Raw genomic sequence first — 121,896 nt, forward strand, 5'->3', positions numbered from 1 at the left:
TAGCTTCGTTCAATGGTGGCTGGGTGGTCGGCTGTACACAAGTCCCATCTCACCCACGAGTCTTCTTCCGAAAGTTACATCTTTTTCCGAAGTTAAATACACTATAAGAACGTGGCAGACTGCATTGAAAAACTTCTGTAAATGACAGGACATTGATATTTATCAAAGAGACTTTTGAATTCGATTTCAATGTATACGTCGATGGCGACTCTGTGAAAAAATAGCCAAAGATTCATCTTTGATTATGATAGTGTGTCCTCGCACTTTGTAACAACCTCCGTGTGATATAAACTGATGGAACTTATTTTAGTAACGCCTCTTGTTCTTTGTAAATACTTTGAAATGAACGAAGATTAATAATACAGCATACTGAATTTTTACAACAAATAGTTATAACGAGCTTGATATCTCAGCAACATATAAAAGCTAACAAGATTTATTGTACATATATATATATTCAATTGAATTCAAAGGAGTCAATTACATATTTATTAGCATGTGTAGTAGTTTGTAGGATGCTATTTTTATTGGAAAACCATTGTATTTTCTTTTAGTTAATAAAACTTTATTTATAAATCAAGTTTAGAAACCTCATTACGTTCCGTGCCTCAAGTTATTTTCACACCTCTAACGATCAAGAAAAGGATTTACACTTTTTATTCTTCATTAAACTTACATTACAAGAGAGACAAAAGATACTACAATTAACTTAGAAAATTTTAGGTTATTTATCAGCTGAAATAGATTTTGTTTGTTGGAGAACTGCTTAGTTTAAAAATTTTGGAGAAGTGTTAGTTTTTGCATTACAGTATTTTACTGATCCTGTAACTTATCATAGTTTATCATATACAATAAAAAAAAATAATCTAGCTACTAAACATTTCCAATTAAATAATTTTAAATTAGCATCGCAAATATTTAATAATTCTTATAATCTTACAGAGTGGACTTGTGACAAGTATCTGTATAAGAGAATTGCGGGTCCAGGACCAATCTAAATGAAGAACTTTCGTGCATGTGGGCTAAATATAAACTAAATTTACCGTCATAGGCCCTTTATTCTCATAATAGTATGCAAGGTTGGAACGCGGAGATAAGTAAAGTCAGGGCCCGACTTAGCCTAATTGGGGCCGGGGAAAAAACTTCTCTGGAGGCCCCACTATATATACGAAATATAGATTTTCATAATAAATCTATAAAATATAGATTTTTTTTTGTGTGTGTGTGTTCATACGGTAGATCATAGGTTCCCAAAGTGATCCAGGTGGACCCCCAGGGGTCCATAGGAGACCACACGGGGGTCCACGTAGACATGAAAAGAAAACAGGGGTTCACAAGTTGTAAGTGGGGGTCCACGAAAAATTTTCTGGTTTTCATAATAAAGAACAAAAATTTTGGCTTGGATTTACCTATTAACGTAATTCAATGACGTTAACTTGCAGTTACAAGGGAACAGCCTTAATTTAATAAAAACAAAGGGTGTAATTTCGGCTTTTTTTGGTAAATTGAAATTAATGAAGCAAAATATTAGTCGGCGCGAATTCTCCCAGTTTTCGCACTTGTCACAGATAGAATGTCTTGATGAGGATATTCAGACATACGCTCAACATTTAAATACCCTGCATGATGACTTCGAAAATAGATTTGAAAATATTCTGACGATGGAAATACCACCATGGATCATAACCCCATTTGATGACACGGAAGAGGCGAATATGGTATTACAAGAGGAGCTACTTGAGCTCAGCACCAACGAGGTACTGAAGGTGAAATTTAAAAAAGGCTATCAAACATTTTGGCTGCAGGCAGAAATCCCCGAAAAATATCCTGGGCTGTGGAAAATTGCGAGAAACTTTTTGATAGCGTTTTCTCGTCATATCTTGTCGAAAGAAGTTTTAGTGCCGTTACCAACCTGTTAACAAAAAAAAGGAGCAGATTGAACATCACAGAACGGGGAGATGTGAGATTACTTCTTACAAAACTGAAGCCAAATATTGATAATTTGCTGTCAATTCATCAAGTACATCCGTCTCATTAAAAGTAAGGCTATTTTCTTATTGTTGATTTACATTTCAGAGTTCATTGTTGATTTTTTGTTAATTGTTTGTAATAATAAATGTTTATAATTTTGTATAACCACAAGTATTATTTTAATAAATAAGAAACAAGAAAATGTGCTACTTTTTTTTTTCTTTTTAACACCTCCAATTTAGGGTGATATTTTTTAGGAGTTTTGGGAATACAGTAGAAATGTAGCAGCAGGGGGTCTACCGAAAATAGTAAAACTTTGAAAGTGGTCCACGAGAAAAAAAAGTTTGGGAACCTCTGCGGTAGATTAATGAAGAAGCTAACACAAAACTGACGGATTTTACACTGTACTGATATTTTGTTTAAAAAAACTTCCTTACAGAAGGAAACGTAAAATTGCCCCCCCCCTGATGTGGGGGACCCGGGACTCCTGCCTTCTTCAGGCTCTGAGTATAGTCACCTATCCGGGATTCAAAAATTTGATGAGCGTCTTAAAATTATCTTATGTATTTTCAATATTCTGGTAGGTTTTATTCTCTTATTATTTCTTCCTAGGTATATGCAATTAGTACATTATTTTATTTCGTGTACACTTAATTAGTTTGAATTAATTATTCAAATGAAAAAAGTAGTTTTTATTAAATTCTTAGGATGTTTTTTTAGGCATCTTTCTAAAGTTAGCAACAAACAACTTTTTTTTTGTTTCAGCCAATTACTCAGCTAAATTATTATCTTCAAGGAGAAATGAAAATTTTCATGATGTTTTTTCAGACATCGTTCCAATTATTTTATAACAAATATTGAGCTTTATCATAATTCAAGTACAGATAATTAGATTGGATTGTATAACAATAATTTGGGGGCAAATAAAGGTTATTACACATTAACATTATTAAAACTTATCCATACATTATAAAAAATATTATTAAAACATTATTAACACAAAACATTATTAAAAAAATATCCATAGAAAACTTTGATATTTCAACATTTTTATTTACATATTTGTACATTCTACGACGATAAATACAATGTGCATATGCATAATCATTTACTCAATAATTGTAGAATATACTCATTTTGCTGTTTAATAAGTTCATTATTTTCAATTAATAAAGTGCGAAGAAGTAAATCTGATTCTTTTATACTTCTGTTAGTTTCCTGAAATTCCCTGATTAACTCTTCAAATAAATCTTCTTTAGTTTTATTGCTTTTGAGAAGTTGCGAAATGTTGTTAGAAACCTAATAAAAAAGAACCAACAGTATTATTATATAAATGTACATTTATCAATTCTTAATAATTTTTTTAAAAATCAGTGCTTGTTATTTGACTGAATTTGAATTTAAATAATAAATATGCCAAGCCACTAACATATATCATATCCTTTTATATTTTTCAAAGTATTTGAATACAAAAATATTACTTTGAACTACTTTAAAAGATTTTTTCATCAATATAAAAATAAAAGAAATAGTATGATAAAAAAACAGACCCAAAATCATTATTTAATTAAATTAATTAATCATTCAGTGAAATCATCAATATTATATCCAATATATAATTATACCATATTTTTTTAATTAAAAAAATCCAATTTTAAGTTCTTAAGTACTCAACAGAATGCTAATTTGCAAGACATTTAATTAACTTTCTCACAAATAGATGGCACGATTTAACTTGCAAACTGAAGGAACTTTAAATTGGATATAATGGATATGGTGTGCTTTTTGTAATGAAAAGTTCATATGTAATATGTGATGAAGGGAATAACAATCTAGATAATTAAGACACTTTTCACGAAGACTGTGTGGCTTTTGTTTAAATTCTTGATATATAGCTCTCGGTCATTTCTAATAATTTTTTAAATTATAATTCTTTCTCACCTATTCTAATTTTGATTACTACTGGTTAACAAATAGTAGCATTATTGCAGAAATGCATGCTATATTCAAATAAAATGTTTCAAAACAAAGCAATGAATACATAAAAATTTAACAGTTTTCTTTAAACAACTTTTTTGTTGTCACCAAGCAGTCTGAAATTACATATTTACTTAAACATATAACTAAAAAAATGGATTAATTATTTGGCATCATTGAAATGTTTGAAATATCTTAAATGGTGCAAAGGCACTTATATAAATTTATATTAATTACCAAACAGGATGTAATAAAAAATTATATTTATCAGGAAAGGAGCTTTAAAAAGTTTATTTAAATTCATGAGATAATTCACTTAAACTAAACATAAATTCATAACTTTCTGTACACATTTTAAGAAGTGATCGAACACATTTAGATAAGCACAGATTGCTATGAAACAGTTGATTGCAATTAAAATGTTAAAATTTTAAAGGGGTATTTATTTATTTTTTATCTGAGTGAAGATTAAGAAATATTGCTGTGGTCACTAATCACATTTAATTAAGAATCTTTTTGTAATATCACATAAAAGCATTATCTATAGTGACAATTCCATTAATTAAGAACCAAATCTTTAAGCTAAAATTCAGTGGTGAGTAGTGGTTTTAAAATTTACAGAAGTAGTCAAATTTTAAAGGCGTATATATTAAATATACAATTATCAATCTAAGCTTTCCAAATACAAATATACAATTATATATTTGCATTTGTAAATGTGCAATAAAAAAAAAATCATTTCATAATTTTTCTCCTTCTCTGTATGCACGTATGCATGCTCACAAAAATATGCGATTGATGTAAAAGAGAAGAATATTACATAATGAGAATAAATAGAATGAATAATGAAATGCCAAGGTGGCAGAATTATGTAAAGAGTCGCTTGCCTTAAACAAGAATTTTTTAACTTCTCGCTTTTTAAAATATTAAAATAGTGTGTGAAGCAAATAGAAATTTCAGAAATTCAAACAAACTGAATGCAAAAATATTTTTGGTATGAGCAAAGACTACAGTCTTGTTTGCATTCATTTACACTGCCAATTATTTTAGATTTTTTAAATTTAAATTAGTAATATTGCTGAGTAAGCATTCGTAAATTTATTTCTACATTTGAAAAATAATTAGAAAGCAATAGATAACATTTAAAAGTACTTTTCCATAGACTAAACTTCAGATAGAAATCAACAACTTCTGACATACTGCCAAATATTAATGATATTGATGATGGTTGGAGTAAAAATAAGGTAATAAGCAAAATTTCAGTTTAAATATGACTGAAATTCAATTAACAGAAACAAATATTTTTAACCCCTTTTCTATCTAAAATTGGTAAGCAATTATACAACTTGACCCTTTTTATCTGCATTTTCTAATTCACTTAGAACATTCAATTTGGTAAAATGCTGCACAAGGGTAAAATTGGGGGAAAAAAAGACTACTTACCTGAGTATCAGAGATGACAGAAGAGCTTTTATTTTCAGTCAACATATTTTCAGATCCAGATGGTAAGTCAGCTTTAGTATCCTATAAATAAAAATACACAATTTTAAAATAAATAGATACATATTACTAATAACATAAATTAGTCTATTAACAACAACAAAAAAAAAGTCTTAAAAATCATTTTGACTAAAATATATAAATTAAAGAAATATAATCTATTTTCAATCAAATGAATCAGAATCTATTTTTCATTACTTTTTCTTAATTGTTAATATATGCACATTTTTCATTCAATATTGACCTTCCTCTACAAGTTTTAAAATCATGAAGCTATTTAATATGATTGAAAGATTACATACAAAGAAATAAGTCAGAAAAATTTTATAAATGAACCTTATTATTATCATTATTTTTATAAAATTTGAATCATTGACTTGCAAAAATCAAAATCATTGCCCTAAAAATAATACATTGAAGATTTAAAATATATATATATATATATATATAGACACACACACACACACATATATATATATCAAATAATGGTTCAATTCAGAATAGTAGTCATTCCTTTATAGAGTAATGAAATAAACAGCCCATTTTCAATATTATATTAAAAAAGGAAAATTCTAAGCTAAATTTTTAAAACTTAAAGAAGCGTAAAATTATAGAGAGAACATCACAAATGTTTTGTGTCATAAAGCAAAATTTATAGATATTTCTTAGCCAAATGAAGTGATTTCACCACTAAAATAAAATTTTACAAAATATGTAGAACAGCAATTAAAGTAATATTGGAGATAATTCAAAAGATGTAGCTATCTTGTCAAAACAAATAATGCCCTCTGTTAATAGTAGTAACAATGATAAACAGAGCAATATTTAGAATGAATAAAGTTACTGCAGTGTAAATTATATACCTTTGTTTTCAGAAATTAAGAAAGCACACAAGATACTATAATAAAGTCAGAGAACAAATATAGGAGTAATGTTATTATTTTATAGGAATAATGTTATTATTTTATAGGAGTAACAAATATAGGAGTAATGTTATTATTTATTACATTACTCCTGTATTTAATAAATACAGGAGTAATGTTATTATTTTAAGGATGTCATTTAGAACTAAATTTAATATAGGGGGTTGAAATGAAATTTTACAATGATAACAATTATAAACAAAAATTTTCCTCTTAAATGATTTTCACCACTATAACCCATCTATTTAATGCATATCAATGTCATCTTTAAATGAGGACCATTTTAATAACAAAGCCTTTATGCATTTAAACAATAGCAGATTTGGGCACACTTTGGCTCTAGATAGGGGATATTACAAAGGCTCCTTTTATTAAATTGGTCAATTTAGTTTCACATTTCAACACTTCTCAAATCATTTGTTTTACATTAGATTTTTATTTCAGAAATCAGTGAAATATTTGTATTTATTCTTATGACCTGTGACTGCAGGACATTTATGTCTGCACACAATATTATTTATGCAGGTCAGTATTTATTAATCTGTAATAATTAAGTGAATGTAATGAAATGTATTGGAATCTAACCAATTTTAATTGACAGAATGTGTGCATGAGTTTTATTCTTAATGTTTTAAAATACACAGAATTAGCATTTTTGCAAATTTATTTATGTTGCAGCTCAAGTGATATATGTATTTAAAAATTTTTTTCTTACATACGCTCTTTCTCTGAGCTTAGCTATCTTATGCAACAGTTTAATTTGCCAAATGAGTTAAAAAAATATAATAGTACATTTTTAATTTTTTAAATATATATAAGTTTTGCACATCAAACATTGTTGAAACATGGCATTTTTTTTAAAAAATTACATCAGTTTTATTTTATAATTATTTGTATATACTATTTGCTCATTAATCAAATCAAAATTTGTACATTTTTTTTAATGAAATATAAACAGAGAAGAAGAATTCAAATGGCTTCAATTAGAGACTACAAATACAAATGAATAACCATTAACATGATATTTTACATCTGAAAAAAAGTTTTTTTTATTTTTTTTTATTTTCTTCTCAAATCATTTAGATATAAGTATATTAGAAATCAATTATAAAACTTTTATTACTTTAATAGCAAGATTTCCCTCTGCAGATAAGTTAAGTTGAAGACTTGATATTTTTGGAGATGCAGGAGCTGAACTTCCTTCGGAATGTTCTGAAGATTCTGAACCACCATTGCCTTAAACATAATTATAAAGCAACTTTAATTTACAGTAAATGTAACTGAATTCATAGATCTTTTTAATATAAAACAAGGTACTGCTTTTAAATATGGAAAATACCAATCAGATATTAGTAAGCTGAAAAATATCTTATTCAAATGCTTAAAAACCATATAATGCTGTTTAATATATTTAAATAAAAGATTCCCTGTTTCATTAAAAAACATTCCCTAAATAACACTAATTTAATTTATGTTATCTCATCATCTCCATCATATTAAGAGCACTTTATTAGCACAGAATGATCAACAATTTTGCTAAGATATCTTTACAATAATATCCAACATTCACAATATAAATTCACAATATAATTAGAGATATTTTGTGCAAATATGGATCTAAATTTGTATCTTATTCATTCACACATGATTTCAAAATATTCTTTAGGAAGAATTTAGGTACATACATATAAAATATGCAAATTCTATAAAATTAAATAGACAAGAAGTGATATTGCATAAGATTATATAAGGAAGAAGATCATAATAAAAGATCATAACTTCTATTTCAAAAGAAATTGGCTCTTCAGAGAAGTAGGTTGTTCTGAAAGATTTTCAATTTTTGTAACATAAAATACTTATTATTTCTGACTCAATGCATATTAAAACTTATCTAATGAGAAAAGAGCTTTACTCTATACTTAAAGAGCTAATTTTAAAAAAGAATATAAAATTTGTGTTTGATTGAATCCTTTAAAATGTTTGTCTGTGGCAACTTTTATTAATATTTTGTAATTGGGAAAATGAATCTCTAGTAGATCTATCATTAGTTATAGAGGAATGGACAATTTACCAAAGTCTGTCAGTTTAACAATTAATGATTATATATTTGCATTCTTCCTCAACTAAACGACTACCCAAGTTTTTTGTTTTTTCTCACTCTTATATTAATACATCCTTTCTATACAATATCCAAAGAAAAACACCTATGGGTATTCTTCAGAAATATAAAGGCTATGCTATCAGGAAAAATTGCTTTTTATTCAATGTTTATTATCCACAGCTAATTGTAACTTCCACTCCAGTAGAGGGCAAAGTTTACTTTTATCTTTACAATACGAAAAGGAGTAATTAATTTCAATTTGAGAAATGATGTTGCTTTTGAACATATAAATTTTTTGTTCCTTTTTCTTTCTATCCATTTCTCTTAATAATAAGCCTAAGGCCTAGAAGGCAATAGAAGTAGACTGATGTTGAATTGGCTACCTACTACTAAATATTCGTTACTTACAGATGAGCTTTTGAGAGGAACTGCTATACAAAGGTGGTTACTTAAGGAAGTTTTATATGGCCCATTTATATACAAAAAATTATTTAGTGGGGGTTCTCTCCTCTTTACAAAGAATATAGCTTACTTTTCAACATATCTATATCAAGTGAAAGATGAAAAAAATAACTGAATCATGATACTGCCTTTTTACAGAATTCCACCCCAAGATTCAATCACCAAGCAATCAAGATAGTGCTGAAATCTAATCAAAATGTTTGGATTTTTTAAAAAATATTGATTATTTTCCATAAATATATAGTAAAAATTTTTTAATTTACATATGGCATAAATATCATTCAGCATATCATTTTTAAAATGCACAGGCTTTTTTTGTTAAAATTCTTGAATATGTATTTTTTAATATCCTTAGACTAAAATATTGGCCAAAATAAGTCTTGGGGACCACTATAATTAGGAAATATCAAGATAAAAAATTTGAAAAGATAAATGCTAAATAATTACATTTTAAGTTATTCAATTTATGAGATTAAAGAAATAGAAAGAGATCTCAGGACATCGATTATTCTGCTAAGGAATTCACTCATTCTAGAAAATGATTTTTTCTAATTAATTCAATTTTAAACACAATTAATTACTTTGCTGCTTTTCAATTAGCCTTGTAGTACCAAAATAAATTTAATATATGCCATTTTTTATAAACTTGTCAGTAATTAAAGTATAATAAGGACAGCAATTTAATAGTATGGAATTCTGGAACACATTTTAGCTATATTTTGTGATATAAACAATTGTTAATTATAATTAAGCTGTTATATTTTTCATATTTTGGAAATTGTTATTCTAACAAACAAGTTACATTTTATGTTAACTATTATGCTTCCCAATAATTGAAGCCAAGCCAATAGAAAAAATATCTTGATTTTGTAATAATTTTATCAATTATTTCAAGACATTCTGAAATTGGCATATATTTCAGCAGGCTAAACTCTAGATGACAAGATACCACATATATAAATTTTTTGAACGGCTATAATTTGTAGTAGCCTACAGTTTACTTTATCTAACCAAAGTTACTGATTATGTTTAAAAATTCCACCATTTTTATAGTTATTATGCATATATCTATATTTCAAAGTTATGTTTCAAAGTTCCACATAAACTTGTAACAGCAAATAATAGTTATTAAATTTTACATCATATATTATAAGTTTTTAAAGCATTGTTGTAATTTTCCATTAACTCATTGCGATAATATTTTTGGCTGTTAACTGCAAATATAACCTGATTTGTTGTGAAAAACGTGCTGGTGAGGGGATTGATTCTGGCCTTGCTGTAGTAACCTGCAAGATATTGAAGTCAGCAATTTACCAAAAAACAACTTAGAATTTTACTCAGAAATATTGGGTGCAATATTAAATATATATATAAGAATAATTGCATGCATTATGTAAGTTAAATGTTGTTATTTTTGTTTATTTTCTCCTTAGGTTCCATACAAAAAGATGAATTTAATTAATTAATTGACAGAACATGCCTTTCTATGTATTTTCTGTGCATTGTAACTTTGTTACCGGAAAGGGAGTAATGAAATGGCAAATAATAATTATTAATTTTTACATCATATATTATAAGTTTTTAAAAAATTGTTGTAATTTTTAAATATTTTCCGTTAACTCATTGCAATAATATTTTTGGCTGTAAATATAACCTGATTTGTTGTGAAAAACGTGCTGGTGCGCAGATTGATTCTGGTGTTGCTGTGGTAACCTGCAAGACATCGGAGTCAGCAATTTACCTAATAAACAACTTGGAATTTAGCTAAGAAATAGTGTTGGAAATTATTTTTATTCTAATTTATATTGATTCTTTCAATTAAATTATTGAATCTCAATAGTAACTAATTCAACATGGCAGTAAAGTCTCTTAACAAGCTCATAAAGTTAAAAAAAAACTTTATATTACTGATTTATTTACTTATTAAAAAAAGGTACATAAAATTTAATACATTAATTTTTTAATTCAATTAAAAATAAGCTGATTCATCATCATAATTTAAATTTTTCATTAAAAACATCATTTAAAAATTTTTTATCATTCTGTAACCCATATAATAATGTAGCATAGTTTGAGTTTTTCAAATTATATGAAAAAAAGAAATTACTTACCAAAATCAACTTGTAGAGAGCATGTTTTATTCAAAGTACTTCTGGATAAACTCGCAGGATTAGACAGAGATGAATTCAAAATTTTACCAACAGCCCCATAGTACTTCCACTGAATGTGATAAGATGCTAATCTTGCTTTCAGAATTTTCTCCTTCCTATGATCAAATTGAAAGTTAACTAAAAAAATTCTAATTTTACAATAAAAAAAAATGAATACTTATCAATAGTAACTCAAAACAGAATTTGTTAAAATTTAGCATGATGGAAGAAGTTGAAATATAGAGCACTTGAATGCCTTTTACTAAAATTTAACAAGAAATAAAAAGTACACTGAAGCGTCTTTTGTTTGAATTATAAAAATTTTGCAATAAAAGCATTCTATAAAATTATTAGAAAAGAAGGATGTTATTTTTCTATATTTCAAATATTTATAAAAATGAAATCATAGTAAACAATAATTATAATGCATTCACAATACAAATTAAGAAAATCTACACAAACCTGAATTGAGCTGAAAAGTTTTTTATTTTTAATTGAATTTCACTTGACTCTCTGTTGTAACCATATACTGCTAATTCTGCCGCCATTTTATCGTAAACTCGTCTATTTCTTCTAAAACATATTAATTCGCCATAATGATCCCTCCAAGACCTGATTAATATTTTTATTTCATCATCCGTCCAATTTCGACGACGGATTGTATACTTTTCTGACATTCTAGATAATGCTTCAAAAAACTAAACTGAAAACTCGTTTGAAAATCTAAAGATAAGTAGAAATATTAATTAATGTTCGATAGAAGTCATTTTTTACAATATAAATGAGATTTATATCTGCTTCACCCGTATCAAATTAATTATTATCTTTTTGAAAATTCTTCTTTTCGAAAGAAGATTAAACCGAAAGTAACTTGCGAAGCAGAATTAAATGTCCTGGCCGCACTGATAGCCAATAAGATCTTTTGAAGTAGCCATTGGCAAGAGCAAGGTTTGTTATGTTACCTGAGAGCATGCGCGCAAAAGATTCAGTTTCCATGATTTTCACGACAAACGAATCGCAGTGAAAGATTTCCTTGACTAGTGCATGCGTAGTGTTTACATTCAGACAGTAATGTCAATCCAGTAAATTAACGCATGCGTAAAAACTGACAGTAGCAAGTTTTTATCCTGTCCGTTCTTACATCGCATGCGTAATCTTACTAGATGCACAACTGGCTTAATGTAAATAGTCCTTGACACAAAATGTTATTTCAATGTTGAAATAATGCAGAAGATTTTTTTTTTTTTTTTTAAAGTTTGAACGTTATATTTTGAATGTTCAGTTGAAAAAGAAATGCAGAAAGAATACAGTTCAATATATTTCTTATAAACATTCAAATGAAAATTATTACGTTTTAATTTCAAACAATATCTGCAAAAAAAGCGCCGATTTTAAAATACATGTTTTCTTTGAGGGTGCAAGCAAGACAATAATTTCAGCTGTTGTGAAAGATTCGGATATACCATTGATCAATAAAATCGAAGAAATGTGCATAGAAATGTATATTCATTTCGAAAACAGGAAGTTTCTGCAATTGCAATAATCTTTTCTTGACAATTAAGTTCATAATGTACATCAAATAAAAGATGAAGATAATTTGATTTATTTAAAAATAGAAATCATTCAATAACATAAAGGAATTTTTAAATAAAAAAATATCCAAGCATAATATGTAGACATCATATTGACATCATAACTAACATAGTAGAAAGGAGAATGGCAACAGCTGACTTTATTATTGTTTACATTTCGAGTTTCCCGCGTGGATGCTTGAAAATTTTTAACTGTTTTAGGTGAGTTATTATCAAACAAGAATTCAAACGTTTTCTTTTGTAAAATATCCTGAGAATCAATTGTTAGTTTCATTAATTTTTTAGAATTATGTAATTTTATTTTCTGGAAGAAAAATTTCATCAATTTTCTTTTGGATTTTTTAGAAAATTTTATTTGTTTATGCTATTTGTAAGTTTTTAATTTGCATTTTCAAATAGCTTTATTTATTTCTGAATTTTTAGCCAAATATGTGTCATATAGATATATCCACTTTAAAATTAATGAGATGCATTTTAATAATGGGGAATGAATAAATATATTTTGGAATTGAATCTTACACTTTTTTTTATATACTTTGTACTTCCCAGGATTATTCTGTTTTCTGTAGCATTTAGATATAATTAATTTTGTTGTATTTTGGCAGATTCTGTGATTAAAAAAAACATAATTATATCAGGAAGAGTATGATTAGTATATTTATAGACAGTTTTAAAACAAGGACCATAGAAAAAAAAGTAACTGCTATTTGTCTTCTGTAAATTCAAATCAACGTTTTCTGTTATTTTTTATTTGTATAGATTATAGTAATGAGAAAAAAAAGAGATGTTAAGAAATAATGTCTTTTTTGAAGGGGAAAAAAAATTGAGGTAATTTAATCTAAATTACCTCTAAAAATTTCATTTGCTAGATACAGTATCTATAAACTATGTGATGTGTAACTTATTCAAAATGCTCTACAGTGGATCAATGAATTTAGAGCTACAAAAATGACAATGTTTAGGTTAGTTTAGTTATATTAAACTCCCATTTTGAAGCAACATTTGGGCTTGTAATTTTGAACCACAAACAGATGTTGAGGATGCTTCAGACTGAGCCAAACACTTGTTCTACACAAAATAAAATGACAGTGAGTTACTTCTAGGGTAGTAAATTTTCAAAATGAATTGCTTTTCCAAAATTTTAAAAAGATTCTTAATCAATTAGAAATTAGCCAGAATGTTAGCATTTTTCTTTATAACTTTAAAACATATTATCACATTAAAACCATACTTATACTTTTTTGGAATTTAGTAAAAACACTTTTCAGCAATGTCAGTTTTATTTTTGTTTAGTTTATTCCCATTAATTCATGAAAATATTCTTGCGGAATAAGTAGCTGATTCTTATAGAAATATACTTTTCACCTGATTGTTGTAAGAACAATGTATTGAATATTAGTTGCCTTTGTCATTATTTTTTTTTTTTATAGAAGCAAACATATTTTGACTTTTTAAAGGCAAGAAAAATAGTAAATAGAATTAGCTGATATGTTGTTAAAATCAAGCTTCATTTTACCATGACAATGGTTAAAGCTCATAAAATTACACGCAAATTGCATGGTGTGACATGTAAAATTTGAAATCAGTATGTAAAATGCTGTAAACAACAAGTATATTGTGGGATTTAAGAGTCACAATATTTTGACAAATTGCTCATTTCTTTAGAAATTAATGCTAATTAAGAAAAGATTTTTCAAGGTATTTAATTAGATTAGTCTAAGATTCAATGTTTAATTAAAACTTATTTAAAATTGTTTTTTCTCTAATTTCCTTGGAGCATTTTAATGCTCAAAAGCCGCATACAATTTAAAAAAAAATGTTTTGCAGTGATTTGAATTTTAATTCTTTGCAGGTTTATTTATTTATTTATTTTAATGAACATTTCTAAATATTTTAAATATGTACCTTCAATATATTTTTCATTTATATTAATCTATGTTATGATAGAAATAAATGCTTTTTGTGTGTGCGTGTTGTCATTATTATAACGATAAAAAAAATTATAAAATTATAATAGGAAGGCAAGCAAAGCAAGCCTAAAATATTATCTCATTGCTATATTGCAGACGAGATATTTGGATCTTTTTTTTAAAATTTATTTTTGTATTTATTTAAGAAGAGGAGAAATTTTTTGAAAGAAAAAAATGTTTTAATTTAATGTGATTGTTCCGTTTTAATTTTCGTAGACCCACATTACCATCAGACTTGAAAAAAGGAAGTGAACAAACATCAAACAGAATATGACTTTAAAAAATTATTTAACAGTTTTTTTTTATTTTTTGAAAGATTTTAGTAAAAAATGATTTACTTTTTATTTATAATTTGTAGAATTAACTACAATAAAGAAATAAACACACTAGATTTTGCATATAATATTATTCCTGTCAGACAGAGTTTTTAAAAATTTTCCAAACCATAATTATAAAAGGAATACTCACAAAACTAGCAGTTTTAGGAAACATACTGATTGATTTTCCATAAAAACAAAATCTTATTAAATTCAAAATAACTCTCATATTGAACAAGATTAATTGAGTAATTCTCAAGAATATGAACTGAATAAAAAAAATTTAACAAATCAATTTATAATCATATTTTAATTCTCAGGATAAATTATTCAAGATGTAATACTTCTAGTATCCATCTTTTTTTTTTTTTTTCCCATCCCTCTTCTAGCAGTTTCTACTCTTCATTGTTATTGATTATTAAATGTGATTTTAAAGTCATAATATACATTAAAAAATTTCTGAAGGATTTTTAATGTAGATATAATTAAAAAAGAAAATAAAAATTTAATACTTGTAATTATGGTACTTTGTTAATTTTTCTACTGTTTTAAATTGAGAGTTTATTTTATCACTTATTGATTTGTAATCGAAATTTTACTATTGCACCATCAAATTTTTCCCAATTTCATATAGCTATGGAAAATAACAATTCAAGTCATCATTCAGAAGATAGTCCTGTTGCTAAAAGATTGAAAACTGATGTTGAAACTGTGCATATCAATGCATCTTATCTTGAAGCCGACTTCATAAAAAGCCTTTCAAATGCTTTTTGTAGCAAAGAAAAAATGATATTTGGTAATAATTTTATATAAAATTTCATTAAACGTTTACATAACAAAAATATTCTATATTATTTGCTTTCTTTCAAATTTTATACTAAGTTCGATCCATTTGCTTTAGAACCCTGTATATACATATATGCTAATTCAGTTATATTTAAATTTAATTTAAATCTTAAATAATTTCTTAATCTTTATCTTAAATTAGTTCATGTTAACTTCATTCCAAAATGTTCTATTATTCCATGGTATAATTCCTACTTTTTATTTAATTATTCCTAACACACACTCTATAAAACTGATGACTTTTGTATTTTCTCACTATTTAAGCAAAAGGATAAAAATCTCTAAGATCTGCATATACCTTTCACAGATATCTAAGATTTTCTTGCCGAAATTACATGTTGCAGATAAATCCTTATCAAAATCTCATAATAAAATCACTGAATGTAAACATTTCTGTCACTTAGCTCTTAGATTGAAATGTTAACAGATATCATTTCATCACTTCTTTCTTTTACATAATATGCCTCCCATATAAAATAAATTTTAGTTAAATTTCAAAAAAATTTTTTGTTTCAGTCATACATCTGCAAAATTATTTTTATGCACACATACATATGCATATATATGTGTAAACACATATTTTATAAGTAGTTTTGTGGCCAAAGAGAGAGAAGGCACTTTTGAATATTTTGAACTTTGCTTTATTCCATCCAAGGAGGTATAGTTCATGTACAAGAAGCAAGGACAATGAAACTGATGTTCGTTCATATTGCAATACGAATCAAAAGAGCAAAATATTTTCCCTGAGTGATTTTATACTATGAGATTTTGTTAGGGATTCTTTACTCATGTCGATTTAGGAAAAGAAAATATGGGTGTCTTTTAAAAAAAATTGTTTAGAATGACAGATTTTTATCCCTCCATATGGAGGGTGTAAAAGTGTTGGTTAGAGCAATTTGTGTAGCAAATAGGCATATATATGAATTAAATTCTTATATTATTTCACCTTAATAATAAAAGCAATATAATAAAATTTCTTAAATAATAAATGGCATTGCTGATATCAGCCATTCCTGCTCTCCAAGTAAAGGGATAAAAATTTGTCAATGTAAGCAAGTTCTTTTAAAAGATGCCTATAATTCTCTTACCTAAATCGGCACGTGTAAAAAAATCCCTGTCAGAATCTCATAGTATATAATCATTGGGAAAATATTTTTCTCACTCTTTTCCACTTTTCACTCTTGTGTTGCTCTGTGGATTGATATACCTCGTCATGTCTTGCTTGTACATAAATTATGCCTCCCAGGTTAGAATAAACCAAAGTTTAAAATTCAAAAGTGTCTTCTCACTCTTCAACCATTATTCTGCTTCAAAAAATATGTGTTTACATTATATATATAGAAGAATTTCTCTTTTAAAGTTACAAGATGTACTCATTTTCCTCTTTTCTTTTAGAAAATGGAGCTAAAATAATAAGCCAACCTTTTACGTGCTGTGCATTACCTGATTTTATTCAACCAAATGATTTTACTGAGCAACTGAAGAAAGATGTCGAAGAATTAGAGGTCGAACTTAAATTAAGTGATCTGTATCAATTCAAACAGGTATATAGATTTAATAATCACCATTCCATTTTCTTATTAAAAGTTTCTTTTTTTTCTTTTTTTCTTTCTGGTTTATTCACTTAATATATTGTCTTTTTTCAGTCCAAAGATTTAGCTACTTGTAAAATAACAAGTCTTTCACATCTCAAGTAAGTGATCTAATTCTTTTATTTTGATTAGAGGTGATTTATTTTATTGTTTCTAATACAATATTTATTTATAATATTTTATTATATAATAAATATTTTTGAATTGAATTGAGCCAATATCTTATATATATGTATCAGACATATTTTCTCACAATCATTTCGTTTGTCAGTCTCCCAGAATTAATTAAATAATTAAAAAAATAACTTTTTCTCCAGAAAGCATTAAAATTTTCACCCTCCTGCATAATGTTATGTAAAATTACATTACTGTTATTTCATGTATTTTTACTTGCAGTGTGATTAGAGGTTGATTAAAATTTATTACATTATACCATTGCATATGAAGGATAATTTTTTTTCATTAAAATTTATTTGGATGTAATTAACAATTAAAAATAACATAAAATTGGAGGCTTGTATAAAGATTAAAGTGAAAGACACCAATCTATTCTTCAGTGTTTTAAGCTGTGAAATAGTAAAAATTTTTTTTTTTCATTTGCAACATTTAATTAAAAGTTGATTCTAACTTTTAAAACTGAACATTGTTTTTATTAGTCATTAAGTATTACTTTATGTGCTTGTTTATTTTTTTTTTTTGATATTTTGGAAAGAGTTTTGTTCCCATAAAAGGATCATATTCAAAAAATATGAATAAAAAAACTATATTCTTATATAAACAAGATGGAAATTTTAATGTGTTCATTGTCATATGTGGCAAATCTTTTCTTTAAATTTACCTTTAGTGCAAATACATTCCAAGTGAGTGTTTATTTCATTATTTAATGTAGACTTTTAAAAAATCAGGTTAATCTATTTTTACAACTGAAAAATAATATTATATAAATCAACCTGTCTATATTTCATAATCACTCAATTAAAACACACATAACACAATTTTTCATTCCACATTTTAATTTGCACATTGAAGTTCATATCTGCAAGCTACACATTTACAAAACTATTTTACATATATACTTAAAAGTTAACTAAGAATGTGGCGTTGTCTGCATACTTCAATTTTATAGTTTTCACTGAGCATGCACTAATACTTAGTGTGAAGTTAGTGTCTTAATTCCCATGCTATTAGCAAGAAGATATCTTGTTATAAAAACAGGCAGCCGCTTACTTTATTATATCTGTAGATGAACACCATTTTGAATGTAAAAGGGAATATTTGTTTTTCTTTATTTCAGTTATTTTAAGTTTTGAAATCAGCAATGTTTTGTGTTAAACATTTTATGAAATGATTTGTTGTAAAACAAATATTACATCTAATAATTAGTTTTTTTTTTCTTTGAAATTATGTGATTTCAAAGTATGGGAGATGAGAAAAATTGTGCATATAAAAACAATAAAACATGGTAATTAAAAAAATTTTATTTTATGTTATGTTTTTAAAATTATTCTTGAGTAACATCAAATGGAGTGTTTTATCCTTTCAATTTCAAGAATACAACATCATTTATAACTGCATTTTCCATATTTTAAATTAAGATTAAATAGTAATTCCTAAATTTTTCTTTATTTGTATCTTCCAGTCATATAAAAAAAATATGCTTGGAGTTTTTTTTCTCATATATGTTTTTTTGTTTTGTTATTAAATAATATTTTTTATTATTAACAAACATTTTCTTCATTTTTTTTTTTGAATGCTGAATGAAAAGCTAGTCCTATTCCTCTTATAATATCTAAGAAGTTTCAGAAATTTCTTTTTCTTGATTTATTATGTAAATTCTTAATTCTAATGGGTAAATTGTCAAAATTCTTTCTCACATTCTGAAATATTTTTACAAAGTTATGGAAATAATACAATAATGAAATTGTGGTTATGCAGTGGAATAATAAATATGGATGTGTCAAAGGATTTTAAAGTATATGTATTTATTATTTTCTTTTTTGTTGTATTTAATGATTAACTGTTTTACATTTTATTGCAGAAATTTGATATATGGGAAATTTCTGGAATGGATGAAGCAGATTACAACTATATCTTTAAATGATAAAGTTGATATCTCATGTTCCTGCTATACTTACACAGGTTGTTTTTTTTAAGTTTGCCTTTTTAAATAAAAAATTTTCATGATATGATATACTTAAATTCAATCTATTGGATATAAAATTTGAATTTCTTTTTACTACTAGGTTTTATTAATATGAACGTACAGACTTTTATTTAAATAATAATTAGAGAAAATATCTACTTTTGAGTCTTGCTTCTTGAAATTTTTGATTACAAGCCAAAAATAATTTCTCGAAGTATTTAAAATCTGTGTCTTGTGGAAGAAGCAAGAAGTGCTTTTCATCCATTTCAGATCATTAGTATATTATATTTCTCTCTTTTGACCACTTTTAGTATAATCTATTATTGTATTCTCATGAGCAATTAAATTATTTCATGCTGATGTGGTGGCATAATGGGATGAGGATTAGAAATTAAAACTATTTAAGAACAGTTAATGACCCCATGCATTAGATGTAAAATAGGATTGAAACTAATAACTTTTTTATTACCTTACATACTGAAAGAGGGGTAATTTACTGGTACAGCATTTGTATTTTACAAAAGAATTAATCAATTAGAACCATCAAGGAAAACTAACCTTAGAATGTAACTATATTATTATATTTTTGGGTGTGGGTATAACATTTTTTCATATGTATTTCTGAAAATATGGAATAAAAACAAAATTTAAAACAGTGTTGTGTAACCAACAAGATTACCTTAATAATTTTTTTGATTTGGAATATAAAATGCATTTCTGATTAATTAAACATGCATTGAAATTATTTGAATTAGTCTAAACATTTGCCATACATTTGTATATTATTTTATTTTGAGTAATTGTACAGTTACATTTGATGGTTGGGTATGATCAATATTATGTATGGTCATTATAAAATAACAGCATTATTTAATAAAACTGCAGGTAATGTCTGGGAAAAATGAAGAAATATTCTTATAACTAGTTAATAAACTGCATAATTTTTTTTTTTTAATTTAGCAAAATTGTTTTTATGATACTAACCATTTATTTCCATTTAGGAGATAAACCACATTCTTATGTTGCTACCTAATACACTTTTTCTGTTTTGTTAAAAAAAATTATGCATGCATTATAATTCTAAGTAAGATTTTGTTTTTCATATTCAGAAACTAACATAGATTTTATTTTCTATTTCTTCTTTATTTGTCTATTTTTTTTATTCTTTGCATCATGTATATAAAAGGGCTTGTTCAGCCTCTTGCGTAAAAAGTCCTGAATTATATTTCGTAATATTTATAATTTTAATTTGCCTTGAATGATGTAATAATTATTTGTTTTAATTGATTGATTCTATGTTTTGTAAAATATAATATTGAAAAAAAGTAGATGCTATACTCTCCTGTACTATGTTTGTTAACTTGTGTATTTAAGAATTTCAATTTACAATTTAAATTTTACAGTTTTAACTAGTTTTTGGATTTTGCTGTGCAAACAGCATCACATAGAGAGGAAATGTATTTTCCGTTAAAAAGAAAATTTAGTATCATACTATTTGCTACTTTCTTTTTAAGACATTTTATTTTTAATTATTTATATTATGTTTATTTCTAACGAAGCAACAATTGTTAATTTATAAAAACATATTTTCTTTGCAGTATCTCTTTAAATCAATAATACAAATTTATTATATGAAAACTATCTATTATCTGAATGAGTATAATTTTCATCAGTTTATTTAATTAAATAAGGAAGCTGCAGAATAATATAATTTAATATAAAAATGTTCATATATAAGATGATTTTCTATTTTTTTGATATATATATTAAAAAGCTTTCTATTTAAAACCCTTCTGTTGAATTATGTTCAGAATCCTAAGTGTGATTTGTACAAATTTAAAAACTTATCAGTATTAGAAAAAGAAACATGTCTTTTGCAAACAAAAGTATAAAATAGATTTTTGATATGTTGATTAAATAAGTTTCTGTTTTGTGAATAATTTTGTTCAATGTTCTCACATTATTCCTGTCATTATACTGTAGTGATTTTTAGTAATATGTTTAATATTTCAGATCATTTATTATGCCATGATGATGAGTTAGAAGGTCGAAGAATTGCTTATATTTATTATCTGGTTCCTGAATGGGAAGAAAAATATGGTGGTTCTTTAGATTTATTTAATACTGGTAAGTTTCTTGGGTTGTTTTTATGACTTATTTTATATATTTTTTATGTATAAATGGAATATCAATGACCAAGGGAAACTTTCCAGCAAATTTTTTATCCTATTTTCTTTCTCTAGTCAATGATGAACCATCCGAAATTGTTACTTCTTTTGTGCCAAAATGGAATAATTTGATCTTCTTTGAAGTCAGTCCAGTGTCTTTTCATCAAGTAAGTGTAATAGTAATAAAGAAGAAATGTGATTAATAATATGACTTGAAAAATTATATATTTTATTACTGCTTATATCAAAAGTGTTCTTTATAAAAAATAAAATTTGTAATGTTTAATGTCATGATGCATGCAGAAAAATTAAATTATATGCTGTCATTTGAAGGAATTAAATATATTATTAATTCTATAAATAATGCAATTATTAATAGAATTAATACTCCTAGTCAACGATGTATAATTCTAATCAGTTATTTCAGTTGCATTTTTCTGCAAAAATTAAATGTAGTGAGAAATATATTTTAAGTTTGTTTTAATGCAATATTATTCTCTAATGGATCCATATTCATATATGTACAGGAGCTCTTTGATGAAATTTGAATTTGTATTTTTAATCATAATTAGTCTAGATTTTCCGTGTGCTTATTTTTGATATTTAAAGTTCTTATAATTAACTAATTCTTTTAAACCTTTAAGAATATTTACAATTTTTAAGCTTTTTTTACAATTTATTGTTGGAAAATTTTAACTATTTGAATGGATTTATTTAAATACAAAATAATAATTTTAAAAAAAGATTTAGCCTTGTAAATAAATTTATTCTAACTAGCTTTCTACTTCTAATTTTTAATTGCCTAAAAATACTGAATCTGCAAGTAGTTTAAGTAGTTGAACACTTCTTAAAATGCAGTTATAAGAACAACATTTTATTTTTCAGGTATCAGAAATTCTTGGTTTTAAAACAAGGACTTCAGTCAGTGGTTGGTTTTATGGTCCACCAATAAAACCAGCTATTCATCCAGTTGAAAAAATAATATTCCAGCCCCCAACAAATTTTCCTGTATGTAAGCATAACTTTTTTTTTTCTTGTTCGCTTATAATAAATGAATGTCAATGGGTTATTTTTGATTAAAGAATTTTATCTAATTTAAATTGTTTCTAAAATAAATTTATTAGTTTCTTTATTTAATTACAAAAAAGTAGTGAATGTACTTATTATGATGTTATAACATTTATGAATCTACTTTAATTTAAATTAAATTGTTACAATATAATTTCTAATATCCAGTATTAAGTGTTACTTTTTATAATTTTTATTGCAATCCTAAATTTCTTCTTGGTTTATAAAAGGAAGATATTTGCAACAGGTTTTTGAGAGTGGATTATAGAATTCTAAATTCAATCATTAATAAATATTTTTAACTTTAATTATTTACAATTCTTTATTCTAGTTATTATGCAATAATAACTAATTTATAGGTGTTAAAAAAAAACTGAAATTTTCTTCTAGAAAAAAAAAAGAATCAAAATTTTTCTTTTCTAGTATAATAAAACTTTGTTTTGTTTCTTCTGTGTAATTCAGGTAGATCTCAAGCAGTGGATAAATCCAACATATCTTCAACAAGAAACTCAACTACATATAAGAGAGAGCTTTGAAGAGAGCTCTGAAATAGAGCTAATGGATTTTCTACAGGTGAAATATTGTTGCACTTCTTTATTTTACTAATAAATGATTGAGATAGCTAAAAAATATATCAAAATTATTTTTAAAAAAGATTTGTTAATTATTTTGATACCTTTATATGCCGTTCAACACCTATATATTAGAGATTTTTGAGAATATAGAAATTTCAATATTGCAAACTTTTCATTATTTTCTTACAAATATTTTAAAATGTGTATAAACAACAATATATGCCATGCATATTATAATTTCATACATTTTTTATTTTATTTTATGCTGTATATGTATTTATTCCTTCTCTGTTTTTTGTGATTATTATTATTTTATAAGCTGAACTTCTCTGTTACACTTTAAGATTTTTGTTTAAAGTCCATACTCACTATGGAAAATATAAAGCTAAACTCAAAAGTAGTAGCATTTAAAGTAGAGATTGCTCCAGTTTAGGAACTTTTGTAAAAATAGTAATTTTTGAATGTTTCATTATTATTTATTCCTTTTTCTATGAATGACTTCCATTTTCCAAGAATTTTATGGCAGTAAAAATTGATGAAACCCCTTATTCAGTTTATATTTCATCTTATGAGCCAAATAAATAACTACTTTTTGACTCTAATAAGTTTATATATTTTTTTATATGTAGAAATTTAATTCAATTTACAGAAATTCTTTTTTTATTGAATTCTTAAATTTCAAAAAGAAGTATGAGATATATGGAAATCTCACAAGTAAATCATTAGTCATGAACCTGGAGGGGGGAAAAGAACATTCAATTTCTTCTATCAGAAATATCATTTTTAATCTAAAATTACTGCTATACTAAAATCATGCTTTCTTTTTATTTACTTTTTTACTCCCATCATTTTGATCCCCCCCCCACTAAGTTGTAATTTCTGATAATGATAATTTGAATATAATTTTTTTTTTCAGGTTGAAAAGTATGAAGAAATTTGCAGTGTTTTGAATAGTAATTCCATTGTATGGAAACAAAAAGGACCTCCTAATCGCAGGTAAAAATATTCTAGCTTTAATTTTCTGTATTTTATCTTAGCTAGTTTTTATTTACAGATTAAGAACTTAAAATTATTTTTTTTAAGATTTTTTATTGCATAAAATTAAAACTTGCTAAAGAAAAGAACTTTTTTTAAATTCATTAAGAGTTAATTAAAAGTATATAAAGTTTCATGTTGCAATTTTAAAATTAAAATAATTAAGAATATTCAGTAAAGAAATCCAAATATAACTATTTCATATCCATGTCTTGTAAAATAAAAATGAAATAAATAATTATTTTAAAATATGAAATTAGTTTTTCTCATAAAAATATTTTACCTCTTTCAAAATGCCATATTCAATCAAAAGTGAATTCATGTAAATTTTAGTGACAGATGAAATTTAAAGCTATAGCATAATAAAGTTTTGTTGGTACAGAGATTTTAAAAGAACATCATAATAACCACTAAAACACATAATAAATACATAAACACATAATTATTTTTCAACATGGCACTAAGTAAAGTTTATAAAATGGAAATATTTATGTTTACCCCTCACAATGGCCTTAAGTTTATGAGATCACATTTATTTAATTAATTTATTTTATTAAAATGGTGATTCCAGATATGCCATTTGGCAGAAATTTTATAATTTGAAGTCCAAGTTCTTCTATGATTACATAAAGATATCTTGAAATTTGAAGAAACAGAAATATTGTTTCTTCCTAAGGTAAAAAGAAGAAACCTGTTTCTGCAAAGAAAGACATGTTTCAGGTTAGCACTAATATCCTTTGTGTAGCAAAGCTGCTGGATTGATCGTGTTCTTCTGTCCCCAAGATCACTTGGAAAATCTACTGATGTTAATTGTGCAAACTTTTAACTTATGAAAAATCATTTTTTCATGTGATTTTGATGCATTTACAATTGCTTTTAATGTGACCATTGTATTCAGAAAGGCTTTGGTGAACAAAGTGCTTTTGTTTTTAGACAGTTCAAATAATACTCACAACTGCTGAATTTTGGATTTACAAAATTCATGCTGAATCCTAAATGTTTCATGCGGTTTTTAGAAGTGATGGTTTGGTGTGGATTTCCTACATCATAAATTCTGTGGCATAGCATAGATGTACATGGATGCGAGATAAAATTATTTTTTCTCTGCAAATATATCAGTGCCCTTCATGAATAATCTGTATGCAAATGAAGACTTTTCCATTCATTGCATGTTGTTATAATGATATTCTAAAAAGATATTTGGGTAAATATATAATTATCTGCACTTTTATCCTGTGTTTTCTCCATTTCTCAGAGTACAATGTATGAAATTGACTTTTTTTAGGAGGGGGTATTTGCAACACATGGTAAGCTATGACTATCTATAGTTTTACATGATTTAAAGACATCACACATTTCATCATTTCTCAATACATAATTTACTAAAGTGTGGAACTTGTCTTATTGCTTCAGATGGTAGCTGATAATCTGTGTTGTTTTTCTGTAATCAAAATTTCGCAAGTAAAAAGTGTAACTAAATATATAACCTATTTCTAAAAACATATTTGAAGTTAATTTTTTTTTGTTGCTATTGGATGTTTTTCTTGTCATTTTATTAATTCATTCATGAAGTTTTATACTTTTCTGGTGAACAGTTATTCTAATCAATTCTAAATAGAGGAAGTTTTAATTATAGACTTTCTCTGTATGATTATTTAATCATGTTTTTGCATAGGCATCTGAAAGAAGTATTCAAGATAAAAAAATATTTTTAGAGCATTTTATTACTACAATAAAATTGTTTTGTTCTAAAATTTCTGAGAATAATGACTATTGAAGTTTCTGGAATGGAATTGTTAAACTAACATTCATTTTTATTTATGTTATTAATAATTATTTTATTGGTTACCAGGAAGTATGAAGAAATTGACAGTTTAGATGATCTGCCTCCCATTGTAAAAGAATGTCAAGCGTTATTCTGTTCAGAGCCTTTTTTAGTGATTTTATCTAATTTGACTGGGCTGCGACTACATCCAGAATGTTCTGAAGAAGATGTTCAGATGGCTGACATTAATTCGTCCATAAGAAAATGGAGTCCAGGATCGTATGCGTTACTACATGATCAATCATTTTTAGATTTTGCAACACTAAATGCTGGTCTGTGCTTTAATTGTCCAGGTTAGAAAAGCAATATTTATAAATTAAACTTAAAAGCATCTTTTAAAAATCTTTCTTTTGAATATTAGTTTGTCGTAAAACCATATTTTGTCTTCATTTTTCAGAATGGGAAGTTGAATTTGGTGGTTACACAAGTTATGTTGCGAAAGATGAAAAGGAAGAGGTAATTTTTTTATTAGTATTATTTACTTATATTTCATATTTGAAACCAGTCATTTGAATAAAATTATAAGATCATATCTCATTGAAATACTATTTCATCTTCCAATTGTTGCTTATATATATATAAAATATCTGTTTTATGTCATTCTGTAGCTGCTGAGGACATGTATACAAATACCCTGTAGAGTTTGTATGCTATTTGCCAGAGATATATATGCATACATATATATGCTATTTGAGTGCTTGTATACAAACAAGCAAATAACTTCTGTAATTTATATACCCAAGCATATTATGTCCTGCTTTGGTATAGGGTGGTAGTGCTATTACAAAATCAATCATTCACATCAATTTATGCCAAATAAATGATCTGCATTCACGAGCTGCCCATTTGAAATGGCTTGAATGTTTTAGAAACTCAGTTTTCCAATCTTCACCATACCAAGATAATCCAGTTTCTGTTTTAATGTTTGATTTTGGCATGGATAGCTCATGATTGATTTTTTAAAGAGTATATTATGTAGGATCAGATGACTATGCGATGAAAATAATGTAAAATTTCGTAAGCAGTAAGGAGTTAATTAGATAAGTGTAATTCATTTGGTTTGTAATATGATTGATTGATTAATTTTCTGTATACATCTAATATGGTAAGATTTCATACATTCCTTCCAATTTGTGGAAGATAGGTAGAGTGCTTGAGCTCAAAGTTCTTAACCTCTGGGATGACAGTTTTGGATGGGCTTAAGAGTTATTAATAAACCATGATTAAGAGTTATATAATAAACCATAGATTATTTTAATTATTTTGTATTGGAAAAAAACTTTATTAAAACTAGAATTGTGCTTGATTCTGCACTAATTGTGCTCAATTTTAGCTTTTTTTTTTTTTTTTTTTTTCTATTTTTATCTGATTATTATAATGGAGAAGTCCTAAAGCCCCTTAAAATTTGCAATCCTGCAATCAGAATTTTTTTTTTTTTTTACTGTCTAATAGTAAAGGAACAATACTGCTTACTATTTTGTAGTGAGTGAGCAATACCTATTATTATTTAGTAGTGAGTGAGAAATACCAATTACTATTTAGTCGTGAGTGAGCAATACCAATTACTATTTAGTAATGAGTGAACAGTACTATTTTCTGTTAAGTAGTGTGTGAACAGTATTACTTGCTGTTAACTAGTGAGTGAACAGTACCACTTACTGTTTTATAATGAGTGAACAGTACTTATTATTTTGAGTGAGTAAATAGTATCCTTTATTCATTTTTATCTGACTATTATAATGAAGTCCTGAAGCCCCTTAAAATTTGCAATCCTGCAATCAGAATTTTTTTTTTTTTTTTTTTTTTACTGTCTAATAGTAAATGAACAATACTGCTTACTATTTTGTAGTGAGTGAGCAATACCAATTACTATTTAGTAATGAGTGAACAGTATTACTTGCTGTTAACTAGTGAGTGAACAGTACCACTTACTGTTTTATAATGAGTGAACAGTACTTATTATTTTGAGTGAGTGAACAGTACTTATTATTTTGAGTGAGTAAATAGTATCCCTTATTCTTAGCCTTCCTAGATTATCAATCAAATCAACCCTGATAATTAAGGTTTTGCTACATATAATTTTTTCCCCAATTTTTAATTATGTTTTGTTCCAGAAATGGAAAATATTATTATTATTTTTTTTCCTTTCTTCCAGTTGCTGCGAGTAGATCCCAAACCGAATTCATTAGCTTTAGTGTATATTACAGAAGAAACGGCGAACTTTATTAAATATATTAACTGTCGAACAAAGGAGCGTTCCTCGCCGTGTTTTCAAGACATATTTTCTGTGTATCGTGAAAAGGAATAAAGATCTTTTTAAAATAAATGCTTGCTATTTCTTTCAGTCACAATTTTCAACTTGGCTAAAGATATCTATTTGAATTGTCACTACTGTATTTTCTATTCTCAGATACAGAAATAATCACATTTTTCGACATGCACCAGGAAGTGCTAGTTTTATCAAAATAGAGATAGAATTAAAGATGGAGATTGTTGCACTTCTTTTTTTTTTTTTTTTTTTTTTTTTTTTTACTGATTCGATAAACATTGATTATTATTGGAATTAGATGACACAACCATTATGGATAATCTGCAAAATTGAACAAGCTATAGGAATAATAAATATACAAGTTTTGAATTAAAATGATAAGGTTCAAAATGGTACACGGGGGAAAAAAATTCCAAAAAAAGCATCTAATGAGACAAAAGTCTAAAAAAAAGTATCAAGGACTTCAGGAAATGCATTAATCTTATTCACTGTGTATTTCCCCTTTATGAAGTTAAATCGTCTAAAAGTGATAGTCTCGATATCCTGAATTAAATTGTATATATTTGCATTTAAACAATATGTTATTAGTTGTGAATGCTTACATTAAAAAAGATGATATCCATTGTTTTGCTTAACTTTCCATTGGGCGCAACTAATCTGTGAGATGAAGTCACATTAATTGAGTACTCATATATACTCAAATACTCATACTAAATATACTCAAATGTAAGTGAAAAGTTCTGTTTAATATGTTTTTTTTTAACATACATTCAAAAATTGCATTAATTGAGTACATTAATCTCTTAGATGAATTGCGCCCGATCGTGTTAGGATTTGCATTGCGCCCGACGGAAGGTTAAAAGAGAAAAGTTATAATTAAAATGTATATGCATTTTCAATGGAGAAATGGTTCAACCGAATAATTTTAAAAAGTGACTAGTAGGTTTTGAATAAAAGGAGGGAAAACTTATTTCAAAAATCAAAATATATATATATATATATATATATATATATATAAAAACTGATATTTTATTTGAAGAATCGGAGGATGTCAAGTATCTAAATGATGTGTGTTACTTTTGAAATCGCCTTTCCATATAAAAGGCTTTCCCCTCGCCTTTTTTTATTTAACTTCAAATAAACGAATTAAATTCGGGAATGGATAGTTTTACGCTACAACCGATCATCAAAGCTGAAACCAGCCAGAATTGACATGGCGTGGCATGAAAGACTGGATATCAAAACCATCCTAATTTCCATCGTATCATTTAGAATGAGCTTTCTGTGAATGTTGATATGGAAGAAGAGGTTTGGAATGCGAGGAGAGTAGGATTTACAAGATAATCGAACAAAAGGATTAACTGAAAGAGTTTGGATTGGAGCACTCGTCAATGACGGATTCAACCCCTTAAATAGTCATGCTTGTGTTTTATATGGGCATCGATTTATCGCTTTTGAAACTTAAAAGTTAAAATTAAACAATTTGAAGCTATAATTCATTACAAAAATTACACTTTATATACAAACTCCTAAAATATTCTACGGATTCTGAATTGCATTAATAAGAAAACACATTTCTGAAACGGAATGTGCCATTTAAATAGATAATAAAAAAGCAAATCAATTAAAGGGATTGATATTTTACCTGCCTACCCATAGAATGGCACCCAAATCGTTAATCCCCATCTCTTTGTTATGCCTCTGAAATTTTTAAAAAATATTCCGGTTTTTGCATTTTTAAAAATTTAGTAATATATGTTGACATAAACCTTGTTTCAGTCTTAGTGGCATTTCTTGGTTCAGTTATTTACTAGCTTATTAATACTTAAAACAGAACGCTTTTTTTGTCCCTTACATTATAATTTGATTGTCTGATCCTTATTTTACGGTTACTGTCCGAACTGTTACCTATTATAATTTGGTGATTTCAAAAGGAAACAGGTTTCTTGGGTTTATTTAAAGACAGAAAAATATTTTTTTCTTCTTTAACAGGGAGCATTATTGTCGGCTCAGGGATCCTAGACGCGTTTGAGAGTCGAAAAGGAACTTCTGTGTTTCAATTTCATCATATAACTAGCGGAAGTGCTCTTTTCTCGACTCTCTCGTATACTTAGATATGAAGGCATCTTTTTACCTTAATATACGAAGTACACTTAGAGAAAGTGTTGTAAGCGTCAAAAAATTTGAATCCGAGATTTTGATGAATCTACGTTTTTGACCATTCAGAGTTCTGAAAATACAATCTGTGGTGGAATCGGTACTGTTTACCATTATTTAAATGTATAAAAGTCTCAGAACTAAGAAAGAATCTAAAAGTTGAAAATAATGACAAGCTCAGTATTAATGGGGGGCAGAAAATCTTAAAATACTAAAAAACCTGATTTTGAAAATTGACATTTTTTTGCCACAAATTTAAAGTTTTAAAGTGTTTGCCTTTTTTCTGTTGTGAGACGCACATTTGGAGGAATGCAGAGAATTTTGAGAAGGTTTTCTCAAAGTGCTGATCTTCTGCTCGTAAAATAAGATAAAAAAATGTAGGGGAAGATGAGGAGGAAGGTGAGAGATTAACCACCTGTGGCTTAGGGCTAACCGCCTCGAAGAGCATACCAGTTCGGAGAATTTGTCAATAATATGGATGGATTATGTTAAAGACAGCAGTCGGCCTCAACAAATCCTACCGATACTGCCTCGTTCAGTGGTGGCGGATTGGTCAGCTGTACACAAAAAGAAGTCCAGAAAATACATTTCTCCAAATATGCTTGTTTGTCTATGAACACAATAATCAAAAACACTTTGAGTTACCGGCTGAAATTTAATACATGAATTTAAAACCAAATTTATACATTTCTTTCTTTGTGCATTTCTATCTAATTTTAAATGAAATTCAGTTAGAAGAATCCTGAAATAGTATCCATTCAGAAGAATCCTGATAATGAAATCCTGTTTATATGGCTGTCAGAGTACAAGTGATCACGATAATTACAATATGTAAAGAGCTAGATAGATAAAATTTGGCACACATGTTTAACATTTTAAAGCGCAGATCCTTATCAAATTTGGAACCAAATACAACAAGTGGTTGACATTTATTGATTCGTACTTTCACCTGCATATAAAAGTTATAAATGAAAAACGTAACGACTTAGAGAAATAAAATTTGGTACAGAATTTTAGCAATTAAAATAGTAGATCCTTGTTAAATTTTAAATCAAATCCGTCAAGGGGTTGATCATCTGTCGATCTGTCTACTCTTATGTATGTAAATGTCCTAAATCCGAAACGCAACGATATAAACAAATGAAAATTGTGTATCATTTTGTTCCTAAAATTGTACTTGTGTATCAAATTTTGGTTTCATTCGGTCGAAAAAAAATGTATCTAAAGTGCATATTTTATCTTCTTCACTATGAAGCAGAGCTTATATGTGTAGCTCTGAAAATGAAAATCTGAGTGCCGTGGCGTTTACGACTTTTCCGAGGTCCAAAATTTTATGTAAAAAAAATATGCTTTTATAAGAAAGTTTCAAGGAGAACGCGGTGAAGCAAGGATCGTTTATGAAATTCAAATGCATCTCCTGCTACTAATATCTGAGTGTATGAATTTAGCTAAGGGAAATTGAACCAATTAAAAGCAAATCATTTATAATCTTGAAAGTTATTCTGTAAAAACGATGCATTAAAATGCTTCCTGTAATATCTTGTGAGGACTCTTTATTTCAAAATGGGATTTGGTTCTCTGTTGTACTATTACTTTCAATTAATTATTTTTATTTTTACTGGCATTCTTATTCTTCCTTTCAGTATTGCAGCCATAAAATGAACTCATCCTTGTATTTCCGCTACTAGATACCTACGCTTTACAGTAGACAGTTTTTTGCTTCTGATTACTTGATTTCAAGACATTTTTACAAGATATATTTAAAGTGAGGTTCACTTTGAGTTTTTCAATGTTCACTAGAAGAGCTAAAACTTCACTGTTTTTATTAAATGCATTGGGTTATATCTGTATGAAAGACGATGTCAATGACACATTGATGTTGATTTAAGGTATATTTAAATTGATGCACTCTCAGATTTCGAAATTAATAAATAGTAAATTCACTTTGTCTCGTATCATACTCTTTGGAGTCATCTATTGGATTTAAGTGTCAATTCTGGGCCCATCATTATCAAAATATGATAAGTGACCATTTGAATTTTAAATTTATAGATAAAAATATAGATTCATCTTCAAATAAAATATTTGTTTGATAATTTGGTATGTAAGAAGATTGTTTGAAAAATTCTTTAAAATGCTTGAATATTCCCCGATATTTCTGCACTCCTAGTGTGCAATAAGAATTAATATTTATCTGAAATTTATAATACCTGAAGAAAAATGCAAAGAATATATTGCTTTTATTTAGTCTACACTCCGCGATAGTTAGAGAATGTCATGATCTGGTGATCAAATGCAGCTTCTATGAATTAATAATTTAAGGATCGATTGATCTAACTGCGAATTTCTGACAAAGTAAATTAGACAGCTGTCTAATCTGTCTGCCGTTAGTTTGATGGTGAGGAGTGCAGGCTGCTGGATTATTATTTGCCTGTCAACAAATAAATCGATCTGTAAAAAATGCAAATTCTACGAATTATAAGATATCAGGATATTATTATTATTTTATCAGCCGGCGTCCTGGCATAGGGGTAGCGCGTCTTCCCCGTGGTCTGGGCGTCCCGGGTTCGAGTCCCGGTTTGGGCATGGTTGTTCTTCTGTTGTTCTATGTGTGAATGTGCCCTCCTGTAAAAAGGGGTTGTGCAAGCGAATGAGTGATGCGTGAGTGGCAAAGTCGTACTCTTGGCCCTAGTTGGCGCTGCTATAAAAAATAAGAGACGTTCCCCCTCAGGCTTAAATCGCTGTCTTCGTAACAGCGGGCTTGTCAGTGGCAAGTGCCATAAGAAACAAACAAACAAACAATTATTTTATCAAGTATAATTAGTCACGTTTCTATGTATTTTATTGCATTCACTTTGCTGTGGCAGTATGTATAGATACAGAGCATCAGCTTAAAAATAATATACACTATTCGTTTCAGGATCTCAAGACTAGCACTTTTCGACTATTGCACTTCGCTAAGAGGTAGCAAGCAGAAAAATGAGCGGTTATTACACCTTCTAATTCCATAATAGTTCATCCTGTGGGTAAACGAAAATTTCTTCCTCCATCTTTCCCCTTACATTTTTGTTAAATAAACGTATTCTGACGCTCGCGTAAAAATGTGAAGAGTTTCCTAATCCGGAACAAACAGTATAAACATGGATGCCGCGAAATTCTGAGTTATAATAAATAAATAAATAATAACACATGCATTTTCAAAAGTCATTAAAATAAAAGAAGAAAATAGAATAAACCATTAACATATATATGTTAAAATGCGCTGTAAGGTGAAGCGAAATAGGCAAGTTTATTAAAAGAAGGACGACATGATGCGCATTCATCAATGCAGTGGCGGTCGCAAAATTCCGCCACTGCATTGTTTAATCTAAAAAGCATTGGCGTAGTGTTGAAGGGTGGAAGATATGAACATCCTGAACACCAAGGAGCTAAAATCATAGGATAAAATTAAAGGATCTAATAATGATCTTTTATGAGATTTAAAAAAACCATCCACTTGTACTTGCGAAGTCACTGATAACAATGGTGATTTAAAATATTTTATTATTCACAAATCATCATTGTGAAAAATCCCTTGTCTAAAAAAAATTGGGGCTTTAAATCTGAAAGCAAATGCCTTCGTATCGTTCGGCCTGCAGATTCAGAGGATGCAGTTTATGAGTTCACCTCGTATATCATTTACAACATTTGATCTTTGGACCTGATTTTGTTATCCTTCAGCAGCAAAGGAACTAAAGACTAAACCATAACTAAGTCCTGATCTCGAATAAAAAAAGAGAGAAAAATGTTTCTTAGTTCAATCAAGGCGCTTCATTCAAAATAAAAGCATTTCATTATTTAAGACCTGTTTTATCCAAAGAGCCTTTAATAAAAATTTTCATCTCAAATCTGCTGTATCAATAGGCATATATCGTGGCCAAATGTCTTTCCGCTGGTATGGCTTGCAGGTTTATATCGAAATCATCATACATACATGGTTGAAAATTACAAATTCCGTCTCAAAATTGCCTTCGTGTAACTTTAAAACTGGATTTTAATCTGATTAAATTATACTAGATTAAAGGATCTAATAAACTTTATATCTTTTTTGAAATCTTTCTCTTACTATTTCAGGTATGCAACTCGGTGGGCTCCTAAATTTGTCATTTTTTTTTCAATGCAGTATTACTCGTAACTTTGTTTCATAAGTTACAGTTTGCAGATACATGGGCATTATAATTTTATCGATTCAATGACTGATTAAAAGCTTTAACTAATATTTGTTCATTTAAAAACTTTTAGAATATACTCCTTAGCGTTACCAACTGTTTCACTACATTTCAAACATGAAACTGAGGAAAGATTTCTTAATACAGGTAAAAAAGAGTATTTTTTTATGTATAGAAGTAAAAAATTTTAAAATGCAAATAATGTTTATAATTTTAACAAGAAAGCGAATATTTTAGTTTAGTTTCTATAATTAATATCTTGCTTGTATTTTTTTTTTCAATTATGGCAAAGCACTGCTTGTGTGTTTCTCATTTATAAACCATTTTATTATAAAATGGTTTATTTTTAAAAATTGCTACTCTTGAAATTCGAAGTTTTGATTATACCCCGCATTTTCAATGTTGAAAATCAGTATCTCCGGAGAGCAGACTTTACTTTCGAAATTATGTGAATTATAATATCAGCATCCTTATTTCACTATTATTTACACCTGATGAATTGATAAAAGACGAAATATTGGAAATTATTTTAAACGATAATGAATATGAAGAAGTTTTTCTTTCTTTAAAGACAAATTGGACAAAATTTATTTAAAAATGTTGTATTTAAATAAAATTTGGCCTTCATTTTGTATATTGTATTTAAATAAAATTGTAAAATTTTAATAAAAATATTTTGTTTATCAAAACATAAACTAAAAAAGCAGACACCCACAAAAAAACCCATCGAAAATATAATTAGATCCATACTGGTATAATTAAAATTCATACAGTCAGCATTCATATTTTAATTAAGGCTTATTTAATTAAGCGCCTTTCAATATGAGCAAAAACATACAAAATAAGAAATATACAAATAGTGCTCAAAATAGCCACTAATTATGTCATTTTTTTTTTCACTTTTATGATAAATATTTGAGCTTTTGTCAATATTTTCAGTACCATGTAAGTTATGCTATTTTTATATTTAAAAAAAGCTTTAAAATTGTTACTTCTAAAGGAATTAGCATTAGTAACTTTAAATTTGTGTTAATCAAAATTTCTTAAAATTTCGGTTAAGCATCTTTTTATTTATACTTGTTTTTATGTTTTTGAAGATGTTCAAATTGTGCTTTATTGTGTATATTATTATTTATCCCTTTGTATAGTGTTTGTTGTAATTATAGATCCTAAAACATGCAAGTAATCAACTCAATTCACTACACTCATTTTAAGAGTGATATTTACTGCCATATTTTGAATGGTGTTAGTTTCTTCGACAGTAGCATAGATTTCTTAATTTAAAAAAAAGTTTGTTGTGTCATTACGCAAGATTACAATGATCTTGTAATCTAATAAATATGGATCACAAATATTTCCGCAAAATCATCACTAGTTACCAATTTTTTCCTACGAATTAACGCAATATTCAAAATATTATAATATGTCGAATGATTTTAGCAGGAAATCAAATTAGCATGGCTCTGCAGAAATGTGGATGCAGCTATGCAACCGGGACTTAAACCTGAATTTTATGGATTTTGGACTGGTAGTTGAAAATTTTTCTAAGTGAATGTAGTTTGCTTTACAAAATTAAATCAACTATAACACATTGTACAAAAAATTTGATAATGTAGTTATTTCATAAAAGTATTTTTTAAATGTATCTCAGAATTGAAATTTTGCTTCTTATTGTATAGCTGCGTTCAAATAATTCAGTCTCGTTCTTTGTGACCATTCTTGATTAATTTTATCATATTAAAATATGAAAATATGTTTTATTAATGTGAAATAGGAATATATCAGTCAGTAAATACTATAACGACTATATATAAATTTATTCACTATTTTAGTTACTGATTTCCGTAATTATGGTAGGTCAAATATTCACGAGATACTTTTTGGTGTAGCTTATCTTATCGAAAATCTTGCTCCAAGACATTTAGAAAAATAAAAAAAAATTATCACTTTTGATAGTTTTGATAAGTACAGATGATTTTAGGAAATTCAAAAACAAATTTTTTTCATCTGATAAGCATATGGTAATATATTAATGGTATACACCATATAGTTTTCATATAGTAATAATTATTTTAAATATTTTAGATAAATTTACGAAATAAAATTAATTTTCTGTCTCGTTGTTGTTGACAGATCAACAATTTATGTTGTTCTTTAACTGATTGGAGATGACACGAAATTTAGAACATAATTGACTTAGTCAATTCATTAATATAACATTCATAGGTTGCTACACTATTTATTAATTGTATCAGACGACATTCATAGTTTGAAAACTGTTCGAATGTTCCACAAGGCTGGTAGTGACCATAATGATTATTTCTTGAGTGATAATTCTCTTAAGATAAATTTTCTACATTTCAGATTTTCAAAAATAAAAAGTTAAGGAAGTTTTAAAAAAATCTTTAAATTTGATACATATTATCGTATAAAAAATTTCAATGCTATTGATTTTATTTCAATGCAATTTTTTCTTTAATTAGTTTTCTAAAATTTTTAAATACAACTTTGTAACAAAGCTTTTACTTTATGTAACCGCATACAACAAAATAGCAATGAACGCTCAATGTTCATATTTTAACAGATCTTATGAGACTAAACAATTATTGGATTTTTCTTTTATCATTAACTAATGCAATCAACCAATGCGAATCAAGCCAAAAACATTTGCTATGCTACGATGCAAGCTTTTTAGAGGTGAAACTGGAGAGCTTATTTGGTTGTTTTAAATATATGTATTAAAGAACATCACATGGTAATAAAAATGGTATCACTGAAATGTTTCTTGTATTAAAATGGGCTTTTGTGTGATAATATTGTCCAGGGTTATCAAGGAAAACTGTTAAAATTATGTTAATTGTTATTAAAAAATCTAAAATTTTGAAACGCCTTTTCTTTATGAGCATCTACTACCTATGAAACAGCTATTAACAATTTTGGTAAAAGTACTGTCTTTTCTGTAGAGCATTTTTTGCATCTGCATGTTCATATCATGCAATTTGCGAAATAGTATACATATTTTACAAGGCTAAAATTTTCTTATGAAACTCGGCAGCAACATTTTATTTTGGAAAAATTACTGACATTCGCATCGAATTCGAAGAATATTTAAATTGGATTTGAGGATTTCTATTTCAATTCGGGCTATCTTGGCATAAGATTTCCATACTGTACAAATTTGTAAGCATTTTGTTGGTTGACCAAGGCTGCCTGATGAATATGGCAAAATAAGATCAAACAAATAATTTCAAATTTAACAGTAAAAACTGAGCCGAAGACTTAATTTTCTCTAATTTTATTTGTAATATGCTTTTCTCATGAATTTTTTTTTAATAGACAAACGTACATTATTGAATTAATAAAACAAAACTGAAAATTTGAAACGCCTTTAAAAATTGCTTTCAATAAAAAAATTTGTTTTTGCTGGTCCATAATGCAATGTCCATACAAAATAAACTTTTCCATTCGTTATCAAAAGTGCATTTAATTTTTTATAGTTTTATTATAATGAATGAAAAAAATTTCTCACGTATAACAGCTAAAAAAATTCTACTTGTAAAATAAAATAATGAATTGATATGAAAAATATTTCCAATTATTTGAACTAAATTTAAATCCATTAAAACCGATTTCAGTTCTCATAATCAGAGATTATAAAACTTTTTAAAAAGAGAGAAAAAAAAAACAAATAACTACAAAAATGCAATGTTGTTAGTGCCGATTTTATTCAACTAATATCCTAATCTAATATATAGTGCATTTTAAATATTATTTTTAAAAGCTTGCTTCTATCTTTTCGATTTAACTTAAAACTTTTATTTATTGCTGAGGTAGATGCTTCTTCCGATACCAAAAATACGCGCTACTTCCATTTTTTTATAAAGAAATATTAAAATCATATGCCATCTTCCTTTCAATCTTTTTTTCAGAAGGAAAAAATCTTATTATTTAAGAACTAACGTTGAAAAATATGGTCACTAAAAAAAAGTGAATTATTAATGCTCTTCCGAAACTTAAATATAGTTTGCTCTAGAGAGATTTTCCCTATTACAGCTTGTGGGAAAAGGACAAAAATCTTGTTTTGCTTTAAAATTATTCTGTTTATTTTATTGGCCATATGAAGAGTTTAAAATCAAAATTTTATGATAAAAACAATAGAATTAATTAAAATAGATAATGCTGAATGCCATGCTGGAAAATGAGAATAAAAATGAATTTAAGGTCACGAGATTTGTAAAGGACAAATATACCAAAATTTGGCCTTAAAGGACCAATTGATTGTAACCGTTATGAGACTAATGGAAATTCAATGACGTTACCAAAATGACTTTAAAAATAGCTTTACCAAACTAATTATTTAAAGTCATTTAATAAAATTTAACTGAGTGAAAGTCAAATAGAAAATGGAACAAGCAGTCAATCATGCTTTTCATAAGTAATTTGCAATAAGCTAATGCCTAATCATTTCACTCTTTTGTATTAAGACGCAATTTTAAAACATATTCAATTTCATAAAGTTTCTCATTTTAGATTTATAAAATGTTATACCTCATCTGGTTAAGCTCTCATGTAATAGCTCTGGATGCACTTTTGGAACAGTCTTCTGTTCCAAAACATGCCAAGGAAACAATAGAACGTTTTAAAATCAAGTTGCATAGAACATTGGATGAGGTCAGCATGCGTCGCAGACGTTCACTCAGGAGCGATGAAAGTGAGTGATTTATACAAGTGTTATATAATTTTTTAAACTGAAGACACTTAACCTTGTTTCTTGAGATATACAAATGCGATATCAAAATAGCATGACTAAAGTAATTAAACTTGCCACTGAATCTAAGTATCTTTCGTATTTCCATGTGCTTTTGTTTCCTACATGGTGAACATACAGGACAAAGAAAAGAATCAGAAGCTAATTTGTCGGGGCGAGATGAGGACAAAATATTAATGCGTTTATTTTATTTTCTTAAGCGCTTTCATTTTAACTTCGGAAATTTACCTTATGAACAGTCGAATTATACTTTTTCCATTAAAAATATAGCAATTTTATTGGCTTAGGTTGTTAAACGGTTTGCGCCGAACTGGCCTCTCAGTTTGTACCCATAGTTGTTATTCGATAAGGGGTGGAAGGGGTCAGTGGCGTATTGGGTCTGAAGTATTGATTACTAAAACACAGTAAGGGGCGGGGCACTTACTCTTAGAACGTTAACATTAGATTTTCTTAAAGAATTGATCGAATTTTAGAATGTATGAATTAAAAATAAAAGATAGAAATGTAATTTCTGCAATATTGAATGTTATTTTGCAAATTAGTATCTTTGCATCTCAAAATTTATTTTTTTAAATACATTTATTTTGCGTGCAGACGGTCATGTGCTATTTCATATATTTTTACTTTCCATCATTGATGTTTAAACTACTTACCCAACAAGAGTTAATCTAATATGATAATTTTCGTTATGCTAAAATTCTTAATTTTGCTTGCTTATTAAGAATAATAAGAAAAACGTAAAATGAATGTTTTGCAACTGTATAGTTAATATTTTGTTAATATGAAGCACAAAAAATGTTTTCATACCAATTAATATCGGTTGCATCAGATATGCAATTAATATAACCAACGAGAGTGGATATTCCGAAATTTTCTCTCGTATCCACCCCACATAAAATGCAGACCTTAACCAAGACCTTCAACGGCACAAGTGAGCAGATTTTTATTTTTAGAGTTTTCCACATGTTATTTGTTCTTCCTAAGGAAGTAAAAAAAGCCTAATATGCAATTTGGACACCTTTTTTTTCGACAAATTACAATCAAAATTTGGCACAAAGCTTTAATTTTAGTAATTAGAATAAACAAAAATTTCATTTATTTTAAATTATTTCGTTTTTGAGTAATCCTGTTTACATGTATGCGGAATTACAGATCGACAGACGATCAACTCTGATAATATTGGTTCAAATTTGTTCAACTTGTCAAAGAGAGACAACGAATTGTTTTACAATTTTAAATTGTACCATTACAGTATTTTTTTTAAAGTGATGAAATAAATTTGAAAAAGAAAAAAAAAAGTTTAATATTAAAAAAGTTCTGCCAATTTTGAAAAAAAAAAAAAAATTTACAGATTATTATTTTCACACACCAAATGAGTAGTATCAGCTGCTTGGAACAAGAGCGAAATCCAAAATTTTCTGCATAATATACAAATATAATAAATTTTCTGTATAAACATTAATTTAATTGCAATCTTTCGTCATAATATTGAGTCTAATTTCTCTTTTTCTTAAACACCAAAACGGTTTTGAGAGAAGATCTTTGAGTTCTGAGACACTTTATTGCTTGAAAATACTTAGTAAAAATTATGAATATTGTCATGATAGATGTAAAGAACAACGCCATTAGTTTAAACAAACAGTTCGATTTATTAGAACGAAGCAACTCGTAACAGCACGGGCTGAGAACTTACCCATCACCGATGGGACCCAGCTTTTATATACATATAGAATGTTTGAGAAAAATCTTTGAATATTTAAGAAAGATCTAGAACCTTCCAGATCTTAGACAAACAATAGATAACAATTTAAATAAAAGAATTCCAGTCTTTGGATAAAACACAATGGCTGGTATTCAAAGCATGGATCAACCAATTTTAACCCTTTAAAGGGCCATTTTTTTCTAGCCTTATTATGTTAAAATATTTTTAGGCTTGAAATTAGAATAAGAAAAGGGATTCATTTAGCTTAGATAATTTAATTTGATTAATTAATTAATTTGGTTAATAATTTAGTAACAAATCAAGACACATCATTTTGATTGAGATAAAGAACTGAAGCATCTAAATTTCTGTCTTTCTAAAAAAAATTGTCAAAACTTATGCCAACCTACAAAATTTCATACAAAGATTGATAAATTTGGTGGGAAGCATACTTCCCACGGCCCTAGAAAGGGTTAATTCCAAACTAACTATACAATAAAATATTTTTAAAAGCATGACATGCTATTTTTGTTGATTCGTATTTGTTGTTGGAAAGGGTATTTTGTTGTTGGAAAGGGTTAAACGAGATGCTCTGCCAACTGAGCCACGGCTATTGCTAGTTGTTCTGGTTTATGCGGCAATATCGTCTCTTATTTTCATATTCTTTTATCGATGGGGGGTTTTATAAAAAAAATGATGCATTTTTTTGACCAACTAACATGATTTAAGTATATATAAACAGAGAAAAAAGATTTTTTTAATGCCTGTTTTCTGAAATAATCAGTTCGGTTTTAATGACTGTTCCCCTTGAATCTAAGGCTCTTATTTATCAGATGATTTATGTAATATTTTAAAAACGCATAGATATGTTTTATTTTTCATTATGTAATATTTTATTTATTTTAATGTAAATGTATTTGTGTTGATGCATTTTTAAGTATTTAGTGCATTGTTAAAGTATTTTTATTTGTGTTTGTGTAAATATTGTGTAATGCTTTATTTTTCAATAATTTTTTTCAAAAAATTATTGTTGTCAAATTTAAAAGAAATGAATTTTTCTTGTTGTATCTTTTTCTCTTGTAGGTGTACATTATGAAACACCAGCTATTACATCACAAAAAATACATTCTCCGTCATTGCCTGTGGTTGCCTGGTGCGTAGTGCACTTGGGTGAAGAAGAGATCCCGTTTGCAGCAACTGAGGAAGAAATTGGAATGTTTGATACAAAATTTTTTCCGCTAGTAAACATTCCTAATGAAGAGAGAATTTATTCGCTATTGGTAATTTTAAAGTTAATTTTTAGCAATATTTTCATGCTAGCCACATTTGGCGACCAAATCTATCGGTAATAATGACTACGTTTTAGTAGTATTTTAATCTCTTATGTATGATCTGAATTTTCATAGATCACTTAGAATTGTATATTTAAACTTCAAGTTGAGAAAGGCTTTAAAGACTTAATATTATAGTAACCTTGCTCTTATTCAATTCATTGTTCATGAACATGCCTAATGACATCAAGTTATTTGATATATCTGTCTGTAATATCGATCTGCGTGTTGTAAGTGTTAATTTCATTTTAATATTTCACAGAAATAATATTCTAAGTTCTAATTGTAAAGCCGACCATGATAGTCTAATGTTGAGATATTGCCTTCGGGGACGGGATCTTCATGTTCGAAACTCGACTGCACTAGAGATTCATCATGTATGCGAGTCTGATTCACATAATATCATTTGTTGTGAATCAAACATCCTTCTCTTTGGTGTGGTTCAGAAATCAGAAAAAGGCGGTTCTAACTCAAGCACCATCCTTGTTTTCTGGCCGAGGTTCAAAATTATGAAGTCCTTCCCAAAACAGCTCTAGTACTGCTTTCAAATGCGATGTCATTATAACGAAACTAAATAATAATAAAAAAAACTTTAAAATGTGATAACTTTAGCTCTAAAGCCGTGCTTTCCATTTTATGCATAACAGCACATAATGGATTAAAACATAAGAATTTTTAAAGCAGCAATCATATAATTCAATTTACCGAAAATGTTTCCTTGTATATTTGATATCTTTATTTGCACATTATGGCTTTATTTACACATTACACCAGAAATCTAATAATAATAATAATTTATATATATATATATATATATAACAGTTTATTACAATTTTTCTAAAATATTCAAACATAAGCAAAAGCTTCACTTCTTGGCTTTAAAAAATGGAAGATAAATATGTAATTAAATATTTGCATTTAATAATAAAAATAGTTTGAATTTTGTTGAAACAACAAATAGTATTGTAAAAAAAAATGGAAGATAAACATGTAATTAAATATTTGCAATTAATAATAAAAATAATTTGAATTTTGTTGAAACAAAAAAAAATGTATTGCTGCAATTTATGCATAAAAATATTTTTAAAAACTGTTGAATTCAAAGAAAAAAATTGAGTAAAAACTATATTGGTATAATTGGAAAAAATAATTTTTGGCATTTGAAAATGGTATAGAAAGGAAATTTGCTAACTTTTTCAAAAATTGTTATCAAAAACTATTTTACTTAATTTTAATTTAAATGTTAGATTTTCAATTAAAATTTTGGGGGGAAAACCATTCTACTATTAACATTTCTGTCTTCAAAGCATATTTACAAATTTAGTTACTCTAGATGAAAGTCATTCCTGCTGAAAGTTAGTAGATAATCACATTTTCACTTTTATTATTAGAATGGATTATTAATTAATAATAGTCAGTGGTAACTCAAGTTTTAGTACAGAATAGAGCTTTGAAGCACAGGTGAATTACATATTTTTGCACGCTTTAGGATTAATTAGTTTTGTGCAATTAAATAACTTTTATTTGAAATATAAAATTTTCAGAATACTCCGTATTCATAATTGACATTTAAAATTTAATCCTAATCTAGTATGGAAATTATTTTGATATATATCATATCATTCAATTTATCGAAGATTCAAATTACCGTACATATTTAAGATTCTTTTTAACTGAACAGAATGATACATTCTATAGCGTTTGCCATGCTGTCAATTTAAGATATTTCTCTTTATATTATACTCATTATTTAAGATTCTAAGATTTTTAGCAGTATTTTATTTATACGATAAATCATTTGCAGGGTTTTCAATATGAAGATGACTTATTTTTAGTAACTATTCAGTCAGCTGAAGATGAACATAGTTTTGGGATCCATAAATATTCTGATGATGAATCTTTAGTTCTTGAAAAAGTTTTTCCTTTAACTGGAGAATCATTTGCAATGGTTACTGAAGTGCAACAGATAATATATCTTCCTATACTATCAAACAATGATTCTGATTCTATTTTGAAGTAAGTTTGTATATTTAAATATAAAAAAGGAAGATATATATTTATATTATAAAATATTTAATAGTATTTTTATATTGGTACTTTTTTTGTCAATTTTTTGTTCAAATCTTATTTTTGAAAAAAATCTAGTATTTATAAATAAGCATCATTTACTCGGGAGAACAAAATAAAATTAAAAAAAATGGAATCTGCTATTGCAAATTTCAAATTATCATGTTAGAGCATTATTTTTTTAAGTCATGTGGTATCAAACTGCCAGAGAAACATGATGTTCTCGCATGTCTCAAATTTAGCAATCACCAACGTATAGAAAAGCGATTGTGTTTCGCCAGAATTTTTTTCATAAAAAATCAGTTTAAGCCGGTTTTAAACGATCACGGGATTATCAGATTACAAAGTTGTCGATATTTAGAAACGCTGATCCCCCCCCCATCTCAAAATTGTTCGAGTTACAAAACTTTTTTTGTCAGCTAGAAAAACTCTATAACTTTCGATACCTTCCCCAGCTGTTTCGCGTTCATTCCCATTTTTCTTCTCTGTGCTATTTCGGGTGATAACTTCTTACGACCCTGCCTTTTATTGCCTGCCCTGCATTCTGTGGCTTCAAAAATGTCTAACCAAAACATATGTTCTCACATGGTAATAATTAACTATGAAAGAATTATATATATATGAATTAATATTGAAAAAGGCTTTCAGTTTTATCATATTAACTTGAGATAGGTAAAGACCTATCTTTATTAGACAGACAGGAGAATCGGGTGGTAGACATTCGCACCAAATTATAACTTTTGTTGACGATAAGTCGCCAAATGTGACAACCTTTTTTAAAAAAATCATTTTCTAACCGTAAAAGCGAAAAATTAATGCCTCAAAAGCTTTAAATCGCCAATTTTCTGTCTGTGTATTTTGTGGCTCCAAAAACATCAAATCAAAACAATATCAAGTTCTCACATGATAACAATACGATAAACTGAAACTTTAAAAGGATGTATATCCTTTGGCATATCATTAATAAGGCAACATGACATTAGTTAGCTGTTTTCTCCAATAGTAAATATGGCCCTTGCGCCAAAAAACACCATCCAACCAGTAGTAAATATTGAAACTGTGACATTATTTCTCGAAAAATTTGCAATTTAAAAACTCTATTAAAGAAGGAGAAAAATCTAGATTTTGTATTTATTATTATTTTTAGATTATGCTCAAATAAATTCAAGTAAATAATATAAACAGGAAGCATAATGTATATAAAATCAGACATTCATATTGTTTTTACATTAAAATTTCGTCTTTTCATTTCAGTTTATTCGTATGGCAAGAATTTCAGTTTGAATTGATTGTTGAGCTGCCTTTGAAAGGCAATGGGAAGTCATTAGCTTCTTGGGAGATGTACAATATTTTGTTTGTTGCTGTAAGTTTCAATGACGTTTTAAAGATTTTCCATTTTTCTGAAAGTAAGTATACCTATATTTGACTTCTTTTCTAAATATACATAAAACTAGATATAGATATTTAAAAAATATACAGCAAATATTTTGTATTTTTACTATTTTCCATCTTTACTATTTTTACTTATTTCCATCTTACCATATTTTTTGTACAGAAACATATGTGAAAAAAAAAAAAAATACGCCTAGGCATAAAATGAGATATAAAAGGCATTTGCATCATTTTGCAACCCTAGTGTTTTGTTATATCATTGCTGCAAAATACTTTCTTACAGTGACTGATTATTTTTGCATGTCTCGTTATTTTTTAAAATTAGTATTTGTGTCTCAGTATGCCATTTCTGCACATATGATTTTTCACAAAAAGTATTATATTTAATCGTACCACTCCACAAAGCTTGTGCCATGATTTTTGATCCACCGTATATGCAGGTTGTTTTCTTTTAATATGCTTTATATTGTTATGGGAAAAACTCGTCTAAGTTGTATGGTGAAATGTTCAATAGGCTCAGTATCAAATAACTGTTTCATTATGCACGATAAAAATGCAACAAAACACAGATGAAGTGTACACAGAATAGCACTCACGGTAAATAATAGCATATAAATAGCAAATCGGTAATAAACAAAAGCTCAATGCGCTCAGAGAAAAACTCGTAAGAAGATAAATACTCTAAAGAGTTCGCTCAACTACTTGTTTGAGCTCAACTCAATTGATTACTATTCTCTCGTTTACTGATCTCTCACTTTTTTATAGCCTTCGTGACAGGGTATCAAATGTATGGATTTTAGAATTATAAAATAGTTTAAAATTTTATAACAAACGATGGAATACGAGTACTAATAATGAAATTATTGCCAAGATTCCCAAACATTCATGGTACTTTATATAAATCACCATTATTGACAAATTCTTCAAGTTTTTCAAAAATACTGGTGGTCATCGACTTAGTTTTACAGATATAATAATGGATGCTATCTTCCTTGCATGAAGACTAAATGCGCAGAGAAGTACTATTACAAATCCATGATAAAGTATTATCTGACTTTGATAAGTGCAGGAGTTTTATTTGCTTCATCAGATTTTTGATTAAAATATTTGCTTGTTTCTGAAATATTTACCTTTGAATTTGTAAAAATATATTTTCTAATTTACCTTGGAAATAATCAAAATAATTCGAATTATTGAGATTTTTACTGTTTGCCAAATAAAACCCTTCAGCGACTAATTTGAAAAAAAAAATTGGATCTAAATTTGGTTTCAAAATTTGTTACTTGATTTAAAGATTTTAAATCAGTAAGTTATTAAGATTCAAATCTACATTATTTTTTGATTTTTTTAGGACACGAGAGACTGATTCTTACTCAACGGATTGAACAAAATTGCGACATAGTGAAGCATTTTAAAGATGTAGAAATCCATAATTTAGTTTGCAGTGGAAATAAGAAAATTCTTTTGTATATATGGAATGGTAAATAGAAGCAACATTTTCTTGTATACTATATTCAAAATTAAACGTCTAATATAAGTGATAACACACTTTTATACTGTTTCTCATTATTTTGTAGGGGATCGTTTTTCTGAACAACAGGAGATTTGTGATTTTGAACCAGTTGTTGATATTACCTTGATGAGTTTATCTGAGGGTAATGTTATGATGCTCAGTGTGAAACCTGTAAGTAAAAGTTATTAATATGTCTTTGGGAAGGAAACTATTATAACTGAATTTATTCTACTTTAAGCACTTGACGTATCTCTATTTTGCTGTGGCTTTTTTTAGGGGCTGCGGTGGCCTGGTGGTAAGGTTTCAGCTTCGGAACCGCAGAGTTTCAAGTTCTATACCCGATTCCACTGAAGAACCGTCGTGGAAGCGGTTCTGGCTAACGTTAAATAAGCGGGAGGACGCTGTGTGCTGGACGGAGTTTGAAGGGGGGGGTGCTGAGATGGCGTTCTCGTCATTTAACTGTGGGTCAAAATTACGAGGTCCATCCAAAAACAGTTAGTGTTGCTTTAAAACGAGACGTTAATATAACTAAACTAAACTAAACTAAGCTAAACTCAACTCAGATTTTTTTTTAATACACAATTTCTGCAGCATCAATTTTTTTTATTACTTAGATCCAACGCATATGAATACATCCACATATTTTTATAACTGAGCAAATTGCTATTGATATACAATTCTATAATATGATTCAATGGTTTATAGTTTAATATCATTTTAAATAATTTTATTCTAATATAATCTATTAAATTCTGTGGAGTAATTAAAATGGGATTTTACCTTATCTTAAGGAATTGAAATTATTTATTAATTTGAGTATAATTTGTGCGTGTAAAAACTACATGAAATAAAAAAATGGAATTAATTCATTGTCTAGGAGCTCCATATTTTTTGGGACCCCCGAAACCTCGATATTTTTTTGCAGTATTTTTAGAGTAATTTAATTTTGCATTATTATTGAATTAGCGAAGACCTTGCAGTCGCTCACCTTTAAATTAAAATCGTTTAAATTTTGAAGCCTTATTCTAACGACATTCCAAATTATCGTTTGTAAATTTAATATTACGTTGTTTTGCAATTCTAAAAAGATCGTCCTATCTTCTAGTTAAATAGAATTTAAATTGTGTGTGAAAGTTGTTCTTTTTTTTTAATAAACTGTTTGTAATTTCTTTTTGATTTTGCTCTATTTAGATTTACTAAAACCAAATATCTTGGAACTGATCTGCAATTTAATGTTTTACTATTTCAATTTGTCAAAATTAAATCAAAATTAAAAATGTATATGACTGTGGAAACTGGCGAGGAGAGAGAAGTGGGGGCCGAGACTTCTTTGTCTAAAGGTTCTTAGTGGGACTAATTTGGCCCTGTTAATGTTTTATGATTAGTTTTGCAGGGAAAATTATAAAACGTTAACATTAAAATATAGAAAAATAATTAGTTTATATATTATGTAATTATAGAACTTCAATTTTTTTTCTTATTGTTTGACATCTTATTTTTGCATATAGATTTTTTTTTTCAAATATGCAGATGTTTTAATTCTAATATGTTTAAAATATATTTCTTATGAAGAATTATAGCAATGCGTTATTTTATATAGAATCTCTTGGAGTTTTATTTTCAAGATTCTGGATTATACATTAAATCAAAAGATGCTGAAATTTTAGAGGATGGAGTTCTGAAAAACGTAGATGTATGGGAGAAAGCGGGTGTATTTTATTTACTGCCAGTGTTTCATGATTACAATGGTATAACAGTGATGCCTCTTGATATCAATTTCCCAAAATCAAGTGAGTAATTATTTATCAAATATTAAATTTAAGAAATTTTGTTGAATTTATATATTTACTCCCTTTACTATCAAATTAAGGTGTCCCAAAATTAATGCAAGATTTGAATTCGCCACCGTTCGTGCAGTAAAGTGTTGGTAAACCTATTAAAAAAACCATTTGGCAGCCGATAGTTTAGGATTTGTAAAAATGGAGTGTCGCACGATAGAACAACGTGTTTTCATTGTTGAACAATATTTCGAAAATAATGAAAGTCTGGCGACCACAGTTTAAAAAAATTGAGAATTGACCACCTAGATCGTTTGATTTAACATCGCTAGATTTTTTTATGGGATTATTTGAAGTCAAATGTCCATAAGCACGCATGCATTGGAGGAGGAAATTCAACGCTATATCAACAAAGTGCAGCCACATTTATGCAAAATGGATGAGTAAAATTTCTACAAAAGAGTGCGTATGTGTTAGAAAAGCTATGGAGGCCATTTACCCTATGTGTTATTCCATACATAACCCTATCCTATATAATTTACGATTCCATAAAAATATAACAATTAAAAAAACTGTTTTTATTTATTTCGCATCTTGCGTTAACACGTTTTCTACAGTGTAACGTTCCATTTTTACTAACCCTAAACTATCAGCTGTCAAAGAATTTTTTTTAATAAGGTTTCCAACACTTTACTGCACGAATGGTAGCAAATTCGAATCTTGGCTAATTTTGGGACACCCTTTATTTATATAAAGTTTCATTAATGTATAATTTTTTTCATTTGGATTTATTGAATATTACAAATCTAACTCCTAAGTATATATTGTTCGAATTTTCTTTTTATTTTTAAATTCCATTTCTTTTTGAAAGTGATTTTTACTAATTGTTTTTATTTATAAAAAAGTGAAATATATTATAAATCATATAAAAAAGAACTGAAAATGTGTCAATTTTACATAAATATCTTCTTTCATGTATTGAACTTTAAGTGAAGGAAAAAAAGATTATTCTTTTGTATTATTTAATATTCAAAAACTTATTATTTAATTTATATAATAAGAAAATATTTAATTTAAAAAACTGTATATAATACATCTTATCTCCAGGTAAATAATTAAAAACTTTTTTTTTGTAATTATATGCATTTTAACTCGTATATTTTATACAGATGCAGTATTTAAAAATTACTTCGATGTTTAATAATGTGTATATTTGAAAATTTTATTTATTCTTTTAAGAATTTTTTTAAAGAAGAGCATTTAAAATGAGTTTTAATGCCATTTACTTTTTAATGAAAAGGATGAAGATAGGTAAGAATTTTGAATATATGAACTCTACGTTGGTATTCTTTTATTTTAAATATGCATGTAAAAATTTTAAAAATACATGTACTTCGACTGTTTTTATTTTTAGAAAATGTTGCTTATTAATTTTTAAAATTTTTTATTATATATAATTTCTGAAATTTATGAAAATGCAACATTTAATATGTATAAATTAATAAATTTAAAGATATTTAATATTTTCTATTTTTGAAATTTTTTAAGCACAAAATCCCGTGTTCTTCATATTATGTCGCCTCTCTACATTTTGAAAGTATTTATACAATGACATGTTTCAACATTGAAGATTTCATTCTTCTATATCTACTTGTCTATATCTATCTATATCTATACTTATAATAAAGCTCAATGTGTGTGTGTGTGTGTGTTGGCGCTCTACAGGCCAGACCGTTTGACATACAGCTACCAAATTTGGTACATGTATACCTTGGAGGTTGGGAATGTGCACCTGGGGTTTCTTTTTTCGAATTTTTAATTAGAATTTTAATTATTAATTAAAAACTAACTTTCCCGCCAAAAGAATCTTCCATTTTCCCCACCGCCAACTTTTCCGCCAAAAAAATCTTCCATTATCCCAAGCGCCAAACGAGAAAGGCTTCAGTTTTTTTTCTCCCAACAGTAATGAGGCTAGGGTTAAAATTTTTCGGCGGATTATTTCAATCGTTTCTGTTTATTTTCTTAATGTTTGATGCATTTAAAATTAAACATTGTTAAGGAATCAATCTTTCAGATTCATTCTGAAGTACTTTTGAATTAAAATAAAACAGAATAAAGGAAATTAAAAATTTCTAATCCGCATAGCGTTACCCCAACTGGCGTAGAAAAAAAATCACGTATTTGCGTTACGTAACCGGCGAAGAAAATTCACGCATGCGCATTCTGTTCTGATTGTTGCCATGACAACGTTGTCAATGGATGATTTAAATTATTTTTGGGTTAGTTGCATGCTTTTGTAAGTAAATTGTATTTATGTTAGTTATATATTTTTTTGAATATGCTTATAGTTTTAAGTACATCGTTTTTTAAGTAGTTTTTTTAAAACCTGTTTTCAACCGTTTATTTTAAACGATTCGTTTTATTTTCTTAGTGTTTGATGCATTTAAATTTAAACATTGTTAATGAATCGATCTGCTCATAATGAATCTAAGAAAATTTTGTTGACAAATTCTTGAGATATTACATAAATTAAGATATTCTTTAGTGCCCATAAAGTTTAAACGATGAGTGACTCTATTTTCAGTAATCAGATTATAAAAAAATGCTTTGTTTCAGTAAAAAATATTATTATATTAATTGAAGATTAATTCTTTCCACTTTAATTTAAAGCATAAATTTTACGGGTGCTAACAGAAAATTAGAGCGATACATATTACGTTATGACTGAAGGCCTTTATAATATTATGAGTGAATTATATGATTATCAAAATTTGAAGTTTTAAAATATTTTGATGAAGAAGCTATTAAAGTAGGAATTGCATAAAATATTTAAATATAAAAATTTTAACGAACATTAAAATTGGCAAACCGGCTGGTAGACAAATTCTTGAGATATTACATAAATTAAGAAAGATATTTTTTAGTTCTCATAAGGTTTAAATGCTCAGTGACTCTGTTTTCGTTAATCATGTTATTAAAAAAATTAACATTTATTGACGAACACGAACACACTGATATTCACCGTTACTCTGATTAGATGTTATAAAATCTGAATAGATAAACATAAACGTGTAAACAGCTGTGCGCCGGTTTCTATGGCAACACAGCTGGAAAGGGAAAAGAAGTTTCTAAGACAGCTTTACACAATTTTATAGAATAACTTTTCCCCTTTTTCGTTTCATTTTTTTTAAAAATTACTTATTTAATAAGAACACCTGCTTTACCTAATTTTTTAGAATAGCTTTTTTCCCCTCTTCGCTTGCTTTAAAAAAACATCTATACTTATATATAAAGTTCAATGTGTGTGTGTGTTGGCCCTCCACAGAAAAGACCATTTAACCTACAGCTACCAAATTTGGTACATGTATACCTTAGAGGTCGGGAATGTGAACCTGGGGTCCCTTTTTTTGAATTTTTAATTAGAATTTTAATTATTAATTAAAAGCTAACTTTCTCGACAAAAAATTATTCATTTTCCCTACCACCAAATGAGTAAGAGTTCAGTTTTTTCCCCCCAACAGTAATGAGGCTAGGCTTAAGATTTTTCGGCTGATTATTTCAAAGGATTCTGTTTATTTTCGTAATGTTTGATGCATTTAAAATTAAACATTGTTAATTAATCGATCTTTCAGATTAATTCTGAAATACTTTTCAATTAAAATAAAACAGAATAAAGGAAATAAAAATTTCTAATCTGCATAGCCTTACCCCAACTTGCTTAGAAAAACTCACGCATTTGCATTACCGTAACTAGCGTTGTAAATTCACGCATGCGCATTGTGTTCTGATTGTTGACATGACAACCAATATCAACGGACGATTTAAATTATTTTGAGATTAGTTGCATGCTTTTGTAATTAAAGTGTATTTATGTTAGTTATATATTTTTTGTGTATGCTTATAGTTTTAAGACCATCGTCTTTTAAGTAGTTTTTTTTAACCTGTTTTCAACCGATTATTTTAAACGATTCGTTTTATTATTTTTTTTTTAGTGTTTGATGCATTTAAAATGAAACATTGTTAATGAATCAATCTGGTCATGATGAATCTGAGAAAATTTTGTTGACAATTTCTTGAGATATTACATAAATTAAGAAAGATATTCTTTACTGCCCATAAAGTTTAAACGCTCAGTGACTCTATTATCAGTAATCATATTATTAAAAAAATGCTTTGTTTCAGTAAATAATATTATTATATTAATCGCAGATTAATCATTTACACTTTAATTTAAAGTATAAATTCTATGGGAGCCAACAGAAAATGAGAGAGATACATATTACGTTATGACTGAAGGCGTTTATAATATTATGAGTGAATTATATGCCTATCAAAATTTGAAGTTTTAAAATATTTTGATGAAGAAGCTATTAAAGTAGGAATTGCATAAAATATTTAATTATGAAAATTTTAACGAACATTAAGATTGGCGAACCGGCTGGTCGTCAAAGGCGGCTAGTATAAAATAAAGAGTAAAAAAAAACTACTAAGAATGCATTGCTGTTTTAATTTAATCCTATTTATACTATTGTAATCCTATTTATTATTAGTTAGACATGCTGTTAATAATTTCTTTGAAAAAAAGTAAAATTAAAACTATTCAGAATTTTTTGTCATTTTTATCAGTTATTTCAAAACTGTTACTAAATTTTAAAAATTCATTTTTATTATTATTATTACTGTGTTGTTACTTTACTTGAAAATAAATTCAAAAATGGAATATTAATTAATGGTATATAAGTGGAAATTTTTTATTGGGGCAATCAAGTGATAAAGACTTATTCAACAAATGCTTTAAAACGTTGAATATATTGAAATGCTTTTAGTTAAAATGATTTTCTTAAATTTCACTTAATATGGAAGTGTATATAAAAGGACAGTTTAATATAGCATATCTGCATTTCTATTATTGTTTTATGATCTCATCTAGAATGGTGATCATCATATTAAAAATCTGTTTTCTTTTTATGATCTCATCTAGAATGGTGATCACCGTTTTAAAAATCTGTTTTGTTTTATGATCTCATCTAGAATGGTGATCACCGTTTTAAAAACCTGTTTTGTTTTATGATCTCGTCTAGAATGGTGATCATCGTTTTAAAAACCTGTTTTGTTTTATCTCGTCTAGAATGGTGATCATCGTTTTGAAAACCTGTTTTGTTTTATCTCATCTAGAATGGTGATCATTGTTTTAAAAACCTGTTTTGTTTTATGATCTCGTCTAGAATGGTGATCATCGTTTTAAAAACCTGTTTTGTTTTATCTCGTCTAGAATGGTGATCATTGTTTTAAAAACCTGTTTTGTTTTATGATCTCGTCTAGAATGGTGATCATCGTTTTGAAAACCTGTTTTGTTTTATGATCTCGTCTAGAATGGTGATCATCGTTTTGAAAACCTGTTTTGTTTTATCTCGTCTAGAATGGTGATCATTGTTTTGAAAACCTGTTTTGTTTTATCTCATCTAGAATGGTGATCATTGTTTTGAAAACCTGTTTTGTTTTATCTCATCTAGAATGGTGATCATTGTTTTAAAAACCTGTTTTGTTTTATCTCATCTAGAATGGTGATCATTGTTTTGAAAACCTGTTTTGTTTTATCTCGTCTAGAATGGTGATCATCGTTTTGAAAACCTGTTTTGTTTTATCTCATCTAGAATGGTGATCATTGTTTTGAAAACCTGTTTTGTTTTATCTCGTCTAGAATGGTGATCATCGTTTTAAAAACCTGTTTTGTTTTATCTCATCTAGAATGGTGATCATTGTTTTAAAAACCTGTTTTGTTTTATCTCATCTAGAATGGTGATCATTGTTTTAAAAACCTGTTTTGTTTTATCTCGTCTAGAATGGTGATCATCGTTTTGAAAACCTGTTTTGTTTTATCTCATCTAGAATGGTGATCATTGTTTTAAAAACCTGTTTTGTTTTATGATCTCGTCTAGAATGGTGATCATCGTTTCAAAAACCTGTTTTGTTTTATCTCGTCTAGAATGGTGATCATTGTTTTAAAAACCTGTTTTGTTTTATGATCTCGTCTAGAATGGTGATCATCGTTTTGAAAACCTGTTTTGTTTTATCTCATCTAGAATGGTGATCATCGTTTTGAAAACCTGTTTTGTTTTATCTCATCTAGAATGGTGATCATTGTTTTAAAAACCTGTTTTGTTTTATTTCGTCTAGAATGGTGATCATCGTTTTAAAAACCTGTTTTGTTTTATCTCATCTAGAATGGTGATCATTGTTTTAAAAACCTGTTTTGTTTTATGATCTCGTCTAGAATGGTGATCATCGTTTTAAAACCTGTTTTGTTTTATCTCGTCTAGAATGGTGATCATCGTTTTGAAAACCTGTTTTGTTTTATCTCATCTAGAATGGTGATCATTGTTTTAAAAACCTGTTTTGTTTTATGATCTCGTCTAGAATGGTGATCATCGTTTTAAAAACCTGTTTTGTTTTATGATCTCATCTAGAGTGGTGATCATCGTTTTAAAAACCTGTTTTATGATCTCATCTAGAATGGTGATCATCGTTTTAAAAACCTGTTTTATGATCTCATCTAGAATGGTGATCATCGTTTTGAAAACCTGTTTTGTTTTATCTCATCTAGAATGGTGATCATCGTTTTGAAAACCTGTTTTGTTTTATCTCATCTAGAATGGTGATCATCGTTTTAAAAACCTGTTATTGCTTTATGATCTCATCTAGAATGGTGGTCATTTTAAAAATCCATCACTCAATAATAATTGTTTTAATCATTTATATCATAGGAATTAGTATACATTTTTTTCCTTTAGCTCAACTTCAAGATATAAATGCGTACCTCAGATGTGTCCGAGAATTGGAGAAAGTGATGAATGATACTGATGATATAATAAAGAACCGAGATTTAAAACACAGTAATATTTGGACAAAAGATAGATCTTTTCATATACCAGAAGTCCACGTGAAGGGTAAGGACATTCATTATTTGATCTAGTAATAATATGAATGCTAGTAAGAAAATTTGTCACATAAAAAAAATACCTACTTGCAAACATTGCTTAAAAATACCTTTTTTTACTTGAATCTTTTTTACTGATTTAGTAAATATTTGATATATTTATTTTCCTTCATTTTTCTTTAAATATCTTTAAAAATACTTATATTATATATTTCTTTGTAGGTGCCGTTGTTTCAAATCGAATATCGAAAATTTCACGAATATCATTTATTGATTCTGACTCATTGAATGCTCAATCCATTTCCGGTTTAATTAACGAGTTAAGCACAAAATTAAGAAATCTGCAATGGTTATTAAGGAATGCTGTTTTAAAATCTACAGATCAGAAAATATATGGTATGTGTTCATTCTTATTGCATAATATTTCTTAACTATGCACAGTTTCCATTAATTTTTTGGTAAAATAAATAGCATATTTTCTGTATAGATAACTTTTTAATGTTGAATGAATCAATTACTATTGAGTAAAATATTTTAATCATACGAAAATTTATGCAAATAACTTTAATAAAAACGTATACATTAAGTAAATATAGAATTAAAAAGGAAGAATATATTTGACTGTGAATTCGGGCTGGAAGCTCGTTAGAAATAATGTATATAAATCACTAAATACGAATCTAGATACCTTAGATTATGCATTATAAGCTAGATTATGAATTTCTGCTGGCGAGTGATTAGTTATGTTTATTTCTTTTTATTCACCAATTTAAAATTCAATTTGGAAATATTTCTGTATATATATATATAATATTCTGTAAATTTTTATGATTTTTATCAGTTACCAATTCCGTTGAGAATTAACATTTAGGAATTCATTTAATTTATATTTAAAAGATAATTGATAAAACTGTGATCAAAGAACAAAATTTTCGCAAAACCTCACCATTTGTTTTAACCCTTAAACAAATTAAATATTTTATAGATCTAACCAATTAGTTTAGAGATGTAAATAATTTAAGCGATTTTTTTTATTTATATGCGTTTTAAAATATGACTTTTGATTTTATGGAATCTTAGATTTATATTTATTGGATTAAAAATATTCCATTAAGTATATTCAATAAAATTTTTATCTTCTAGTTTCTCATCAAGCATAAATCTATTTCCAACTGTGTTAACAGAATATAAAAAAAAATTGATTCGTTGTTTTTAAAATTTTTACTAATTTTAAAACATTGAATCAATCATCTTCATTTCATTCATTCCATCAATTTTTTTTTAGTTTTTTAAAAATAAATATTAAAAAAATCATTTAAAATTGTTTACTTTTTCCTGATGAAGTTTTCACATTAAAATATTCAACATTTATTTCTTTTAAATGTAAAGCTTCAGTTTTGTATTTTTAAATGGAATTTAATTTAGAATTAATATGAGATTACTATGAAATTCATTTTAACTGATTAAATTTCCTGCTTATTCCCTCTTCTTTTTATATTTATAATAAAAACACTTTTAGATGTTGTTAAAACAAATTGTTTACCTAATTTTCAAAACACTTTTTTTGCAGGTAACATTAAATTTGGTGATCAACTGTTTATCTCAAATGTGAATATATCAAGGCTTACAGATCATTTGGATATAAATGGAGTTCATACATCTGCACTTACTTCTGTTTTGAAGAAATCAGGATCTCAGACAATTTTACCCAGATTAACTTTCAATGGAGGAAATGTTAAAAATGTCGAAACAAATTTTCTAAATTCTGTAGGAATAACAGGTAGCGATGTATTGAACTTATTTTCTTGTTAAATGTTAATTATCAATTATTTGCTCAGTCAATAAACATTTTTAAATAACAGCGAATTGGAAAAAATTTTGTCAAACGATTTCAAACATGAAAAAGAGTCCTATCACTATACAAAAATTGTTTATAACTTGTTATTTTAATATCCTAATCAATTTAATATCACAATCAATCAATTACTATCATAATAATCAATTTTATGCTAATATTTTTTTCTGCTTTCTTATTTGATTTAAAATTATATTTAAACTGTAAATTAAAATATTAAATAAAACTATTTAAATGAAAACACATTCTTTAAAATAAGTCATAAGTTTAGAAAAAATCAGGTAATCTTAGCATTCCTAATTTTGATGATTATTATAATTTAGGAATATTTTTTAATTAGCATAGATACAAAATGCACCCCTTTAAACAAGCAAATTAAGTTTAAAGATGATTATGAAAATTAGTTATTTATATTATTATGGAATTCCTCCTCTAAATCCGTTCCAATGAGTTCGCTTGTAGTGGGTATATGGTATAACAGGCCACAATAAACAATGCTCTTAATACACATAAGACACAACCGAGAAGTACACAAGCAATACACAGCAGCTATGTAGCTATTCATTAAGTTCTTTCCAAACGCCTGCTTTTCTCTACTGTCTCCTCGCTTTAGTTGTACCCAACTGCCGACTCACTACTATACAACTGGCTATTTACACACAACTCGATGTTGCTTCAATACTTTTCTCTAAGACTTGACATGTGGCTCAATTCTCAATTCACTAATTGCTCCACTCGACACGACACTCGACACTTGCGATTCGCTGGACTGATTCAACCAATTCGTCGTTGACTCACTATACGACTGACTTCGATTGTACTGCCGGCCTTTTATAGCTCCCGGAGCAGGCACAGAACGTTCTCGAACAGTTAAGCATAACTCGCTTCCTACTGTTCCCATCTCCAAAATTCTTGAAGATTCTAGCACTTATTTTGTCGCCGCATTCATTATTAAGTCACCAATCGGTCGCCAAGTTTGTCGCCAAACACGAGGGCCATTGATCCGGCAACCGATCAGCATCCAATAGAACTGACCGTAAAACTATATTTCCTACTATGAAACTGTACTGAGAAGCAACATTACAGATTCTAACAATATATTTAAATGGAAAAGGGTTTTCTGAACTGCATTGAAAATATTTTCTGCTTAAGATTCATTAATTGCATATTTTCTTCGAACATATGCATCAATTATAAACTTTATTTTATATATCATCATAAATTTGGTTATTAAAGATTTCCTTTCATTCCTAATTATTAAAGCAAATAAGGAAAATCTTTAACTTAAAGATGGCAGAACCAGTCATTGCCGCCCTTTATGGTTATTTAAAAGTAGATAATTTGTATTTATGTTAATTTTTTTTAGTTCCAAAGACAAAACATTCTTAAGATCTTTGAATAAATGCAAATTCTGATTTATTCAGTTTAAAATATCTGTTTTTTTAATATTTAAGATATTAGCTCAAAATAATTTGTGCTTAGAAAGTTAGAATAAGATGATTAACTAAAGTTTAATTCCATTATGCCTAAATTTTTTCTAAAGTAAATTTTTTTATACTCAGACATAAGAATGTATATTAATAATCCGTATGCTTAATAAACATTTGTCACGAATCGAATGTGATTTTTAGACTCAGATTATCAATGGTAAATGTGTGGACTTATTGCATGCGATATTGGGCTTCTATTTCTTGAAAAAAAATTTGGAATTCCAAATTGAAACCAAATGGAAACAATTTATTAAATTAACTATATGTAATTAAAATCAGTTATATAGTTGATGTATCTTTTATTGCCTTAGGTTTGTAGTTAAGGATTATAAACTATTCAATATCTTTTTTATAATTCTCATATTGAATTAATAATATTTTAAGTGGTAGCATATTTTGAAATGAGCATATATCATTTATCTTATTATTAAATGTTAACATAAAAATATAAGTAAAATTATTTTTGAATATACAGCGTTTTTTTGTATGATCTCTTTCAGATTATCTATTGTTGTCAAAGCAGTGGGAATATGTGAAAGGGCATCTGCAGTTCAAAGATCTGTCTGTAAATAACATGAAAGTAAAGAGTAACAGACTAAATGACATACCTCTGACAGATATAGTGACTTGTTCCTCCCCACAAAATATTACAAGTTTGAAAACATTTCAAAAGCTTTCATCTACATTTATTAATACAAATGGCAACATTAGTGGAGTAAGTATTCAATCATCTATTATGTCTGATTTATTATTATTTATATGTCTGATTTATTATTATTTATATGTCTGATTTATTATTATTTATATGTCTGATTTTTTATTATTTATATGTCTGATTTATTATTATTGATTATATAATGAAACTAAAAATCAGATTTTTTTTTTATTTCAGGTGAATATGAACAACTTTAAGAATATAATTTTAAAAGATACTTCAGAATTTGGAACAATGCTCCATTTTACCTCGGATGTCACTTTCAGAAATTTATATGTTCATTCCATCAATGGCAAAAATTTATCTCATCTTGCACTAAATTCTGTTAAACATTCAGAAGACCAAATTATAGAAGGTATTATTTTCTTGAAATTCATGTTTTTTTTTTGTTTTTTTTTGCTGCAAAAAATTGATTTATATGGGTACCATATAATGTCTTGTAGGTTAGGACTTTTTTTCCTCCCATTTAGTATCTAAAAAATAAGAATTTTTTTTTCTCCAAGAAATCTTTTTAAATCATAATTTATCACTAATTACCACATTTGTTTATAGGTAAACAGATACAGTTACACACATTTACATTAACATCTTTAATATCTTCTCATTGTTCGCAATATTTGAATTCCCATGTTCACAATATATACATTTCGCTACCCATAATTGTCAACTTCCCATTTTATGTCACTATTCCTCCAATCCTTAAAGCAATACTGAATGTTCTTTTCTATAAACGCGTTTTATAGATTTTGCTTGCCACTTATTATTAGATTTATATTAAATTGCACTAAAAAAGCTTGTAGACACAAATAGCTCAACTCTAAATTCGTGTCAATCAAAATATTACTTTAATAAACTTTTTGTGTTATCATATAGCGTTCTTGTAATACACGAATTTTGGAATGCATCATGGCCTTTCATAGAACAAATGGCTTGAAGGTAGTTTTAATTTTAAAGCTTGATTTATCACTGATTTGAAAGTGAATTATTATCAAAAGATGCCCTTTCAATTGAAAGCTTATTTAATAGCATAGGAGTTTTTTAGTGATCATCTGACCAGCTTAGATTTATTTTCACTAATCAACCAAACAAATCGATTAAAACGGTTCATAATACGATTAGATACAGGGTCAACTGATAGTGTCTAGCTTGGGAGACAAGTCATAACATTTTTTTCGGATTTTTTCCTTTTGGATGCCATCACTTCTCTGTATCATGTGCCATTTAAAACATTATAAAAGAAGTTTAGAATTCTGATTTACATTACCATGGTATAAATGTTTCGATAGATGAAATTAATTGCTTCAGGTGGCGAGAAGTTCATGTTCATGACCTTTATGAGTTAGTGGGTTTAGACATTTTGAGGTTCTAAATAGTGCACATTATGAGGTCTCATTTTTTATTAAATGGTCAACTTAGTTTTCATTTCAGCTTATTTTTAAGTTAATTATTTTAGTAATTGTGAATTTAGTACGTGTAATTTATTTTAGTAATTGTAGAAATAATAATTGAATAATTATAATGATTAAATTAATACAGTAATTAATTAAAATATTTATTTAAAAAGGATGAAATTCTTCAAAAATTAATCATTTATTAATTAATGATTTATTTACTACCAAATAAAAGCATTTAATTATTATGTAAACAAATAAATTTCAAACAAATATAACATTAAAAATTGTCTTGCAAGACAGGTCAAGTGACAAAATTTATTATATTCCAATATTTAAATACAATAAATACTTGATATACAAATATATTTTTGAAACGTAATTATTTGCACTTTATTTAATAATAATTTAAATAATTCAATGTAAACATATATTGAAGTTGTAATATTTTAGAATTCATAAAATTTGTATTTTTTTTACAAATGCACTCCTAGGCAGCTGCCTAGTTGGGAAGCTGGCACTTTCTTAATTTCTAAATATTTTCTATATAATAAAGAAAGCTGAACTAATTTATTTAAATAAATGTCTTGTTTCATTTTTCTGTCAAGCCATAAAAAAGGTTGAAAGTTTTTGATATTTCGCTGATTTAATTATTTAAAATTTTAGTTTTTTTCTTAATTTAAGAAAAGTAATTTTCATATCTTTTAAAATAAAAATTGTGTTTATTCACAACATTAATAGTCTAAAGTTTCAAAGAAAAATCAAAATCTTTATTCAGCCATTTACAAAATATCCTCTTCCAATCCTTTTTTTTTTTTTTCGGCCTTTTCTCAAAATCTAATGTAAACAGCAGTGATATATATAAAATAGTACAAAAGGCTGATAAAATTCATTGAATAATTTTAAGATGCCTGAAAATAGGCGCATTGACACCTAAAAGTGCCTATTATATTTACTTGTAATGCCTACTATATATATTTTAGGCAATTTGACACTTCATTTCTGATTAAATGCATTGGTTCTTATTTTGACATCTAAAAAATCGATAACATTTATTAAAATTTTGTATGCATATTTTATCTTCATTCTTCATTTTTTATTAATATCAAAACATTTACATGAGTAGCAATTTAAACTTTCAACATATTGTGATGTATCTTTCAAAAATAGAATATTTTTTATGGTTAGAATTCATTACCAACAATAATAATACATTTTGAAGCATTTTTTTTTGTCTTTTTAAAATATATATTTCATATATTATTAGTTTTTCAATCTCTTTTCAGGTATCAAAGCTTTCACAGGATCAGTGACTATAGACAATATTTTCACAAGCTACGTAAATAATATAAAATTAAGTGATCTTATGACATTACATTCTCCACAGACTCACTATAATGACTTTGAGATCGTAGATGTATCATTTAAAGAAATCAAAACGCATTCAGTTAATGGCATTGATCTTAGCAAGGAAGCAATAAAAAAAACTGGTGACTTCAAAATAAACGATGAAGTGAGTTTCACTCAACGTCTAGTAGTAACTGACGATATTATCCTGAAAGATGGCGTTTTACTTGACGGCATAGATTTATCAAAGGAAGTGCCTTCTCTTATTTCAACAAAGAAGGATATTTTTAACGATTCTTTAGATATCTGCAATATCATTGTGAAGAATAATGTCGAAATTACCGATGCTAGAATAAAATCTTTATTAAGGAGTCTGTTGAATGATGTCTGGTTAAAATCCAAAAGACAGGTTGGTATATTTTTGAAAATTCTTCGTGTTCTTTTTTTTTATTATTATTAAAAACCATCTGAAACCTTAATAAATATTATCTAGTGAAATATAATTTTATGTTTAAGTTAGGAATCATGGTACTTAGAAAGCAATTTATCTATGACTATACACTATCTACAAATATGTATTTGGATACCCATACAAATGAGAATGTATGGTCCTGTTCTACGCCACGCCTTCTGTATTTAAATATCATGTAGGAAACAGCATTAGCATTAGTTGCCACGAAATTCAAAGCTGTCTGACTTCGAGGAAGGCATAATTGTCAAATATCATAGAAATGGAGGATCCTTAAGGGACATATCTAGTGAGTTAAAAATTCCAAAATCAATAGTGGCCTTTGTGATTACGAAGCAGAAAGTGAGTGGTGATTATCGGAATGTGCTTCGACTCCACAGACCTTTGAAACTAGGAGATAAAGATAGACGAGTGCTGTTCAAAGAAATTCGGAAAAACCACACCGAACCGATGGCTCGCATACTGCAGGAGTTCCAACAAAACATCCGGGACTATTGTTTCGATAAATACTATTCGCAAGGAAGCGCATTTGCTTGACTTCATAGTTGTGCTGCTGCCATAAGCCTTTGATTACAAAATCCAACTGCTGTGGTGAATAGCATATAAGCCAGTAACAGCGCTTCTACCCGAACAGCTGCTTTGGTATAATCGGTTAGTTACTGGACTGCTAACCAAAAGGTCCCAGGTTCTATCCTAACGCGTCTCATACCTCTTCATTGGTGACCCGGACGCTGAACCTTCAACCTTCGTACAGCTGTTGTGGCGCCATCTACCCGCAACTAAAGTCGTCAGACTCACTTTAGCCAACTAAAGTCGTCAGACTCACGTGACGCAGCAACCCAAAGCCGTCAGACACACTTAGCGCATCAGCACCCACAAAACGCTCGCCATAATGCTTGGCGCTATTTTAACTGGGTATAGGCTCATTAAGACAGCAGTTACTAAATACTCAATACATCACCACTCAACGCCATATCGTTCGTCTCCCCTTCGACTCACTGGAGGGAGAGTACTGTGGTGAATAGCATATAAGCCAGTAACAGCGCTTCTACCCGAACAGCTGTTTTGGTATAATCGGTTAGTTACTGAACTGCTAATCAAAAGGTCCCAGGTTCTATCCTAACGCATCTCATACTTCTTCACTGCGCTACTCGGTTGTGGTGGTGCAAAATACGTCGACATTGGACCGTAGAGAAGTGGAAACAGGCTTTCTGGAATGATAAATCAAGGCTCAGTCTCTACTAGTCGAATGGTAGAATCTGGGTTTGACGTATGGTGTATGCATTGTGGGTTTCATGGTGAATGGTTTTTGCGAGAATGCATTGTGCCTACAATAAAGTTTGGTGGAGGTAGAACTATGGTCTGGGGATGTTTTTCATGGTGTGGATTGTGACCCTTGATCCCAATTCATGATAAGCTCGACGCCGCCTCCTACTCCACTATTCCAGACAACAATGTGCTTCCTACGCCGTGACAATTTTACAAATTGGATCATTATTATTTCCAGGATGACAATGCCACTTATCATATTGCTGGACTAGACGGGCCTGCCGAGGTCCAGGCTTGAATCCTCTAGGAAACCTCTGGGAGGAATTGGATCACGGAATTAAGGGGTACAGCAACTGTCAACAATCAGTAAAAAATTTACATGCCTTCTACAAGCGAATGGGTTAAGGATGTAATTGCTTCAGGTGAAGATTCTACCAACTATTGAATATGAATAAATTGTGATTATCTTTTTTTATCACAGGTGTCCAATTACTTATAGGTAGATAGTGTATTACTAAAGATCAAATACAATGAAAGTCATTAAATAAAAGGATTAGTTGTTTAAGATTATAAGATTAAGTAATAAGATAAGATTAAGTAATAGTTCTTTTTCGAAATGGTATTAAACTTCATTCGATTGAAGTTGAAAGATAACAAAAGTATTATGGTAAACCATTAAATTTGGAGCTTTTATGATACTTTGTTTTTTGTTTTAGTCATATTAACTTCATTCGTTTTCTTTTATAAAATAGTTTAAATATCGATCTATTTTCTCAAATTTCTAGTATGTGCCTTATGTTCATTTAAAAGTGATGAATGCAAAGGATTTGAATGTGAACAGCCTGAATGGTGTATCATTTAACGAAATAGTTTTATGCAATAAACAGAGTGTAATCAATTCCAAGAAAGAATTTGCTGATATCGAAGTTCAATCCCTTTCGTTACAAGATGGAAGAACTGTGAATGGTATTGATTTCACTTCAGATTCCTTAGTAAGAGATTTTTTTTTCTTGTTAATATTTTATATTTTTTGTTTTGAATGATATTTAAGTTGAAAGTTTCGACTTAATGATTTTAATTCCAGATTTCTTCGTTTCTTGAAAAGTTAAAAAGTTTCAGGGTTAAAGATATGATAATTAAGGGAAATTTGGATTTACCTACTTTTAATAATATCAACATTTTTGATTTGATGCAAGTTGAAAAATTCCAAGTATGTGTTGGTAAGTAATTTATTAAATATATTTAACCCATCACTATTTATTATTTGATTTTTATCGATAATTTTTCATTGTGAATTTTATGCACTTCTGTCTGATTGTTTGAAACTGTGCAAAATTTCTTATTTGAAGATTATACTTCTTTGACATTCTTTCAGAAACTGTTGGTAATATTCTGAAAAATTTAATATTACTAATTTCTTCCTTTTTTTAAAATTATTGAAGTAATCAACATTTACTGTTTTTATGATCAATTTAAACAGTAATATGTTTTTATTTTTCAAATTTTGAATTTTTTTTTTTTTTTGTGGAATATTATGGGTAATTTTATATTTACCAGATTCCTTACGAGTAATTAATATATTGATGTACTTCATCTTTAAAGCATTTTTTAATAAATATTAATTCATTAAAAATTACATAATTATTATTAATAAGACATGTAAAGCGGGAACAATAAAAATATACAATAATTTTTAAATAATCATTTTCCACTTTCATTAATTATCTTATTCTTTTTAGGATCTAAAACTTTTCATTCCATTTTTGTGAATGAATTAATTGCTTCTACTCTGGATTTCGAAAACATCTATAACAGAAGTTTCTCGGAATATATTGCTGATTCTGTTTCTCTCCGGCCATTGGAATATATTTTTAATAAAAAATTTAATTTTATATCAAGTAAGACTTTATATCTAATAGTTTATTTGTATATGTATAATTAAAAATCATTGCATTAAATTCAAAGTGTTCTGGCTAAGAATTAATAATTGATATTGAGAGAACATATTTTATTAGATAAAAAGTTGTACTTAAGGAAGGAAATTCATTGATCTAAAAAGATGCTCTAGAGATTTAATGTAAGCATCATTAGTGACCTTATAGTTGTCTAAACGATTATATTGACTAGTTTGACATTTAATTACTGCATAATTATATTTTTCTCAATAATTTAAAACGCAAATGTTTTTTTGGTGAATAGGATATTTATAATATTCAGATTTTAGCTTATAATAATTTTTATGAAACCAAAAATGAAAAGTTCAGTGTCATCGTGTCTTTTCTGGGAAGGCGTTACTGTGATCTCATCTGTTGATACCAGAATTACATCTACAAAAAATGAATTCTAAAACAAATACCCTTCCCACCAAAATTTATTAATCTTAAAATTCGATTATTCTCTTCACTGAAAATTAAGCTAGTGAGCACTAAAATTAAATTTCAACGAAACTTAAATAATCTCAACTACTAATAAAGTTGAATGCAAGTGCGTATATGTTGACATTTCATTTAGGCCAGACCATTTGATCGAAAGCTATCAAATTTGGCACAAATATTCTTTGGAGAGTGAGAACATACATCTCGATGAGCTTTTTTAAAATTTAAAATAGAATTTCAGTTAAATAAGATCTAAATGAAAGTTTAACATTTTTCGCGATAACCTCCAAATACTCTTTACATTATCTTAAAATTCAAAAAAAAATCTTTTCATTATTTTTTTTCAATTTTTAACTAATTTTTAAGAATTATTTTAAATTCATTTTACATTATATTTAACCTCTTGAAGTTACGATCAGTATTACAGTATATAGATACTCTTTTTACGATCATTCAACAACCGATCGTAATTTAGACCTGAACCAGAGAACGATCACTCCTGATCCAGTACCCCCAGTGGTATTACTCTCGACATGGAGGACTTTGTGATCTCGACAGATTTATACGTGCGTTCGAACTCGCAACCCAAGGGGTGCGAATCCAACGCCCTACTAATCAGGCTATCCATGTATATTGCTTAAATATGTACTTTATTATTAGTCAATTGATGTCCAGTGATTGTAATTAAAATTCATGCTTGAGACAAATGATAAATAATCACTTCAGATAAGTCTAAAAAAATAAATTGCTATTGATTTTTTTTTTTTAGGTGAGGGATTGGATATTGCTGGTTTCTTAAATGGAAAAAAATTTAAGGATTTACTCGAGTCCGTTGCTACATTGAACACTTATCAGGTTATTAGTTCTGATATTGAGTTCATCAGTGGGCTAGAAATGAAAAGTGCAACAATGCAAAATTTAAATGTTCCCAACATGGAAAACATTGTTTGTAAAGATAGAGTTGAAAAAAATATATCACACAAGCAATTTCAAATGTAAGTTTTTAATTTATATTGCACATTTAATTAATGGATAAATTTCATTAATTTTTCTTGAAATGTTATAGGGTTTAAAATCTTTTTTTCTAATTTTTGTATCTATTTGCCTGTTACATTAATTTAAGAATTATTTCCAAGCCTGTGTGTCCTACATATAGGTGTAGACTGCATCATTTCAATTAATAATCCCTCCGATGCTATCAGCAGAAAATGCTATAATTCTTTTTGCAATCCGCAATTTTGTCCCCTTATGTGTAAATTAATTCGTTCAATGGGGTTTCACATTTTCTTTCCATATTCAATATTAAATTACAATTTATTTCCACGGCATTCCTTTAATAATCGCATTACAACATGTTGCGTAGTCACGTCGCTGGTGTTTTATATTTTCTGCATCTTTTTCCTTTACTCAGGTTTATTTTTATTTTTCACTTTATTTATATTTATATTTTTTGTTATATTATTACTTATTAATTATCGTTTGCTTATATACTATTTTGTCTTTTTATATGAAAACGTTCTTTTAAACTAATGGTAATTCTGCTGATATGTATAATGGTAGCCCAAATGAAAAGTGGACACTTGCGATTTCGACAGAATGACTGCAGCTATAGCAGCGCTACCAAATAGGGATATAAAGGGCGGTAGGAGATGTGCCCTGCATACGTCGTTCAACAGTGAAAGCTGTTTTTATGAGAGGAACCTGGTCGAAAGTAAAATCTTGCTATACATGGAAGCGTCCAGATCAGAACAGTGCATGGTAAAACGGTTTTTGATTCATGAATTGCCGTGGACCGCTCTTAACCCTTTAAAGGGCCATTTTTTTTCTAGTCATATTAAAATATTTTTAGGCTTGAAATTAGAATAAGAAAAGGGATTCATTTAGCTTATTAGATAAATTTAATTTTATTAATTAATTAATTTGGTTCATTAATAATTAAGTATCAAATCAAGACGCATCATTTTGTGTCAAATAAAGAACCAAAGCATCTAAGTTTCTGTCTTTCAAAAAACATTTGTCAGAACTTATGCCAACCTACATAATTTCATACAAAAATTGATAAATTTGGTGGGAAGCATACTTCCCACGGCCCTAGAAAGGGGTAATTGATTTCCTGCCAAAAGGGAGTACTATCATTCAATATAATACTGCAATACTACGATGAAACTACGGAAAGCAATCAAAAGCAAACGGCCAAGCCTTCGCACACTACAAGTGATCCTTCTCCATGATAATGCCAGCTCACACGTCTCCTGTGAAACCCTGACGACCTTAAAAACTTACATTGGAAAGAGTTGGAATACCCGTCGTATACTGTCCGAATTTGTCACCCTGTGACTTCCACACCTTTGGACGCTTAAGAGAGCATTGCAGGAAACACGTTTCCATTCAGACGGCAAAGTGAAGGAAGCTGTGCAGGACTTCCTGAAGAATCAACCACCATCTTTCTGCAGTAAAGGCATAGACACTGCTATCTAAACGATGGAACCTGTGTTACAACACTCATGGCAATTTCTTTTGATTTCCTTGGGACTATCACTTGTCACTTTCCAGTGGGCAACCCTTGTAGAATTGTTGACAAAATGTTTAACTCCCAATGTGCTAATGACCAATCTTACTTTACCAAATTACTTATTTTGCAGGGGGTTTATAAAATTTGTCATTAGATTTCTTCTATAGTCTAATCTGATTGCAGAGATTACGTTTACATAATTGCAATTTCCTGGAAAGTATGAACTCTAGGGAGAAAATGAATGTTTAAAATGAAAGTTTTGAAATAAAAAAAATTGTACATAATTTAAACATTTGATTTGTTACTTTTGTTTGGTTCTGTTTAATGTAAGTAAATCACACTATCTTTTTAATGTATTCTTTATCTTTTGCAGAATTTATGCTAATGAAGCCGACATTGGATATGCTAATGGAGTTGATATTGCAGAATTGCAAAATGCTTTCTTGAAAGGGCAGAATAACTGGGTATCAAGCAAAATGAGATTCAAATCTGGTTTTAAGACATCAAAAAGTAATTTTCTTTATATTGTCTTTTTAAAATAATTTTAAAGTCAGAAATTTTGCATAAATTCTACATGAATTGTTTTGCGTCATCTTAATCATGAGGCATTTATTTTTTAAACTCAACTGGATTAATTAATGCTTGAATTTTAATAAAGATAATTTAGAACAAAATTTGGAATTCAATTTAAAACAACAAATTTGCTTTCTTTAACAATATAATTGAAACTTAAAGAAACACATTTCAAGTAAATATAAAGCAAATTTAGTTATATTCAGTTACCTTCATTTACCTACTTTACAGATAGCAATAAAATAATAGATTAACTGCTTCGGATTAGCTCAGAGTATTTATCAAATAAAACATTGCTCCAAATGTAGAAATAATTTTTTTCCATCTGGAGGAACATATAAAGGTCAGATTTTGTTTAGTGGACCTTAAATATGCTAGTATCGGAAGCCCACTTTTCTTCTAATTTTCTACGCCAGATATTTTTTAATGATTTTAATTCTCTGTTTATCAATTTTTTTACGTAAAACTGTTTGAATTAACAAATATTCGGTTACTGAAATACCTAAAACATTCGTTTCTGCGTCAGTATTTCATATTTAAAAATTTGAATGGCTCATAAAGAATTTAGTATTACTTATCTATTATATTTGATATTTTTATTACAATTTCTTTCATTGTTCAGCATGCTACTTATATGTATATATTTATATTTGTAATTGTACGTTACTTTTTTTCTTCCCACTTAATATTTAGTTTGTTTCATTTTGTATTCGGGATAGATTTTTATTTTAACTAATTTTTATAACATATGTAATATAATTTTTTTAAATAGGTTCAGTTTGGTTTTAGAGTCATTGTTTTCTTCTCCTATTATAGTATTTTAGAGCCTTTTGTTTATTCACTTTAACACTGTCAAAATTCTTGTAAAATTCATTTATATTTCGCAAAATTTCATTTTATTTGCAAATATTTGTTATATATTCTCATATTTATTGTATTTACTACATTCCAGTATATTTTAAAATTGATCTTATTGTGCTAAATTGTAAGCATTTCAAAATTTACTAATCTTAATTTATTTTTTATTTGACATATTTTGTTTCTTTTTTTTTATTACTATCTTTCTTTTTGGTGGAATTTTTTCCTTCAAGAAAGCCGACTAATGCTCTAAAACCAAAGTGTTCAGCTGGATCTACTTTATGCTGAATTAATTGTAGAGAAATTGGCAAAACATTTAATTACAGAGCTCATTCGAAAACAGTTTAGTTCAGTATTTTACATATAAAAAAATCGAGATTCAATTTTTTTTTTAAATTAAAAACCTTTGAATACAGCCTAAATACTATTCGATTATAGAATTAGCTATTTTTCTCAAATTACAAAGAACATACTTCCTTAGAATTTTTAAATAGCTTTATATAAATATTGTAAAAGATAATTAATTGGGAATATTAAAATTGCAATTTAACATTCAAACGATAATTGTATTTGCATCAATTCAAGTATAAGATCTTATAAATTAAATGGAATTATGAAATTAATTCTCTCGGAAGATAACACAAATAATGTATCGAAAGTTTGAGATCTCCCTGATGTTACGCACTTACCTGTATCGCCTATTAGATAATATGAAGGCATCATTCACAGTATTATTTAAAATCATTTTCGAGTTGGTTTAATTTTAAACATTATAAACATTGAAATCATAAACGTGCTTCAAACTTGTAATTATAAAAGCAAGAATTTCAAATTGCAAATTTTGGAAACAATTTATATTAAAGCTACATTTAAAATTAGTTTTCAAAACAATGACATTTTCACAAACAATATCAAGTTTTGGAATCATTTACGAAGGAACTATCACCAGCGCTTGTATGCATCATAAAAAAAAATTGCTGATGCTGCTATCAAACTGCAAAATTTGTTTGAACAGCGTATAAAACTTTCTACTGAATATAAGAATGGAAAAATAAATGTTGATTTTTTTTTATACTCAGTTATTATACCGAATAAAAGCTTTACAATATTTCAAGCAAAACTTTAAAACAATTTTCAATTATTTAAAAGTTAATAAACAAAGTTAAGTTTAGTAAACAAAGTTATTAATTTGTTTACTAATTGTTTATCAGTTTTATAAAATTGGTTACTGCGGTGACAAGCAAGGCTTGTAATCCTATATAAAATAAAATTCCATATTCATTTTGAAAGTATATAGCATAAAAGGAATTTCTTTTAATGTTTTTTAAAGAGTCATTTTAAAAAGAAAAATAAACCTGAAACTATTCAGCATGTGTACCTGAATGATAATAATTTATCTAATCATTAAATAATTATAATTACGAGTCTTAGCCTCTAGGTTCCATGATAAAAAAATTTAAACACGCTCTGAAAGCAATTTAAATTAAAAGCAGGAAAATACATTTCTCTTTTTAAGTCATTCAAAGATTTCTCTTCCTTTTCATCGCCCACCTATTCTTGTCTTCACTCGTTTTCAAGAAACCTATTTTTTCACATAATTAAGAAGGACAAGAGATGCAAAATATCAATAGGATAATTAGAAACGATTTCAATTTATTTTCTGGCAGAAGGTGGAACTAATGATTTATTGGTCACGGTTATTTCTGCTCATATGCAGAGAGGGAGAATGGGAAGAAATAAATTAATAATAAAGTATTTGCACTGCTTATAAGGAAAAGTAAAATACTATGGTGACAAAAACAAATATTATACTGTAACGTATCTTATAATGAAGTAATATATTGTTCATTATAACACTTATTAATAAAGTATTTGCCCTGCCTATAAGGAAAAGGTAAAATACATACAATAGTGATAAAAACAATTATTTATTCTTTTGTATATTTAGTATATTCTTCATTGTAAGAATTATTAATAATTCAGTATTAATGACAAAATATTTGCACTGCACATAAGGAAAAATTAAAATGCATATGAAACTAATGAAAATAATTATTTCGTCCTTTGTATACTTAGTACATTCTTTGTGCAATAATAATAGCTTCATTATAAATTGACTTTTGACTTGTAGTATATTATTTTAGTTGTTTTTCTCCTTTACATTTAAGAACTTCTTTTATTTAGCATTTTTTTTGTGGTCTTTTTTAAGTTACTGTATATTAAAATCTGAGGTTTAAGTTCTTAATCTATTTACATTTCTGTTCAATTCTAACAAAATAGATACTTGAAGGGATAATTTCTAATTACTTACACAGACAAATAAATGTATAGAGAAGAGATTTAAATTTTATTTACTTTGGAAAAATAGGAAATACAAAGTAAGACATCATTGAGGCAGTTAATTATTTAAGGGTGGTAAACATTCTTTTTAACATTAGTACACTTTGTATTAGTAAAAAGAATTTCTTCGACAACTATTTAGTACTTTTTTTAAATTGCGCAGTTGCTTTTAATTTATAATGTTTTAAAATTTGTCTTTTTATATTTAGTTCAAATCATCTCACCTGCTTCTATTGATGGTGTAAAACTTGACAATACATTCAAACTAAACAGTGCTAACAATTTAGCATCAATGAATTTATCAAACATCCACGCCAAGAATGTTGATGTATTTGGCAAAGTAAACGGATGCGATTTATCAGTAAGTATTTTGGTTATGTGGTATTACTTATTCCAAAAAGTATTCATCTAAGTATAATATATGTTCTTTCTTTTATTTTAGGGTGTTAGAGAATTTCTTATGAAGAACATCTTTGTCAAGACTAAAAAGTACTTTACTAATCTAGTTGTAGATGGTAACTTGCACGTGAAAAATGCCCTGAATGGCTTAGATGAGAGTTCCTTTGGTGACATAGCTTCTAGTTTACGATTTATGTCTAATATGAAGAGATCTTATAATCTTTTCAACGTGAAAGCAACTCAACTTAAAGTTCTTGGTGCCATGAATGGGATTAACATTGATTTTCTCTTAAAGGATGCTGTAAGGCCCCATTTGCCACAAGTTAGTACAATGAAAGTGATTTTTTTTAAAAAATATTAATTTAGTTATATAATTCTTTCTTGTTAATTCTTCTTATTTTTGCTTATGATTCTGGATTTCCTGATTTGAATGCATTTTGTGTAATAGTGAATTTAAATTTAGTTGCCGAAAATTTTTTCTCAAATTTTACTTATTGAATTTTATAATAGAATTTTATATTAGTTTTATGAAATTGATGGCTTCTGTGAATTATAACTATTATTTTATGAACGTTTTCAGATGAATTTATCTCATATTTTCACTCATATTATGAGGATAATAATAATTTTCAGCAGTTACTGAAATGATAATTTTCAATAACTAATATTCCTTTGAAAATATAAAATCATATAAATAAAAACCAACACGTAGCCGAGGTTTGCAAAAGTTCAGATGTGTGATGTCACTATGTTATGGGTCATTTATGTATATTATATATTGTTAAATATAAACCATTTTACCAATAATGTGATTAAACTTTTTCTTGTATTTTCGCCATTTTATCTTAATTTATGTTAAGATTAATTGATAAAACAGTTTTGTACAGTAATAGCATTTTAACATATGCTACATGTCATTAAATGTTTGTCCCCTGGTAATTTGTCATTAAAAATTGTATTTGTTAACTAACTATATTAAGAACTATTATTTGCAATATTAATCATTTTTAGGCTAAAATTATATTTTTTCAAATAAACCATAAAAATGGGGATTTTTAGATATGATGACTGAAGATTAAGATCTAAGTTAGCTGCTGCTTATTTTAAAATGCCGTTGTTTTGAGAAATTCAAAAATGTATGCAGATTTTTGTTTCTATATCTTTTAAGCAGTTAAATGTTTTTTGGCGAGTATACTCATTATAGAAAAAAGTACATTTTGCGTTATGCCAAGTTTATTCGTCAGGTGTAATAAGTAGTGACAATTTGCAGTTTGAATTGCAATTTTAGTAAAAACTCAAATATGTTCATAAATATTGTGAGCCTGTTGTGAATAGCACGAGCAATTGCTTTTGTAAATGGTTATGTTACTGGACTGAGAACCACAAGGTCCCAGGTTCTATTCTCGCTCATACCCATTCACTAAATTGGTGACCCGGACGTGATTTGAACACACAACCATCGAAATCAAAGGAAAAAATAAAAGATTATTATACTTTGTACTATGCTTTTGTGCGGGTTGAGGTTCGAACTCGCAACGTTAGGGTTCATAGCCGAGTAACATAACCACTAGACAAAAGAGTACTCTCCTCTCCGGAAGTTGTTATCTGGCCTATAATGTTACCACCACAATAGTCCCCCACCAGTGAGTCGGTAGAGTTTATCGCGCCAGTTATGGCGAGCGACGAACGTGATTATCGCGCCAAGTGTTATGGCGGGCGACGGCGAGTGTGTGTGAGTGGTTGCTGCCGGTAGATGGAGCCACGACAGCAGAACGAAGGATGCGGTAGTTCAGAACCAGGGTCACCAATGTGCGGGTTGAGGTTCGAACTCGCAACGTTAGGGTTCATAGCCGAGTAACATAACCACTAGACAAGAGTACTCTCCTCTCCGGAAGTTGTTATCTGGCCTATAATGTTACCACCACACTTTTCTCAATACCATTCTCTAACAGCAAATTAAAATAATAAATTAATTTTTTTGCTTCTTGTTCGTTCATATGCAAAAATTGCATGTCAGTTTAAGTAAATAAATAAATGTGATTATTGAAATAAAAATAAGTCATTTCATTACAACGCAATTTCATATTGCGCATACTGTGTTTGACGAGTATACTCGTCATCGTTACACTTTTGCGACACAATTTAGATAACATTTGCATTTTCCGAAGAGGTCCATACAGTTAACGGGTTAACACCATATAAGAAATTGTCAAATTTATTCAGTGACTCTAATATTAATTTTTATTATTTTGAATTAGTTATTCTGAATTATTGCGAGAATTTTTTCATTTCATTAGCAATAAGTAGATAAGTTTTCAATTTCCGCTTATATCATCAATTTCATTTTTGTTTCCAATTTTTTTTTTCCTTTTGAAATTTTAGACCATAATGGGCAGAAAAAGTTTTTCAAAGATTACTACAAGCAACATTACTATAAACAAGCTGAATGTGGCATTTTTAAACAAATTGAATATCCCTTTATTATACAGAAAGTATCTGAGTAAGACAGCAAACCAGATAATAGCTTTGAATTTACCAAATATTACTGCTGGGGAAGTTTTCATCGAGGGTAAGCTATTTTATTAATTAACTAAATAAAATTTTCTATTGCATATTATTTTTCACAACTCTGAAATATTTTATCCTGTGTATTAATTCTGTTAATATTTTTTTCAACAGCACAAAGTTTTTAAAAATAACTAAGGTATCTTTAGATAAAAGTTTTTTACCATATTCAATGACAACCTACTCACTTTACATTAAAATGCATTTTGTTTGTTTCAAAGTTTAAGGAAAAGAACGTTTAATCAACTTAATCCAACTCAGGTTTAGTTTGGATGCAAAGGAACATTTACTTGCTCAATATATTTCAGTAATAAGCAAATATTATAAAGATATATTATTTACGGATTACAACGCATGCCTTTTAAAATCGCATCAGGAGCTATGTTATTTTAGTTCAATGTTTGCTTTATTTCTATCTCACTTACTCAAAGTTTCTTAAATTTCCATATTTTTATATTTATTTGCCACAAGCTTAGATAATTAATATTGTTACAGAAAAATCAACTTCGAGTGTGGTTTGAACGGTGTAGAATTTAATAGGTTCAATAACAAACGAAGACACTTTATTCGACACAAAAATACGAATAACAAGTAGCAGAACACATCACATGTACGTAGCATACAAGCAGAAAATCGATAATTCTATTCAGTTATCGATTATTCATTACTCTTTTAGTTTGCATGGCTCTGATTTTACAGCTCCCATGACAGGACATCGAATGTTCTAGAACAAACGTGGGACCTCGAGTCTTAAGGGAGCTATCGCTAAGATTTTCGAATACTCATTCTGGGTCTCCATTTTTGTCACTAAATAGTCGCCAAATTTAATCGTCCATCCCTTAGAGTTGTATGTAAAACTTTCTTACCATGACGATAACGACGCAGGGAAGTAAAATTATAAATTTGGTGCAATTTTTTTTTTTTTTTAGTATTTTACACATTTTTACAAATACACATCACTAATCTGTAAAAGGATAATAAATTGATTCCATTACATTCGAACTTATTTTTATCACCAATAAAATGAATTTATTATTGATGATAATTTCCAAACAGCAATCAATAATGCATTTATTATTTCCAAATAACGATCAATAATGCATTTATTATTTCCAAATAACGATCAATAATGCATTTATTATTTCCAAACAACGATCAATAATGCATTTATTATTTCCAAATAACTATCAATAATGCATTTATTATTTCCAAAAAAAATAATCAATAATGCACTTATTGATAAAAATTTACATTATTTAGAAATGAAATTTATAGTATTCATTTTCGACTTGAGTTTACAAAATGAAATCAAACTGAAATTTAAATTTGAAATCTTCCAGGCAGCTTAAATGGAGTGAAATTACCTGAAGATGTTGTACTTGTCCACACAAATGAAAAAATATCGTCTGATGTAATCTGTAAAGAACCAATAACTTCATTCAACATGCATATAAGAGAAATAAATAACACTGATCTACAGCAATTTTTAAGAAGTATTGTATCTTTAACAAGTAATGAAAATATCTCTTCAACTTTAATTTTTGTTAGAGAACTTGTCTCGAAAGGTAAGTTTAAGATATATCTCACTTCATAAAACATGTTTTAAACATATTAAAATGAAGCTTATATTAATAGATTTTTGAATTACATTTCTATAAATTTTGATAAATGTTAAAGTGCATCTATTATTTAAAAAAGATAATGTCTAAGTTCTAGTGAATTATAAATTATATTTTGAAATGAATGTTTGAAAATAAACATAAGTAAATATCCTTTCCTTTTTCAAAATTTAGATCTAGTTTCTCTTATGGTTTGGCAGCTAATTCCTTAAAAGTATATATTTTCCATTCCATTTCCCTAATCTGTTTATATATAATACACGATAATTTGTAGCAATTGTTTCTATATATTCAGCTAGTATGTTTCGTATCGATATTAGTTTCAGAGACTAATTGCGTTGATTAGTTCCTTTTAGATTTTCTAATTACTAAAGGGTTTTAACTAATGAAACAGAAGATTATACTAATGACTGAATTCTTTGATTTTTCACTTATTGGCATAAATATCCTTTTAGATGATGCCGAAAATATGAAGTAGTTTCCTGAAAATTTGTTACTTGTATTTTAAGTGAAACTTTAAACCTTTGGCTGCGTAATTCTTTAAAATCCCTCTTTAGGTGCAATGTTTGCAAATAAGTTGAAATATTTTTCAAAGAAAGTGAACTGGTACTACATGTTATATGATAATAATATAATATAGCAAAAATCTACAATCTTAAAAATAGCCTCTCTAAACTGCGAAAAACGCGAGATGCAATAGAAAATGACTGAATGCCAACCCGCGGAAATCGCGGGATACGCAGCGGGAAGATTTAGAGCAATTTCATGACTTTGAATGAAAATTATTAAAATTACTGGACACAATTAAAAAAATTATCAGAAAGTTACCATTAGGAAATATTAATATTATTGTAGGGCACGATGAGTTATGTACATTTAAGGAAAACCCTGGTATTTATTATATAAATCAAGTACATTTTCATTTTGTTATAATTTTTTAGTTAATACATATTTTTCTCAGTCTCAAAATATCTAAAAGTTTTTTTTTTCAAATGCTTTGTATTAAAAAATTTGTTTATTTTGTCATTATTTAAGCCTTTATTAGACTTTGAAGATGAATGACAATAATAAAACAATAAATACCTTAAGTGGAATGTATAAAGTATTTAGTGCAAAAAATTGGTGTCCAAAGATTAAGTTCATTTTTTTAGAGTTTTATATCAACAACTGACCGTCTGAATCCACTTTTTCAGTTTGCTTTTATTTGTAGTACATTTAATTTTCAAACTACTTTTAACCGCTTTGTTGCCATTTTCCAATTTCTAGCTTCACTTTTGGAAATTAGTGTGTATATATTTTTTAAATATTTTTGTATTTAAAAGAATATTTTTAACTATTATTTCACTTTTTTACTTCTATTAACTTAATTTTTTTTTTATTTTCAGGTGATTTGCATATAGTAAACAGTTTACATGGAATTAACTTAAATGATGTTGTAAAAACATCGAATGGATTTGTACAGAATTCTATTACGGGGAATAAAATATTTCTAGAAGAACTAAATTTGATGTCTGATTTTAGAATATCTGGTGCAATCAATAACATTGACTTAGAAAACCTTTACGGAAATTTATGTCAAAGAAGTAAATTTGAATATTTTGAAAATATGGTAAGCTATGTAAAAAGTTTTTTTAAACTTATTTTAGAAAACACGTAAATTTATTTTTAAATTAATTTGTACAAATTATTTAAATTCTTTATTTATATTGTTAATGATGCTTCCCAGCATAGTTGGTTCCACCTTCGGAAAGAATGTTTTACAGTCATCGGTATTGGGCGGAGTCCGGTGTCCCGTCGGAGGGTCCCGGAGCTTGGCGACAAACTTGGCAACCATTTGACGACTTGGCGACGAATTTGGCGACTTTGGCGCCAAAATAGATTATACCCGAAACATCGAGAATTTTCCCGTGCCGTCCAGTAGGAACCGGACATACGCCTCGAACGTTCCTGATTGGTTGAGAGGCGTCTAGCCCCGCCTCCTGAGACCTATAAAGGGAAGCGGCCGCAGCTGCTAGGGCAGAGTAGTCGGAATCGACAGTAAAAAACTGGCCTTCCAGAGATAAGCGGAGCAGCGACGGAGTGAAGCTAGTGCTGAACTAAGCTGTGCGCTACTGTCTGTCTGTCTTGTTATATGCTGCTGTGTATGCTGTTGTTGCTGCACAATAATCGTCTTCTGTGCTGTATATAGTTGTCGTCTTTGTGCTGTCGTGTGTGTCTTTGTGTAAATAAACGTCGTTGTTTTATTTTCTACTGCCGCCTGGTGATTGAGCGTTCTCCACACCATATAACTCCCACTATCCAAACGAACCCGGAAATTTCGTAACAATATGTTGTTACGAATTTTTAGTCCGTCGTCTGTTTTTCTCTTATAGTTGGTGTAATACAATCAACAGACTTCAATAGCAAACTTGCATCTGAGAATAGTTAAGTTGTGTAAAATTAATTCTGTATTCTTTTAATAGGTCTATTTTGCTGGGCTGAAAACTTCAACATTATATGTAACTAATGTCAATAACATTTCTTCTGAAGCGTTGTGGGCGCATATTCATAACATAGAAGAAACTGTGCATGATCAGTTAGACGATGCTGCTGATACTATGAATGAAATTAAATACAAGCTTCTTAAAGTTAAAGACAGTCAAAATGGTAAATTGATTATTTGTCATTAATTTTACACATTCTCCGCTGAAAATTTATATGCCTTTATTATCGGGTAATTCATGTTTCATTAGATTGCGGAAAATGTTTTGAGAATTTGTTTGCAATTTGGTTTTTCAAAAATTTAACTATGTTTCTTAATTATTTTCGGTACATTTCTTAATTCTTTCGGTACATTTCTGGTTTCTTTAAATTTGTATTCTAATCAAATGTTTTTAAAAAATTTTTAAACGTTATAAAATTAGCTTATTTAATGTACACAAATGTTCGATATTGCTCGTTTGTAAAAATATTATTTATAAATTAAAATTTCTTGTTTTAAATTAAACTTTTTAATTTTTTTTTCTAAAAGAAAAAAAAGTTGAAGAATCATTTTTTTTTCTCTTTTTGGTTTTGCATATCAAAATTTTAATATTTTTTTTAACTTTAATATTTAAATAAACATAATTTAGATCTTCCTTTATACAATAAGAATTTGAAAATTACTAAGGTATGAAGATTATTCATTATATTGCGTTTATTTTCTTAATTTACTTCAGCAAAAAATGTCAGTGCTTCTATAATATATGCATTTTAACCAACGAATTTGCTTTTTTTAGTCTATTTTTTTAATCAATGTCATCTTATGAAGCTTTAAGTAATTTTTGCACTCTACTAATTCTTGTTCATAGCTGAAAAGTTTTGTTTTTGCTTCGAACATTTTCATTTAGATTACAAGCTTCTAGATTTTTGAAAATTGCGACCCACGTTTTAGAAATCGAATTTATAACGATCTACGTCATCCTTGGCATAATGCATGTTTTGGACGAACCGCACACATTCTTTCCGAAACATTCTTTTATTTGTTCAAAAGAAACTTTTGTTAAAATACATTTTTGTTAAATACAATAAATTTTTATATGAATAGTAACGAACTGCTTCGAAATTAATTGATGCATACATAATTTGAAAACAGAAGACCTCACTGAAAGAGTTTCTATATAGATGGGTGGAGTCTGATTTGAGTCGCTTGTTGGCGTATTGCGCTTTTTTTTCTCGCATTGCTACCACATGAATTGAATACCTTAAACCCGCTTCACATTTCTGTAAATTTTCGAAAGAATTATATTTATTTAAAACTTATTAAACCACCAAAAGTTGATTTCGGATTCACCATTATGTAGGAATTCACATTTGGGATGTTTCGATGAGTTGATTTAATTATTTACTAAGTAGTTGCAAATTGTTCTTAAAAAGCTAGAATTTTTCCTGTTTCTAAATTTTTAGAATCAGAGAGAGACATAGAAAGATTTGAATTTGTATAGTTTAGAAGATATGTCGTATTCTATATTGCAATATAAGGTTCGAGGTCAATTTTAATTCAAAACAAAAACAAAAATATAACAAACTTTCCTTACTTCAGACACTTTGAGGGATATTTTCTTTTGAATTTTTGTTAGTAAATATTATTTATACTATTTTGCTACAATTTTTGCATTCCATTAGATTTTTCTGTATTATCATCAATTATTATTTTCATTATACTCTTAATCATTTTTGCCCCTCGGTTTTTTTCTTCTTTTTTTTATAAAACATTGAAGCCATTGAGCCATAAAATTGTAAAATGGATTAAGAAAATCATATTTTAATTTAAATAATTTGGATTGGAAATTTTTATCTGAAATAAGGTAAAAGATATTGACCAACAATTGTAGTTTTCCAGATAAATGTTAGCAGCTATATATTATTACAAATATACTTCTAATATAGTTGTGAATATGTCGCATTTTAAAAGTAAATTTTGTGATTTCTATTTAGTAATTGTATAAGTGTAGCTTCAAACTATTTAAATATCAATTTGACTGTTACTTATTAACATTTATAAGTTACTTATTAATTAAATTAAAATTAAAACTATTGTTTCAAAAAATTTCTTGTATATATAATAAATATCTTTTCCTGTTACAGAATCTTCTTCAGTCTTGGCTTATTTTGAACTACATCAAGTATTAAACGTAGGCTTTTCCTTGAGATTTTTACCCATACTCGATGCTGGTATATTTGGGTATGAATTTAAATTCCAATTTATGTTACTAAAACTGAACTTTTCATGGTATACCTATGGATAGCCTATTACTTGAATCTTAGTTTAGTCATTGGAATCCACAGTCTTGAATACACTAATCATTTCACTATCCTGTGAGTTCAATGCACTTGTGCCTTAAAAATTGGCAGTGACATTTTTAACTTACAGTAAAATACTGGATTTAGTTCTTGCTAAAAAGCTATCATCTATATCAAATTTCTCAGTTGGCGATACAGGATCAATAATGGTTTATTATTTTTGGTAGTAAAATTTTTGTACAAATGATTTGGGATGCTGTGGCCTGATGGTAAGGTCTTGCCTTCGGTAGCGGAAGGCTTCAAATTCGAGACCCGATCCACCAAAAAGTTGCCGTGTAAGCAGATCTAGTGCATATTAAATCCGTCGGGACCACACATTCTCCCGCTGATGTGGTGTGGAAGGGAATGCTAGCCCATTCCCCTCTCCAAACTTCGTCATCTGACCGAGATTCAAAATTACGAGGTTCGTCCGAAAATAGTCCTAATGTTGCTTTGAAATGGAACGTTAATGTGACTTAACTAAACCAAGCTATACAAATGATTTAAATAGGTGTTTAAAATAAGCGCAAAATGCTACTTTTTTAGCATTTTTTAAAAATCATTATTTGTGAGATACATACAATCCTTCTTCTAAATTTCTGTAACTTCCAAACAGATTTTCGGAAATATAAGTAATTTATCTATTGTTATTATCAATAATTATTACAAATTTGCTTTGAACCATTTGAGATACATTCAATCCATAAAAAAATTGCAACTTTATATATATATATATATATATATATATTTAGGGTGTTCATTAATTAGTGTCGGGGTTTCCGTACCTCATAACTTTCGAATAAAAAATATTACGCAAAAACCGATTACGTATTCGTAAATTACAACTCAAAGAATTTTATTAATGATATTAAAGTGTAAAGCTTGCACAATTTGTACTTTGTAGGCATTCATCTGAAGGCGATTATGTATTCTCAAATTCGCTGAACAAATTTTGACTTTTGATAATCGTGCGGGTTCTCCGAGCCCCATATTTTACAGTTATGTTTATTCACTTTTTCTGACACATGAAAAGTGGATTCGTCACTGAAGAACCATTTCCGAAGGTAATTTTCATCATCCTCAATTCGAGTCAAAATTTGTTCAGCGAATTTACGAATACATAATCGCCTTCAGCTGAATGCCTGCAAAGTGCAAATTGTGCAAGCTTTACACTTTAATATCATTAATAAAATTCTTTGAGTTGTAGTTTACGAATACGTAATCGGTTTTTCCGTAATATTTTTTATTCGAAAGTTATGAGGTACGGAAACCCCGACAATAATTAATGAACACCCTATATATATATATAATATATATAATATAATATTTAGTAGCAAAGAAAATGTCACCGAGCTCAAAATGACATAAAAAATATTATCATTTCAATATAAAATGATTTAGCAATTAAAAATATTAACACATGACAAATTAACATGCAAATTAGTGTATGAAATAATCATTTAAAACAAAATGGTTAATATATTAACTTTTACTGAGTAGTTATGTATTTTTTTTTTTTTTAATTTCACATTTTCTTTTTTGTAGGGAAGCATATCAGTTATCATCAAAAGAAATGATTGTATGGGCCAATCAAAACGATCAAACTTGTACAAGTTTTAAATCTTTGAAATTTGAAGTTCAGCAAGATGGTACTCTAAAAGAAACTGGGAGACTTCGCGGAAGAATATTTCCTTGCAGTCTCCGAGTATTAGAAGATGACGTGCAAGGATTTAAACTTCATGTAGATCGAGCATCAAGGTAGCTTTATTTTCTCACTTCTATAAAATCTTTTAATTCGCTGTAGTGTTAAAGTAATCCACAGTGTTACAAACGAAGTAATTTAATTCACAATTAATCATTTGGATAGATAATTAAAAAAATTGACAGCATTATTTATATTGCAATGTTTAATGAATCCTTTTGGAAAAAAAATGACTTTCTGAGAAGTTTAAATGCATATGATGCACATTAGACAGTATAAATAAATAGGCATTATTAAATTCAGATAAAATGATAAAGTTTTTGAATACTTGTGGTCCATCCTCACATAGAATCAAAATATTTTTATACATTTATGTGATATAAAAATATTTTGATTTATGAGGGAAAGTCAAAAAGTAAAGGGATTTTTGCAATTTCTCTTTTCCAGGGCTTGGTAACATTGCTTGTATACTCGAATTAGTATACTCGGAAATACTTCTATGCAACGTGTCACTCTTATTCCCACGTTAATCGTTGGAGTGGAGCTGACAGTTAAAAATGGCAGTTCCGTTGTCGATCTTCCCTAAGGAGAAAATGAGGGCAATAATTCGCTTTTTATTTGCTGAAGGTGTTCAACTGCGGAAATTATTCGTCGACTGCAACATCCATCATCACTAGAAGTTAAGAAATTTAAACCTCAACCATCATTCGGTAAGATTATGCCAACACTATTCTGAGACAATGGAAGGTGTAGTAACCGTTCGTTTTATCCCAAAAGCTGGAACTGTGAAAAGTGAGAGCTATTGTAATGTGTTGCCACAAAATTGAAACCTGCTATCAGATCCAAGCGTTGAGGAAAAATTGCGAAAAGGGTCATGCAGCAAGATAACGAACGGGCACATTCTGCACCACCCAACGGCCAAAACAATGAAAGAGTTGGGATTCGAAATGCTGACACACCCGCCATGCATTCCAGACCTGGTTCCAAGCGATTTTCATATGTTAAGGCCATTGAAAAAAGCACTAAGGGAGAAGATTTGCAACCGATGAAGAAGTCATTGATGCGGTGCAAATGTAGTTACAGATACAACTTAAAACATTTTTACTGACAGAATAATAATAAAAAAAAACTAGTGAAACATTGGGAAAAGTGCGTTGAAATCCAAGGAGGTTATGTAGAAAAATAAATGCTTCAATTTTCTATTAAAATAAATACCCCTTTTTGCCTCTCCCTCATACATCACTTTTTATTGATAAAGAATTGTGCATAATTATATATTATACATTAGTTAGGCAATCTTATTATTGATTTGAAGGGATATTAACATTTCGTTAATCACTCTTTATATGACAGATAACGATTACTTCTTGTTTTAGTATCTAGATAATACTCTGTCTGAGAGAAAATTCATTTTTATCTTCTTATTCGGTTTGAATTTTTTTTTTTTTTTTTTTTTTTTTTTGTAGTTACTTTAAATTACGTTTATATATCCATATTATTCTATTACTAAGCTCTATTATTTACTATTGTTAACAATATATACTGGTGTATATAATGGATACAGCGCGATCACACGTGTTTGAAAAAACAACAACACGTGACTAACGAAGTGTTAAACACCTTCCATGTAGGAATACTGCTTTTTGCAATAGTTCTCGTGACACAATTTGTGGAAAATTTCTGCAAGATATTAAACAATTACAGTGGCTAGAAATCAAAACTCTTCTTATTTTAAAATTATATATAGTATGGGTTATATACAACATGTGTATAACGCATTGTCCATGTTATAGTGGAACACGATTATTAGATCAATTTTGATTAGATTTTAAACGACATGCGATACGTAATAAGTAAAGTGAATATCGTGGTTGTATTTGTAGATAGGTAAATAGGGAATAAATTTTCATTTTCCTGTAACTACCTTACTATTGTGGATGGGAAAATAATTCTAATTATTCGAATTGTTGCCTCACAATCATTAATAAATGATGTATTAATAAAGACTGCTTTCAATCTAAACAGGGAATATATTGTTGGGAATCTCTCATCATTTTTCTTCCTCTTTGTTTTATCATACTATTTTCACCTCTTATAAAATTATAATAGGCTTTAAATATTTACTCAAGTGGAAATTACCTTCGTATTCTAGCTTACTTAAGGAAACTTTTTGATATGAAAAGGTTACAAGAGAATTATAAAAAAAAAATGGCAAAAGCAGTATATTCTTTTTAGGTTTGTGAAATGAGTATTTTAAAAAGAGGCATTACATTTCAAAAATATTTATTTTTCCTAAAATTAGAAGAGTCCTAGAAAAGAATGTCAGATTTAAATAAAATAGCCAAACATTTCAAATACCATCTTTTCATCTAGTTACATAATTCAAGATGGAAATGTGATTTATGATTTATAAAAATACCCATTATAATAAGTTTTTTCCTTTAAAAGTAAAACTGTTTTTATATAATCAAAAAATAAAATCTATTATATATTAGTTTCCTTGGTCTGGAAATTGATTAATTTTTTTAAAGAAATAAATTCGTTTGTATTTTATTAGAAGAAAACTTAATAATTTTTTTTTTTTTTGCTCAGTGAATGTTCCAAATATTTTCCTTCAAACGATTCCATGATTCTTTAATTGTATCATGAAAGTGTTGATAATAATTTTATAGCAAGTTGTAGTATTTCACTATGTATGAAAGTAGAATTATACATTTTTGTAGCACTTTGAAATTGTTGAAAATATTATTTGAATTACCTTATCAATTTTTTGAATTAAAATGATTTACATAACCGATTGCAAAAAGGTAATTGTCTTTTTTTATTTCAAGATGCACAGAGGAACGCAAAATAACGGATATTATAAAAACTGTCTTTACCAGTGGAGACGATAGTGTGTATGTTATGCCATCTTCCAATTCAGTTGTACTTGATGCAAAGCTACTGGAAACAGAAGAGGGAATTTTCATAATAATTGCTTATGAAATGAGAGGTACGCTTAATCAATTAAATATCTCAATTTCAAAATTTAAATAAGAACTTGCTGGTTAGCGGACAATTTCCTAAAAAGCATTCCATTTTTTTAAATTTTGTTTTAGAATACTATGTTATCTAATGCAACGATTCTCATGACATGACTTTCAGAAAATTTCAGCAGATCTTCATTGATCAGAATCCTTCAATTTAAAAACCAACCAATATCTAAATGTTTAGATAAGTAGTTTTGATGGGATTTCAATTAGTGCGTGATCGTTCGTTCAATTAGTACATGATATATGTCAAAATCTCAACGATGTTCATAAATGGAGCTATCCAGTTAATTTAGACTGATTTTTTTTAGAAATTGATTTTGGTATAGTGCGGAATAGTTCTTTAAAAATTCTGCTAAATCTTTCTAAAAATGTCGTCAATTTTGTTTAACAATTAATCGTTCCCCTTTGGCATTAAAAAATTGAAAAGAGACATTCTATTTTTTTTCTTCCAAAAAAATATATTTTGAAGATTAATTTCGAAATTAGTTCTGACATTCATCGGAAATGTTACCCAATGGATCAGATAAAACACTTAAAATGTTTTTAAATTTTTGGTTTATATTTAGTTGTTACCCTCTGAAATAAAATAAAAAATGCATTTTTTTTAAAGAAACGTAGTTTGGAAAGTAATTTTGAAATTGGTACTGGCATAATATTGTTGCTGAACTTCGAGGTTATTTCGCCATTTGTTGGTTGACGAAGAAACAATCCTCACTAACAAACAGAGACTTTTATTAAACAGGAATACGCAGATAACAAATATACAACCGAGACGAACACAGGCAGCACACTACAACAAACAGTAGCCCACAGGTAGTAATCTGTAGTAATAACAACCACAGCACACAAAGCAGCCAGACAGAATTCAGCAGGAGGAGGGAATCTTAGTAGCTACTTTCTATGGTCTCTCCAAACGCCTGCAATTCTCCACTATTTCTTCGTCTTAGCTATATCCAACTGCCAACTCACTAATACACGACTGGCTACTTCTCACACGACTCGATGTTGTTTCTACATTAAACACCAGGATTCGGCACACATCTCAGTTCAGCAATCGCTTGAGCTCCACACAACGCTTGCTCTTCGCTGGACTGATTCAACTATTCGCCGTTGACTCTTTCCACGATTCAATAAACGACTGTCTTCGACTTGAGAGTGTCGGCCTTTTATAGTTCCCGGAGGAGGGCAGAGAAGGTTCTGGAATAAGCAGGCATATTTCGGTTCCTACTGGCTAAATCGCTGAAATTCTGGAAATTTCCAGTATTATCTATTTGTTACCAAAATCGCCTTGCTCTGGGATCACTGACTCGGCACCCGATCAGCGTCCAACAGAGTTGATTGAAAAACGGTCTTTCGAGTGATTGAACTAACCGTGCTGGGAAGCAACGTTACAGATTTGTAACATTCTATATATGGCATAATGGGAATAGATTGATACGCCATCGAGATCGATACGTCGAATTGAGAATTTCTATGCCTCATTTCAACATTGGTTACTGGTTTAACTGCTGCCTCAAATGGAGAAGTAACCAAAATTACTATAGTAATTCTGGTTAATTTCGACTTAGTTTCATCTGAGCAATACAATATATAGTTTTTTTAAAAAACAAAGTGGAAAGGGAAATTACTTAAACATAGGAAACACAGATTAAAAGGAGAAATTATTTAAAAATAGCTGAAGCGGCACTGTTTTTTGATAGGCAAAAATAAAAAAAAAATGAAAACGAAATATTTGGTCATTGAGAATTAACATCAGAAATACACGTAGCATTAATAAAGAAACTAGTTAGCCAGTCATATATTTTTAACATCTGGTGAAAGTGCGAAAAGGAATAGCCTAAGATATTATCAAATTTTAAAAGAAAACGTATAATATGAACCTATCGGTTACGACGGAACAAATGTGAATACGGGATGGAAAAGCGAAGAAATACGTTTGAAACATACATTGGAAGATTATTACAATGGAAAATATACACTTTACATACTAATGACTTGCCATTAAGGAACCTCATTTTAGAATCGGAGAGTTATACAAAGGAACTTGATTCATATTCTGATAAAGTTCCTTTACAAGATTATTCCTGAAAGATTGTGAGAAAAAAATCCACTGTTCAAATTTTATCGAATTTATTGTATTCTTCAACCTTTGGATCGGAAAGATATTAAAGGTTAAGTACTGATCAACAATATTTGCGTCATATTTCTTTTACCATAAAAGATTATAGTTGCTTTTCTAGGTTTGACTGACAATAACCCAGGTAAATTCAGTCCTGCATGATTACTGACCACCCCAAGTAGTTTGTTACGGTTATACAATGGCACTTAAAGTCTATCACAGAATCATATAATATTCGTGAAGTATGTAATGCTGGTTTATGCTTCAATGTGATTGGAAATAAAAATGAAATCGATCTGCTAACGTAGTGCCCAACAGATCTGGAAAATAATTTTCCTTACAAGGCAACTTCTATATTATTTACTAAATATTTTCAAATACTGTATAATTTGCCCATCCGCTGTTATTAGGAACTAGGCGTATTCTCGTTGTTAAAGATAATATGAAGAAGTACTACGGTGGTTTGCATTTTCAAGCTTTCTAAATTCAATTTTGAAGCAGTCGATTATACTGAATAAGCCAATTGTAACAGTACCGCCTCTTTCACTACATATTGTTACAAAATTTTTCTACCGCTAATCAATCGCAACACATTTAATCGCTAGCTTCCTTGCTGTCTAATCCTCTCAAAATCTCCAAGACTTGTTACTTGTTGGTGACTCCGGCTCTCACACACGACTTCCCAGCTTCAAAGTACTCGTCTTTTATAGTTCCGGTAGGCGGGGCTAGAATCTTCAGAGCAATCAGGGCGTACCTCGATGTATCACGGTTATTACTGGATGGATCGTGAAACTTCTCGAACTTTCCGGTATTATCGATTTAGTCGCCAAACTCGCCAAATTCATCGCCAAGTCGCCAAATGGTCGCCAAGCTCAGCACGCACAGTACAGATCTTACAAAGGTTTTAACGGTTTTTCCAGGATGACACTATTCGTGCCGGATAGCAAAATTACAGATTTGTAACAATATAAAGGACAGACTTGAAAAAATTGCGCAAAGAACAACAGTCTCCAGTACTAACTTTCGAAGAATTTCTATGTCAGGCGCAGTCTGTCGAAGGATGCATTAAATTAATATCTGAAGCAGCAATGAGAATTAGTGGTGAGATTGCAAGAGGTGGATATATCAGTTTCAAACTTCAAACAGGAAAAAAAAAACTTTTGACAATTGATAACATTATTCTAATGCCTAGTATTTGATATGCATTACTGTATATTGTGCACAATAATGTGTACAAATATACACACTATTGGGTACAATTTGGTTTTAATGGCTAATAAGAATCGCCAAGAAAAACTTTTGCCAAATTATAAAAATATATTCAAGTGTACAAGCTATATAGAATGCCATGCTATATAGTTTGACAATTGAAATCGCCAAATGGGAGAAATTTTTTCTTGGCGCTTTTTGATCGCCGTTACAACTGACGAGTACCCATTATTGTGCATATCAGTATATCTATTTTTGTATATAGACAATATTGTATATAATTCAGATTTATTCTAATCTGTCTTCTGTCTTGTAATTAAAAAATACGCTAGTGTTAATTTCATATATATAATAAAAAATTAAATCGCTTACTAATTATTTATAGTATAGTATATTAATATAATTAATATTAATCAATGTCAATACGAATTTTAATATTAATAATAATACAAATACGAATTTTATGATTAATCAATCAAAACGAATTTTGAAATATGATTTTCATAACACACACATTTTTTTAGAAAATTGATCATTTTTTATTCTCAATTTTGAAACCAGAAGTTTGCGATTAAATATTGAGAGCTATTGATAAAGTGTTTGTGGTTTCTAATTGACCCATTATGTAATATTTTCATTGTATGCCAGTAAACACTTTGAATTTTTTTTAAAGGTTTCTTTTTTTGTAAAAAAATGATTTTTTCTTTTGTTTTTCGATATCAAAGGGGGGGGGCAGCAAAATATGGAGCAATATGGAAGAAAATTTGTAAGTTCTATCTAGATCATTACACAACTTTTATTATGCTAAAACTGATACTTGAGTAAAAAAAAATAACAATTTCAATATATTTTGCTAGATAGATGGACCATTCAATGCGGCAGAAATTATGAAGAGAAGAAATATTTATTTTCCCATTACTTTCTTAATACGATTTTAAAAAATCACATTTCTTTTTAATCTGTGCATGTGACACATTACTGAAAAAAAACCTTTTTACAATTGCATATTCTTCTGCCTTTTATAATTCCAATCTTTATGAAATTGGCAAAGGAATTAAGGAATTTCTTTGAAATTATATATTTGTACAAGAAGAATCTTTTTTTTTATTATTATCATCCAGTTAGTCAACAGAATTTTCTTTAAAAAAATCAATTTTTAACGCTTATTCGAAAAGATTAGAAAGTATTTAAAAATTTTTGTTGTAGAATCTTTTTCCCATTTGCATATTGAGTGATTTTAATATATACTATAAATACTTAGTTTTTTTTTCTGCTAAAACTCTTTTACAGAAAATGGAGAAAGAATGCATGTATATGAATATGATGGCATCAATGATACGTGGAATATTTGCCAAAAATTTCACTCCTCAAATGTCTCTTCCTTTGACTTTATCTATACTGTTGATGATTCAGAAGATCCCATGGGTTATTTGGTGATCACAGGAAAAGATGCAACTTCTGGAATTTATCTTTATCTTTGGGATTTTCAAACAAAAGAGGTTGTCATTATTTTCATCAATCTTGTTTCTGTTTATTCCTGAAATATCCCTTCATCACAATAAATAGATTTGTTATGCAAATTTTTGTTCTATTTATAAAATGTAAAATTATATTTCTGATCCATAACTTTTATCAAATTTCTATGCATAAAATTTCTCAATTTTTTGTTAATGCAAAATAAGAAATTGACATGATATTTAAGATGTTTATTTTATAAATAACAGTTCTTTAATTTTATGATCGTCAAAATATTTGGCCTCCAGAATTACAATAGATTTACATGTTTTAGAGAAAAATTTTGTCCATAAATACAATTTTTCAAAAATGTAATAAACTAAATGGATGGAATTTGGTGCATGAGCTTAGTATCAAAATTGTATACTTCTATTTTTTTTAAAAAAATAAAATCTATTTATGGCAAGTTGTTTGCCATTTGTTGGCATGTGTATGCAATTATTCAAACAATGAATTATTTCACTGAAAACTGGCATTATAACTAGTAAAGATGAGCGTCAAATTTTGATTTAAACTCACAAAAGCATTGGCTAACTGTTAGTTTGTTCCATCGTGTTAAGTGAACAAGATAACTCAAAAATATAAGTAAACTGTGTAAAAGAAATTCAGTATATGGCACTGATACAAAAATTTGAGATTAATTTTGAAAGCAATCGCTCAATGAGAAAAGATTGCAAAGTAGTTCTCTAGTTTCTTATACTATGCAATATATATTATATTAGAAAAGTACTAATCACTTTGGCGACCTAGCTGATTTATCAAAAATATTAATTGTATTTAATTTCAATTAACTATCTTATGCATAACCTATTTTCCTGATTGATTCCCTCAAAAAATAATTTAAAATATTTTTCATGTATCGAGTTGTGATAGGCATAAAAGACATGTTATTTTAATAACCGTTTATTCTTCTGTTAATTTATTGGAGTCAATTCCAATGACATCATAGTGACCTTAAAATTGTTATTCCCTGCGTAATTCATCTTCTTATTGCTCGTTGTCTTTTGTACTAAAGGGTATTCACTTTCTTATTCTTCAACTAAAGCATAGATAATATAATTTTTTGGAAGAAAAATCGTGTCATTAAATATTTTATGAAACAATAGAAATGGTTTAAGTTTGCTAATAACAATGAAGTGTATTGATAAAAATTACAAAAAAGAATATTTTTTAAAAACTTGTCAAAATTCCGGATCAAAATTTCAAATTTATAAATCGAAAACATTCTTTTATTTTTAAAAATGGTTTTAAAAATTTATTTAAAAAAATATAACTGAAAAATATTTAAATCTCACTGAATTTTTTTAAGTAATAAAAAATTTATTACAAGATTCGCATTCTTAACCTGCAAAGTTTATTGGTGCAAAATTTAACAGCTTTAGGTCAAAAGATTTATCCTGCAGAACACCAAGAGGCATACACATCTTCTTCTTTATTATTATTAGTATAGATACGAGGGGGGCACATTCACACACCTCACAGATATAACACAGAAGAATAACCATTCCTGAACCGGGACTCGAACCCGAGACGCCCAGATCATCCTGAAGACGCGCTACCCCTCTGACAGGAAACCGGCATATATCTTTGTTAATTTTATTACTCAATTGTTATTTTTACTTAATGATTCTTATTTGTTTTTTACGCAGTTCATCTTCAAATCCAGTATCTCAAAAGTGGTATCGACTTCAGCTTTCTGGAGCAACACCGACAAAGATATCTATCTCTTTCTTGCAAAAGAAAAAACAAAAGTTTTCAAGAACAATGTTTGGTCATTTGTTTATTCTGAGCCAGTAGAAGTTTATGTCCTCGAAGATGATTTAAAATTCTGCTATGAAATAAATATTTATGGAATTTCGTCTTTCGATACTTTTAGATTAGATGGTAAGGATTTCTATTATTCTTATTTCATTTTAGCCACCTTTGGCGATACTTTGGCGATAGAAAAGTAATGATACTGGTTAATTTCAATTTTATCTTTGATATTCATTGTTCCTTTAATAAGGTGTAGTTAAATTACAAATTATATTTGAACTATGATTTATTAACAGTCATACTCCTCTGTTCACTGCTTTATAAGATTGTCATTAACGGAAACATAAAATAGTGCTAATCTTAAAAGGAATGAATGATTAGCAATATTTGAGATTTGCTGTAAATATTTCTTTATATACTTACTATTGTGGTGAATAGCATATAAGCCAGTTAACAACTACGCTACACGAGCATATGCTTTTGTATCCTGGTTATGTTACTGGACTGCGAACCACAAGGTCCCAGGTTCTATTCTCGCGCATCTCAAATCGCTAAACTATCTTGAGGACATATTTACGATTTTACACTAATATTGATCAAATATTGGTCCAAAAGTCTGGCCTGTAGAATACTAAACACTTATTATAAGTAGAAACGTTTTTAAATATTGTAAAAACTGTTGATTACAAACATATGGCTCACATAAAACATTTCCACGGGCATTCTAATTTGTATTTCTTAAAAATTCCTTTCTGCTTTGGTTTCATTAACAAATCCTCGAATGAAGTCTTGCTGATATAGATTTTTTGTTTGTTTTTCTTTTTGTGGAAGAGCTTTCTAGACAGGTGTAAAGACAACTAAAATCTGTAAAGTTATATTCTATATCGTTACAAAACAAATCTGTCTAGTAGATATATGGTGAACAGTCTAATAGGCTAGATAGCAGATAACGGAGCTTTATTAAATCCTAAAATGTTAAATCATTTAAAGGTTCGTCATGATTAAATTGAAATTAAAGATGAATAGTTGAAAGAATTTATGAATTGCACATAAAAAATGTATGAAGTTTCATATAACGATGTTCATTTTCATCATTAATTATTACATATGAGATATTTAAAGTAAACAAAAATTGCAATGATTTAACATCATCCATATTTATGTAATGCTCTTTAAGAATATTAATAAAAACAATTTATCATAATGTTTGGGCAGTGTTTAAAAAATAATATTCATTTGAATTTTTATTTGATTTAAAAAGTAAAGCTTTTGATGTTCTAAAAATTATAAATTTTTAAAATAATAAGGAATAGTGTACAACAAAAAGTTATAATTGTTATATTTTATTTAAATAAGTAGAGTAGAAGTAAATAGAATATCAAATTGAATTTTAGTCGAATGAAAAAAAACTATCGCAATTTGTATATTATATTCTTCATTCAGAAGTTTTAAATACGGCTTAGGTAATCTCTGAAAGCTAAGATGCTGCTGTATTTGATTAGTATATCCCTCCTTTCATGCACTATGGAGCGAAACTTTATTACTGCGCATATTAAGGGTAAAAATAGGTTCATTTTAGCCACTTTTCTTCAATATATATATATATATATATATATATATATATACGAAATGATATTTCGTAATTTAATTAATTTCCTAATTTTTATCTTAATTTAGCCCATTTTAACTTTATTCTAAAATGTCCTATTATTTCCTGATGCAATTCCCACTTTTTTTATTAAATTATAACACGCGCCTAATAAAACTCACAGGTTCCCATACCAGGAACAATGGGATAAAAGTACCTAATGCTTACAACATTCTTTTAAAGATACCCAAGATTCTCTTGCACAAATCGACACACGTCAAAGAAATTCCCATCAAAATCTCATTGTAAAATCACAGAAGGAAAAAATTTTGATCTCTTCTGCTCTTGCGTCGCGAAGTAGACTGACGCATTTTCTAACCACTTATTCTTTATATATAAATTGTTCTTCCGTGGTGAAATAAATCGATATTTTAAAATTTCAAAAGTTTCTCCCTTTCGGCCACGCATCTGCTAAAATATGTTTACATACATAATATTGCTTTCTTGTTCTACCCCTAAATACTGAAATCTCTAAAAAGAATCCGGCATGCAAAATTAATGATTATGTCCGGAATGAGACGCGTGAGGATAGAATCTGGGACCTTTAGGTTAGTAGTCCAGTAACTAACCGATTTTGCTAAAAGAGCTGTTCGGGCAGAAGCGCTGTTACTGGCTTATATGCGATTCACCACAATTATATTTACACACTGGAAGAAAAAAAAAACAAAAAAAAAACCTGCGAGTACAGTAATTCCTCATGGCCCATACAGCAGAGAGTACTCAAATATTTTTCATTTACATATTAAATAATTTATATATAAGTAGCATTGAGATGGGGTCATTTAAAGATATTCGGTTTTCAAATAAGATTTCAAAACCATCTGTGACCGCTGAGTTAGAAAATGTTAGTAATAATTAATTTGAAGAAAGAAAACTTTGATCCTTCCTCCCTAACTTTTCCTCTTTTTTAACGAATTTACTATATCTTTCCCATTTAATACAACTTTTAATCAAACTGTGAAACAGTACTGTATTAAAAAAAATACGTGCATGGTTCTTAAAAGACAAAATTTGTTTTCAGGTGAAACATATATTCTAGCTGTGAGTCCTCATTTACAGACAGTTTACCTGTTGCAATACCGAGGATATGCAGGCTTTCAAGTAATTCAAGAATTCAGTGCACCTGGAGTTGTCTCAGTATCAGTGTTTTCACCTGGACACGATATTTTTCTGGCTATAGCCTCCAAAACAGGACAAACAAGAATACTGAAATGTGTAATGAGGGGAAGAAACTTTGTTGAAAGCAGAGAAATTAAAGAACTTAATTTCTAATAGGATCTATTAATTTGTTTTTATTACCACTGTTTTTATTAATTACTATTAACATTTGTTTTATTGTTAATAACATTTGTTTTTATTATTTATTTTTGTTTTTATTAAAATTTTATAGCAATATTTGTAAAAACTGAAAATACGTAAGCATTGTTGTTCTACCATAGGGTAATATTACATAACAGAAATATAGTTTAGTAGTAAAATACAGTAATGTAATATTTATATCTGCAGAGATTATGGACAATATGCTATAATGCTCTGTTATATTACTTCCAGGTAACCATAAATGTTTGGATGTGCTAAAAAGGAAATCTGTTTGTTGTAAAATGTTGAAGAAGAAATAAATAGCAGTTTTATATTTTTAAGTATTTAAATGTTCTTATTCTTTGAATGCTAAAACAATGATAATTCTATTTTTCTGTGCAGGAACGATAAAATGAATTAGGTGAAATAAGAAACTGCATAATATTCTGCATGATTATGCAATGAAACAAGTGAATGCACATATTTATACACAGAATTTCTTTTTCATAAATATTTATTATTATTGCCCTTTAGTTACTCTGACGTTATCTCAGGCTTATATTTGCAGAATGGCTGCAGCAACCCTTATAATTTTTTTTAAACACTCGCATTTTCCTTTTTTATCGTATTTGTTTACTTCTTAGTACTGAAAGTTCAATGCCTAATGAAAACGGATAATAATAGGGGAGAAAAAAAAAACAGCACTGAGAAACTAACCCTGGAATGGTCGTGTTGACTAGATGAACTGAGTTTCAAGAAAAACCTTCGATTTTGACTGTTGTCTCCTACTACAGGTGTAAATAACTATTTATTTAACCAAGATTAGAACAAGTTGTTCTTTGTATATATAGAACTGTAAAATAAAGAATTGTCTGGAAATTCTGCTTCGTTATTTCATCAGTCTAGATCAGGACATTACAATACTTTAGCAAAGATTTGAGATGAAGTTTCTGTAACTCTGATTTGATGCTCAATTAAAAGATACCCCCCCCCCTTCCCAGCCCTCAAAGATTGAATTTGCCTCTTGATTTCCTTTGCTTTTTCTAATTCGGGTATCCTTTTCATGTTGCTTTGATGGATTTGCATCCTTTTTATTACATCTTCCATTGGAATTCCATAACTGAGATAATTTTCTAAAATATGATTGTGATAATTAAAGTGAAAGTTTGGGCTGCATCAGTAGTGGCGTCACAAGGAGGGGGAAGATGGGCAGTTGTCCTCCTGTCGTTGAGAAATGAAGTTTCTTTGGCAAAAATCTTCATCGTTTTCGTAATGAAAGGACTATCGAAGAATCTGATTATGTAACCCCTATCCTATTTATTAGGTAGCTAATTGTTTTGAATTCGACTACTCAGTTAAATTGGCAGGTAGAATATGTGGCGCCTGATTCGGTTGTTATCTATATTAACCGGCATGTTAGCTTTACATTTTGTAAAATAACTGATAAAGCATTGGGTGAAGTAAATGTGGCATATTGCCGACTATTTATAGTCAGTCGTTTGCGAGTTCAACAAAACGAGAGAAAAAAAATCTATGGGGATTGTTACCCAAGTCAACTGTTTTGATTATTTCTTGGTAGAATTTTTAAAGAAAGAATATTATTAATATACAAGACTAGAGTCATAAGGATGATAAAGTGAATGTTTCGTCTCCCTCCCCCCTCGATTCAAATTTAACTCTGTCGAGTGGTGGCGGGGTGGTCGGCTGTACACAAGAAGAGATTCAAATTTAACTGAATACTTGAGAAAAGAAGCTCTTTATTAGACTTTTCTGTTTTTCAGAAATGGGTTCACCAGATTTTCTAATTTATTTATCTGTTGTATATTATGGAGCATTAGGATGATACAGCGAATGCATTCGTCTTGTTTTTCATGGTTCAATTTTTAACGGACATTTCAGAAAAAATAAAGTTCAGGCACTTTATTTCCCCAACCGTTTCAATAAATTTACATGCTTTTCTGTTTCTTTATATTTTATTTCATTCTTGTTTCACTAATAGTTAAAAACAATTAAAAAAATATATATATAGGCAGCTGTTGTCGATGCTCGTTTGAAATAGAAACTTGCTAAGAAGAGCTTTAAACTTTGTGGCAACCAACTGATATGAATTCAACATAAACAAATGGTAAAAGTAAAATGTGTATATAAAAATTGGGTTTACTTAACTGTTAAATGTGCAGTTTTCTTTTTTGCGACCAAATTCATTAAATAACAATTATTTCACTAATAAAATATTATTGACAACAATTTGACGATAAAAAGTAATAAAGGATTTTGTAATAAAGTAGTAAAGGATTTTGCTCAAAATATTAAAGAAATCTACAAATTTGGTGTAACGACCATATACCAAATTTCATCTGTCTAGCTCAAAACATTTTTGAGTTACCGTTGTCAGAGACAGACATGTTCTAAAAATGTGTTTTCTGAATTCTTGGAATTCTAAACCGTGGAGATTAATCAAAATTTAGAGTTAGAATTTTTCGAAAATTACAATATTTTATACTTCGAATACGAGAAAGTGAACAATTTTATAAATGAATTCATGTATTTAAACAATGAAGACAGAGGTGAATTCAAATTCATGAGCGAATTTCATGCTTTTGAATAAAATGTAAATATATATATTTTTTATAAATAAAGTACATATGAAATGTAATATTTAAGTAGTTCCTTTTTTACAAATGCAATGTTTCATATCATTCTTTAATCAAAGCATTAAGCGATACATTTTTCTGTTAAAAGAAATCATATTGAAAATTCTTTTTGATCAACTTTTAAATACCATACCAAAATAAATCAACCCTAGGTCTATTAAAAAAAATGGTGCGACCGGTAGATAAGAAATCAATAATTCCCACTGCAATTTGGAGAGTTCGTATTTTCTTTAATTCTTAAGTATGGTCAGGCCATCTGGGGAAGGGGGGGGGGTGCTGTTGATGTTATGCATCGGGGTCCCACGATTGAGAGGTCCCCAACATAATCAAGAATTAAAATAATGTTCTGAATAATAACAGCGGAAAGAAGTGAGGAAGAAATTTAACTGGAACCATCGACGAGATTGGAAATATCCGAAATTTATAAATATATACAGTCTAGTGCAAGCATCCAATATATTATAAACATGTGATAGAGATTAACGATCATCCACTTACTAGGTTTGATTTTTTTTTTTTAATTGAACATTTATGAATCCCCCGTGCACCACAAAGTATCACACGGGGCTTACAGAAGTAAGTATGTAACACATTACAAAAAGAAAAATAAGAAAATTTTACAGTTATGAAGGATTACATATGTCAACAATAAATTTACAGAAATTTTCAAAAGCACTTCTAGTGGAAATAAGTTGGTGAAACTCTGTAGGCCAATTTAAATTCATGTGCTTAAGAGCCAGTCTTAGGATTTGTCTTTCTTTGACAAACTTGGAACATAGAAGGAGCACATGTTCAACATTTTCCTCCCCACCAATATCACAATCGCAGGAAGATGACGGAAACAAATACTAGGTTTGATTGTGTATTATATTTTGATAATTGATACCATAAAATGTGTAATATTATTAGATGTAATTATGTCCATGCCAAGGAAATATCCTTCTGGCTGTCAAAAAAAAAAAAAAAAAATTACCAGAAAAGAAAGAAGAAAAGCTAAATTTCAAGAAATCACAAGTAGATCTATTATCTCGTCTACGAAGTAATTCTGTAATGAAACTACTTCGATTTCAGAAGTTGCAATTCAATCTGCAACTGGAGAAGAAAGTTCAGTGCAAACTTCGTAATCTTGCAATGAAAATGTAAAAACTGTGAAATTCGTTGAAGCATATGCAAATATGATTAAATCAGAAAATAACGAGAAAAAAAATGACAATAACAAATATGATTAAGGGAATGTAAGTGGTCTAGGTTATTTATGGCTAAATATTATAACGGATAAATTTAGAATGTTTTATGTTTAAACCGGACCTGTACAACAGGAGGAAGTTTTTTCTAAGAATGCTGAAGGTATACCAATTTTCCACAACGTACAACATTAAAAAAAATGCTAAATTGAAATAAAAAAAACTTTTAAAAATGCCAATGAATTTTAATTAAAAACGCAGGACTCGGTATTTGGTTTTTGTTCTGTACTATTTTCCAAAAGGAAATGTATAATCTACACGATTTATAGTGGCTATAATAATTTGAATAAGCTGTCAGCTGTAATTCAGGTTGATCATAGGCGTTTTATTTGTCACATTCATTCGTTTATTTCTTGGAAAGAATTACTGAAACGACTAAATTTATGTTCTGGATATATATAAACCCACAAGAAATTCTGCAATGTATGCTAAATAATAATTATAATGAGTTTTTTATAAATGTATTAATTATATTGAAACTTTACGTTGCCAATTGCCATAGCAAATGCTGAGAGCTCTTTTCAAGAAATTAAAATTAATAAAGAACTTCTTTGAAGCATGTGTGCAGAGCACTTGCATGCAATAAGCATCGAAAAAGAAATTGCAAAACATTGTGGATAGCAAAAATAAAAGCGTGCATTAAATAAACATGCAATAGTAATATGTGTTCGAATTTGTATTTTTTTTCCTTAACAAAAAATTTGGCGCCCCAAATGGTTTCTTGCACCCAGGCCCCTTTGTAGAGATTATAGCGGATTTGCTCTGATTATAGCTGATATCAAAAATAAAAGTATTGTGCAGAGCTTAAAAAGGTTCGAATATTCCAAGCATCTTTGGTTCCTCTCTTGATGTGGGGAAAGGGGCATCACAAAAAGAGTGTCCATTATTTTAAGATAAATTACCGATGATAACATTCAATACTTTTGCTTCCAAGCCATCACTTTAAAACATTTCATATTACATCATGAAATGTTTAAAAGGGATGGCTTTCGCTGTTCATTTTTACAAGGAAAAGGAATATTTTAAATTGGTGATAAAGATGATTACAATTCCTCTTAGAAATTAAAATTTCAATGTTCATATGAATAGAACACAAACAGTTTCAGGAAATTATGGAGGCGGGCGTCTCGCTTTGCTTGTTAAAAGTATCAAGACTTTTTCTGGTATTTGTCGTACTTGTGTACTTAATTATGGACATCCTGTTACATCCCTGAGGAGAAAATGCTACCTTTTATTTTCCTTTTTCTTAGTCTCGACGAACTTTATGCCACAATTCCAATCCCAAATCACTGCTAATGGTTTCAGCGAAAAGAGTCAGATGTGTATACCAAGTACTTATAACAGACTACATTTTAACAGTACATCTGCCTTTAATAAAATAGTATTTGGAATGTTAGACTATGTGAAACATGGCAGACAACCCAAGAAATCTCAGAAAAAAGTTTTTGCTCTCAGGTATGCTATCTTTGTTTCTTCTATATTTATATATATATATTCATAAAACAACTTTCTTTTATTTTCCAAATAAATAAATAAAATAAAATTTTAAAAAAAATCAAATTTTAAAGTAGATTATCAATTTAAAAAATGTCAAAAATAACATAGTTTCATTTTTGTTTTTATGTTGCAATGTTTTTGTTATATGAAATAATTGCACACACTTCAGATTTTTTAAACGACAATCTTTGCTTTCTATTTAATCATATAGTGCATCATAAAATTTTATTCATTAAAATCATTTTTTTGTAAACTGCATATAAAAATTATTTTAATAAGTTATAAAATATGGGAAAAATTTTCAAAGAATATAATCATTCTAAATCGAAATTATCGGTAAGTAGAGATATTGTTATCCAGAGTTAGAGGTATTTATATTCAGTTTCGAAACAACACGAGCACTATTTAGAGGCAGAATCAGTAATTTTGAGGCATGGTCAGATGACAAGAATGACGCCTTAAAAATGTTGCTGTGACATGCACATTTTTACCATCCAAGTTTGATAGCTGTAGGTCAAATTATCTGGCCTTTAGAGTGCTAACATATGCACACATTTACTATCAGTAGAGATACTTATGTTATGCATATACAAATTTGATTTTAAATATGAAGAAAAAATAAATTCAACTTCTAGAAATTTCATTAATTTTTTCATTTGAATTCAAAATACTGCTTTTCATGATACAATATGTTTCAATATCTCTTATCAATATATGGTTCAAACGTTTCAATTCTTTATCATCCTAAATTGACAAATTCTGAAGTGGGGGGGGGGACCTTTGACTAAATATAAATTCACATTTCTTCAACTTCCATAAATTAAATTCTCATTTTATCTACTTTTGTATTTTAGAATTCCATTTTTTTAAAATTTTTAATTTATGTTTTCATATTAAATATTTTTACTGTGCATCAAATTTATAGAAAGCTTTTTTTATTAATATATGGCATTTTAGAGATTTGCATAAATTCTGAGGCATATAAATATTTATCCATGTCATCCACTATAATTCTTGCTTTTAAAAGAACTTCTAGTTGTTAATATTTATATATAGAAATTTATCACAAGAAATATTCTTACAATATTTTTTAACTTGTTACTAATAATTTGGTTTTTATTATGGAAAAATTAATTTCAATTTAAAGAAATATTTATTACTTCACCAAACATAATAACAATGCCTACAATTAAATTTTCATAGTGTGATGAACAATTCAAATTTAATTTTGAAAAGTTCTTTAATATTTAACTTGATAGAATTTAAATTCAAATAGTTTCTATTTTATTAGTGAATGTTTCATTCCTTTAATATAAAATATTATTCAACAATCAAGTGTGATTATCATTTGCTCTTGCTTCAGCTAATATTTTGTTTATGAAATTTAAATGATTTAAAAGTTTATTTCCACAATCAGCAAAGTGCACTTCATTTGAGATTATATTCTTAGTTCTTTATTTTCTATTGCTGCTTGTCATTCCATTGGATACATCTTAGAATTCAATAACATACAAATTGATAATTTTTGCAATTTCATTTATAATATTTATTCAATTAATTAGTAATAACTGAATAAAACATTATATGTTATTTTGAAGTTATTTTTTCTCCAGTGTAATTTGATTCCCTTCTAATTGGAAAATTTCTGATTCCTGCTTATAGGCTACAGAAAGGTAAGGTGCATTTTTAAATTGCATTTCATCTATATTCTTTTGAAAAATATTTTTATTTATTTTACGGTATTGCTCATTTCCAAATTGATGAACTAGCATTGATAATAATCAAGAAATAACTAATGCATGTGCAATAATAATTCATTTACTATCAACTATGATATCAAAATACTGAAGAAAAAATTCTTTCTGCAAAAGAATGTGGAAAGAAAAAAACAATGTGTATTCCTGATTTAGATATGTAGATTATGAAAGGATTTTAATATTAAAAAAAAATTGCTAGCAGGGAATATTAATTCAACACATTTGATTTCAACAGGCAATATTTATTATTATATTAAAAAACATACAATGTTAGCAGTGTAAATATTTTCTTTATACAGGAAATTAAAACTTCAGTGCTTGTTTTGTGTAAGCAAATATATTACAAAAAGAATATAAAAAAATACAATTATAAACTTTGAACAACAGCAACATTTGTTTGATATGTAAATATAGTAAAACAGTTACACATACAATTCACAACTTTGATGAAGCTTGGGGAACAGGTCCTAACCATTCTTCACCTGAAATGAATTAAAAAAAAAAAAAAAAAAAAAAAAATTAGCAAAAATAAATTTTAGGTTATAGGCTGAATTGAAATTTGGTTGGCATTTAATGTGAGTATGAAAGTGTTTACCATACAGTGTACAGGCATCTGATAATTTATAAAAAGAAATTAATGGCAGTTCTAAGCTGGTAGTCTGAGTATTTTTATGCTTTAATTACATAGTAAAAAAATGTACAATTATGGATGTCATATATTTTCCTTTTTATGTTTTTAGGTAATTCAGGTTGAATCTATTTTAATTTAAATGCTTAATAAATGCTGAGTTATTTCTTTTAATTTTTAAAACTCCTAATTTGTTGTTACCATAATTAAGGTTTTCTGCTTCATTCAATGCATCAGCTAGGAAGTAAGATTTTCAAGATTAAGCTGGTGAGATAATTGATACAAAGATTTTAATATCAATTTGAACTAATGTGAAATATTTATTAGAAGGCTCTTTAAAGAAAAGACAGGATAGAATAGGAGAAAATTAAATTGCAAATCTGGAACAAACCCTCCAAAATGTTGGAAAATAATGAATAATTTTAATAATAGCAAATATAATTCTTTAGAAATTATAAAAGTTAGATTCAAATTCTTTATTTGGTCATATATGAGTGCCAAGCTGAATGGTTAAAGATAAATAAAGCTGATTGGATTATCCAACTAATACCATATTTTCCCATTGGATGGTGTGCAGGTTAATTTGTGAGAGATCCCAAAGAAGAAAAATCAAATGATTATGAGTATATTCAGTTCAGAGTACTTTTGATGGTGGTTTATGCTATATCAAAAGGAAACAGAGTTCATGGATGAGCCTGGCATTTGAGTTAGAAAGTTTCTTAGAAGAATAACTGGATGGAGTTCATAAAATGGATTTTGATTAGTAGCAGGCTCTCAAAATCAGATTAAATGAAACTGATTATTTTGTCTTTTCATTAAAGTTAGTTGATCTCTTTGAAAATTATGACAGTTTCAGAAGAAATTTTTTTAAAAGTTAGCAGTTGCTCTTCCCATTAATGATAGGAAAAGAACAGTTCCTCAAAACCACTACAAAAGATAGGGCAATCCCTGAAATCAATAGCAGGATTATCAATCCACCCAACATTTAAGAATAACTTCTAAGTCAACCACTTAGCCAGATGTATAGTGGAGACAACAGATTGGGCATAGAGATTCCAGGAAAATGAAGGTGCAGCTCTGCATGCCCAATTAAAGGCAAAAAAGTACAAATTAGACCGCTACAGATTGGAATCAATATCTCTGAAAAATTTACAACAAAATTTAGATAAAGTTCATGACAATGTGGCTGAAAAATGTCAAAAAGATCCAAGACGAATATACAATTTGCATGCTGAAATGACTTTTCCAGTTGGAAGTAAGATCTGATTTTGAAATCACGTTTGCCATATAAGTTACTAAAGAAATAGGTTGGGCTGTAACAAGAACTCATTCAGCTCTCATTAGAATGGAGGATAGTGTACTTTGTTCACAAAGTAATCTATGTCAAGAAAGTTCAATAACTTGAGCACATCAGAATGATATATGATCAAGTTAGTGGAATATCTCCTTATAGAAAATTAGATATGGCATATGAAGACAAATTTATTAACAAGGGGAAAAGCTATCTTTATACTAGAAAATTAAGCTATTTGATATTTTAAGTAATTATACAGAATTTAAAGTAATGCTTTATCCCCAAATGATTAAACCTATATAGTCTTAATTACCTTATAAAAAAGAATCAAATCCTAAATTATTAGATTGGATTAATTAGTATGTGTTATAAAATAAGATAAGAATCCAGGGCTGTGCATCACCTACTGGCAACTAAATAAATACATAATTCCAGATGCTTATCCAAGGAAGCTTATTACTGAGTTATTGTATGAAGAAACAAAATTAATTTTATGTCCATACTAGATCTCAACAAGGGATACTGGCAAATTCTTATGAAGACTGAAGATAAATATTTTACAGCCTTTGAAACACATTCATGACTGTACCAGTGCTTTTCAGAATAAATTAAAGAAATAGATTGCAGAAAAGTTTAGATAGGAGATAATAATAAATATTATGATCAAAACATAGAAGCTATAACTGAACATACCCCAATGATGTTGCCATTTTTTTCCAAAAACTGAGAGAAGCACAAGAATCATAGTGTTTTGTATACTTCTGTTCAGTACTTTGCTACCAACGCGCCAAGTTGGCAAGCACCCATTCTAGGGTTGCTCCTTTTTTGTAACTGCGCGGGGTCATGACCCGCCAGAACTGTTAAGAACTCGGAACGCGATGCTTACCGTTGGTAGTGGGGTGACTCCATGCCCCTTCTCATAGAAATAAACCGCATTTTATAGAAGCATCGTTTTCATCTTTATAGCTACACCGCAATTCCTTAGTTTATTTTAATTAGTTACACCGCATTATTTAGTTCTCAATCTCAATTGTGGAGCCATCATAGACCTCCACAACAACTTCTCTAACCTTACAATAAACAAATGAAAGTGAAAATTTGAAAAGAAATAAAACTTTTCTGCCACAATGTCAGGTTAAGAAGGCAAGTCTCTGAAAGTGTTTACATCCATCCAAAGAAGAATTGAATAAAATACCTTTTTGTAAGCCATGAAACTTGATACATCATTTCAGAAGAATACATGTGACTCAGCAACAGCTACTGATGTATGTTTATCTCAGATAGGCAATAATGGTAAAGAAGAATCAATGTTCTTCATCAACAAGTAGCTTCCTACTACAACACAGTGGTCTATTATTAAGAAAGAAACCTATGCTGTTTTGGAAATTTTGAAGAAAAACAACTGGTTATTCTTTACACATATTCACTCCATCTTTGCTAATAACCCTCTAACCTACTACATTCAACAGATGCTTTATGAGGAGATGAAAATAAGATGAGGCTAAAGATGAGGATATTAAAAGAAGTACTGTACTAACGCAAATTATGTATCAACATTGCCAGAACAGCAGTAAAAACCATTCACAAATGTAAAAAATATCATTATGGTTATAAGTACATAATATATTTTTTAAGCTTATTTGTCAATTTTGTGTTTTGTTCATTAACAGGAACTGCATATTAGCTACTCAAACATGTCTTTCCTATTTTCCCCAGATGTTAGTAAACACATACTGCTTGCTCTTGAAACTTTTTCTTCATTTTAAGAATTCTTTAAGTCAGATGACGGCCTGATGCAAAACAATTCACCCCAATTTTAAAGTAGTAACATTGACACTAAGCTGATAATTGATCCAATCAAATTGTCACAAAAAATATCAAAATATGGAAAAGAAAAAATGCATAATAGTAATTTTATTGGTTTAAGTATCCAAAACAGGCTTCTAAATTCTTCTAGATATTTTACCAGATAAAAAGATGAAAGTTAAAATAGTTTTCTTAAATGCAAATTTGGAATTTCATTTTAAGTGTTATATAAAATAGAATAATTGGAAAATATTTCAAAATTGTGTTTGATAATAAAATGAAATTTCTGAGAAATGCCTAAGTATTTTCCTATCAATCAAAACTTGCTGACCATAAATAATTTTATTTTCAGTGTTTTTCAGTTTCAAATAAAAATATAATGGCCATTCAAATAAGAGGGAGAAATAAAAAAAGAACCTAAATGTTTTTCAAGAATCGGCCATTACTAAGTAAATAATATTATTTGCAAACAAACCCCAGTCATCAAAAAATAAATTCCGGTTTAAGAATTGACACAACTTCTAATTCATTTTTAATCCTTTGTTGTTAAAAATCGACTATTATAATACTATATAAAATCATAAATAACACTTTTAGAATAGAATTTTTTTTTCGATCTGCGAATTCTGATTGATAAAATTATTAAGCTCATTTTAGAGGTAGTTTTTTATATTTAAGCTTTGTGATTGAGATTATTTGCTTTTTATTTACATATAAAATTTTTTCCATACATTAATTTTGCACCCAAATATGTTATCAGATAGAGGTTCATTCTGAACAGACAAATTCAACTTAAACCAATAAAACTGATGTTCTGTCTTTTTTTCAAGAAAAACTACAACTAACTGAACTAAATGTGCTTTTCTAAGGCCTTGTTCATTAGTTCTCAATGACAAAGAGGAAAACCACATGTCAACAGAGAGGAGGAACAGGGGCAATGAAGAAATATAAAAGACAACCAGCAGTTTGAAAGAGTGCCGGTTGATTTGGTTTGCCATGAAATAAATGAATTTTGATATTTCTAGCCAATACTGTTCACTTTTGCATGCTATATATATGTAAAAATAAGAACTTAGTTTCATTGTTTAAAGTAAAATACAACTGACAAATTATGTTAACATGGGAAAAACACAATTGAATGCTGACTATCAATTTATATAATTTATCAGACAAAGAAATGAAAAAGGGTTATTTTTATAAGTGTCGAATTATGCAAAGCAATTAGATATTGCTATAAATTTCCTGCAAACAATAATAAGATGGAAAAACTTGAACAACCAGAAGCTAAAAATTTCATTTTGTTACCAATAACCATTCAGTGATTTTCCTCATAATTTAATCATATTGTATTTTGACATGGAAAAAAATACATAACAGCAATTCTATTGCTTTAAGTTGTTTGGCTGACTATCTCAAACAGATTTCTAAATTTGCACTTGGATAAGGGTGGGAGAGAGAACTTGAAATATCCGATTTTCACATTTAAATGAATATTTCTTTTCAGATTAATATCATTTTAAGTAGGAAAAAGTTATTGATATTAAACATTAAAGATATAGATACAAAACATTAAAAGATCTCAAAGCAGGGGTAAATATTTATTATTTTTGTCACTTGGACCAAAAATTTTGCACTTCCATTTAAGTATGTGTTATATATTCTTTCAACATTTTTCATACTGCTCATGTTAATTCAGCTTGGTTTTTAGGTGATTCATGCTTTATTACATTTCATTCTAGACAATATAAAGCATATTGTCTACAGCATAAAGTTAATTCAAATTTAATAGAAGCAAGCAAAAGCTTTGGATGTATCTATATAAAGCTTCTGGAAACATTTGAGTGAGGATATGCCACAGAACTCTATATTAAAAGCTTCCTTTGCATGAAGCAAAGAAAGAACTAGTGCAATTCACATAGGGCAATTATTAACCCAAACAAAACTTAAATTATAATTGGTGCAAATGTTTTGAATAACCATGCATAAAAGAATATAATTAAATACATTTTGTTAAGACAGATTTGTAAAAATTTTCAAATTATCCTTTATGCAGTGGTTTAAAATGCTAAATTATACTAATTTTCTAGAAAGTATTCTGATGCATTTTTAGCATGAAGATTTACAAAAATGTGGAAGGGGCAAATAATGAATTAACATGTTGTCAATCATTTATCCAAATAATGATAGCACATAGCAAATAAAATTTTTAATTAAGAAAAGAATTAGTATTTACCTAAAACATATGCAAGTAGTTCAAAACGATCAGAACCAAAGAATACTTCTGGCTTTCCATTAATATGAGCAACAATCATAGGGGCTCCAAAGGCCTGCAAGGAAAGAAAAGCATATAACAAATTTTTCAGACATCATCAGATGTCAGCATTTACAATTTTTAATTCTTATTTAATTATCTAGATTCAAAATCAAACAAATAATTATTGTAAAAAAATTTGTATCAAGTATAGAATTAAATTGATATAATTATGAAACATTGTAGCTTTTTAATTATTGCATACCAAAATGAATTTTCATGGATTTATTGTTAGTCATCATTAAAAACACAGACATTTATTGGATATCAATGAGCTAAAAGTTAAAATCAAAATGAAGACATCATTTGGCAACAAATGGAAGCTCCTGAAGTTTCTTTGATATTTCAATAAATTGGTATTATTTAAAAGAATAATGGATTTTAAAAAGGAAAAGAAAAAAAAAATCACAATCAATATTATGCTTCCCACTTCACTTCCCTAGATGTTCAGTAACAAGGTGTGAGAATTTCAAAAAATATTAAATCTGGTTACTTTCAAGTCTTGGAGAGTATGTTTTTATATGCAATTTATTCGTTGGTTCAAAATGTATATATCTGTAAAGTATTGATACAAATTTTGGTATTCAATTTTCTGTTTGTTTCAATTTCAGACTCTACAAAACAACTGGTATCAAGTATAAATTTTACAATACATAGTAACAATCAGATCACAATTAATGAAAATCAAAATAGTATACCATTTTCACTAATTTACTAGAGAAGCTGGTATTCAATTCACTTCTAATACAGCATGTTATAATTCAAGGCTAAAATGTATATAAAAGAACAAGAAAAAACAGCAAAATTAATGCTTTATTTTTCTTCAAAACATATTTTACCAGCAATGATTTATAAAATAAGACGATCCAAAATGAATGTCAATAATTTAGGATCTGATAAGAGATCATTTTTTTTAAAGAGAAAATATAATTTTTTCACTCTGATAAGTACTTCCAAACATAAAAATAATTTCATATAACAGTTTTCAACCGTAATTATAATAAAATTAAAGGTTTATGTTATCATAATATTAAAATTGCATACTATTACGTTTACAGGACAGGTTCAACACTTTTGACACAAATAAAACTCGGCTATGAATCTAATTTAGATATGCCTATAAGTAACAACAGAAAATATGCAAGCTAATTTTTCTTAATTCTTTTAAAAATATTTTGAATGAGATGCAAATATATAATCTTTTCCATTTAAATCTTTCAATAGTTTCAGAAACATGAATATCAGGATATTTAGCAGTTTGAATGACATAAATAACAGATCAATGTCAATATTTTCAACAAAATTATTCTTTTAAATATTTCTAAACCCTGCCCCCCCCAAAAAAAAAATTACTTGTTATTCTAATTCAATTTGTATACATATTAAAAATATATATTTAAAAAAAGTTTTTTTTATATTATATATTCCAAACTTCATCAACTTTAATGATATAACTTTACCCCATAATTTAAAGCCTCTTCTGTGCATTTTCGAAGTCCTTCTTTCACTTGAGGGTCATTTAGCATCTGTATACATTTTTCAAGAGTTTCCTGGTCCATTCCTGCTGCTCGACCAGCCTAAAAGTATAATCAAACCAAAGTATAAATTATGGAGTAATTTTATGTCTACACCAATAACAATGTAAAATTTAAAAATACTTTACCTCTTTACAGCTTTTTACTTCTGTAATGTCTGTGTGCTGCAAGAAATAATAAAAAGGTTTATATCTAATTATAATGATAAAAATTAAGAAACCTTAATTATGCAAGATTTGCATCATGCTCAATATTTTACTGCATCCTAAGTGCAAAAAAGTTATAAATATTTTAATTTTAGAAATAGCTAAGATTGTTACATATTTATTAATAATAAAGCAAAATGGGTATATGTTGGCACTCAGTAAGAGGAGACTATTTTCAACAGTGATATCAAATTTATCATATATCTTTTGAAGTGTGGGAATGAATATCTCAGAGCAATTTTTCTGAAATTTCAATAAGTTAAAAGTTAGTGAGATTTGTTATTTTTCTGTAATAATTCCTAAAAATATTTCTGCATAAATATGATTGTTATACATCTTAAAATTAAAAGAAAAGACACTTTTTTAATTATACCAATTCAATTATTGTGCAAAATTTCCTGGCATTTTAGCACTTATCATCAATATTTACTTATCTATTGTTTAATTTTTAACAATATATTTTACTGTTAAATGAAATTCAAACCCCGTTCATTGTTCCTTCCATTGTTTAAAGTTTAATTACACGAGTATGAAAACGAAATTATAGTCCTGCCAAAGTTAGATTAACCGGGCAGATACATTTTTAATAATACTATGAGACTTCACTCCATTAGGATGATTTACGTACTGAATGAAAGGAACAGGTGTAAGATTATAATAATAGTACATTTTTAATGTCTATAACAATTTGATGCTTAAAAATCCCCACCCCTAGGGAATTAAGAACATCAAGTTATGAGTAAAAGATTTAATTAAAAATAAGTACAACCAACATTCTAAGTGAACCAGCTGGTCAGCACAAAAAGTTAGTAATAAAAGATATTATACACACTATGGTACATAGTGACTGGCACACATTAATTTTCATGATTTAAATAAAAAATAGTGAGAAATTGTAACAAATCTTATTAAATTGTTATATAACTACAAAAGAAAAATATATATCTTGCTCTTTAGATATTAAATATTTTATATTATGAACAATGGAAAAACAAAATGTTTAATTATTTTAAAGATAATATACCATCATAGCATTTGAGAGCAAAAACGTACGAATTACATCTATGAATTTTTATGAAATATTAAATTGTTAAATAATAAATTTAAATGTTCAGTTGAGTTCATTAAAAGAACATCATGATATTTAGCTTTATAATTCATACCAAACAGCATTTGATCAGTGCAAGTGTTGACAAAGACAAATTGAAACAAAGACAGAACATATTTTGAATTAAAGACAGCTAATAATATTTCCATTTCCATTAATGTAAGGCTTATTAAACTTTCTTCACTTTAGATTGATGTCATGTAAATGATTTATTTTTGATTATTTTTTTTATCTTAATAATTTGTGAAAGTACATATATTTTTTTATTTATTATAAGGCATGACTACATTGTATCATATTTGGATACATTACTTTTTAAGCAATATGTTCAATGTTTTTAAAACTGTAAAAATTTAGTGAATATAATGAAACATATGGCAAACTAATATACCAATTATTATACTTGAAAAAGTATTAATAATATTCTAATTTTCCCTCTATTTTTTTCTAATTTTTAATAAAGAATTTATACTTTTTTACAAATTATTTGGCAAATAGACTATTAACATCCTTTTAAACCAATTCAATGAATATGAACAAAATGAATTAAATATTTTTATAAGAATAATAGATATTAGACATTGCCTCCACCCAAACACATGGCATCAAAAGTAGAGAGCAAAATGTTTATGTGCTTTGGATAAATCAAAAGTCAATATGATTATACACATAATTTCAAATATCCTCCTAATCAGAATTCCAATGAAATCAGATTTTATAATTGAAGGAGATCATCAGAATTTAGAGTGTCAGCAAATTATATTATTTTACCCAAAGGTCTCAGTCACGAGTACTTCTATTAAAACTGTAAAATGATTCATTGTTCTATTCTGCATAAATGTAGTTATAGTTAGCATCCACCTCCCACCAAAGACAGGAACATTCATATGGTAATGAGCAAACATACAAATGATTGAGAACTACAGATTACAAATAACAATCTAATTTGCATACTTCAAAGTAGTAACCAAAGGGAAAAAAAAAAAAAAGTATTGTTTTACATCCAGTCAAATTTTTCCTTTACAACAATATAATTTGCTGACAATGCAAATTCTGAAGATCTCCTTCAAATCCAAAATATAATAATTAATCCGGTTTCCTATACATATTATTATATTCACTTAATTTTTAGAGTAATTATGAACATTGGACATAGGCTTAAATAATAATTTGTATAAAATTTGATATAACATAGTCATGACTTATAATTAGAAACATATGTATATGCAAATTACTGAAATAAAAAAAAAATTATCCAAAAGTAAATCATTTACAATATATCAAGCTAAAGTGAAAAAAGTTTAATAAACCTTACATTAATGAAATATGTAAACATTATTATGCATCTTCATTTTAAAATATGTTAGTTCCATCTTTGTTTGAATTACAACACTTGCACTGGTCAAATATATATTTTTTTTATTTTATCATTATTATGTTTTTTGGTTTGAGTTATAAAGCTAAATAAGATGATGATCGTTTATAGAACTCAACTGTAAACTTATTGTTGTCCATTGTTATTCAATTTATTTAAATTAAAATAAAAATATAGAAATATTTCATGTCAATTTCTTTAGAAAATAACAGTTTAATATTACATAAAAATTTACAGATGAAATCGTTATGTTTTTGTCATCAAATGTTTAATGGTGGTATATATCGCTCTAATATAAGTAAAAAAATTTTTTTTCCCCATTGTTCATAGTATAAAATATTTAATATCTAATGAGCAATACTTATGTTTTTGGTAGTTATATAGTATAGTATGTTATTTCTAATTAGCATCCATATTTTCCCCCTCAAAGACAGAGACATTCATATGGTAATGAAAAAACATACAAATAATTATTTGGGACATACAGATCTACAAATAATAGTCTAATTTGCATACTTCAAAGTAGTAACTAAAGGAAAGAAAAAGTATCGTTTCTCTGCCACATTAAAATTTTCCATATATTATATCTTGAAAATGTGATAAATTAGAAATAGATTAATTACAAATGAGTACCTTTCAAAATATCATTATGCAAATTTATGAATTAAAGTATTACCTCTTTATATAAACGCAACCATAAGGCCCTTGATATTGATTCAACATATTCTGGTTTATGGATATTTACAGCAGTCAAAAATCTTTGAGCATTTAATGATGATCCTTTTTTCATAATAATATCCATCAAATTCTGAAAAATAAAAAAATATGTTTTTAATTAAAGCAATAACAGAAAATATGGAGTCAGTTGCACAATATTTAAGTTTTCAGTTTTTTGTCTTTGAAATTACACACACAGATAACAGACTATGTTAAACATGCAAATGAACATTAAAAGTGTAGTTTTTTAAAAAAAATTCATATTATGAATTAAAACACTTTTCCCTTATTTATAATCCTAAAAGACAGTTGATATAGATGAAATTTCAGTTTTTATCTTTCACTAACATTTCAAATAACTTTTTTCAAAATGAAATCAAGTACAGTACACTCCCGATTATCCACAGAATTGGGTGGCGCGGCTGCCACGGATAACAAAATTCGCAGATAATCCGAAAAAAAGCTAAAAACTGGTGTAGCAAAAGAGAAAACAGTCATTCCAACTTTGAGAAATCGCTTTATGTACAATAAAACGTAAAATAAACAGAAGGAAATGTTTAACTAACGCTCAATATTTTAGTATATCACTCAAAACTAACCTAAAATGCATTTTGTTAATGAAAACAGAAAAGTGCTTTGTACTTACGAGAGGCGTCAAGGATGCACAGAAAAATTAATACATATGTATTGTTTTAATACTGTAATGTATTATATAATTACAAAAGCATAACTGTAAAACTACACCTTTTTGAAGAAATCAGTCATTTGTGTTTGCTTCTTGCTTTGGAAGCCTTTTCTCTTTGTTTGGAAGCAAAAGAAAAAAAAAAAAAAAAAAACTTTGTGCGACAGGCGCAGATAATCGGGAATCTACTGTATTAAAAAAAGAAATAATAATTCTTCCACAATAAACAGAAATTACACTTGTGTATTTGTATATGTGTTATCTGGTAGAATTTTAAAGTACTTTTCTATCAGCCTGAAACATACAACAAATGAATCATTTTTTTTTTCTCCCTTAGGGAAGATCCCAAAACATGTGATAAATGAGTAAGTTCTATAACATACTGCTGTGAACATAAAACCATTATGCAAGATTTCTTTACTTATTTCATTTATACATATTTTAGGGAGTGATATGCTAACAGTAAAGTGAAATTTTTTTGTCAATGTTTGTGCTTGAAAGTAATTGCAGTCACACTAAAGAAAATATGCCAATTTTGCAGCTCTAAAAGTATACATGGCTGTCAATAGGAAGTACCAAGAAGATTTTCTTCATACTGATTTTAATATTATAGTTTTATAACAATATAAGTAAGAGAAAATAAATGTTTGATAAAGTTAAAAAAGTTATAGATTTGTAGCCATAAAACCAAAAAATTAATTTGAAGAAGTAAATAATCACAAAATCATATTTAAAAAAATCTGAGTAATATCAGCATACAAACACAAATATAAATTATATCTTTTCACATCCCATTTATATTTTGATACCCTGCTTTAATAATGGTATAAATCAAATTTATGATATCTTCATTCTTAATATTTGAATCAAATGCCATGATTTAAGAGGGAAAAAATCCTTATTTAGCATTATACACATTGTTTTTATGGAAATTTTTGGTTTCTATAAAAAAATTTGAACTTTTTCAGCTAAAATAACATATAATAGAATATTTAACAATGGAATTTAAATAAATGATTATAGAAAGCATAACTATGATTAGGTGAGAACAACAGAAATTAATTAAAACAGATTACGTAAAGCACATATAATTATTCTTTTAACAACCAGATGCTTAAGAAATATGAAAAGAAAACTATTTTTCTATCTTTTTTAATATTATTCAAATTTTCTTATTAGTATCATAAATATTAATTAATACAAAAAAAAACATATTGGAATTTTAAGACAAGAACACTAAAATTTTATGAATTAGTAACTAAATCCACTATATCCAACATCCAATGCATATAAGAATTCAAATTACAACTGGTAAAACTTACATCAGGTAAAACTAAAGGGACCTGGAAATATGCTTGAAGTCTCCTTAAATCTCGTGCCATATACACACCCTTATTTGGCACGACTGCAGGTGGGGAATTTCCTATGAGAAAAAGTTTTTTTTAAACAAATATTTGACTTAATTATTTAAAGAAAAAGTGCATTTTACAATAATAATGATTGAAAAAATTCAATAAAATAGCTACATGCACAACACACACACACACACACAAAAGTTATATATATATCTTACAAAACCGTACATGGTCTCTGAATGATAATACAACAAATCATCATTCAGAAATATAGGAAATTATCATTCCTAAATTGTATAATGTTTTCCTTTTCTATTTTCAAAAATACAAAAATATTTCAGAATATATATATATATATATATATACACACAGAATATTAAAATATAAAGCTTATCTCCTCCTAGAATTAGGAGAAGATAAATTTTTTATAAGGATTTTATTAAATAAAAATTTTATAAATATAAAACTGAAGTATTAGAAACATATGAATATTTTTCTGATATAATAGAAATAGTAAATCTCTATCTACAATTACATATACAATAAATTTGGATGAATCACTAAATTTTTTTTAAATGTTTCAAATTCTCTCTTCCTAATATAATCATGATTTCCATTTTATATAGTTATAGAATCAATAAAATTGAGGGAACTTATTTTTGAAATAAATCAGAAAAATTAAGAAAAAAATTTTACTTACTTTTTAAAATGTATCAACAGAAAGATACATCATATGAAGAATACATGAAAATTACATATACACCTCATAGTTTATTATATTACTTTAGGTTTCAGGAACCAAATGATAAAAATTTTTTCTCAATACAAAAAAAAAAAAAAAAAAAAAAAAACTTAAAGATACTTTTCCCTTTTTTTAACCACATATGTTGAAAATTATCACTTTGATTTTGACCACTTATAAGTATTAATGGATCATTTGTCTCCTCTATAGTAAGCAGGTCACTATTTGATAGCTTTGCCCTCATCTGAATTTACTTTATTGATACTATTAAATTACTTTAATGATTCTTAATACTACTGAATTACTTTATTGATACTATTAAATTAAATATTATGATACTGAGTAATTAAGCTTGGATACTGCAATATAACCTTTAATTTATTTCCATTTTCAGCAAATCATTTTTTATAAATAAGGTAGCAATTTATGAACAATATTTTACGATTCTAGTTGTTTATATTTTCTATTAAAAAAAGCTAAATTCTTTCCTTGTGTTTCATATTACTCAACTATTCCATACATTAAAACCATGTTTTAATATTAACATATTGCATTTTAATCAAATATGTTTTTTTTTTTTTTACTTAATTCTTTGTGGCCCCACTTTCTTTTAAATTTTAAACAAAAAAAGTTGTAGATAACGTTTTGAGGCCTAAAGGAGTACACAAGTTAAATTTGGAAAAGATAATGTTTAGCATTTTGATTTGTGGCAGATTGAATTGAGCGAGGATAGAACCTGGGACCTTGTGGTTCGCAGCCCAGTAACATGACCATGATACAAAAACGATTGCTCGGGTAGCGTAGCTGTTAACTGGCTTATAAGCTTTCACCACAGACTCTCCCTCCAGTGAGTCGGAGGTGAGATGAACCATATGGCTATTGAGTGGTGATGTTGATGTATTAGCTGTTGATTCTAATGCACCTGTCCCCATTTGAGTAGCGCCAAACGTTATGGCGTGTGTGCGTGAGTGGTTCCTGATGCTGTTGCTGCGTCAAGTGTATCTGATGACTTTAGTTTCCTGTGGGTAGGTGGCACCACAACAGCTGTACAAAGGTTGAAGGATCATCGTCCGAGATCACCAATGTGGCGGATTGAATTGAGCGAGGATAGAACCTTGAACCTTGTGGTTTGCAGCCCAGTAACATGACCACAATACAAAAGCAATTGCTCGGGTAACGTAGCTGCTAACAGGCTTATAAGCTTTCACCACAGATTCTATGAGTGTTCCATAAGCTGGAATTCTTACATATGAATAAAAAAAAAAATGCATTTTTTACCTATGTAGTAGATTTAATACAAACCAGAATGCATATTACAAAGACATATGCTCAGATTCACTATATTTTGGAAGCCTCTTTAGTGCTTTGGAAAATTTAAAAGATAAACCTACATCATTCAAAATACAATTAAATTACAATAAAAATTAACTACGACTATATTTAAAATAAAAAAAAGCTACAATATATATATATATAATTAAAAAATAATTATACAATTATCTAAATCAAAAGTTTACAATTATCTTATTATCTAAATACAATGATCTAAATCAAAAATTTAAAACTTTTATAATATACACATTATAGTGAGAAACTCTACTATAATACTTAAAATGTATGTTGAAAATTAAATTTCTTGCAGAGAATTTCATTTATTCATTAAATATGTATTTTTAAACATAAGTTTATTTTGTTTACAACTGATAACTGAATTATAATAAAAATATTTTTCAATCCAAAAAATTCAATGCTCATCAGATTTACAAAATGTAATTTAATAAAGTAAAATCAGGCATGGTTTATTAGAATTTTATATACAGTAATTAATAATGACTTAAACATTATTTAATGCTTAGAAAAATGAATTATTAATAATTTGCTTGTACCTAATACTTTCAACAATTAGACTGAAAAGTAATATGCTTTATTAACTTAAATGTTTTCATTTTTTTCCCCCTGGAAATGTCATTATTTCTCTATATGAATTTCATTATACAGGTCAGCATTTGCAATTAAAGGTTAATAGTTAAAATTGATAACACAGAATTAAGGAATGGACAAAAAAAGAAATTTGAAGCTATTGAGTATAACTCATGAATGATATTAAACCTACTCATTCCATATATCCATTTCATTTCATGTTTTATCCATGCTTTAAAAAAACAACACAAAAACATGATTTGCAAAACTTATTAATTGACACTGCTTATAACACTGATAGTTGAAACCTCTGGATTCAACAGGGTACAGCTCAGTAAGGAAGTGATTTAAGTGGCATTTAATGTACTACCAGAAAGGTTATGCAGATGAATGAAATCCTAACTCATTAGTGGTTCAATATTTGTACCAGCACATAAATAAAGGTAAAAATATTTCTGGTACAGCAGTTGTACCATTTGTAAGCAAAAGGTTACAATAAATGCAATAAACTATATACTGTATCTTAATAAGAATTTTATTAAATTAAATTTTACAATATAGTGATTTTTTTTCAATTATTTTTCACTGAATGATTCCATTAATGCAAACAGATTCTTGAAAACAGCTCTCATAATTTTATTTTGATAACAAACCAAAGTTACAAGGTCACAAAATGTAGAATTCGATTTCTATGAATTTTATTTCAGGAAAAATTTGTAATTGTTATTTTATAACTGGAAATTAAACATATTGTTTTCAATATCAAGAAAGAAATAACATAATATATTTTCAGATCCAAACAAATAATTACCTGAACTCTTCATAACTCCAGCTAACAACATAGGCTTCATTTTAAGGTCAATTCTCCATATATTTTTATATCTTTGCAATACCTAAAAATATTCTCTTTTCTTAAAATTATATTTTCATAATAAAAACATAAATGAATCATACTATTGTAAAGTAATAATATTTAATATAGATTAAAAGTAGTTTTACAAAATTGTCAGATAGATTTAACCCGGATATAAAATTATTAAAATAATATAAACATTAAAATTTACCTCAAAAGCTAAATAAGAATAAGGCGATATGATATCATAGAAAAATTCTACCAAAACGGATGCTTTTGCCATTTTTTTAATAAAAAAATCTTTTATATTAATATAATTTTTTTTTCAATTCAGAGTAATAAACTAAGATAATGAAAACGATTATCAGAGAAGTAGGAAAACAAAAAAAATAAAGGTAATCGAGAACGATACATAAACAATTATCAGACAGTTACAGTTAAAAATTCAAATTATTTACGTCCCATTTTTTTAAATACGCGCATCGGTTATTGCATGATATTTATTATAACTGTGTAAAAAAATTTTTTTTTATAAAGCAACAACAAAATAGTGAGAATATATAGTGTCTAGCTAGTAAAAAAAAAATGCTTTTTTTAAAAAAAATTTTTATTTTAATTCTTTAGTTAAAACTTAAAGACGATATGATAAGAATGCGATAGTCTACAACGATGTTTCAAACCTGAAATACCGATAAAACAATAAAAAAAAAAGTAAATTCACACTAAAAAAAGTGTGTGTGTTTTTCTTTGTAAAAAAATGCAGAAAAAAAAATCTGTATAAAATTTAATATTTGTACAGATCATTTTTATTTGACATTACTATAAACAAATACTCCTATTTAATTTTAATTCTGCTATTATATATTTTAACAGTAAATGGGATATGATGTAAAAATAGGACATTAAATACATAAAATTTATTTTGCATTTGGCTGCAATAGTATAACATGAATAATGGCAACAGGGGAATAAAATGATTTTTTTCCTCCTATCCGTCATCGGTGAGTTCATAATGGTGA

The 121,896-nt window shown here is 28.0% G+C and overlaps 4 protein-coding genes across 4 annotated transcripts; 2 read left to right on the forward strand and 2 right to left on the reverse strand.

Annotated features, from left to right (window-relative positions):
• Positions 1-3,067: 3,067 nt before the first annotated feature.
• On the reverse strand, positions 3,068-12,132 carry LOC129963439 (myb/SANT-like DNA-binding domain-containing protein 1). The gene is made up of 5 exons (XM_056077802.1): positions 11,547-12,132; positions 11,046-11,200; positions 7,495-7,607; positions 5,392-5,472; positions 3,068-3,270 (listed from the first exon to the last, which is right to left on the reverse strand). Exons 1-5 carry the CDS (start codon positions 11,759-11,761, stop codon positions 3,076-3,078), a joined length of 759 nt encoding a protein of 252 aa, XP_055933777.1. The 5' UTR covers positions 11,762-12,132; the 3' UTR covers positions 3,068-3,075.
• Positions 12,133-12,795: 663 nt separating this feature from the next.
• LOC129962478 (prolyl 3-hydroxylase OGFOD1-like) lies at positions 12,796-28,541 on the forward strand. Its single transcript, XM_056076214.1, has 13 exons — positions 12,796-12,877; positions 15,598-15,759; positions 17,205-17,353; positions 17,456-17,502; positions 19,440-19,540; positions 21,558-21,671; positions 21,788-21,879; positions 22,598-22,720; positions 23,243-23,353; positions 24,272-24,351; positions 26,243-26,508; positions 26,613-26,671; positions 28,371-28,541. The coding sequence occupies exons 2-13, from the start codon at positions 15,600-15,602 to the stop codon at positions 28,521-28,523; spliced, it is 1,455 nt and encodes a 484-aa protein (XP_055932189.1). The 5' UTR covers positions 12,796-12,877; positions 15,598-15,599; the 3' UTR covers positions 28,524-28,541.
• Positions 28,542-39,388: 10,847 nt separating this feature from the next.
• LOC129962930 (uncharacterized) lies at positions 39,389-97,166 on the forward strand. Its single transcript, XM_056076932.1, has 30 exons — positions 39,389-39,560; positions 42,403-42,599; positions 44,455-44,666; positions 45,972-46,123; positions 47,461-47,589; positions 47,687-47,793; positions 49,223-49,412; positions 56,192-56,347; positions 56,560-56,733; positions 57,908-58,117; positions 60,183-60,397; positions 60,575-60,752; positions 63,075-63,544; positions 65,659-65,865; positions 65,958-66,093; positions 66,613-66,771; positions 68,018-68,243; positions 70,134-70,270; positions 73,741-73,892; positions 73,974-74,252; positions 76,313-76,499; positions 77,836-78,060; positions 79,500-79,723; positions 80,577-80,760; positions 82,720-82,816; positions 84,460-84,672; positions 87,448-87,608; positions 92,267-92,475; positions 94,141-94,375; positions 96,916-97,166. The coding sequence occupies exons 1-30, from the start codon at positions 39,389-39,391 to the stop codon at positions 97,164-97,166; spliced, it is 5,844 nt and encodes a 1,947-aa protein (XP_055932907.1).
• A 7,400-nt stretch (positions 97,167-104,566) lies between these two features.
• On the reverse strand, positions 104,567-121,276 carry LOC129964286 (glutathione S-transferase kappa 1-like). The gene is made up of 8 exons (XM_056079055.1): positions 121,089-121,276; positions 120,836-120,917; positions 117,330-117,430; positions 115,285-115,416; positions 112,048-112,083; positions 111,845-111,961; positions 110,307-110,400; positions 104,567-104,827 (listed from the first exon to the last, which is right to left on the reverse strand). The coding sequence occupies exons 1-8, from the start codon at positions 121,158-121,160 to the stop codon at positions 104,781-104,783; spliced, it is 681 nt and encodes a 226-aa protein (XP_055935030.1). The 5' UTR covers positions 121,161-121,276; the 3' UTR covers positions 104,567-104,780.
• Positions 121,277-121,896: the final 620 nt, after the last annotated feature.

The sequence above is a fragment of the Argiope bruennichi genome, chromosome 3, assembly GCF_947563725.1.
Source record: "Argiope bruennichi chromosome 3, qqArgBrue1.1, whole genome shotgun sequence".
In the NCBI taxonomy this organism is placed as follows: Eukaryota; Metazoa; Arthropoda; class Arachnida; order Araneae; family Araneidae; genus Argiope; species Argiope bruennichi.

Coding starts and splice junctions, on each gene's coding strand:
- LOC129963439 (XM_056077802.1), bottom strand. CDS start 11,761: ATGTCAGAAAAGTATACAATCCGTCGTCGAAATTGGACGGATGATGAA. Junction 5,473..7,494: donor AGGGAAATCTTGCTATTAAA/GTAATAAAAGTT, acceptor TTTTATTTATAG/GATACTAAAGCTGACTTACC. Junction 3,271..5,391: donor CTGTCATCTCTGATACTCAG/GTAAGTAGTCTT, acceptor CTTTTTTATTAG/GTTTCTAACAACATTTCGCA.
- LOC129962478 (XM_056076214.1), top strand. CDS start 15,600: ATGGAAAATAACAATTCAAGTCATCATTCAGAAGATAGTCCTGTTGCT. Junction 17,354..17,455: donor ATCTGTATCAATTCAAACAG/GTATATAGATTT, acceptor GTCTTTTTTCAG/TCCAAAGATTTAGCTACTTG. Junction 21,880..22,597: donor GTCCAGTGTCTTTTCATCAA/GTAAGTGTAATA, acceptor TTTATTTTTCAG/GTATCAGAAATTCTTGGTTT.
- LOC129962930 (XM_056076932.1), top strand. CDS start 39,389: ATGTTATACCTCATCTGGTTAAGCTCTCATGTAATAGCTCTGGATGCA. Junction 68,244..70,133: donor TCACACAAGCAATTTCAAAT/GTAAGTTTTTAA, acceptor TATCTTTTGCAG/AATTTATGCTAATGAAGCCG. Junction 70,271..73,740: donor TGGTTTTAAGACATCAAAAA/GTAATTTTCTTT, acceptor TTTTATATTTAG/TTCAAATCATCTCACCTGCT.
- LOC129964286 (XM_056079055.1), bottom strand. CDS start 121,160: ATGGCAAAAGCATCCGTTTTGGTAGAATTTTTCTATGATATCATATCG. Junction 115,417..117,329: donor TCCCTTTAGTTTTACCTGAT/GTAAGTTTTACC, acceptor TTTATTTTTCAG/AATTTGATGGATATTATTAT. Junction 104,828..110,306: donor ACTACTTGCATATGTTTTAG/GTAAATACTAAT, acceptor AATTCATTTCAG/GTGAAGAATGGTTAGGACCT.